The sequence below is a fragment of the Coregonus clupeaformis genome, chromosome 16, assembly GCF_020615455.1.
Source record: "Coregonus clupeaformis isolate EN_2021a chromosome 16, ASM2061545v1, whole genome shotgun sequence".
Taxonomy (NCBI): Eukaryota; Metazoa; Chordata; class Actinopteri; order Salmoniformes; family Salmonidae; genus Coregonus; species Coregonus clupeaformis.
The window spans coordinates 39,976,473-40,089,066 of record NC_059207.1 but is presented as its reverse complement, the minus strand read 5'-3'; the positions used below and the strand labels follow the sequence as shown (position 1 = coordinate 40,089,066).

The window sequence follows — 112,594 nt, the reverse complement described above, 5'->3', positions numbered from 1 at the left end:
AGGCGGTAGGCAGGGTACTCACGCATCACCCCAGGTAACGAACACCCAAATATGTTCAGAGCCCTTTGCGGCGCACAGTACTTTATCTAGCTCCTTTCCCGATCACTTGGTAGGTTCCCAGTATAAGGCGCTAGTCGATTCAGGCACAGCTGGGAATTTAACCCATTTGCACACCGTCAAGGCATTTCATTTGTTCCCTAACCATTCCACTCCCCATCAGAGCACTTGATAGTCGACCATTAGGGTCCGGGTTGGTTAAGGAAGTTACTATAATAATAAATAATAATAATAATAATATGCCATTTAGCAGACGCTTTTATCCAAAGCGACTTACAGTCATGCGTGCATACATTTTTGTGTATGGGTGGTCCCGGGGATCGAACCCACTACCTTGGCGTTACAAGCGCCGTGCTCTACCAGTTGAGCTACAGAGGACCACAGACCACAGTTACGGTACCAGTCACCATGATTACGCAGGAGACGCATGTTGAGCAGATCACCTTTATGATTATTGAGTCTCCTGCTTACCCTGTAGTCTTGGGTATCCCGTGATTAGCCCTTCACAACCCCAAGTGTCCGGGTAGGTGCCTAGGTGTTGCCGTTGGTGCGACCACGGTGAAAAGTCCAGACAGTACCCCCACCGTGCGCATTCCCCCCGAATACCATGATCTGGCGCACGCGTTTTCCAAGACACAAGCGACTAAATTACCACCTCATCGGGAGGGGGATTGCGTGATAAACCTTCGGGTAGACGCTGTACATCCCAGGAGTCATGTGTATCCCCTGTCACAGGCTGAAACGGAGGCTATGGAAATATACGTCACCGAGTCCCTGCGCCAGGGGTATATACGTCCCTCCACTTCACCTGCCTCCTCGAGTTTATTCTTTGTGAAGAAGAAAGATGGCGGTTTACGCCCGTGCATTGATTATCGACCACTGAATAATGTGACGGTACGATTTAGTTATCCTCATTCATTCAGTGATTGAGTCAATGCATGGGGCCCGTTTTTTCACCAAATTAGACCTCAGGAGTGCCTACAACTTGGTGCGTATTCGGGAAGGGGATGAGTGGAAAACAGCATTCAGCACAACCTCGGGGCATTATGAATACCTGGTGATGCCCTACGGTTTGATGAATGCTCCATCCGTTTTCCAGTCCTTTGTGAACGAGGTGTTTCGGGACATGCTTGGTCGCGGTGTGTTGGTCTACAATGATGACATCCTGGTGTATTTCACTACGCGCGCCGAGCATGTGTCCCTGGTTTGCAAGGTACTGGTCCGACTGCTGGAAAATGATCTTTATGCCAACGCAGAGAAGTGAGTTTTTCCAGCAGTCAACCTCCTTCCTCGGATATCGCATTACCATCACAGGTGTGGAGATGGAGGGAGACCGCATTGCAGCCGTGCGTAATTGGCCAACTCCAACCACGGTAAAGGAGGTGCAGCGCTTCCTTGGCTTTGCCAACTATTATCAAAGGTTTATTTGGGGCTTTGGCAAGGTCGCAGCTCCCATTACCTCCTTGTTGAAGGGTGGGCCGACCCGGCTCCGCTGGTCTGCTGAGGCTGATTTGGCCTTCAGTAGATTGCGGGGTCTGTTCACCTCAGCCCCGGTACTGGCTCACCCTGATCCATCACTACCATTCGTAGTGGAGGTGGATGTGTCCAAGGTAGGGATAGGCGCTGTCTTATCCCAGCGCTCAGGCATGCCACCCAAGCTCCGCCCCTGTGCCTTCTTTTCTAAAGAAGCTCAGCTCGGCGGAGCAGAACTACGGCGTTGGTGATCGGGAGTTGCTGGCTGTTGTCCGAGCTTTGACGGTGTGGAGGCATTGGCTCGAAGGGGCGAAACACCCTTTCCTCGTCTGGACAGACCACCTTAACCTGGAGTACATTCAGGCAGCGAGGAGGCTGAATCCTCGCCAGGCCAGGTGGGCCCTCTTCTTCACCCGGTTTGATTTCACACTCTCATACATTCCAGGTACGAAGAACGTGAAGGCAGACGCACTGTCTCGGCTGTATGACACAGAAGAGAGGCCCAGAGATAACACCACCATACTCCCGGCCTCATGCATTGTGGCGCCGGTAGTATGGGCGATGGACGCAGATATAGTGCAGGCATTACGCACAGATCCATCTCCACTGCAGTGTCCAGCTGGGCTGCAGTACGTGCCTGTGCTTATCCGTGATCGTCTGATCTACTGGGCACACACGTCACCCTCCTCTGGTCATCCTGGTACGGTCGTACAATGTGCTGCCTGACCGAGAAGTACTGGTGGCCTACCTTGGCTAAGGATGTGAGGGTGTATGTGTCCTCCTGCTCAGTGTGCGCCCAGAGTAAGGCACCTAGGTATCTCCCAGCGGGTAAGCTACAACCTTTACCAGTTCCACAATGACCATGGTCTCACCTGAGTATTGATTTTCTCACTGATCTTCCCCCCTCCCAAGGTAACACCACTATCATGGTCGTTGTGGACCGCTTTTCAAAGTCCTGCCACGGCCCTACAAACTGCGGAGGCTCTGTTTACTCACGTCTTCTGGCACTACAGGGTACCAGAGGATATAGTCTCCGACCGAGAACCCAGTTCACGTCTAGAGTCTGGAAGGCGTTCATGGAACGTCTGGGGGGTCTCGGTCAGCCTGACCTCTGGTTTTCACCCCGAGAGCAATGGGCAGGTGGAAAGGGTGAATCAAGATGTGGGTAGGTTCCTGCGGACCTACTGTCGGGACCGGCCGGGGGAGTGGTCGGTGTTCCTGCCATGGGCAGAATATGCTCAGAACTCTCTCCGCCACTCCTCCACTAACCTAACACCCTTCCAATGTGTTTTGGGTTACCAACCGGTCCTGGCACCGTGGCACCAGAGCCAGACTGAGGCTCCCGCGGTGGATGACTGGTTTCGGCGTGCGGAGGAGACTTGGGACGCTGCCCACGTTCGCCTCCAGCGCGCTGTGTGTCGTCAGAAGGCCAACGCTGACCGCCACCGCAGGGAGGCCCCGGCATTCGTACCGGAGGTTCGGGTCTTGCTCTCGACCCGGAATCTGCCCCTCCACCTGCCCTGCCGGAAGCTGAGCCCGCGGTTTGTGGGGCCGTTTAAAGTCCTGAGGAGAATAAACGAGGTGACATACAGGTTGTTACTCCCCCCTGATTACCGTATTAACCCCTGGTTTCATGTGTCTCTCCTCAGGCCGGTGGTAGCTGGTCCGCTCCAGGAGTCTGAGGTACGGGAGGTTCCTCCACCTCCTCTGGACATTGAGGGGGCCCCGGCGTACTCGGTCCGTTCCATCCTGGAATCGAGGCGTCGGATGGGGGGCCTTCAGTATCTAGTGAAGTGGGAGGGGTACGGTCCGGAGGAACGGTGCTGGGTCCCAAGGCGGGACATCCTCGATCCCTCCCTGTTGAGCGATTTCCACCGTCGCCATCTGACTCGCCCTGCTCCGCGTCCTCCTGGCCGTTCCCGAGGCCGGGGTCAACGCACTGCTGGAGCCTCGCGACAAGCCTATGTACAATACAGTAATGTACATTTACATTAAGTGGTTTGTAAGGATGGTAAAATAATACTGCACAAAAAGTGGTTGTTTTCCATGTTATTTGATCAAGAAAAATATATTTTGTGTCTTTTCCTATAACTTTGCACCTTTTGGTGTAAATGTTTGAGGACACGGTTTTGTTCTTTCTGGATTCCATTAGAATGACAATAGCAGAGAAAAGGACAGGGCAACAGCTCTTACACTTCCAACTTTTGAATCCTGCAAGATTCTGTTCGTAATTATACAACTACCTTTTTTGCCAAAGTGGAGATGCCGAATTTTTTTTTTGCTCATGCTACAGACATCTATATCGGTCCGCTAATACTAGTAAAGGCCCAGTGCACTACTTCTGTGAAGATTTTTATTTATTATGATTTTTCAGGGTGGTGCTGCAGCACCCTCAGCACCCCTACTTCTGGCTGCTATGGTTTTGTACACCAGCTTCAAACAGCTGAAAATACAATATTTTTGGTTATGGAAAATATATTTCACAGTGGTTTAGCTAGTATAATGATTCTAATCACTAAACTGAAATTAGGCGAACTATTAGAATTTTAGCAACCAGGAAATTGTGGAGCGATTTCTGCATAGTGCATCTTTAATTGGTTAGAGAGAGCAGAGAGGTCTTTGGCCACATTCGGGTGGGTCAAACAAAAACACCCTAATGATTGGTTGACAAATAGTGCCTCCCACAATGCAGGTGATGGCTGCTTTTGACTTGCAATAACTTTGATCACATGATTTTTGTCAAGTTCATGCAGTCCACATGTCGGACAATTTTAATCCCCGTGTTTTTATCCCGTGTAGCTCAGTTGGTAGAGCATAGCAGCGCCAGGGTTGTGTGTTCGATTCCCACTGGGGACCAGTACGAAAAAGTATTAAAATGTATGCACTCACTACTGTAAGTCGATCTGGATAAGAGAGTCTGCTAAATGACTAAAATGTAAAATGTAATGCAACACACTTTGAAAGGTGGTCTTGACAGGCGGCAGGTAGCTTAGTGGTTAAGAGCGTTGTGCCAGTAACCGAAAGGTCGCTGGTTCTAATCCCTGAGCCGACTAGGTGAAAAATCTGTCGATGTGCCCTTGAGCAAGGCACTTAACCCTAATTGCTCCTGTAAGTCGCTCTGGATAAGAGCGTCTGCTAAATGACCTAAAAATAAAATAAATAATAAATAAGAGTAATCCGCTTTAACCTGAAGTCTCTGAATCCATGTTGGTGGTTTTTTGTTTTCATTTTGAAAGTAAAAATTAGAATTCTAGTAGCAGAAATGTTAATACTATTTAACAGTGGATTGTCTCCCCCTCATCAGGGACGGACTGACCATCTGGCATTTCGGGCCAATTTTTGGCCGAGTGGGCCCGTCATGCCAAATAGTGTCCCCCCCCCCCGCGTGCGTCACAATGGGATTCCATTTTTTGCCAATAGGCCTGTCATGCTAAATAGTGTCGTCCCCCCCCTGCGTCACAATGGGATTCGATGAGTTCTATTCTGACCGGCCTACGTAATGAACCAAAACGTCCATTGCTATGCTGGTTGCTTAGCTCTATTTTACGCAGGCAGTTCTAGTTTTATTTCACCTCATAAGCGCTCACTCATTCCGCGCAAAATTATTACCTCAGAATCTGTGTTTTTGAAGACTGACTACCTACTGCTTCAGAAGGCTAGAAAGAGAACACTCTTTCTTTATCATATATTTGTCTTTCACAAGAGGATGGTGGCACCTTAATTCGGGAGGACGGGCTCTTGGTAATGGCTGGAGCGGAATAGGTGGAATCGTATCAAATACATCAAACACATGGTTTCCACGTGTTTGATGCCATTCCATTTGCTCCGTTCCAGCCATTATTATGAGCCATCCTAATTTAAGCGGTTTTTAAATTAATGTTGCGATCTACTGTACTTACTGTATTTACCTCAGCCTGCTTAGTCAGCTAGCTAGCTAGCCAGACTGTTTTTTTTTTTTAGCTAATGTTAGCTAGCTAGCTAACTGTTATTGAAGCTTTCTGTTTCTATGTAACTTGCACTTCAATGGCATCACTCGAGGAGATTTTCTTTTATCTTTCTAACCTGGCGAAGAACCATGAAGGCACCACTGATCTCGACAAGAGGCACAACATTCGTAGAGGACAGAGAAATTCACAATTCAGGGTAACGTTAAGCAGTTAACTTCTGTTAGATAACTTGAAGTATTTAGCTATGTACAGTGTCTTGCGAAAGTATTCACCCCCCTGGGCATTTTTCCTATTTTGTTGCCTTACAACCTGGAATTAAAATGGATTTTTGGGGGGTTTGTATCATTTGATTTACACAACATGCCTACCACTTTGAAGATGCAAAATATTTTTTGTGTGTGAAACAAACAAGAAATAAAACAAAAAAATCAGAACTATTCACCCCCCCAAAGTCAATACTTTGTAGAGCCACCTTTTTCAGCAATTACAGCTGCAAGTCTCTTGGGGTATGTCTCTATAAGCTTGGCACATCTAGCCACTGGGATTTTTACCCATTCTTCAAGGCAAAACTGCTCCAGCTCCTTCAAGTTGGATGGGTTCCACTAGTGTACAGCAATCTTTAAGTCATACCACAGATTCTCAATTGGATTGAGGTCTGGGCTTTGACTAGGCCATTCTAATAGATTTAAATGTTTACCCTTAAACCACTCGAGTGTTGCTTTAGCAGTATGCTTAGGGTCATTGTCAATCAATCAATCAATCAATTTTATTTTATATAGCCCTTCTTACATCAGCTAATATCTCGAAGTGCTGTACAGAAACCCAGCCTAAAACCCCAAACAGCTAGTAATGCAGGTGTAGAAGCACGGTGGCTAGGAAAAACTCCCTAGAAAGGCGAAAACCTAGGAAGAAACCTAGAGAGGAACCAGGCTATGAGGGGTGGCCAGTCCTCTTCTGGCTGTGCCGGGTGAAGATTATAACAGAACCATGCCAAGATGTTCAAAAATGTTCATAAGTGACAAGCATGGTCAAATAATAATCAGGATAAATCTCAGTTGGCTTTTCATAGCCGATCATTAAGAGTTGAAAACAGCAGGTCTGGGACAGGTAGGGGTTCCATAACCGCAGGCAGAACAGTTGAAACTGGAATAGCAGCAAGGCCAGGCGGACTGGGGACAGCAAGGAGTCACCACGGCCGGTAGTCCCGACGTATGGTCCTAGGGCTCAGGTCTCTCAGTTGGCTTTTCATAGCCGATCATTAAGAGTTGAAAACAGCAGGTCTGGGACAGGTAGGGGTTTCGTAACCGCAGGCAGAACAGTTGAAACTGGAATAGCAGCAAGGCCAGGCGGACTGGGGACAGCAAGGTGTCATCATGCCCGGTAGTCCTGACGTATGGTCCTAGGGCTCAGGTTCTCAGAGAGAAAGAGAGAACGAGAGAATTAGAGAGAGCATACTTAAATTCACACAGGACACTGGATAAGACAGGAGAAGTACTCCAGGTATAACCAACTAACCCCAGCCCCCCGACACATAAACTACTGCAGCATAAATCCTGCTGGAAAGTGAACCTCCGTCCCAGTCTCAAATCTCTGGAAGAATGAAACATGTTTCCCTCAAGAATTTCCCTGTATTTAGCGCCATCCATCATTCCTTCTATTCTGACTAGTTTCCCAGTCCCTGCCGATGAAAAACATGGTGGATGGTGCTTTTGTTGCCCACTCTTCCGTAAAGCCCAGCTCTGTGGAGTGTACGGCTTAAAGTGGTCCTATAGACAGATACTCCAATCTCCGCTGTGGAGCTTTGTAGCTCCTTCAGGGTTATCTTTGGTCTCTTTGTTGCCTCTGATTAATGCCCTACTTGCCTGGTCCGTGAGTTTTGGTGGGCGGCCCTCTCTTGGCAGGTTTGTTGTGGTGCCATATTCTTTCCATTTTTTAATAATGAATTTAATGGTGCTCCGTGGGATGTTCACAGTTTCAGATATTTTTTTATAACCCAACCCTGATCTGTACTTCTCCACAACTTTGTCCCTGACCTGTTTGGAGAGCTCCTTGGTCTTCATGGTGCCGCTTGCTTGGTGGTGCCGCTTGCTTGGTGGTGCCCCTTGCTTAATGGTGTTGCAGACTCTGGGGCCTTTCAGAACAGGTGTATATATACTGAGATCATGTGACAGATCATGTGACACTTAGATTGCACACAGGTGGACTTTATTTAACTAATTATGTGACTTCTGAAGGTAATTGGTTGCACCAGATCTTATTTAGGGGCTTAATAGCAAAGGGGGTGAATACATATGCACGCACCACTTTTCCATTATTAATTTTTTAGAAATCTTTGAAACAAGTTATTTTTTTCATTTCACTTCACCAATTTGGACTATTTTGTGTATGTCTGTTGAGACTTCTAGCTCACTCAGGAAAAAAAAAATATATATATATAAATAGATAAAAGAGAAGCAAATGGGTCTGATGTGTTCAATTAAATGGGGAACGAGTGATTTCTTTAAGTTTCTTAGATGCTCAGATATGTTACGTTATGTGCGCATGCGCAGCTTCACTAGAGACTTAAATTATGGTAGCTGGTAATCATTTCACCGCAGACAATCATCAGGAGCACACAGCCCGTTGGTATGTAACTGCGAACTACTCACAGTCTAGCATTAATGTTTAAGTCACTTATATGTTTGAGCACTGAACGTTTACCTGACTGTGTCGGTGTTAGTTGGCCGAGAGTAACTTGTAGCTCGCTGGGTGCGGTAGCTCAGCGACCCAGATGCTGTATAGCATTAGGCTATCATTATCAGCCATTGGCGTTGTGCTGATTGTTCGGAGCACTCTGCTGGTTTCTGATGGCGGTGGTTTGGTTCGGTGATCCATGGTGGAGTGCCGCGTTATGTTGCGTTTGTGCGTGTGTAAATCCTTTGGACGAGGCATGTGGTGGCATGGGTTCTATGTCCTGTGACAGCGTCCATAGCAACCAGTGACGGCAGAGTCACTGTGCGCATGCTCCTCTGGCGCTAGGCATTCTGGGTGATGCAGTCAATGTTTTAAGCCAGATTTGCCACATTTTTGATGGTGTTGCAGGCTTATTTGATTTACATTATTATTATATTATTTGAATAATATATTTGAATAATATATTGTCATTATTTGTTTGTATTTCAGGTTTATGACATTTACATTTTAGTCATTTAGCAGATGCTCTTATCCAGAGCGACTTACAGGAGCAATTAGGGTTAAGTGCCTTGCTCAAGGGCACATCGACAGATTTTTCACCTAGTCGGCTCGGGGATTAGAACCAGTGACCTTTCGGGTACTGGCACAACACTCTTAACCACTAAGATTATTATATATTATATATATTATTATATTATATAAGCTACCTGCCGCCCCAAATGACCGCACCTGTGGTTATTTGATTTTAAAATAAAATTAAGGACAAAACGAGTCATGACATTGTGTGCTTCCTGGTGAGCCTTTTCGGAGGGCTAAATAACGAAAAATCCGAACAATGTCCATGACATGAAATCCAAATGAAAATCAATTTAAATTACAGGTTGTAATGCAACAACATAGGAAAAACGCCAAGGGGGATGAATACTTTTGCAAGGCACTGTACAACCATTTTTCAACAACCATTTTCCATCTAGCTAGTTGGTCATCTACATGTTGCTAGCTATACATGTAGTTACACAGTATGTCTGTCATATTGAGGTATCTAGCTATAAGTTAACCCTGATCAATCAAATGGATAGGTGTAAGCAATTATGGTAATTCCAACTGCCCTTAACTAGGTATCATCGATATACACAGACAGAGCGAGAGGGGGAAGAGAGGATGAAAGTGAGAGAGAGAGATGGGAAGTGAGTGGAAGACAGAGAGAGATGGAGAGAGAGAAAGAGAGAGAGAAAGACAGCAGTGCAAATTTACTTAGATTTGAGTATTTCAACAACTATTCTCTTTCAACTTGTTAGGCAATCACATGTACCTACGGGGGAAGGATGGCCAGCCACACAGGAGGGTGATTTTCACTAAGGAGAAGGAGGCCATGCTGACCGAAATGCATGCTAGCCATTTCGGAGTGAAGCGCATGATTGCCAAAATCAACCTACGCTTCTTCTGCCGTGGGATTGTCAATGATATGGACAGCTGGGCAAGTGAAAAAAACTTTTATTTATCAATCACATTCTATTATATCTGAAATGATTATGATTTCAATGAATGTCACATCAGAGCACACAATGTTTCAATTAGTCACTTTGTGCTTAAAGGTCAGTAACTGTCTAGCCTGTCAGAAGTTTGAGAGGGTGAAGACTGGTGCCGGAGTTGAAGCCCATGAAAGTTGTTTCCCCATGGCACATGATCGATAAGTGTCACAATTCAAATGTTGCCCTGATAAGTTGTTTTGTAATGGTTGCTTTATTTGACCACAGCAGAGTTCAATATTATAGAATCTGGCTGTGTGTGTCAGTATTCTTACAAATATGAAAATCTGCATACCGTATGACACAGATACAGGTAAGAATAAAGTAATCTTCTCTCTAACACTTTAAATGTTAGGGGTGGACCTCATCTGACCCTTCACGAAATACATGAATGGCAAGAGCTGGTGTCTGACGGCAACCGATCACTTTACCAAGTGGGTGGAGGCAATACCCATTAAGGTCAGTAAAGGAAGAGAACGTGCTTAACTCTAAATTCCCTTCTCGAGGCCACCTCCAAGGTGATGATGGACATCTTCAACACCCACGGTTCTCCTGAGGTCATCTTGAGTGATCGAGGTCGTGAACTCTGGAACAAGGTATGGATGTTATAGGTTATATTCTGTCACCAATGGTTTGTTGTAGCTTTTTTTTTTACAATTCGTTTTTGTTTTTCCATGGTACATAATCAGACATATTTCAATATCTTACATTGTCAATAGATATCCCTTTCTTACCCCCTCTTCCAGGTTTGGATGAACAGACCAACCAGAACCACAAGACCGCCATGGGAAAGTCCCTTGACGGGTAACCGGAACGGTGGGAGTACAACCTGAAGGTCATTCTCTTTGCACACAACAGCTTCCAGTTCTCCACCGAGTACTCGCCCTATCGCCTGCTGTACGGACGGGAGCTGCAGCTGTTGACTGAGGTAAACGATGCAATTGTATATACAATTATTGCATATACTGTAGTCTTAAAAATGTGTGATAGACTTAGTGTTGTTGTTTGTCTATTGCTATGTTTGTATAATGTACTTTCAGATCACTGAAATTGTCGAATCAGATCAAAATGCCTTTGAGGACCACCTTCAGGCACGGGCTGAGAAGGATGTGGAGGTTTTTTATCAGGTAAAAATGATTGTCCACTGTTAATTAATTTTTCTGGCCTTCCAAGAGATACGTAAGAAATGTATTTGTAATAATATGAAACATGGCCTCCCGAGTGGCGCAGCAGTCTAAGGCACTTGCAGTGCTAGAGGCGTTACTACAGACCCGGGTTCAATCCCGGGCTGTCCCACATGGCCGGAAGTCCCATAGGATGGCGCACAATTGGCCCAGCGTTGTCCGTGTTAGGGGAGGTTTTGGCCGGTGGGGCTTTACTTGACTCATCGTGCTCTAGTGACTCCTTGTGGCAGGCCGGGTGCCTGCAGGCTGACCCCGGTCGCCAGTTGAACTGTGTTTCCGCCGACACGTTGCTGCGGCTGGCTTCCGGGTTAAGGAGCGCGGTTAGGCGGGTCATATTTTCGGAGGACATATGACTCCACCTTCGCCTCTCCTGAGCCCGTTGGGGAGTTGTAGCGATGAGACAAGATCAAAAAAGGGTGTAAAATACAAAAACATTAAATAATAATATGAAACATAATTGCATTTATTTCTGTTATCAATCAGGTGAGACTGAACATCGACAAGGTGCAGGAGAAACAGAAGGAGAGCTACTGAAGGAGAATACAAAAGGGTTAGGGGCTTCGACATCCGGGCAAATTACTTGGTTTGGAAGAAGGGCGAAAGGAAGGCGAGACCTGGAAAACTTCGCTGCTCTTTCACTCCTAGCTGGGGTCACCATCCATTAAGGTAAATATAGAAATCTCAGATAATAACTATTTGCATTTGCACACAAAATAACCTGAACACTGAAATTTGTATCTTTGTATTCCTAGGGTTACATCGGTGGAAGCCAACAATCTTCTCCAGTTGGACGGTCGACCACTGAAAGCCCCGACTCCCTACACATTCGTGAAACCCATGAGACAAAGTACAGTGAGGGGGAAAAAGTATTTGATCCCATGCTGATTTTGTACGTTTGCCCACTGACAAAGAAATGATCAGTCTATAATTTTAATGGTAGGTTTATTTGAATAGTGAGAGACAGAATAACAACAAAAAAATCCAGAAAAACGCATGTAAAATTTTTTATAAATTGATTTGCATTTTAATGAGGGAAATAAGTATTTGACCCCCTCTCAATCAGAAAGATTTCTGGCTCCCAGGTGTCTTTTATACAGGTAACGAGCTGAGAATAGGAGCACACTCTTAAAGGGAGTGCTCCTAATCTCAGCTTGTTACCTGTATAAAAGACACCTGTCCACAGAAGCAATCAATCAGATTCCAAACTCTCCACCATGGCCAAGTCCAAAGAGCTCTCCAAGGATGTCAGGGACAAGATTGTAGACCTACACAAGGCTGGAATGGGCTACAAGACCATCGCCAAGCAGCTTGGTGAGAAGGTGACAACAGTTGGTGCGATTGTTCGCAAATGGAAGAAACACAAAATAACTGTCAATCTCCCTCGGCCTGGGGCTCCATGCAAGATCTCACCTCGTGGAGTTGCAATGATCGTGAGAACGGTGAGGAATTAGCCCAGAACTACACGGGAGGATCTTGTCAATGATTTCAAGGCAGCTGGGACCATAGTCACCAAGAAAACAATTGGTAACACACTACGCCGTGAAGGACTGAAATCCTGCAGCGCCCGCAAGGTCCCCCTGCTCAAGAAAGCACATATACAGGCCCATCTGAAGTTTGCCAATGAACATCTGAATGATTCAGAGGAGAACTGGGTGAAAGTGTTGTGGTCAGATGAGACCAAAATGTAGCTCTTTGGCATCAACTCAACTCGCCGTGTTTGGAGGAGGAGGAATGCTGCCTATGACCCCAAGAACACCATCCCCACCGTCAAACATGGAGGTGGAAACATTGTGCTTTGGGGGTGTTTTTCTGCTAAGGGGACAGGACAACTTCACCGCATCAAAGGGACGATGGACGGGGCCATGTACCGTCAAATCTTGGGTGAGAACCTCCTTCCCTCAGCCAGGGCATTGAAAATGGGTCGTGGATGGGTATTCCAGCATGACAATGACCCAAAACACACGGCCAAGGCAACAAAGGAGTGGCTCAAGAAGAAGCACATTAAGGTCCTGGAGTGGCCTAGCCAGTCTCCAGAACTTAATCCCATAGAAAATCTGTGGAGGGAGCTGAAGGTTCGAGTTGCCAAACGTCAGCCTCGAAACCTTAATGACTTGGAGAAGATCTGCAAAAAGGAGTGGGACAAAATCCCTCCTGAGATGTGTGCAATCCTGGTGGCCAACTACAAGAAACGTCTGACCTCTGTGATTGCCAACAAGGGTTTTGCCACCAAGTACTAAGTCATGTTTTGCAGAGGGGTCAAATACTTATTTCCCTCATTAAAATGCAAATCAATTTATAACTTTATGACATGTGTTTTTCTGGATTTTTTTGTTGTTATTCTGTCTCTCACTGTTCAAATAAACCTACCATTAAAATTATAGACTGATCGTTTCTTTGTCAGTGGGCAAACGTACAAAATCAGCAGGGGATCAAATACTGTTTTCCCTCACTGCATGTTAAGCTTTGGTAGACATTTGAGAAAGCAAGTTTCAAGTTTTTAATGTCACATGCACAAGTACAGTGAAATGCCTTCCTTGCAAACTCAAAACCCAACAATGCAATAATCAATAACAATGTATTACTAGAAAAAAGCACACGAGAAATAAGAAATACACAATTAAGTAAGTAAGCATACTATACTGTATACAATAAATATTTAAAAAGTCAGTTCCAATACCGTATTTACATGTGCAGGGATACTGGAGTGATGGAGGTAGATATTTATAGGGGTAAGGTGACTAGGCAACAGGATATAAGATAAACAGAGTGGCAGCACCTTGCATGTGTGCGGGTGTGTAGAGTCAGTATAAATGTATGTGCATAATATGTGCGAGTGAGTGTTTGTGTGTGTTGGAGTGACAGTGTATGTGAGTGTGTAAGGCCCTGAGTGTGCATAGATACAGTGCAAATACTGAAATAAAAGGTAAATTAAGATACAAGGTCAACTCGGTCGGTGTAGCTATTTTGTTAGCTATTTATCAGTCGTATTGCTTGGGGATAGAAGCTGTTCAAGAGCCTGTTGGTGTCAGACTTGATGCACTGGTACCTCTTGCCGTGCGGCAGCAGACAGAATAGTCTATGGCTTGGGTGGTTGAGGTCTTTGACGATTTCCTGGGCCTGCTTTTCACATCGCCTGATATAGAGGTCCTGGATGGCAGGGAGCTTGGCGCCAGTGATGTACTGGGCTGTCCTCACAACACTCTGTAGCTCCATGCGATCAAGGGCGTTGCTGTTGCCATACCAAGCAGTGATGCAGCCAGTCAATATGCTCTCAATGGTACAGCTATATAAACTTTTCAGGATTTGAGGGTAGTTATGCTGAGTTTATAAAAAATTTACCTCTTCAATTTACCTCTCCAAATGACTTTAGGACCATTGACTGTCCGAGCCACCCAGGAGGTACCTTGGAAAACTATTCATCCCCCTTGGCATTTTTCCTATTTTGTTGCATTACAACCTGTAATTTAAATGGATTTTTATTTGGATTTCATGTAATGGACATACACAAAATAGTCCAAATTGGTGAAGTGAAATGAAAAAAATTAATTGTTTCAAAACATTCTATAAAATAAATAACGGAAAAGTGGTGTGTGCATATGTATTCACCCCCTTTGCTATGACGCCCCTAAATAAGATCTGGTGCAACCAATTACCTTCAGAAGTCACACAATTGGTTAAATAAAGTCCACCTGTGTGCAATCTAAGTGTCACATGATCTGTCACATGATCTCAGTATGTACAGTGGGGAGAACAAGTATTTGATACACTGCCGATTTTGCAGGGTTTCCTACTTACAAAGCATGTAGAGGTCTGTAATTTTTATCATAGGTACACTTCAACTGTGAGAGACAGAATCTAAAACAAAAATCCAGAAAATCACATTGTATGATTTTTAAGTAATTAATTTGCATTTTATTGCATGACATAAGTATTTGATACATCAGAAAAGCAGAACTTAATATTTGGTACAGAAACCTTTGTTTGCAATTACAAAATAATACCGATGATAATAATACCAATTATAATTATCCGTCTAGTAATGGGGGAGTCAAGGGGGAAAAAATGGGCCTTGTAGGGGTCTCAAGGAGTTGGTGTGTTTGAAATGCCAGGGCTGATTTCTGGTCCCAGTCCGCCCCTGCCCCTCATTGTGGTCCTCCTCCAATGCTTTGAGTAAAACAGTCACAGTAAATGGTTGGCTTAGAAGATACTTTATTATTTTGCTTTCAAAAAATGATATACAAAATAGCAGAAGTAACATTGTGTATTAATTACAAACATAACAAAAATAACAAAACTATTTATGTACATTTCATTTGTCCAATATTTTATTTGCTTTGTTTTAATTCGCTCCAAACTGAGGCGCATTCACAATCCAAGAGCTGCATTGAAGCACCAGGCGCTATTCTGTCATGAGCCCAGTATCAGAACTACCTGTAGTGTCTTGGGATTTACAGTGGCTTCCCTCAGATGAGATTCACTGCAAGTTGCAACAGAATCAGTTTAGGGTTAGGGTCACTTATCCTTCTCTTCCCCACTCTCTTCTTCATAGTCATCATCGGTATCTTTCTTCAGGGTGCAGCTCAGTACTGCCTTGCGGATCTCGGATCGCTCTGCTGCACGTGGAAAGACAGAAACAAACAACCACAGTACAATTTGTTCAATTCTCAGTTCAATGGTTTGGCACTTGCATACAAATTATAGCTTCTCTAACCTGGTTGTAGCCTATTCAAAAATGAATAGATTACTAGGTCGGCATATTGCCTGCAATGAGAAAACTAGGCATGGGTAAGAGGAACTATGATGTACAAAAATTAAGCAGACCATTGGATACCTTCACCCTGACATAGGGGGAGCATCCAATGGATCTGCTGAGTATTGTATCGAACCAGAAACTTCTGACATGTCCGGATCGTTCCTGCATAAAATAATAACAAGTAGACATTGTACTTGCAGATAGTTGTGCTCAGGACCACTGATTTGTTTTTGTGATGTTGATGACAGAACTAGAGCTGGGATATAAATGCATGCCACTTGTGTCCATGTGTCGCTTTTACATCCCAGATATCAGTTACAAATTGTTCATGCAATGGGAAGTTGGTCTGTCTTACCTCCCACATGCAAACAGTTCAGAAAACATGGCACTCTTTCCCCTCGATTCTCTAGACTGGTGATGAAGGGCAAAGCAGACCAGATGAGTCTGTAGTGGCTTTTCCAACAGCACAGGAACACAATTCCAGTGTGGGCATTCAGATATTTCACTGAAAAATATGTTTCTAAATTACTTTTATGAATATAATTATACTCAGCCTTTCTTTTTTTTCCCCTCCATAGGGTCATCTGGGGTGCAGCGCCCACCCTGGATGGAGAGCAATTTGGGGTTAATTGGCTTGTTCAAGGGCACAGCGGCTGTAGTTCGTACCCGAAATCAGCAGCCCCCAAGGCGCAAATTCAATTACCGCAATATCACATATCTAATAATGTTAGGCTATAACGTTAATCTCTGACAATCTGAAATGCGATCGTAAACCTAACTAGTTCTACAAATCTAGCATAGTGGGCTACAAGCCCTTTTCAAGTGTATGCTATTGCGTCATGGACGTTGTTACTCAAGTGATCAATCACATTGTCTAACACAATCTGGACTAATTCCCTTCATAAATACCTGAGAATCCAAGGCTGGACAGTGCAGCGCCATAGTCACCGTGCGCTCGAGACACTGCTGTTTTGGCTGCAGGGTAGATGGCTCCGTCATCTACCAGTGACAGATTACTTCGATCTGATACGCAAACTTCACACAGCAAATATCTGTGATGAAAGAAGTGTGATCAGTAGGCGACAGACGGGAGAACTTCAGACTTGTACATATTATCAAGACGTAAATACGAGATATTTTACCTCAATTTCATTCGCACCATCTCGCTCAACACATGTCCATGAAACTGTAATTATTATTTCGTGTTGTGTAATTCAACGAATGGCAACTCGCAGGTGGTGGGGTTTAAGATTAATTGACATCATGATAAACCAATCGCGATCGTTTAACAAAATAATTGTACTGCGCATATGCACGCTGTGAGGCGCTCGAGTCCAGACAACCTTTTGCTTGGCTTCTCCCAAGAGAATAAATTACTACTGTAATACTATTTACGTTTTTGACTCGATATACAATGTTTTTCCTATTGACTGAAATGTAGTTTAAATTGACAAGTGTTTTTTTATTTTATTTTCCCTCATAAACATTTTTTAGCCAGACCATCGACAATAAAGTGTCAGCAACTCAGCATAGATGTACAGTACTTGCTAGCTGTTGGTTTCTGATGATAGTGGTCCAGGTGTTGGTTTCTGATGATAGTGGTCCAGGTGTTGGTTTTTCTGCACCACGTTTTTCACACCAACTGTCAAAACTTGTAAACACCTAGCAAGAGAAGATCATTATTTTGATCTGGTAGAGTCGGCTGAGAGAGGAAAACCCCACCTGTTGCTTGAAAACTGCAGAGTAAAAGAGGGAAAACAACAAGAGAAACACAGATACATAAGAAACAAGATAAAGCGAAGGTGGTCACATTGTAAAGGAATTTACTCCTTTATGAACCACTTTTGGTTAATGCAACCAAAAAAAGACACACCGGACACATTGCCCATAGTTTCACAAATTTAATAAATTGAGTTTCAACAAAGGAAAACCAAAAACAATTGTCCAATAAACATATGTGATTATATACACTATTTACATCTTTACAAATTGATATCTTTCTTTCAAAACACAACACTGATAAGTTAATATATTCAAGCATTTGCTGAAGTGCACAGAACCCCATACACGTTGGGGTATTATGTATATCAAAAATGGTTTTATTTTGCATCACAACATTAAAGATAATGTTTTATTTTTTTTTGCAAAGGGTTATTGCAAAAGTTATGTAGTGAAGACATCACATCCACTGCCTTCACATATCAATAATAAAAGTTGACATGTTGCCCTTCGAGAGATAAACGCAGCTTCATAGACTTGAGGACATTAGAGACAACATGGAGATGGGGTTATGGAGAAACTCAAGGTAAAATGTGAGTGTCTACTATCCTGGTTTGTGTCATCTTTATCTGTACGAGAGAGCAATGAATGGAGCGTGTAATTGGTGGACTCCATTGTGCTCACAAGACACCTCCACTCCCCCCCTGTCACAATTCAGGGCCAAGCCCAGCTCCATAGCGGTCAGCAGGGGGCCCACCCCCTCCCCCAACAGATCAGCATTGGTGTCCTGCAGAGACCATGGAGCTCCTGGCCTTTCTCGTGGACCCCTGCTTGAAAGCTCCCCCACTTTCCGCATGTCAACCAGACTTGGCTCCCCTCTGGCATCACCAGCTGCCTCCTGAAGACCTTGGAATAGGAACAGCAGATCCACTCGAAGCTCCAGGATGTTCTCATTTGACCCAAAACTGTATCTGTGGAATAAAAAGGTTAAGACAGGACCCACAGTACTTTATCCTAATAATTACAACTTTCAGTTTCCATTGACATGGAATACAGTTATATAAAAAGTTGAGGTATGACAGCTAAGTGAGTGTGCCATCACGTCAACCAGGACTCTTACCGTGTGGGAAGCTTGCGTTTTGCCATGTATGGAAGAACAGGCTCAATGTTCAGGTGTTGAGGATTCAATACATATAGATGAATCTCAGCTCTCATGACTGTCACTGACAGAACATCCTGACTGAGAAGGAACTCCAAGTCTGTATCTAGGGTGGGAAAAGATCAACAAAATAATGTAAGGCCTAAATGAACGCACCACCACTCAGAATGTGACAGTGTCCCCGTTCCTTAGTAGAATAATTTATTCATTTATATTTTCTATAAAACCCAAGCCTAAAAGGCACTTTTAAAATGGACATTCTCTATAGTAGGTCTAGGTCTACATACTAATTTAGTCCAAGTGTAGGCTTAATAAATGGCTAAGAATCTACTTCAAATGACTGGATTTAGATTCTTACCTCCACTGATACGACCCTGAATCCCTTTGACGCCTCTGCAATGGAAACCTAACTGACAGCAATGATAGACCCGTCTGACAAAACGGAATAGTGGTTGCTCAGGAAAGACTGTGCGCCGTAAACCTCCTTGGGGCATTGAACCCACCCGGAGACGATGAAGCTGTGCTAATTCCATCGGGTACGCGTTGGTTTCCATCCAAGGCGCTGACAACAATGCGCAATGTTGCCGCTGCGTCTCCTCGTTCTCCCGTCGCCATCGTCTCAAGATATCTGTGGGTGAAGTATTGGGTCCATCCTGAAAAGCGGATGACTTTGACAGTAACTCCTGCACGGCGCGACACTGTACTCCAGTTAAATTAGTAGTCACAGATAAGAAAATAATGGCAATCCAAGAGCATGTGGTAGAAGCCATGGTGGTGGGTCCGTAGTTGGAGAGCTCCACTAGTTGTACCAGCTCCGTCCAGTGGTGCGGTGTATCTGAAAAGGACCGCTTATCTGCGTAGTTTAAAGGGTATGCCCCCACTGACAATGGGGCATTCTGCCACTTAGAATTTTAATTCTGTTTCTCCACCCCCCTGTTTTGTTCGTGCCCCTAACTACCCATTTGCACCCCACTGGCCCATAAAATGCGTTTGCATAATAAGGCACCCCGAAAACACCGACTCCAGTCATTCAAATTCAGCTACCCCGTATCTAATGACCCTAATTACACTATATTTGGACCATCAAGAATGGTCTCATTTGCTAGTCTCGAAAACCCAACCATAGGCAACTGAGTGATTGTGGACTAGGCTTGGGTTTTCGAGACTACTCATTTCCAGGACAAGAGGCACAGAAACCGAGATTACTTTCTATCTGGATAGATTTACGCACGTAGAGTCCAGTTATCTTAAATTTCATGAAAACGTACATTTAGGCATTGTTCGTCCCCTTCACCCAAAGCAATATAATTACCATGATAACAATTGGGGTCAGTGTTCGTACTTTAGTGTTTGTAAAGTGCTGCGGGCGCCCTTTCTATGTTTAGCTTGAGCTGAATGCCTGCTGCTACAGTACTATCGATATGGCACTAGGGACCACGGTGGCCCCTGTAGTTTAAGAGTACAATGTGCAGCTCATTTAGGCAAGACAAGATCCATACATCGTTAATTTAGAGTGGATATATTGTAAATAATCATATTTGAATAACTGCATTTGAAATAGTTTGCTTGGAAGGAAAAGTGCTTGCCATATGACCAAGACATGTATTGAAAGGGATTTTTTCATTTCATTTTTTTTAAGTATCAGCCATTCATTATTTTTTCTTGTTACAAACAGCAGTCAATCTTTGTAAGCAAAGCATTCATGTGCCCTATTAATCAAAGAGTATGAGATTTAGTGTATTCAATGGCATTTGGCTTGATTTCAGAGGTGGTCAAAATCAACTCTACAATGAAAACCCAAGAGTACACTCTCAGGACAGAATATTACGCTAAAGAACACTAAAATAATTACATGGTATCTATAATTATATACAATACGTTTTTCCTACATACAGTATGTCATTGGGTACAACATAATATATATTTTTAAAAATACATTGTGGGTGGTGATGAATGATTCAGTGGTGGCTGATTTTCTTTATCCAAATGAAAAGGATTACAGTGATTAGGAAACCCAGCAGCCATGATGTCTTCATGATGTTTGTACATTGAGAATTGTTACGCAACATCTGTATAAGCTCATATTTACATTTTAGTCATTTAGCAGACGCTCTTATCCAGATCGACTTACAGTTAGTGAGTGCATAAATTTTTCATATTTTATGTGATGTGTTGGTTTGGAATTTCATTATATATTGTGCAAAATGTATTTGCAGTGTTGACAGAGATCATGGTCCTCTGCATATTAATACAACACAGTGTAGGACTTGACCACAGTTCTTGTAAATAGTTTAAGTTCCTATAATTCTTTACACAGTGTGTTTATCTTAGAAAAATGTTCAGTGTAAGTTCTTGTTTGAAATTCATTTAGAGAGAACCATATTCAGAGAAGTGACTGAGTAGACAGTGGTTCTGGTGGAACTCTCCTTGCCACGATCAGTCAGAGCAGGTTAACCCTGTGTTTCTGTAACCTGTGTCGGGCCTTGCTAGGCAGAGAGAAAGCACTGTCCTGGTGGTTGGGGATGCCAGAGTTTCTCACCGCTCCGCCTTGCTGCAGGAAGTACGTCTCCTGGGCCACACTGCGGGTCCCGTACACAGCTGCACCCGCACTCCTGTATTATAAACATAAGACACATTACAACTCAACACAAACACTCAGGGATTTATCTTAAGATAATACAAACTGCATAATGATGGCCTGTTCCCCTTCCCCCATCATCTGACTTGAGGAGGAGTCATGCATGTTGAGAGAGCCCCCTGCCAGTCATACTGACCTGACAATAGCCTCCTGCAGAGCTTCAGTGTGAGAGAAATGCGAGTGGAGCAGCGATGTGGCTCTCACAAAAGAACGGTCCTGGGCTCCCCCTGGCCTGCCAGACAGGTTGCCTGCAGGGACACACAGCATAGGCACTCATTACAAATACCACACAAACATGGATGACCATGAAAGTAAAAGACAGAGGTGGTATATACACTATACAGCGTCCTACTAACTCATATCACAACTAAGTACTACAAAATGCCCCAAGATTCCCCAATCAGCTAACACACATTTCCACAAAGCACCACAGTCCCACAAAATGTCCCAAAACATCCCAATCAGCTACTGCAAAGCACTGAGCTTACTACTCACTCCAGCAGTAAGGTCAACACTGGGAAACAGAGAGACAGGGAAACATGCATATCAAAAACAATAGACAAATAGAGAGAGGAAAAAGGTAAAAGTCAGATAGGACAGCTGGAGAAAAAAAAAACAGGACTATGGAATGGAGTGGTTTGATAAAATTTCAGAGAGCTTTGAGAATATTAGTGCCTCACTTGTGAGTGTGTTCTGTATACAGTCAAAGTGTGCAAAAGTGTAGTGTCCCTGAGGGCCAGAGGCCCCCGGAGCAGTGGTCCTCAGATGTGCCTCCAGTCCATTCAGAGATGCCAGGCTTCTGAGATACTGGGGATAAACCACAGGTTGATAGCTGATTAAATGGTTTGACAAAATATCAAACTGCTGTAATAACATGTAGGGCAATAGTGGAGATATTCAATTTCATTTTCTAACAGTTGAACACAGGTGGTTGTCTAGAAGGGGAAAACTCTTGTGAAACACTCATACATGAACAAACATTCATATCCCTCCCATATTCCCCAACAGTTCCTCACCACTTCCTCTGTGGCTGTAGTGTCGCTGTGGAATTGTGGCTCCACCAGTAGGGCCAGTACCAGCTCTCTCACCCTGTGCTGGTACAGTGCCATGGGGAGCAGGGGGGCATCTGTAGAGTTCTCACAGGGCGAGGTGGGGGGCAAGCCACCAGTGTCAGCCTGCTGGACTTTACTCCCCTGTCGTGCCTTCTCCCTAAACACCTTATCTACCACATTCCCCATCCTCTGACTGCCAGGCGCTCGGGACTCCTGACCGCTGAACCTGTGGGCTGCAGCCTTCTCTCCACCCAGTGCAATACTACCTCCATTCTGTCCATTGACGTGACGTGTGTCGTTGTTTTGCATTGACTTGCCTCCTCCTGCAAGACCTGACTCATTGCTCCCACCCTTTATGTTGTTAATACTGGGGTCGTACGAACCTCCTGTGACACCCTCTTCCACCTCATGGGACAGCTTTCCATTGGACAAGGTATGATGAGAGGTCTCTGGAGCGATCTTGATAGGTGAGGGGCTGAGAGGGCCAGGAGTGTGAAATGAAGGACTTGGGCTAAATAGCAACTCATCAGATATGGATGACTGGGGAGTGGCGGGATAGTGGAGGGATAGTGGAGGGTAGTGGGTGGGGTCAGGGTCAGGCGGATTAGTTGTCGGTGTGTCAGATAGGGTTCTTGACAGGAGGCGGGACTTCCTGGGCCGCTTTACCTCCTTTGGAGTATATTGGGTAGAATGGGATCTGTAGGACAGAGAGTCTCAACAATTTACCCTCACATTAGGGTTGCAACCATTCCAAACTTGTCTAACCCTAACTTTCACTTGACTTTGACCTTACTGTAGCAGGATGGAACGTATTATACCTTACTCTAGTAAGAGTGTTTACCAGAAAAGGGTCACACTTTATTTGGATAGTCCGGATTTTCCATCTGTAGATGCTCTACAGATGGTCATACTATCAACAAACTATCTGTTGACAAACAACTGCTTGGTAAGGTTACGGTTAGGTTTAGAATAAGGGTTAGGGTTAAGTGGTCCTCTGTAGCTCAGCTGGTAGAGCACGGCGCTTGTAACGCCAAGGTAGTGGGTTCGATCCCCGGGACCACCCATACACAAAAAAATGTATGCACGCATGACTGTAAGTCGCTTTGGATAAAAGCGTCTGCTAAATGGCATATTATTATTATTATTATTTAGGGTTAGAGCTAAGGTTAGTAGATAGATAGTTGAAATGTTACTGATAGTCTATAGAGCATCTACAGATGGACTATCCAAATAAAGTGTTACCAAGGAAAGTATTTCTAAAGTGGAGGATGGAGGTGGGTTTCTTCCTGAGGGGGGTGAAGTACCTGGATGCTCTGTCCACAGGAGAGGAGCGCAGATACTGTACTTCAGTGGTGGTCAGGAACACAGTGGTGGTCACTGCGCTAAATAGAGGAGTGCTACCAGAAGAGCTGGAGGAACTCAGTCCATTGGGTCTCTGGTCCTAGAGCAAAGTATAAGCAAAAATGTATGGCAAGGCCTGTTACTTAACAAACTGCTGACTTTGTAAAACAATCTAAAGCATAGCTTTTGTATTAAGATATTGATGCATAATACAACAACCCAACTTAGAAGGAACCTCAACAAATTAAGATGTAAGATGATCACAAGATGATTTGTAAAATCTGAAAGGAGAGAAGCACCTAAATTATCAGCCATTGTTATCTGGTTGTACCTGGTTGAATGTTTCAGTTTCATGAACCATGACTTTCACTGTGAGATCAGGGGGCATCTGTGTGCTGACAACCCTGCGGAGCAAAGACACGTTTTTTGAGACAAGTATATACAGTTAGTGTCTGATTCTAATCTGTGGTTAACTATTCCAGTCCTTTGGTACTGCAAAGGTCAGACAGCTTACCTCCCACGATAGAGTATACCACCAGCTAACACTAGAGGGCAGCGCTGACAGGCCTGCAGAATGAGGGCAGCCTTGAGTAGAAGAAGTGGGTCAATCTGAGAATCAAAATGAAGCACATGAAACAAGGAAATAATTGCCAGGCTAGGCCAGAAGTAAATAAACGTAAAAGATCAATGAAATAAATCAGATACATGGTAATTGTGGGCCTTTAATAAAATAAGCAACCGTATGATACTATCTGAGGTAGTAAACCTTATCGATATATCAACAGACTTCTTATTACTTACATGTGTAGAGTCAATGGTGCTCACGCAACTGAAGATGTGATGGAGTTCAGTGGAGCCTCCTTGTAAGTGGTAGAGGTACTGTGCCCATCGAACTGCTAAATCTTGCTGACTGTAGATCTAAATGCAAGGCAAATCAGAGGGAGACATATTTAGCGTTAGGAAAAAATTATTCCTTGTTTAACACACATCTATGTGAAATTAGGACATGATATGGATATGACAGACTGCTGCACACAGCTAAGATAAGTGTTAGAGATGACAGTACCTGGTAACTCTGGCGAATAGGGCCGTTATAAAAACTAAAGTGATTTATCAGCTGATCCAGGAAGTCACTGATACTGATGTCTGGTATTTCCACTGAACAGCTTAAGGCCTGAGAGAGAGCAACATGGAGAGTAATTATGACATATACATGGGGGATGGAGAGACAAAAACATCACTAAACAAGCCTGTAGCATTTTAACTGGTTTAGGGAATGAGCATTCTCATTACAATGGTCTATACATCCGAGATATGGGTGAATGTATCAATAAGACCATTGCACTTTATCTGTAACAGTTTCCTCAAACATTTGTAGATATCTTATGGACTGTCATATGTGATAGAGAACTTATAAATAGCACTATGATGTGATGTGCTTCCTGGCTATGGTGCAAGTAACCACGGGTGGAAATGTCTGGGAACGAGAATATGGTGTAACTCACCCACAAAAAGTTGTCTTTCATGCGGATGGCGAACTTGCTCCGCTGCAGCCTGAGCAGACGTACAGGGGAGGAGGAGAGCTCAGAGACACAGCGGCTCACGCCTGCCAGCTGTCCACACAACAGCTCCTGCTTATCCAGAGGTGTCTGGGAGAAATAAAAGGCACAGAACCATCCTTCACTCTGCTCATCCAATTGGTATGGGATCATCAACAAAAACAACAGGGATCATTCCTGATACACAGTTAGTATCAATAATCTCGCCTAGGGAACACATCTCTGATGTCCCTACCTCTTCAGGATAGAAGTAGCAGATTCCAGCTCTTGTAGGGTCACCCTCACCCTTTACCTTTGACCCATCATACAGGAAGAAGTTAATGCATCTGCAAATCACCAAGAAATCTGAGTGTAAAATTACATAACACAATAACCATACTAATAATAGAAAACAAAGTAGGGACTATAGAATGGCAGACTAAGGATCGTAGCCTAATTCAATGCAGGTGAAGAACAATAGAACCTCCGATCAGGTGACAGTCCCACCGTCTTGAGTCAGGCACAGTGATCTCAGCCATAGCTGTCAGTGGGTTGTACTCTCTCGAAGGCTGTCCTCCACATTCGTCCCTCTCCCTACCCATCCATACCTTAATGAGGACAGTGATGAATAAAACGAGTGTTCATTCGAACTTGAGAAAGTTATATCCTAGGTAAAATGCATAAATAGGCATACTGTTTATCATGTTGATATGCCATGCATTCACTATTGAACCAACTGTTGCCGGCAATTAGCGACTGCTTGATTTAAAAAACGTAAAACCACACATTGAACAGAATAGCTCAAAAGTATTTCTACTAGCAGGGCTAGAAGCGTAATTTCACAAAGCACAAACTGCAATGTCAAGCAGCTACCAGCTGGCTGACGTTTAGCTTACCCAACAATCTGGTTCTAAATTAAGTTCACGCACTCTTCCTCCCGTTTTTCAAGGTTATACATTTAAAGTCGACATCTCAGCAGAACAATACTTTCAAATTCAATACATTTCCTTTGCAAAACTTGACTGTTTCAGACAATTTTACAACTGAATTGAAAACAGATTAACTACTCACTGGTCGTCACTAGTTACCACAGCCAGTCATAATTATGACTAAACCCCGCCTATTTCTACAATTTCTTAATCTAATTTAAAACCTAACCTTAACCACACTGCTAACATTATGCCTAACCTTAAGACTAATGCAAATTTGTTTTCATTAAACAATTCATCATAATTTTTTACAATACACGACTTTGTGGCTGTGGTAACTAGTGACAACCCTACTCGTTTGCTAGAGTAATGCAAGTCACAAGAAGTTAGTCATGTGAAAGTACGGGATTGTAATAGGGTCAAACAGTGCGTCATTCTGAAACACGAAGTTCTAAACTCCTTTCGTTACTCTAAAACACATTTGGAAAAACGGACATTAGAAACCATCTGATATATTGTGTCAATTTGAGAGTTAAAAATAACACCACAATGTATTTCGGTAATAATTATTTATTTTAGTTAAGTTTACGCAGACATCGTGTTAAATGGTCCAGAAAAATGTAACTAACATTTTGGGTCCCTTGTGACAGATGCACAGAGGTAAACATAATATAATAGAGAAGAGTAAACTGTTTGGGGAGTGTGGTCCAGTAACAGAGTAATGAATTGAGGGAAGAGACTGGTCCCAGTGTGTGAGGTGGTCTGAGGGAGAGATCACTCTTCGCGTCCCTCATAGCCATCAGGGAGGGCATTCACTTCAGGGTTGTGGAACAGGCTCTTGTTGCCATCCCCCCAAGGGAAACGCTGGTGAGAGAAGAATCAAGTTAACATAATGGCAAACTAAATTAACAGGGGGCACATTAAACTGTCTAACTACTCTAGGCAAAATTAGACAATCCCAAAAAGTATAATCAAATAAATGTTTTGAAACAATAACTGTATTTAGTATCTAGGATACTTAAATAAAAAATTTAAAAAATCAGACCTTGCTGCGAATGCGAAGATGGCTGTAAGGGACAAACTCTGGCTCCACATGGTGTGCAGCATGGTGCTGCATCTTCAGGTACATGTTCAACATGCACACTGCAACTCCCGGAAGGGCAACCACAAAGGAGAGGATCTTCCATGTTCTAGCTGGAGAAGAAACAAAGAAAACCAAAAAATACATTGTTGTTTGATGAGTAACAATGGCTTTATTTACACTTAAGCCAGTTATAGTTAATACATTTGACCTTTATTTTCTGTTTGGACACATTGTGATGTGAGACATGTTGAAAACTAACATAGCTACTTTGATGTCACTGGAATGCTAAATCCGTAACTTTCCTTTGAATGTGTGCACAAGTGTACAAACCATTGAAATCCCAAGTATCTCAATCTCTGCACTTGTCAATGTCAAAGGCAACCACCAAAGTGCAACAGGTGCAGGTCATGTACTGTTGAGTTGCCATTTCCAAAGAGCCTCCTCTGACTTTGTTCATGTCTGATGTTAATAACTTGGCTAATCCAATCATGTATTTTTACAAATATAAACCATGATCACTGCGTGAGGCATTTGAAGTTTTGTGCCTGCTGAAGTACAGTTTACCGAGGTTCAGTATTGAGTATTTAACCACATTTGAACTACTGCACACAGGGTAGGTAACCCTGGTCCTGGAGTGCCAGATTTAACATTTTGCTGACCTGGGAGACCAGATGTGTAGAATTGAGCAAATTACTGTTGGTAAATAAGTTATTGGTTGAATAAGGTGTCATGCTAGGTTGACAAAGCCCTGCAGCACTCCAGGAACAAGGTTTCCTACCCCTGAACTAGGCCTAAATTGTGGTTGAAATTAGTGTACTCTCCTTTAATTCACTAAGGCTATATTAGCTTGCTAACTGACACCATGACATTGACACTGTTAATCACAATTGTGAAACTGATTTTAATAAATTGGTTTCTTCATTGCCTGCACATACTGAGTTAACGTTAGCTAGCTAAATCTGAGATGGGCCATTCAAACACACCAAATAACCTAGATAGATGTTTGGTAGGTTTGAAAACTGCATACACTATAACTAGCTCTTCTAGATAACTAACTGGTTAGTTACGATAGTCAACTTTTTTATTTAACCTTTATTTCAACAGGGAGTCATGTTGAGACCAAGGACAAGGTCTCTTCTGCAAATGAGCCCTAGCTAGCTAACTAGTCTAACATTGTGTTAATCCAGCCATCTGGCTAATATAGGATGGGGATTTAGCAATTGCCAACGATTCCTGTGTGTGTAGCTAGGTATGTGGTTGATTCCCAAATTCCTCTAACCTAGCTAGTTAGCTAACGTTATCGAAAACAGGAACTGTTATGCTGCCTCGCGCTAACTAGCTACGCGTTAGCTAGCAAGGTCACTAAACTACCACGTCCTCCAATAATATGTGTATGGTCTTATCATTAGTAAATCGTGTCGTTTGAGCAATGCTTGTGTGGCATTACCTGTTTGCTCTCCATGACCATGGGCCGCTGTGGCAGAGAGTTGACGACTCTGGATCAATGAGGACCGCAGGAGCGCTTGAGAAATTCTTCCGACCGCCGCCATTGTCACTGTCTTTCTGACCCGATCAGCAGATGAACGGAAGTGATGTAGGGGAAACGTGCTCTGCTTAAATCAACCACCATGCCACTTAGAGCTGAAGTCTGGAAAAAAAGAGGTCAAGCTGTTTTAAAGTAACTGTCCAGTGTTTCCAGATTTCTATTAAATATTATCTATAATTAAATACAATATTAGTGAAATACTTTTCTTTCCAAAAAATGGCAATAAAGTATGTTAAAAAGCACCTTTTTTGTGTTGGAATGGTTTGGGCGTACCCCAACAACAGAATGGTGTGGGCTTATACCAGTCATTAAAAATATGAATGCAAGTAGACCGCTGATTGGCCAGCTCATCCTCCTCATGAGGATGACATCATCAACAGTAACCATTTTTTAAACGTTCTGTTTGAGATACAAGTTTGAGGTGGGGTTTCTGAAGTATTTTCTTCCCCCTCCAATTTATGCTTTGGCCACAAATAGGAGTATAGCACAGGAGGTTGGTGGCAACTTAATTGGGGAGGACGGGCTCGTGGTAATGGCTGGAGCGGAATACGTGGAATGGTATCAAATATATCAAACACATGGTTTCCATGTGTTTGATGCTATTCCATTCGCTCTGTTCCGGCCATTATTATGAGCCGTCCTCCGCTCAGCAGCCTCCACTGGAGTATAGGATAAGTCAACAACATTATTTGGGTATGAGTTAACAGAATATTAACTTTTAAAAGTGAGATTTTCACTGGACAGTTACTTTAACTATACTTTTTGACAGTAGCCTACTAGCTGTAGCCCTATGCAGACTATGTGAGAAAATGACCCTAACCAACATTGTACCAGATTCTACAGTTTTGCATCTACAGTAAACTAAATCACCAAATACAGACCCAACTGTATGAACCGTATGGCAAATTCTACTCTGTCTGAATGAGTTCATAATAATCTTGACTTCTGATATAGCCTAGGCCTAGGCTATCAAATATTCTATATTGTTCTTTATATTAAGCTTGGATTGGCTGCTTCTCAGAATTCTTTGTTCAATATATGTAACAAACTCAGTGGGAGGACTAGACACAAACACAACTTTGAACCTTTGGTCAGAGACCAGAAGAAGACTGGACAGACTGATAGATCAGCTGAGAGGTGTTCACATTTCCATGAACATAACAGGAGGGAGGTAAGGGATATGTGCAGAGTGGGTGTCCGAGTTCCAAGATTTTGTTAGGTTTGTGTTTGGTAGTAGGCAGCCTAATCATTCTCACCATCATCAGATTCGCCTAAACATTTATGATATGTATGTAGCCTACAACATTTAGAACCTGGACTTTCATATCTAAACTTAATCACATAATTAAATACATTATTCTCTACTTTCCTCCAGTCTGTGTGTTGAGATTTAGATACACAATCATCATAGTGTCTGTATTTCATGAGATTGTGAGATGCATGTTTGCATAGAGACTATTGATTGAGAGGTTAATATTCAACTATTTAATCTATGACCTTAAAACACAAGAGCTCCTATCATCTAACTGTCTTTTAATTTGCTTTACTGTCCTGGCACAAATAAAATCACTACTACAGCACAGGTTCATTTGGATCATTTGAACTTGACATGCATTATGGATTACCAGCTATTATATCTCTAAATTGCAAATGTCTGGACGGGATGAGTGACATGTTTCATTTTGAGTCAGGGCATATTGCTGACAAAAGCATTACATACCTCAGTTCATTTTCAATGTGGAAATCTCTCCTCCAGAAATGGATTCCATTCAGTATGATCAATTTGGTAAGTCTGACATTGAGAGTAACCACAGTCGGAGGAAAATAATTCCACAAAGAGGTAAATTAATCTACAATAGGTTATCCATGGGACCAACACAGATTCAATATCTGTTTTGTGCCCTCATATTCCATATCATTTTCTCCATGTATATTATTTCAGGTATGCAGGGCAGGGTGGTTTAACTCCTGTATGGTGTCTTGGTGCTTCTCCTGTTGATACTACTGCTGATAACTGGACTTAAATGTAAGGCTTGCTTAATTATACTGATCATTTATCATTCAAGGGGGGGCAAGACAAATAAAATGGTATTGTTAAGCTCTCTATTTTATTTCCACCAATTGATAATTTAATATATATTTTTTTTAATCAACCCTGTCTCCATTTTCCTAAGTCTCTCTGTTAAACCAGGCGATAGTTGATGTCCATCTTTACCTTGAGTCCCTGAACAAGACTGTGATGAGTGCTTGTGCCACATCTTCCTCTTCCAGTTCAGGTACAGTGATGTTTAAAGGCTTTTATTACTAAAGGACTAATAAACCTCTGACTCTTGTTGAAGGATTATATATTTTATTAGACATATACACTCCCCTCTGTATTTATTTGGACAGTGAAGCTTTTAAATAAACCAAAAAATTGCCTCTATACTCCAGCATTTTGGATTTGAGATCAAATGTTTCATTTGTCCCCTTATACTGTATCTGAGGGTATTTTCATACATATTTGTTTCACCATTTAGAAATAAAAGCACTTTATGTATCTAGTCCCCCCATTTGAAGAATTCATAAGTATTTGGACAAATTCACTTCTAGTGTATTAAAGTAGTCAAAAGTTTAGTATTTGGTCCCATATTCCTGGCACGCTTGTGACTACAAACTTGTTGGATGCATTTGCAGTTTGTTTTGGTTGTGTTTCTGTTTAGGATTATGTTTTGCCCAATAAGAACTGAATGGCGAATAATGTATTGTGTCATTTTGGAGTCACTTTTATTATAAATAAGAATACAATATGTTTTGGAACACTTCTTTATTAATGTGGATGCTACCATGATTATGCATAATCATGAATGAATCGTGAATAATGATGTGTAAGAAAGTTACAGAGGCACAAAGATCATGCCTCCCCATAAATGTTAACCTTCCCTGTTATTGTAATGATAAGAGGTTAGCATGTCTACGGGGTATAATATTTGTGCGCCTGTAACTTTCTCACTCATCATTATTCACAATTCATTCAGGACAATCCTTAATCATGGTAGCATCCACATTAATGTAGAAGTGTTTAGAAACATATTCTATTCTTATTTACAATAAAAGTGACTCCAAAATGACAAAATACATTATTCACCATTCATCTTTAGTGAGCACAAAATAATCTGAAACACAACCAAAACAAACAGCAAATGGATTCAACAAGTTTGTAGAGTCACAAGCTTGATGTAATCATTGCGTGCTAGGAATATGGGACCAAATACTAAACGTTTGACTACTTTAATACACATATAAGTGAATTTGTTCCAATACTTTTGGTCCCCTAAAATCGGGGGACTATGTACAAAAAGTGCTGTAAATACCCTAAAATTACACAGTCTGCACTTTCAGACCATATCATTTCAAATCCAAAGTGCTGGAGTACAGAGCCAAAACAACAAAAAATGTGTCACTGTCCCAATACTTTTGGAGCTTACTGTATGTGCTATTCCATAGGGAGTGTCAGAACAATCACTACCATATGGAAGGGCATTATGATCACTTGTGGGAAAACAAAATGACATTTCAGAACTCCATTAGGCAGATCAAAGATTGCCCTATTGTTTCAGAAATAACCTGTTTCTATGTGTACATGGGGAATGTGTGTACTAAGCAAACATATGGAATTGTTTTAAAATGGTGATACCATGGATCATTTAGCTATAGAATTTTGAATTTTAGGACCCCTGTAGGTATAATATGTTTTGCTGTTGTTAATTATTTGATAAAATATTGAATTTGGCCTTTACTACTACAGCCCATAGAAACGCATTGAATAATCCATTCATAAATGGCAAAACAGACAGGCAAAAAATAAATCATAAGGAAGTGTCTGTCCTATATCTAGGAGATATAAGAAAGCTCAGGAAACATTTTTGTTTTTTGGACACATATTTAACCCCTTTCTGGCACAAAACTACCTACATACTTCCATTTCATTTTAAACCGGTACCAGGTTACCTTCAGATGAGTCCTGTGACACTTGTAGAGCAAAACAAGTCCCGTAGAGAAAAAATGGAGAACACCATCGTGTTCGTGAGTCTCCCCTTTCCACAGTGGGGTCATATTAGTTTGTAGCCCAAAACGGTTCTGACGCTACAGACAGAAGTTGGCACATCGGCGGTACCGACTTCAGACGAGTCGCTTAGGTCACTCGTTTTGCCCATTCTAACGTTCAATGGAACAGTAACTGAATGCCTCAATGCCTGTCTGCCTGCTTTATATAGCAAGCCACAGCCTCGTGACTCACTGTCTGTAGGAGCGAACCGTGAACGTGAACGTGAATAAACTGACCACTGAGTGTATATATAATTAGATAACATTGTAGAAGCATTATTCACTCTCCTCCTCCTGTCCCTTTCAGACCCAGCTACTATCAACCATGTCTATTATTATGAATTTCAAATTCCAGTGAGAGGTAAGTGACTTATTGGTAGATAAAGACCATCCCTATCCATTGTGCAAAACATTGTGTCCTCCTCAGGAACTTGTAGTGAAGACTGGTGGTCGTTCCAGGATAGCTGCTGCCTGGCATTAAAAAAAGGAAGCTCAGCTGGAACAGCTCAGAGGAAAAATGTATCAAGCTGGGAGCACAGCTGCTTGTTCTTAACAGTGAGGATGAGCTGGTAAGGCCAAGGAGGTGATGCAGTATTGGTCTCACATCAAGGGCTGTGGGCTATGTTAAATGTGCTCTATTTGTGCTGTTTAGGACTACATCTACCAAGTGATTGATGCAGGAGAGAGCTACTGGATTGGGCTTGTGGAGAGAACACAAGAGGGCCACTGGACCTGAGTGGCTTGAACTGACTACAAATCAACTCCAAAGTAAGGGAATACTGGGATGATGAGAATAGGGCAGAGGAGGCTGATGGGAAGTGCTATAGGAGAACAGGCTCAGTGTAATGACTGGAATGGAATCAATGGAATGGTACCAAACACAACTTAGACCCATGGGGCGGCGCACAATTGGCCCAGCGTCGTCCAGGGTAGGGGAGGGAATGGCTGGCAGGGAGGTAGCTCAGTTAGTAGAGCATGGCGTTTGCAATGCCAGGTTTGTGGGTTCGATTCCCATGGGGGGCCAGTATGAAAAAAATAAAATAATGTATGTACTCACTAACTGTAAGTCGCTCTGGATAAGAGCGTCTGCTAAATGACGTAAATGTAAATGTAAACTTGTTTGACTCCATTCCATTGATTCCATTCCAGCCATTACAAAGAGCCCATCCTCCTATAGCTTCTCCCACCAACCTCCTCTGGAGTAGGGATATAGTGTATTACATCCTAAAAACACAGTCATCAGACATTATAATAGGGAATATCCTTCCCTCTAATGTCTTTGCTCAGCTTCTGGGATAAAGGGCACCCAGACGACTGGGACGTTTGTGTGAATGGAGAGGACTGTGGACAGCTTCATAAAGGTCCACCCAGACGACGCAAGCTTTGGAATGATGCAGACTGCAACCTAACGTTCACTTACATCTGTGAGGCAAAGGGGAAATGAGAAACAGTAGACCCATGTTTGCCATTGACACATGAGCTGTAAACTATGCCAGTGCTGCCTCACTGATATAACATGACATTAGGATACAGGAGAAAGGATGGATTTCTTGCAGTGACTGTATACAACAATCACAAATTATGGTATTGAGCATAAGAAGCACACAGTGCATAACATTAGATTATTCATAGAATAATGTTTAATTAAAGCTTGGTATGTCAGAATTTAATAGCTTCCTTGGAGGTCTTTTCATCAGATATTTTTCCAGTTCAGCATCAACTCTATCTGTGGGTGTCTATGAATAGCAATAACCAACACAGAGGCACATATAGGATCATAACAGCTGGGATTGATTTCAAGAGAAGTTGGGCCACTGCAGGTTATGTCCTGGTTTCCAGTGCATTTCCATACTAGCAGTGCTCACTGGGAAGGTGCTCATGCTCTGGGTTGTACCCCGCCTTGTCAAAGCACATGGCTGCCTTTCTGTCACACTCGCAGATAAACATCTCACATGGATTGTTGTTTTCTGTATGACAGAGAGACAGAAGAAAAAGTAAGGAGGCAGGAGGGGAGGAAGAGGGAAAATTGAGAAAGAGAAGGATGGGTAATGGTAAATGGTTTTCAAGGGGGAAGGGAAATAGAACATCTCAAATTCAAAAGATGCAGAGGACTCGAACATCCTAAAGAGGGTACTGTTGCAGAATAAAAGTTATATTTTGACGAAGGGACTGTTTTTTAATCTTATAGTTATGCTGAACACACTCACCTTTGCAGGTGACAGTCTTAGAGGCTCTGTCACACTGGTAGCTGTATATTTCCGTGTAAGGGTTGTCAAAGATGGCCCAGCAATCCTCGTGCTGCATGGCATCAGAGTAGCACTGGTCATGAACCTGACAGCATCTGGAACACACAGAGGGCATCTGTTTCAATACAAGTATAATGACTGACTTCCTGTTAAAATGAATGTATATAGCCCCCCTCCCCCCCACACTGTATAACTCCCACCGTCCACCTACACAGTGTACACATCAACCTCCAGGTTCAAATTCATCCTCATCTTCTCAGATTCTTGCCGTGTTCATTACCCCTGACCCCGTCTTCCCCTACATGACTGCGTACCTGTCCAGATCATCCACAGGTGTGCCTGAGCCGCCCTTCCCACAGTAGCAGCCGTAGTCAGCGTAGTCCAGCACAGGCCAGCTGTCAGGGTTGACACAGACGATCATCCCTCTGAACTGCCAGAGTGCCCAGGGAGTGGGTTCATGCACCGCCAGCACTGAAACACACGAGAGGCCACGTCTCAGACAGACAGAGCACATTCAAATATCTACACCGGACATTACCATTTTTATATCAGAAATAAATAAAAACTTAAATGAATCACTGAAATGGAACCATATAGCATCATGGTTGAACTGGGCAACGTCACATTCTAGACAACTGACTGGTTTGCCCTTATGGCATAATGTAAATGTATTTTGCATAACCAGCTGTGAGTCAAATATTTTGCAGTGCACATTGACTTGACTGAAGGAATATTTTCAGAAAAGAAAGCTATGACAGGATGACTGGACACTGTCATTACACTGTACACTGCTCTGTTACTAAAAAGTATAGTCAGCATCAAAGCTCTGTTTCAACATACAGTGTAATTAATAATACTTACAGACTGGCAGACAGAAGGCTAACAGCAGCAGAGTGTGAGAAGACCTCATTTTGGTGATGAAGAGTATCACTGATCTGGAACGCAACTGATTTATATAGATTCATGGCCTTGAGGGGCAGGCTTTGGATGATTAGATAGGGCGAGATACACTGTGCACAGTAGACTGCACACTTATAGATCTGTGTATAGTGATAAAGGTGCATTGAATCACATTTCAATAACGGTTACATGTTAAAAAAATTATTATTATTATTTAACCAGGTTAATCTCACTGATTAAAAATCTATTTTTCAAGAGCGACAGGATAATATGAAGAGAGACAGGAGACTCATTAAGTCATTGTACAAGGCTTGACTGCAGTTGTGGAATCGAAATGTGTGGGAATTTAAGCAAGTGTTTTGTCATTTACACAGCTGTCCGCTGGAATGTACTTTGGAAAGACATTATGGGAAAGGCTAAATTTACCTTTCATGGTATTAGCAATTGATATGATATAGAGGACAATGCTGGTATTTTAACCCTAACAATGACTGCTTTAAGAAAGCAATATAACATAAGAGGAAAAATGACAAATCTGTCTAATTTGATTGGATATACCATAGGGAATTAAAATATTTATTTAATCCAGCCATAAAACATCCACCAGCCAATATTTCAGTTAGGATTTTACTTACTTAAACTCTGCTTTATAGACCCGAGGCTGGTATTACTCAGCAGCCCCCAACAGCATAACATATCCTCTGTCATTTTAGTGTCATGTAGAAATCACATTCAACCTGTGTTTTCAATTATGTGTCATATCTCATATGTTTCTGTTTTGAATTTGTATCAGTGAAAGCAGTAGCAATCCTGGGTAAACCAGTTTAGCACCTGAGGAAAGTATTTGAGCCAAGATATCGTTCAGATTCCTGGCTGTATGACAACTCCTCCCAATTTACCTCTCATTTTATCAATTGTTCTCTTTAGCCTCCCTTCATCTTATTTAAGAGGAGGTAACGTTGGTGTATCCCCTCAATGTTTCTTCTGTCATGCATCCCAAAGCATTCCTGTTGCTGCTGACTGGTAAGCCTGTCACATTTTAATATTGATTCGAAACTTGTTGTCCCCTTTTTCACTTGCCTAAGAATATACATACAGTCTGAGATGATTTCCGATAGAACAATATTAATGTGTGCCCTCTGTAACTATGTTATTTGGAACCTCAATGTCAGGAATATGTGCAATAGTGTGACTGATGGCTTCACCTCCCTCCTCTGCCAGCATACGCAGCCCATGGTTCACTGCAGCCCCAGGCTCTGTGGCAATTTGGCAGAATGATCACGTGCACCCAGCCTGATGTCAACCCATTAATGTACAATAACTATGGCTGTTGGTGTGGCTTGGGGGGGACTGGGACTCCCAGGGATGACACTGATAGGTAACTGAATTTCATTCAACTTGTGTTGGACATTACATTTACATTTTAGTCATTTAGCAGACGCTCTTATCCAGAGCGACTTTACAGTTAGTGAGTGCATACATTTTCATACTGGCCCCCCGTGGGAAATGAACCCGCAACCCTGGCGTTGCAAGCGCCATGCTCTACCAACTGAGCTACAGGGGACATCATGACCAGGTTTTTGTGTGCATCTCAGAAAACTCATTACTTTCTTCTCTTCACTCTCAGGTGTTGTGAGGTCCACGACCTCTGCTATCAAGCGAGCAGGCATCTTCCAGAGTGCCGTCCCGTCATTGACGTCCCTTACATCAAGGTGTACATATTCTCTTGCACAAATGGGGAGGTCTCCTGTTCAGGTAACAACTGAACTGTAGAAACAAAATAATTTGCGGACATACATTTGCAATAAACTATACAATCTTCCCAAGCTCTATGATATTGTCAGATGCAATGATGTTTTGAAGTAAGGTGAGGTTTCAGCTTTGTCTGATTATAACTGCTCCTAATGTTTATCATGAGCCTAAACCTGTGTCCTCACGCCTCAGCTTCCAACGATGTGTGCCAGGCCTCAGTGTGCGAGTGTGACCGAGTCGCCGCCAACTGCTTCGCCCAGTCCACCTACAACCCTGAGAACAAGAACCTGGACCCCAAAACCCACTGTGTCACCTGAGCCAAGACAAATCCTCTGGAAGCAACACAAACATCTGAAACTACAGAGCTATTCACAACTGTAGATTCACAGAATGTTTGTGAATCCTGTTTCATGGATGTGTGTCATGTTTGCTGGAATGGAATTTATTGTGCCAACAAAATTGTTGACCTGATTAAATGTTTGAATGGCATTCTTTTGAGTATGTGTTTGTTAGTTCTGCATTTGTATTTAACGCATATAATTCTGTGTAAGTAGTAACTGGAGAAAGTATTCACACCCCTTTACTTTTTCCAAATTGTGTTACGTTACAGCCTTGTTCCAAAATGGAATATAATAGGTAATAATGACAAAGCGAAAACAGGTTTTTAATTTACACTAAATAAAAACACAGAAATACCTTATTTACATAAGTATTCAGACGCTTTGCTATGAGACGCGAAATTGAGCTCAGGTGCATCCTGTTTCCATTGATCATCCGTGAGATGTTTCTACAACTTGGAGTCCACCTGTGGTAAATTATATTATTTGGACATGATTTGGAAAGGCACACACCTGTCTATATAAAATCCCACATTTGACTGTGCATGTCAGAGCAAAAACCAAGCCATGAGGTCGAAGGAATTGTCCGTAGAGCTACAAGACAGCATTGTGTCGAGGCACAGATCTGGGGAAGGGTACCCAAAAATGTCTCCAGCATTGAAGGTTCCCAAGAACACAGTGGCTTCCATCATTCTTAAATGAAGAAGTTTGGAACCACCAGGACTCTTTCTAGAGCTGGCCACCCGGCCAAACTGAGCAATCGGGGGAGAAAGGCCTTGGTCAGTGAGGTGACCAAGAACCCAATGGTCACTCTGACAGAGCTCCAGAGTTCCTCTGTGGAGATGGGAGAACCTTCCAGAAGGACAACCATCTCTGCAGCACTCCACCAATCAGGCCTTTATGGTAGAGTGGCCCGACGGAAGCCACTCCTCAGTAAAAGGCCCGCTTGGAGTTTGCCAAAAGGCACCTAAAGGACTCTCAGACCATGAGAAACAAGATTTTCTAGTCTGATGAAACCAAGATTGAACTCTTTGGCCTGAATGCCAAGCGTCACGACTGGAGGAAACCTGGCACCATCCCTACGGTGAAGCATGGTGGTGGCAGCATCATGCTGTGGGGATGTTTTTTAGTGGCAGGGACTGAGACTAGTCAGGATTGAGGGAAAGATGAATGGAGCAAAGTACAGAGACATCCTTGATGAAAACCTGCTCTAGAGCGCTCAGGACCTCAGACTGGGGCGAAGGTTCACCTTCCAACAAGACAACGACCCTAAGCACACAGCCAAGACAACGCAGGAGTGGCTTCTGACAAGTCTCTGATTGTGGCCCAGCCCGAACCCATACTTGAACCCGATCGAACATCTCTGGAGAGACCTGAAAATAGCTGTGCAGCGACGCTCCCCATTCATCCTGACAGAGCTTGAGAGGATCTGCGGAGAAGAATGGGAGAAACTCCCCAAATACAGGTGTGCCAAGCTTGTAGCGTCATACCCAAGAAGACTCGAGGCTGTAATTGCTGCCAAAGGTGCTTCAACAAAGTACTGAGTAAAGGGTCTGAATACTTATGTAAATGTGATAATTTTTTGTGTGTGCAAAAATTTCTAAAAACCTGTTTTTGCATTGTTATTTTGGGGTATTCTGTGTAGATTGATGGGGAAAACTATTTAATCAATTTTACAATAACGCTGTAACATAACAACATGTGGAAAAAGTCAAGGGGTCTGAATACTTCCCGACTGCACTGTAATATAGTTATTGGGGAGTGTATGAGTGGAAGTGAGATCAAAAGGTATTAGATCAAGAATCAATATGCAAAAGCAGTCTAACAAGGTCATTTCTGGACTGATTCCAATAACTTTTTGTCCACACCGGTTTGTGTATTTATATGGCTAGCTTCCACTTTTTTGTGTAGTTTTGTAGCAGCTGGTTTTGTCTCACGATTACACAATGATACTTTTCCATTAACTAGCATGAAAAGTGTCTGTTTGGCAAATTCAGGTATTTTTCCATGAGCTAAAATGAAGATATCTGAAGGGAAAATTTTAGCTCTGTGTCAACTAATAAAGCTCAAGTGGTCATTATATTTACAATTAACCTGAGATATCAGAGAGAAGTTTAATCATCGATATAAAAACACAGAATTATACAATAATATAATTGAAAACGTTTCTAGGCAGGAAGCACATGGATGGCATGATTATATCGGCTTGTACAGAAGTGTGGTCACATACTTCTTTTTGTAGCGGTGGGTTGCGCTAAGAACCATCACCCCATCCTGAAAGAAAATAAAATAGACATGGATCAGGCATGGATGTCTTGAGACGCAGAGTTGAGGTCTATTTAACACTGGATTTGAATTGCTCTATCCGTGTCAAATTCAACTGACAACAGGGAATGTAACTGACCCCATGTCTGCTGAGGTGGCTGGTCTAGTGAGGAAACATCTGAGTTGAGAGAAGCAATGATTTACCTTGATGGAGAGGGCATAGAGGTGGTTGAGCATCACATGGTTGGGCTCTGGAAGAAGGGCTGGGTCACACTGTTCAGGATATAGAAAACAAACAATTAGCACTAAGAAATTGACACCAATCAGAGAAAATAAAAACATATTTCCACCATCATGACTCCCAATGAAGATGTTCTCCAGCCTCTGAACCATCACTCACAGACACGCCAGTGTCCTTATTGAGCAGGACTTGCAGCAGGTGTGGTGGCAGGATGGGGGGGTTCTTGAGCTTGTCGCCCGTCTTGGTTATGTATGGGTCCTGCTGGTAGGGTCCCGGAGGGGAACTCGAGAGGTCTGAAATCACAGAGACACACAATGATTCAATGTGCAGTAAACCACCAGGTGAAATTAGGTACCTTCATTCATACAGTGCCTTCGGAAAGTATTCAGATCCCTTGACTTTATCCACATTTTGCTACGTTACAGCCTTATTCTAAAATGGATTACATTTTTTAAAAATCCTCAGCAATCTACACACAATACCCCATAATGACAAAGCGAAAACAAATTTATACAAAACAATTAAATAAACATATTTACATAAGTATTCAGACCCTTTGCTATGAGACTCGAAATTGAGCTTGGGTGCATCCTGTTTCCATTGACCATCCTTGAGATGTTTCTACAACTTGATTGGAGTCCACCTGTGGTAAATTCAATTGATTGGACATGATTTGGAAAAGCACACACCTGTCTATATAAGGTCCCACAGTTGAGAGTGCATGTCAGAGCAAAACCAAGCCATGAGGTCGAAAGAATTGTCCGTAGAGCGCCGAGACAGGATTGTGTCGAGGCTCAGATCTGGGGAAGGGTACCAAAAAATGTCTGAGGCATTGAAGTTCCCCAAGAACACAGTGGCCTCCATCATTCTTAAATAGAAGAAGTTTGGAACCACCAAGACTCTTCCTAGAGCTGGCCGCCCAGCCAAACTGAGCAATCGGGGGAGAAGGGCCTTGGTCAGGGAGGTGACCAAGAACACAATGGTCACTCTGACAGAGCTTTAGAGAGTTCCTCTGTGAAGATGGGAGAACCTTCTCTGCAGCACTCCACCAATCAGGCCTTTATGGTAGAGTGGCCAGACAGAAGCCACTCCTCTGTAAAAGGCACACGACAGCCTGCTTGGAGTTTGCCAAAAGGCACCTAAAGACTCTCAGACCATGAGAAACAAGATTCTCTGGTCTGATGAAACCAAGACTCAACTCTTTGGCCTGAATGCCAAGTGTCACGTCTGGAGGAAACCTGGCACCGTCCATACGGTGAAGCATGGTGGTGGCAGCATCATGCTGTGGGGATGTTTTTCAGCTGCAGGGACTGGGAGACTAGTCAGGATCGAGGCAAAGATTAACGGAGCAAAGTACAGAGAGATTCTTGATGAAAACCTGCTCCAGAGCGCTCAGGACCTCAGACTTGGGCGAACGTTCACCTTCCAACAGGACAACAACCCTAAGCACACAGCCAAGACAATGCAGGAGTGGCTTCGGGACAAGTCGCTAAATGTCCTTGAGTGGCCCAGCCAAAGCCCGGACTTGGACCCGATTGAACATCTCTGGAGACCTGAAAATGTGCAGCAACGCTCCCCATCCAACGTGACAGAGCTTGAGAGGATCTGTAGAGAAATGGGAGAAACTCCTCAAATAAAGGTGTGCCAAACTTGTAGCGTCATACCCAAGAAGACTCAAGGCTGTAATTGCTGCCAAAGGTGCTTCAACAAAGTACTGAGTAAAGGGTCTGAATACTTATGTAATTGTGATATTTCCGGGGGGGGGGTTTCTTCATACATTTGCACAAATTTCTAAAAACCTGTTTTTTGCTTTGTCATTGTGTGTAGATTGATGATAAAAAAAATAAAAAATATTTTAGAATAAGGCTGTAACCTAACAAAATGTGGAAAAAGTCAATGGGTCTGAATACTTCCGAAGGCAGTGTATATCATCAGAAGTGAAACTGCATTCATCACTAAATGGAGTTATTGGTAAAACACATGAATTATGATGGTAATCAAGCATCAGTACCTGACATGTCTGCACATTCCTGAGAATCAATCATGAGGGCATCAAACACCTCAAAGTCAGTCCTCTTCACCTGGATGACATTATTGACAGTGCCAGTTTTGGTCGTCAACACAGCCTGTGACGGATGAAATACAGTTGAAAGACTGAACACAGAGGGAATGGTATTATATCATTCAGACAGAGAGAGGGTTTGTACTCACCCCTGTCGGGTCGAGGGTCCACTGTCCATCTACACAGAACTTATACTGGTGCTCTCCCTCAGGCAAGTCCACAACCGCCGCAAAGTTGTTCTGGCTGGGTCATCAAAATAACACAATACAATCAATATTGAGCAGGAAACATCATTCAAATGTAAATCAGTATCAACTATTCACGTTTTGCCAAATTAAAGTGCTCTGTTCGGGTTTTCCCAAAACTGCTCACCTTTTGTTGAGGGGAATCTTGGTGGCCCAGTTGTTGAATGATCCAGACACAAAGACCTCTTTGCCAGCGCCTGTCCAACGGAACACAGTGGGCTTGGCCTGACTGGGACATTTACTGTCACTCTCAAGGTCCCGCTGCCAGGCTAGAAACTCCTGGATCTCCTGAGGAGCCTGGCACAATTGGACTCACATTAACACCATCACAAAAAGTTAGGTATAGCCTACCCTACAGCAACTTTAATATAAATCTGAATTAATTAACCCCTTTAGACTTCACTATCTATATGCTTTCTGTACCTTTTTATCCTCTCGGGTGTTAAAAAGGTCAGCATCATCTGTGCTGTCCATGAGGATCTTGGGCTGTGCGCCATCCTTGGCACCTTGTCCATCATCACGCTGATAGGGCCTCTCACCCTGACCAGCACTGGCCCGCTCACCACTGCTGCTGTTGTTGCCCATACTGACTCAGCAACAACCACTGCACTGACCATCATCAACACACAAGTATGAAAAAATTAACAGCAATAATTACATTTACATTTTAGTCATTTAGCAGACGCTCTTATCCAGAGCGACTTACAGTTAGTGAATACATATTTTTATTTTATTTTTTTATACTGGCCCCCCGTGGGAATCGAACCCACAACCCTGGCATTGCAAACGCCATGCTCTATCAACTGAGCTACATCCCTGCCAGCCATTCCCTCCCCTACCCTGGACGACGCTGGGCCAATTGTGCGCTGCCCATGAGTCTCCTGGTCGCGGCGGCTGCGACAGAGCCTGGATTCGAACCAGGATCTCTAGTGGCACAGTTAGCACTGCGATGCAGTGCCTTAGACCACTTAGACCACTGCGCCACTCAGGAGTATATTACCCACCCGCTCTGTTATATACAAGTAACATTGACATAATGTAATATATCTTATAATATCATCTGACATGTATATGACAGAAAATATTTTCAGAAACAGGTCTGGTTGAACATTTAGTCATTCTGAGCATTTCCTTCTTGATCCGGGTCGGACAGCATTCCTGTGTATATTAAGACACATGCACGGAGCCGGCGTGAGATATGGCTCGGAATGAGAAATGGGTTGTACCTCAATCCAGGAATGAGAAATGGGTTGTACTAAGAATTGCTAACAATCAAGAGGACAAAAACGGCAGTTTACTTCAAAACTAGCAGTCGTTCAATCTGCTCCGTGTAACAGTTGGGATAATGGAACAATTCGGAGTACAGCGTATTTCTCATCCCTGATTGAGGTAGGGGCCTTTGTTTTCCGAGCCATATCTCGCAAAGGCTCCACGGGTGTCTTAATATACACAGGGATGCTGTCTGACCGCAGTGCAGCTGTAAATAAGCAGCATCGGATCTGCTGGCTAATCCTCCACCAAAGCCTATTGTAGTTGATTAAGAAGTGGCCAAGACCAAAATGTAATCATTTGATAAAAGATCCCAGTCTCCTGACATGACCAAGACCCCTCCCCCAACACAAACTTGCTCGCAAAAACACAAACACCGGCAGACACACACTGACATTAGGTTTGCGTTTCCGTGCACAAACAAAAACCATATAGCATACTATATATATATACCATCTACGGCAAAAACTGCCTCGTTACTCAAACTTAAAAACACATCACTTCCGGAAGATCCATGCCAAAATAACATTGAAGTAGCCCTAATTGTTTTCACTTTTCTTACCGTCGTATAATTTCTGGAAATTCTAATACTGGGAATCTACGCTATTGTGTTTCCTATCGCCATTTCCCCCTGAATGGGTAAATTGTAACCTAACCCAAAACAGCCAGTATGGCTACACGAGCACACACCTCTTCCTGTTTTCTCGCATTCGAAGTCACGCCTGTCTCGGAATGATTTTTCAGACCATTGAGTAAGTTTCCATTTCAAAAACTAGTGTAACCTTTTCTAGGTCACAACAGACAACAATAGTCTGATTTAACAAACAAAATGTGAAGCTGGAGCAAATTTCAGCATTGGCCATGATGGATTCCTAGTTTAGAAAAAGGAAAGGTTCTGTGCCCGGTTTCCCAAAAGCATTTTATGCCTAATTGTGAATTTAGCCTTAACGTGGCAATCAGGAGTTTAAACAACAACACGTTAAGCCCCGCTCCTGTTTAGGTAAAAAGCTAAGGGATGGGGCTGGAGAAATGTAACAACTCTCAAATTCATAGACAGAGCTATGGATGCAAGGACTGACCATCCATGATATCAAAATTATAGTTTTAACCATGTTTTGAGGCTATATAGTGTTTGTTTACATTTACTTTGTTTACAGATATTGGATTAAAACAAGTTTATATTTTGGGTTCTGATGTGGTATGACAGTTAAACAACGCTCATGAGTTATTTATAAGTTATATTCTTCAATAATCAATGGGTAGGATACATATAATTAATTTATCATTAAGTCCAAAAATTGATGTAGCAAATGTTATGTAGGTTCCTGAACATACTTTGAGATACGTTTGCTCCGGTCGGTGGGTGTGTCGGGGTGTGGCTTGTAGCAATGAGTGACGTATTTAAAGGCAGCTGTGCATTTTGAGCCCACAACCAAACCCCTCCCCGTTTTTCAACTAGTTGTTCAGTACAGCACCGTTTCCGTTCATTTGAACGTTCTATTATGTTTGTATGTATTGAACGCAGCCCAGGGATGGGCAACAAGATTCAGCCTTGGGCCGATTTTTGTTGGAGCAAATGGTTGGAAAATAATTATAATAATTTGTACACTGCAAATTAAACTTATTTTTTTAAATTTTACCTTTATTTAACTAGGCAAGTCAGTTAAGAACACATTCTTAATTACAATGACGGCCTACACCGGCCAAACCCGGACGACGCTGGGCCAATTGTGCACCGCCCTATGGGACTCCCAATCACGGCCGGTTGTGATATAGCCTGGAATCGAACCAGGGAGTCTGTAGTGACGCCTCAAGCACTGAGATGCAGTGCCTTAGACCACTGCGCCACTCGACAACTAAACCAAAAAATAGATTGTATTTGAAAATAACAATAATTTCATACCTGGATTACATTGAGACATGATCACGTTCTCTTTTTTTATTTGTGTGAACACTTGGGAACAGATTTCCATTTTTATTTTTTTATTTTTTGCTGAATTCCTGGTGATTCTAGTAAATTAATGTTTAACCAAAAACAAAAATCTCCCCCACAAATTATTATTATTATTTGTTTTAATAAAAACTTTGGGGGCCCAAAAAAATTACTCGGCGGACAGATTTGGCCTGCGGGCCTCTTGTTGCCGACCCCTGCCATATAGCCTAGCCAGCCATACTGAATAGATCACATTTGACTCTTATTTTAACATTGAGTCAAGTTTTTGATAGCCTAAAATAAATAAATAAATATGGAAATGCTGTGCAAGTGGGGTTTACACTGATAAAACATTCTTGGCACTTATCAATCAAGTTTTAGAAGACTAATATCATGTGTCTGTCTCATGGAGATAGTTGGACGACGCAACATTGTATCTGTCCCATTATGGCGTCTCAGAGCATGGCCAGCACCGTTGAGGCCATCTTCATTTTGAAGTAGTACATTTTCTGCTTCTACGACTTCTATGAGTTCGTAAACAAACTGAAAGGGTGCATACTGGAGTGTGTTGTTTGAACAGGTATAAAGCCAAGGTTGGCGACTTACTGCCAACTGCAGTTATGAAATGTTTGCTTACAAGTATAATTAATTGGCTTATCCCTTCTGATGACCTGGATGGAATTTTGTGATCCTTCCTTAACCCATAGGAAGTCCCACCCAGCTGACTACTTCAAAATGGTGAAAGTCATCAATGGGGCTGCCCATGCTAAAACTGACTTTTGAGTCCTCTGTAGTCTGTCTACACATATGACTCCTGATGAAGATAACCTACGGTATCGCTGCTCAACCATTGCAGGTTGACTTATTCCTCTGATGCTTTCACACGGCTAACCAATTTCACAGTCTCACAACTGGGCCACGTGTACCCACTTAGATAAACACAGACTGGGGTGTGAAAAGCAGTCTTAGCAGGTGCTGCAGCTAAAGGTTTGTATCTGTATTTGTATTTTTTTAAACTTTACTTTAACAAGGGAGCACTGCACACAATCATACAAATGAACAAAATTGACAATTTACAGTTTTGACCCTCAGAGATAGGAAAACACAAGTGTTTTATAAAAAAAAGTTATTGGTTTGTGCATGGATTCAGTTTGTTGTGCACTGCTCAATGTTGAATCCTTAAATTCTTGTCTGAAATTAAATAAAAGTTTAATGATCATCATTCTCATCTTCACCATCGTCAACATTGTAATCATCACCACCATCGTATCATCCAAATAATCACTAAGTGATGTTGGGTTGTTGAAGGCATCTTTAAGGTACCAGCTGAGTGCCAGGCCTCTATTTATAGCCTTTAATGATGATATGATTACATATCAGAATACAGGATACTCCAGACTCTGCAGATTGCAAAGGGTGTGAAGGATACATGGGAATGTGGGACATGAGGCATGAGGGTGGAGTAAGGAAGGCAGTCAGCCAAACAAACATTTCACCCATCAGTGCCCTCAACCTTTGAAAAAAATCACTGTTGGCTTGCAGAGGCCCTCATGGTGTATGAATAAGTGCATATACTGTATGCTTGTGTATGTGTGTGTGTGCGTCTGTCTGTGAGAGATAGAGAGAGAGAGAGAGAGAGAGAGAGAGGTCAAGCAGGTAGAATGTCAAAATCAAAAGATAACTTTAAAATTGCACAACATTTATTGGAATACAACACACATATACAGTATGTTCTATACCACAAGTAGCTGAACATCCGTTTCAGTTCCATATTAAAAGTAAGAAAATATGAATATATAATAAATTTTACATTCATTTTTATAATTTTTCCATCAGGTGATAAAATAAAAGACAGAGCAGCTGTAAGACAACATCACCAAGCTATGATACGGGAGAACACCACAGGGTATGGCATGTACACTACCGTTCAGAAGTTTGGGGTCACTTAGAAATTTCCTTGTTTTCGAAAGAAAAGCAATTTTTTTGTCCATTAAAATAACATCAAATTGATCAGAAATACAGTGTAGACATTGTTAATGTTGTAAATGGCTATTGTAGCTGGAAACGGCTGATTTTTAATAGAATATCTACATAGGCGCACAGAGGCCCATTATCAGCAACCATCAGTCCAGTGTTCCAATGGCACGTTGGGTTTGCTAATCCAAGTTTATAATTTTAAAAGGCTAATTGATCATTAGAAAACCATTTTGCAATTATATTAGCACAACTGAAAACTGTTGTGCTGATTAAAGAAGAAATAAAACTGGCCTTCTTGAGAGTTTTGACCCCCACTCCCTTTAAGAGTGACACCTGGGAGCCAGAAATCTTTGTGATTGAAAGGGGGTCAAATACTTATTTCCCTCATTAAAATGCAAATCAATTTATGACATTTTTGACATGCGTTTTTCTGGATTTTTTTGTTGTTATTCTGTCTCTCACTGCTCAAATAAACCTACCATTAAAATTATAGACTGATCATTTCTTCGTCAGTGGGCAAACGTACAAAATCAGAAGGGGATCAAATACTTTTTTACCTCACTGTATTTTAATGGACAAAAAAACTGCTTTTCTTTCGAAAACAAGGACATTTCTAAGTGACCCCAAACTTTTGAACAGTAGTGTATGTATTGAACCCTATTTGTATTCAAATTTCATTAGGTTTATGCAAGCTCTCAGTGCATCAACAACTATTTGTCCTTTAAACAACCCTATATACAGTACCAGTCAAAAGTTTGGACACACCTACTCATTCAAGGGTTTTTCTTTATTTTTTCTATTTTCTACATTGTAGAATAATAGTGAAGACATCAAAACTATGAAATAACACATATGGAATAATGTAGTAACCAAAAAAGTGTTGAACAAATCTAAATATATTAGAGATTTTAGATTCTTCAAATAGCCACCCTTTGCCTTGATGACAGCTTTGCACACTCTTGGCATTCTCTCAACCAGCTTCATGAGGTAGTCACCTGGAATGCATTTCAATTAACAGGTGTGCCTTCTTAAAAGTCAATTTGTAGAATTTATTTCCTTCTTAATGCGTTTGAGCCAATCAGTTGTGTTGTGACAAGGTAGGGGGGGCATACAGAAGATAGCCCTATTTGGTAAAATACCAAGTCCATATTATGGCAAGAACAGCTCAAATAAGCAAAGAGAAACGTCGGTCCATCATTACTTTAAGACATGAAGGTCAGTCAATCCGGAAAATTTCAAGAACTTTGAAAGTTTCTTCAAGTGCAGTCGCAAAAACCATCAAGCGCTATGATGAAACTGGCTCTCATGAGGACCGCCACAGGAATGGAAGAGTTACCTCTGCTGCAGAGGGTAAATTCATTAGAGTTACCAGCCTCAGAAATTGCAGCCCAAATAAATGCTTCACAGAGTTCAAGTCACAGACACATCTCAACATCAACTGTTCAGACGGGACTGTGTGAATCAAGCCTTCATGGTCGAATTGCTGCAAAGAAACCACTACTAAAGGACACCAATAAGAAGAAGAGACCTGCTTGGGCCAAGAAACACGAGCAATGGACATTAGACCGGTGGAAATTTGTCCTTTGGTCTGGAGTCCAAAATGGAGATTTTTGGTTCCAACCGCTGTGTCTTTGTGAGACGCGGTGTGGGTGAACGGATGATCTCTGCATGTGTAGTTTCCACCGTAAAGCATGGAGGAGGAGGTGTTATGGTGCTTTGCTGGTGACACTGTCTGTGATTTATTTAGAATTCAAGGCACACTTAACCAGCATGACTACCACATCATTCTGCAGCAATACGCCATCCCATCTGGTTTGGGCTTAGTGGGACTATCATTTGTTTTTTAACAGGACATTGACCCAGGCGGTGTAAGGGCTATTTTACCAAGAAGGAGAGTGATGGAGTGCTGCATCAGATGACCTGGCCTCCACAATCCCCCGACCTCAACCCAATTGAGATGGTTTGGGATGAGTCGGACGGCAGAGTGAAGGAAAAGCAGCCAACAAGTGCTCAGCATATGTGTGAACTCCTTCAAGACTGTTGGTAAAGCATTCCAGGTGAAGCTGGTTGAGAGAATGCCAAGAGTGTGCAAAGCTGTCATCAAGGCAAAGGGTGGCTATTTGAAGAATCTCAAATATAAAATATATTTTGATTTGTTTAACACTTTTTTGGTTACTACATGATTCCATGTGTGTTATTTCATAGTTCTGATGTCTTCGCTATTATTCTACAATGTAGGAAATAGTAAAAATAAAGAAAAACCCTTGAATGAGTAGGTGTGTCCAAACTTTTGACTGGTAGTGTAGATTATACTATATCTAGATCTATACAATGCAAAACATACACACATAGAAAAGAATGACAGGAATTATGCACCTTTAACCATCTAAGCACAAATCATTTGCCTATGCTCTTTAGGCTAGTGTACAATACTTTTGTGTTTTTGTATGTATTAACAATAAGCATTCATCAAAATTGTATAAAGTGTTACTGTACAATACTGACAATATAACGTTTTTAAGTTTTAGGTCAGAAAACAATCTGTGGGCTGGTTTCATAGACTGCATGTTCCATCAGGTGCGGCCAACAGCATACTGTACATTACAATAAGACCGCTGAATGTTCGTTTCTGTTTTCACTACAATGTAAACTGATGTGAAGGTTGTGATCAGAGTAATACAGACAAGACATGACACTGGATTCAAAGGTTGAAGCCCAATCAGCAGATGATGCTCTGAAGAATGTCTGGTCTGATCATGAATGTGCCCAGAGTGGATCCTTCCCCACTGAAGGAGATGATCACTCCTGTTGAATGTTGCCATCTTTCATCCTCCAGCATTCATACAGCATGCTATGGAATTGAATAGAGATAGAATAGTACAAAATAGTTCATTTTTAAGCTCTCCCTATAATTCTAAATTAAGCAAGAAAAACATTATTATGAGTATGGAATCAGGTACACTGATGGTTGTGATCGTACCGTGGTAAAGTGCACTATGGATAAGATCAGGATGATCATGAGGCCAATGATCATGGAGGCTATCGCCATGTGAAGGGCTTTCCTACCGAGCCTCTCGGAACCCTCATAGTCCTCCTCATCATAACTGTTCTGAGACTTCAGAAGACAGGAGAGGGAGAAACAGAGAGAGAGGGAGGGAGGACAAGAACAATGGGTGAGAGGAGAGTACAGTTGAGGGAGAGCAACAGAAAATATCCCTTTTAAACAATTAGAACCATTCATCAATAAATGGTGTACACGTTTTCTATAATTATTAATCAAATAACCATTACTGTAACAGTGTACACTATTAGTGGACACTGGGGAGTAACAGGTAGGTTTCATCCCAGCCAATAAACCATCTAATATTTAGCCAGTGAGTCAGAGGGAAACACACCAGTTAAAGAGATCATAATACTATGAATGGAGGGAAGGGGGATGCTATATCATTGGTGAGTCAGATGAAAGAGCTGGACTGGACCTGTAAACTCAAAATCATTTTTATGGGAAACCCTTACGGCACTGAACAGTTCACTTCTGGGCACTCAGTTGAAGAGAAAATGCTCTTGCTGAACCTCTGTTTCTCACACCGTCCCTGCCTTGGGTGGCATCTTAAATTCATGTTTATATTAAGGTTTGTCAGAGTGCTGTGGATTACTCAGTGTCATGCGCTCCTCATCTTGTTTCTCACAGCCACAAAGCTGCGACAGCTGCCATTGGCACACATTAGGTTTAATGGATCCTTAAGAGTCTAATTAATTAACATAATAAAAAATCCCCATCAAAATCTGTCTGTTTAAGCTAGAGATATCTGTTTTTTTGTATGGGCTGCGTCTCAATCCACCACATCTGCCTGTTTGCCTTCCTCATCTGCTGTGGAAAGTGAGAGAGCTACAACATTGTTTGTCAGACCAGGGGCCTCATTTATAACCGTTGCGTACATTTTATACTAGATATCTGCGTGCACCATTTCTGAAAAGACTGCCCATGCACAAAAATATTGAGATTAATAAACTTGCCGCACACCATACATAGCCGACGCATTTTTCCATTATCAATCAGACCTGTCGTAAAACTGTGCGCGTGTGAACGAGCATTATAACTCTGCCTGAAAACGCCCATCATTCACCTTTTATGATGACAATAATGTCCTTATTTGCTGTATACTTTGGAAGTATTGAAATTAGGCCAAGACAGTATCTAAAGGAAATAGCAATGGCAAACTTTATCAAATGTTTGTGGAGAATGTTTTCTTTTGCAGTGATATTTGGAGTGTAGTCTATCTGACCATTTCTGAAAGACAAAAACAATTGCAAATTGTTGTAGACCTGTAAACAGATAGTTTGATTTCAATAACGTTTCCCATTTACTTTTTCCCATTTACTTATTCCCATTTACTTTTTCCCGAACCTAAATATGCTGCACTGCCCGTGAATTCTGAAACATTGTCTATACTGAAAAAAATGAAAACTACAGTATTTACATTTTAGTCATTTAGCAGACGCTCTTATCCAGAGCGACCTACAGTTAGTGAGTGCATACATTTTTTCTTCTTCATACTGGCCCCCCGTGGGAATCGAACCCACAACCCTGGCGTTGCAAACGCCATGCTCTACCAACTGAGCTACACGGGACTACCTTTGACCTAAAGCTATGGGCCTGGCACTGTGTCTAATCTAGTTCTCATGGTTCCTATACAATCAATTTCTGTGCAGTCGAGCAGACAATAAAGTTTGAATTCACACTGCCAGTCTCTGGGTCACCACCTCTCTACATCAGTCTGCCAGTCTCTGGGTCACCACCTCTCTACATCAGTCTGCCAGTCTCTGGGTCACCACCTCTCTACATCAGTCTGCCAGTCTCTGGGTCACCACCTCTCTACATCAGTCTGCCAGTCTCTGGGTCACCACCTCTCTACATCAGTCTGCCAGTCTCTGGGTCACCACCTCTCTACATCAGTCTGCCAGTCTCTGGGTCACCACCTCTCTACATCAGTCTGCCAGTCTTTGGGTCACCACCTCTCTACATCAGTCTGCCAGTCTCTGGGTCACCACCTCTCTACATCAGCCTGCCAGTCTCTGGGTCACCACCTCTCTAAATCAGTCTGCCAGTCTCTGGGTCACCACCTCTCTACATCAGTCTGCCAGTCTCTGGGTCAACACCTCTCTACATCAGTCTGCCAGTCTCTGGGTCAACACCTCTCTACATCAGTCTGTCAGTGTCTGGGTCACCACCTCTCTACATCAGTCTGCCAGTCTCTGGGTCACCACCTCTCTACATCAGTCTGCCAGTCTCTGGGTCACCACCTCTCTACATCAGCCTGTCAGTCTCTGGGTCACCACCTCTCTACATCAGTCTGTTAGTCTCTGGGTCACCACCTCTCTACATCAGTCTGTCAGTCTCTGGGTCACCACCTCAGTAGGCCTACTTACAGTGGTAGCCTACACATTTCAATACAAAACATCAATTGTCCATCAACTGTCTGTTCACCTGTTAAATTCTACTGTATGCATAGAAAAATTATAGGCTAATGGCCCATCTAATACCTGTAGGCCCAATTAAATGAGAGTTTAATGGCAATTTGTTGTATGGCTAGTTTGGGAATAGGAACTCACGTCCAGAAAGGTGAGGAATTTATTTTGCAATGGTTATGATATACTGTATGTATTATGCATTATATTCATAAATGAAATATTGTCTACTCCAGAAATTTGACATTACAGTATTCAGACATAGCCTAAAAACGTCAATGGAAAAGGTGAACCATCTGTTCTACCGTTAAACTGCGCTTCAGTTCGGATCACATAGAGCAAAATACTTGAAATAGCTTATCTACACTGAACAAAAATATAAATGCAACATGTAAAGTGTTAGTCCCATGTCTCAAGAGCTGAAATAAAAGATCCCAGAAATGTTATATATGCACAAAAAGCTTATTTCTCTCAAATGTTGTGCACAAATTTGTTTACATCCTTGTTAGTGAGCATTTCTCTGTTGCCAAGATAATCCATCCACCTGACAGTTGTGGCATATCAATAAGCTGATTAAACAGCATGATCATTATACAGATGCACCTTGTGATGGGGACAATAAAAGGCCACTCTAAAATGTGCAGTTTTGTCACACAACACAATGCCACAGATGTCTCAAGTTTTGAGGGAGCGTGCAATTGGCATGCTGATTGCAGGAATGTCCACCAGAGCTGTTGCCAGAGAATTTGGCAGTACGTCCAACCGGCCTCACAACCGCAGACCACGTGTAACAACGCCAGCCCAGGACCTCCACATCCGTCTTCTTCACCTGCAGGATCGTCTGAGACCAGCCACCCGGACAGCTGATGAAACTGTGGGTTTGCACAACAGAAGACTTTCTGCACAAACTGTCAGAAACCGTCTCAGGGAAGCTTATCTGCATGCTCGTCATCCTCACCAGGGTCTAGACCTGACTGCAGTTCAGCGTCGTAACCAACTTCAGTGAGCAAATGCTCACCTTCGATTGCCACTGGCACGCTGGAGATGTGTGCTCTTCACGGATGAATCCCGGTTTCAACTGTACCGAGCAGATGGCAGACAACGTGTATGGCGCCCAGTTTGCTGATGTCAACATTGTGAACAGAGTGCCCCATGGTGGCAGTGAGGTTATGGTATGGGCAGGCATAAGCTACGGACAAAGAACACAAGGATCTGTACACAATTCCTGGAAGCTGAAGCTGAAAATGTCCCAGTTCTTCCATGGCCTGCATACTCACCAGACATGTCACACATTGAGCATGTTTGGGATGCTCTGGATTTGTTACACCCCTGAAAAAGGGGAGAAATAATCACGAACGTGACGCAGTTATGTTTCCTCACTGACAAATTTAGTGTAATGAGAAAAAGACCGCGATTCCCCCAGGAAGTTGGGTGGAGACCAGAGCAATCGATCTCAGGCTCATAGATTAAGAGCATTTAGTAGATCACAGATGAACACTTTTACCCTTAAATTAGGCACCACAAAATAAAGTAGTCAATATAACATTTACACATTCCTCTTACAATATTAACCCTTTGACTCTTGACGGATTTTAAACACATTTATGCATTTTATCAATCTCTATGAACTAGTACTGGATGCATTATCTTTTTAACCTTAGATATTTTAAGATCCTTACATACCATGAACTTACTAATACTTTTTAGTGTATAACAGGCTATGAATATGTCCTTTAACCTGTCACACTCTCCCCGACAAAATAAATGTTGTCCCAACATTACCAACATTATCTTCTTAAACAGTCTATAAGCACTGGACGTAGAAAATCCTCTTCTGTAAGCTAGTCCTTGAGCAGAGGTCAAAGTTCACAGTTCAAATAGAACCAAGAAGTTATATTCACAGTCCATATCTGTTGACCAGCTGTATAAACAGTCCATAAGCAGTCTTTTCTCATACTATTGTCAACAGTCCATCAGTTTTAATGATCTATATGCATAGTCTGCTAATTGTCTTGTGAAAGTCTGTGAAATCAGTCAGTAGTCCATGGTCAAACATGTCAACTCTGTCTGTGGCCTCAAGTTTGCTGAAGTCCATACATGTAGGGTGGCTGAAGGTAATATCGCTGTAGTGATGGCAGCCATGGAACCAGTCCTGGTGCAGGGTAGACAGGGAACAACTGTGGCTGTGGCTGTATACTGTAGCAGGAAGGGATACCAAGCTGATCATAGGTGATACGTCTTGGAGGGTGTCTCTCTCTTTGTGGCAGCTGGTAAGCTGGTTCCTCAGGTTCAGCAGCAGCAGTTAATGAAGGAAAGGCACTTAGTGGACGATCATCAGGCACATTTTCAGCAGGCAAGTTCATCTCCTCAGCAGGCAGTTCTTTAACTGTTGTTTTCTCCTCCAGCTGATTTTCAACAAGCGGCTGTGCTGGTAGCATATCAGGAACTGGCACCGCAACTGTTTGTTTCACTGGTGGGGGCCTGTTTTCCGACTCTCTCGCTGGTTCAGCATACCTCTCAGGTACTGTAGGAAATGTGGGGACCTGTAGCGGCTCATGATGAAGGTCATATTCATCCCCGCTGTCTTCATCAGAATCTAGAGGCTGTGATCCAGGCTGATGTCTCTTTTTCTTACTTTTGTCATCTTTAGTCATTTCTGGTTGTCTCTCAAAAGGTAAGTGGTCACAGGACATGAGCAGGTTTCTGTGCAGGACCCGGGAGCGTCCCCTACCCTTTTCTGGTCTCAACTCATAAATCGGCAGGTCTGAACCCATTTGTCTCACTACTGTGTGAATTTGATCTTCCCAATAGTTACGGAGTTTGCCTGGTCCTCCTCTTGGTGTCAGGTTTTTAATCAGAACTCGCTCGCCAGGCTGTAGCACTGAACTCCTAACTTTAGTGTCATAGTACTTTTTACTTCTTTCAGCAGCTTTCTGAGCATTTTCATTTGCAATGGCGTATGCTTCTTCCATTCCTCGTTTCCAGTTCTCCACGTAGTCTCGCTGGTTACTGGAACCTGCCTCTGTGCACAATCCAAAGAACATATCAACTGGAAGCCTGGGTGATCTCCCAAACAGAAGATAAAATGGTGAATAGCCAGTCACTTCGCAACGGGTGCAGTTATAGGCATAAACCAGTTTGTTTAGAGACTCCTTCCAGTTTGACTTTTGTGTCTCAGTTAGTGTCTTTAGCATTTGCAACAATGTTCTGTTCATTCGTTCCACTTGACCGTTCCCCATCGGGTGGTAGGGTGTTGTTCTGGACCCCGCCATGCCACTGAGTTTCTTTAACTGATGGAACAACTGATTTTCGAATTCTCCCCCTTGGTCATGGTGGATGCGGGAGGGGAACCCAAACTTCAGGGCAAAGTCATTGAAGATGAGATTTGCAGCAGTTTTTCCTGACTTTGATGTGGTGGCGTAGGCTTGAGTGTAACGTGTAAAATGATCAACAATCACGAGGATGTACTCATATCCCCCTTTGCATCTGTCGAGATGGAGGAAATCTATACATACCAGTTCAAATGGCTGTGTTGTCACAATGTTTGTCAGAGGAGCTCTTGTTTCATGGCCTGGCTTTTTCTGCTTGACACAGCTACAAGTTTTAGTCACATAGTGCTCAATGTCAGATTGCATATAAGGCCAGAAGAAGCGGTCACGTACTAGTGATACAGTGCGGTCAGTACCTTGGTGTCCCATGTTATTGTGCAACTCTTCCATCACTTTACCTTTGTACTGCTCTGGTAGAACTAACTGCTTGCGGGCTGTAGTGATTCTGTACAGAATACCATCACTGTCGATTGTCAATTTGTCCCATTCTCTGAATAGGCATTTTGTCTTTGGACTGAATTCCTTTTGCTCTTTAACTGGCGGTTTGGAACCAGACAGCTTGAAATCGAGCACAGGACGGATGACCGGATCAGACTCTTGTGCCTCTCTTATCCCCTCTTTTGGGATCGAGCTGATTGTTGCTGTAGTTGTCTCACCTTCAGCTGATACTGACATAGATGCAGCTGAAATTGACCAAGGCACAAAAGGCTCTTTCTGTACCTCTACTGCTTGTATAGTGGCGGCAATGGTGTCTGGTGGAAGCTCCTCAGAACATTCTCTCATCAGTGACTCTACATCCAGTGGCATCCTCGACAAAGCATCTGCATCACCGTTCTCTCTGCCTGGCCTGTACTTTATTGTAAAGTGGAAATCAGCCAATTCTGCAACCCACCTGGAAGTGGTTGCGTTCAGTTTTGCAGTAGACAGAATGTAGCTGAGCGGGTTGTTATCACTGTATACAGTGAAGGTCGGAGCATAGTACAAATAATCATGGAACTTATCAGTGATTGCCCATTTTAGAGCTAGAAATTCTAGCTTGCCAGAGTGGTAGTGATAGTTCTTCTCAGCTGCTGTTAAGGTTCGAGAGCCATAAGCAATGACCCTAAGCTTCCCATCTTGCTCTTGATAAAGAACTGCTCCCAAGCCTTGGTGTGACGCATCAGTGTGTACAACAAATGGCTGAGTGAAGTCAGGGAAACCTAAGACTGGTGGGTGAAGCAGACACTCAATCAGCTGTTCAAGTGCCTGTTGATGCTGGTCAGTCCACAGGATTGGCTTGTTTGAGGGCACCACATGACTTACTTTCTTTGTTTTTGCTTTCCGTGGGTGGTCAGGTAATTTCTCTGAATCTGCTTTCAGGAGGTCATACAGACAGCTGGCCCTCCTAGAAAAGTCTTTGATGTACTGTCTGTAGTAAGTGAGTAAACCAAGCATTTTTCTGAGCTGGCCCACAGTCTGTGGTCTGATCTCTTTCAATGCTCTTACTGCTTCAAAATCGGCTGGGTCAACTTTGCTGCCGTCTGCAGACACTATTCTGCCCAAATAACGGACCTGGGGTTTAAAGAGATCACACTTACTTGGCTTGAGTTTGATGCCATACTCTCTGAGACGCTGCAAAACCTTTTGCACATCATTCACATGGCTGTCGAAAGTTTTACTGAAAACTAGCGTGTCGTCCAGATAAGGAATGCAGATGTTGTCCCGGAGCCCTTCCAAACATTCCTCCATACAACGCTGAAAAGCTGCAGGAGCGTTCATGAGGCCGAATGGCATACGTATCCACTCATAGAGTCCCCATGGGGTCACAAATGCTGTCAGTGATCTGCTTTCTTCAGAGATGAACCCTTGGTGATATGCTTTTCCCTGATCTAAAAGGGAGAACCAGGAATTACCACCTAAACTGTCCATGATGTCCTGGACCCGAGGGATGGGCTGGCGGTCGGGATGTGTCTTTCTGTTCAGGTCTCTGTAATCTATACACAACCGGAGGGTCCCGTCCTTCTTCCTAACGCACACGACAGGTGAAGAATATGAAGAGTTTGACTTCCTAACCCAACCCTGGGCTATGAGGTCATGAAGGTAACCCTTCATCTCCTGATACAGTGGCCTGGGCACTGACATGTATGTGCGCTTGACTGGTTCAGAGTCCTTTAGAGAAATAGTCATTTTCAATCGTTCAATGCAGCCAATGTCATTGTCTGATCTGGAGAAGGAGTGACACTCTTCTCTAAGCATTTTCCTAACAACCTCTCTCTGTTCTTCGGTTAGGTGACTTAAACCTACTGGTGGATCCCACTGTTCAGTAGCAGTACATGGAGTTTGAACACTAGTGTGATTCACTGTGGCTGGGGTGACAGCTTTTTCAAAGACTTGGGCAGGTAACACAGTCATAATGGTTTGTACTGTACCGATTATGGTGCGTCCTAGCAGGGCAATGTCGTGGTCAGTGGGGTTAGAGACATCAAGCATGACAACTGGAAAAACACCTTTCTTAACTCTGACTAGTGTGTCAAAGAACTCAAGTTCATCTGGCCACTGCGGGTTCAGGTCTGGCTGGAAAAGCATTGTCATGTCATCTTTGAAAGGCTGGGAAGCTACCCGGCACTCAATCTGAATGCTACTGTGTTTTGGTACAGCAACCTTCTCTTTCTTGGTCTTCACTGCGTATTCATCTGTCTGTTCTGCGCTAACAGCCTGTATAAAAGCCCTCACCTTATTTCTTTTGAGGCTTGGGAAAGCTTTTTTCACTGTACTGTACCGTTTAGTCTTTTCGGTCATTGTCAGGATGTGCTCAATAACATTGAAACCTATGATGGGATGAGATAGGTGACAGCCTTTCATTACCAGCACTGGGATGATCAGTTCCTTCGTTTGGTCAGTTTCAGAGGCTAGCCGAAAAGTTGTTTCAATCCATCCCAGGTACGGCATTTCAGTCCCATTTGCTGCCGTCAATCTTAGATCATCAGGTGAGTCCAGAATTTCTGAAACATCCCTCAGCCTTGCGTTTGGGAGAGATTCCGCTTTCCATCGTTCATCAATGACCGATACCTGAGAGCCTGTGTCCCATAGAGCTTGGAGGTGGTGGCGATTCAGGTGACACTCAACAAGGCACTGTCTACCGACTAGCGAGGTGACCTTATGGGGGTGGCAACCTTGAGCTAGGGATGGTAAAGAGTGGGCATTTTCTTCTGTACAGGAAAGCTTTTCACAGGTAGAGTCCATTTTCAGGTGAGTGCATTTTTCCTTATGTTTAGTCCAATGTTGGTTTTGACATCCTTTGGAACAGTACAGTGTCTCTTTACATGATGAACATTGTTTCAGGTTCTCAAATGAATCTTCTCTGGCACAATTTGCACATTTCTGGGACTTTTTGGTAGCTACGGTTAACACTTGTCCCTCAGCGGTAACCCTTCCCCGTTTAAAGGGGCCTCTTTGGATGGTCTGACTCCCCGGATTTTACATCCAGCTTGAAAATGTTCCCCACTCCCACATCGGAAGCAGTGTGTGCAGCGTGCATCTGTTCTGGCCTGCTGGCAGACAAAACACCTCCTTGGAGCTTGAGCAGAGCGGTTGGTATACAGGTTAGGTGCATATTGATACTGCGCAGGGTCAGGTGCTTGGGGCTGACTGTAGTTGCTGTAATACTGCTGCTGGGAAACAGGTGGCTGGGGGTCCCTATCTGGCCTCCTAACTGGAAGTGGGGCATGGGCATAAGGCGATGACTGAAACATAGGCTGCTGTAATGTCTCCTTAATCTGAGCAATCTCTGCACTGAGACCTTTTAGGAAGCTACACCTGTCTTAAGTTCAGCTAACTCTGTTAACAGTTCTGCGGGTATCTTAGCTTTGGCTTCCTTCACAGGACACTTTGCAGATGGCGTATCTTCTAACTGAACTACACTTACAGTTGTAGCAGGCTGTGGGGCATTAAAACGCTTTTTGTTTCGTCTTTCTATCTCATTAGCACAAGCAATGTTAAGCTTCTCTAGCAAAACCTCATCTGATGTTTCGCTATCAAGCAGGAGAGGCTGCATGTCTATCCTGATACTGTCACTCTGGAGACCTGTAAGGACTGTGTGTAAACACATGCGCTGGACTAGAGCAGGGTCATACTTAAGCCCTGATTCTGACTCCTGGGACGCAAATAGTACTTTCTGCCTCAAATCTAAGACGCGCATCAGGAAGCTTTGAGGGGTCTCCTTGCTATGCTGTGCTTCTGAAGCTAGCTGTTTGTAAAGCTCTGTTGCACTCTTCTCTTGGAAGTGGGAACGCAGGATGCATCTAAGTGTGGGAAGAGTTAGCTGGGGTTTACCTTCCAAGTAGCTGCGTAGCTGTGAGCCTGGAGAAATAGCCCTGATTACTGCGTCTACTATTTCTACCTCAGGATAGCCTCTGTTAAGTCCATTCTCAATCTGATGGGCAAGGCTGGAAAAAGTCAGTTTATCTTTCTGGCCCGGTTCACCTATCTGACCAGAAATTTTTTAACTCTTTGCGCCAGTATGAGCCGGGCTGTGCACTGGGTGAGAGCTGCATGCTCCTCTGAAGATGGGCAGGGGGTTGGGGCTGGCGCAGAGAATCACTGGCTTGGTCTGCAGTACTCTGCTCAGTTCCCACCCCTTGTTGTGGGGTTACAGTTCTCAGTCCCTCTATTCTGTGATGTGTTCTGGCTGTTTCAATATCATGGTCAGTTTGCCCTGTCTTGCTATCTATGCCACTGATCATCTCTGTCATTTTGTCTTTAAGTAACAATAATTCCGACATGCCGCCATCTTCTAACTCTGCAACTTCCTCTCTTTCAAGGAACATCATAATGTGAGTCATCAGTGATATGCGGGATTTGTCTTGAACATCTCTTCTCTGTTCGCCTGATATGTCAAGGAAATCACATACGTCTAGTAACTTGTCTTTAGTCAGGGTGTGCAATTCTCCTACTACCTCTTCCTGTAGTTCTTCCAAGGCGGTTGTCATGTTGACAGGACAGGAGGAACCTTTACTGTGCAGGAGTTGACTCTGAATTAGGTGGTCCTTACTGTCTCTGATGGTCTCTCAACGGCCTCAGTTGACACGTACTTAACCCCCAACTTCCAGCTCCCCTCGAACAGCAACACTTTCCTCACTGCAGCCTGCCTGGGTTGTTATGTAGGGATTTAGCTGGCTCGGAATTCAGCGACCAGGATGTGGAAGCCGGACATCTGAGCAGCAATCTCAGCGGAGCCTCCAAAATGTTACACCCCTGAAAAAGGGGAGAAATAATCACGAACGTGACGCAGTTATGTTTCCTCACTGACAAATTTAGTGTAATGAGAAAAAGACCGCGATTCCCCCAGGAAGTTGGGTGGAGACCAGAGCAATCGATCTCAGGCTCATAGATTAAGAGCATTTAGTAGATCACAGATGAACACTTTTACCCTTAAATTAGGCACCACAAAATAAAGTAGTCAATATAACATTTACACATTCCTCTTACAATATTAACCCTTTGACTCTTGACGGATTTTAAACACATTTATGCATTTTATCAATCTCTATGAACTAGTACTGGATGCATTATCTTTTTAACCTTAGATATTTTAAGATCCTTACATACCATGAACTTACTAATACTTTTTAGTGTATAACAGGCTATGAATATGTCCTTTAACCTGTCACAGATTCACATGTACGACAGCGTGTTCCAGTTCCCGCCAATATCCAGCAACTTCGTACAGCCATTGAAGAGGAGTGGGACAACATTCCACAGGCCACAATCAATTGCTTGATCAATTCTATGCGAAGGAGATGTATACGTTCGATAAATCCAACATATGCACCACACAGAACGCACACCCAACTGCCTCTGCAATGCAATGCTGCAAGGCAAACGCAGCTTTCCATTGGAAATTAATGTACTTCTGGTGTACCAAAATGTAAATCGCTGTCGGTGTGGGTGTGATTGAGGCGTTACGCCTCGATCACACCGACAGCATCATTGCATTTTCGTACACCAGTGGAACGCTGCGTTCGCCTTAGAGCATTGCGTTGCAGAGGCAGTTGCAGAGGCAGTGCGTTCTGTGTGATGCATACGTTGGATTTATCGAACGTGTGCGTCAAACTGTACGCGTAGACGGCTTGACAGAAATGGTAGCAGAAGGTGAATGTTGAACTTTTGTTGCACACATATCCAGATGACGCTGCGTACTATTTTGATCAAGACGTTACAGAGTAGGCTATGTGTGCTTCAATTAGCTCGCTTGGTGCAGCAGGAAGAACATTGTTGTGTGTGAAAAAATATTAATGTCTAGTTTTGTCACGACTTCGGCCGAGGCTGCCTCCCCTCCTTGTTCGGGCAGGCTTCGGCGTTCGTCGTCACCGGAGTACTAACCACTGCCGCCCCAATCATCATCACAATTGTCTTGTCTTGTCAATCACACACACCTGGTTCTAATCCCCTAATTAGTCTGTGTGTTCCCTCTGCCCCCCTTGTCCTTGTGGGTGATTGTTTATTGTGGAGGTTAGTGAAGCTCGGTGGAGCTTGTGTATTTTGTATCGACGGGAGTATTTTCCAGTGTGCCTTGTATTTTCCAGTGCACCTGTTTTGTGCCCTGGAGTGTGTTTGACGCATTTCTGCGTAAACCTGTATTTTGCGGATTAAAGCCTGTTATTCTGTGATTACCCTCCTGCGCCTGACTCCTTCAACACCACCTCATCACAAGTTTACACTATCCCTTGAATCTCCCGCAAAATCATCCTGTTGTCCCTCATTTGGGTATTTCTAAATTTCTAAAACACTAGTCTGAAGGTAACCCGGTACCAGTTTAAACAATTAATGGAAGTATGAAAGTAGTTTTGTGCCAACAAAAAAAAGGGGTTAAATGTGTCCAAATATATATATATATTTCCTGAGCTTTCTTATATCTCCTAGATATAGGATAGACACTTCCTTATGATCATTTTTTGACTGTCTGTTTTGCCATATATGAATGTGTTATTCAATGCGTTTCTATGGGCTGTAGTAGTAATGGCCAAATTCAATATTTTATAAAAAAAATGCATATATACACTACATGGCCAAAAGTAGGTGGACACGCCTTCAAATAAGTGGATTTGGCTATTTCAGCCACACCCGTTGCTGACAGGTGTATAAAATCAAGCACACAGCCATGCAATCTCCATAGACAAACATTGGCAGTAGAATGGGCCGTACTGAAGAGCTCAGTGACTTTCAACATGGCACTGTCATAGGATGCCACCTTTCCAACAAGTCAGTTCGTCAAATTTCTGCCTTGCTAGAGCTGCCCGGTCAACTGTAAGTCCTGTTATTGTGAAGTGGAAATGTCTAGGAGCACCAATGGCTTAGCCATTAAGTAGTAGGCCTCACAAGCTCACAGAACGGGACCACCGAGTGCTGCAGCACGTAGTGCGTAAAAACCGTCTGTCCTCGATTGCGGTTGCAACACTCACTACCGAGTTCCAAACTGCCTCTGGAAGCAACATCAGCACAAGAACTGTTCATCGGGAGCTTCATGAAATGGGTTTCGATGGCCAGGCAGCCGCACACAGGCCTAAGATCACCATGCGCAATGCCAAGTGTCGACTGGAGTGGTGTAAAGCCTGCCGCCAGTGGACTCTGGAGCAATGGAAACGCGCTCTCTGGAGTGATGAATCACGTTTCACCATCTGGCAGTCCACAGACAAATCTGGGTTTGGCGGATGCCAGGAGAACGCTACCTGCCCGAATGCATAGTGCCAACTGTAAAGTTTGCTGGAGGAGGAATAATGGTCTGGGGCTGTTTTTCATGGTTCAGGCTAGGCCCCTTAGTTCCAGTGAAGGGAAATCTTAACGCTACAGCATACAATGACATTCTAGGCGAATCTGTGCTTCCAACTTTGTGGCAACAGTTTGGAGAAGGCCCTTTCCTGTTTCAGCATGACAGTGCCCCCGTGCACAAAGCGAGGTCCATACAGAAATGGTTTGTCAAGATCGATGTGGGAGAACATGACTGGCCTGCACAGAGCCCTGACCTCAACCCCATCGAACACCTTTGGGATGAATTGGAACACCGACTGTGAGCCAGGCCTAATCGCCCAACATCAGTACCTCACTAATGCTCTTGTGGCTGAATGGAAGCAAGACCCCGCAGCATATTGTTTAGATATTGAGGACTATATTGTTTAGATATTGTGGACCCCCCCCCGAAGTCAATACTTTGTAGAGCAACCTTTTGCAGCAATTACAGCTGCAAGTCTCTTAGGGTATGTCTCTATAAGCTTGGCACATCTAGCCACTGGGATTTTTGCCCATTCTTCAAGGCAAAACTGTTCCAGCTCCTTCAAGTTGGATGGGTTCCGCTGGTGTACAGCAATCTTTAAGTCATACCACAGATTCTCAATTGGATTGACCAGGCCATTCCAAGACATTTAAATGTTTCCCCTTAAACCACTCGAGTGTTGCTTTAGCAGAATGCTTAGGGTCATTGTCCTGCTGGAAGGTGAACCTCCGTCCCAGTCTCAAATCTCTGGAAGACTGAAACAAGTTTCCCTCAAGAATTTCCCTGTATTCAGGGCCATCGATCATTCCTTCAATTCTGACCAGTTTCCCAGTCCTTGCCGATGAAAAACATCCCCACAGCATGATTCTGCCACCACCATGCTTCACTGTGGGGACGGTGTTCTCGAGGTGATGAGAGGTGTTGGGTTTGCGCCAGACATAGTGTTTTCCTTGATGGCCAAAAAGCTCAATTTTAGTCTCATCTGACCAGAGTCCCTTCTTCCATATGTTTTGGGAGTCTTCCACATGCCTTTTGGTGAACACCAAACGGGGGGGGTGGACACTACACTCACAATACAGTCATTATATTGTGCAAAACTGTGTCCATTTCATTTGGTTGTCTACACTCTTCCTGAATGTTAACCCTCCAACACATCTGTGATCTGTGATTTGACACAGTCGTGGACATATATCCAATTCTGTAGTTGAACTTGACCTCAGCTCCAGTCATGACCGAGCACACATCATCAGCATTATGTGTACGTGTGTGTGATGCAGACGGGGGTTCAAAGAGGTGGACAGGCTATTTTTGTAACTCATGAGACTGAAGTTCACAGGCACACTGACTCATTAGCCATTCAGTGATCATACACCACTGACACACTTTCACTGAGACAGGTGCATCACACAGAACAGCATATATAATTTCAATTCAACTGTTGTACCACAAAACGACCATGAAGAGATGTCATGGCTGAGATTTCATTCATGATATTATACTGCTAATAAAATTATCAATGTTTTTCAATAAACATTTTTAAACACAGTCAAAATAACCAGTCCTCAATATCTAAACAATATCCAGAAATAAAAGAGGTCACATATCATTGATCAGGCTCACCAGTACAGAGAAGACCAGAGCCACGATGTTGACAGGCCAGGCTGGGCAGAAGCAGGTGAGGATGGTAAGGTAGACGTAGTTCTTCAGAGGGGGGATCTCCTGGGCCTCCCTGTCCCCCAAGTGGTCAACACTCACATCCAGCGGCTGCTTAGTCTTCACCTCCGTAGGCTGGAGCGTCCCTGGAGACATCGGACCAGCTAAACAGGTCACACTGGTCACACTGGTCAGTCAGAGATGGACAGAAAGGAGGTAGAGGAGCCAGGTAAAAAAGTAAGCCAACGTCTGGGAGGAAAAACCCGACCTGGGGAAGAGTGTCTTAAGACTGTCTTAGGCGTGAGAAGACTGAAGCATACTGGGGGCTCCAGCCAGAGATGAGAGATTACCTAATTACTTTCAGGGGTGAATACTATCCTTCTTCTGAAAAAGAAGGAGGGGCACTAGAGGACGGAGAGAGGGAGGGACAGGGAAGAAAGAGAGATGAACGGGGTTCAAGAGAGAAAAAGTGAAGAGAAAGTAGATTAAGGCATGCACATAGGGCCCTATTCCGATTTAGGAAATTACGCCTTTCTTACCATGCCTTTCCTACACACTTAGTAGTTGGTATTCAGACTTACCTTGTGCAGGTGCTTAGTGGGCTTTGCAGGCGTGGTTCTCTTGCGCACGCTGAATTAATGTAATTCAACTGCTGAAAACCCTCCCACTTGCTGGCCAACAGAGTTTTCATTCAATAGGGTTTTCAGTAAATATATCTGAAGCCATCCCTTTAAATACGGTGTACCTTTTAGTTGGAATTTTGTCCACAGACTCACTAGAATATATGGAGAGAACGGGTTCAGAATATTAGGGATCATGTAAGAAAGCCATCAAAATACACTGCTCAAAAAAATAAAGGGAACACTTAAACAACACAATGTAACTCCAAGTCAATCACACTTCTGTGAAATCAAACTGTCCACTTAGGAAGCAACACTGATTGACAATACATTTCACATGCTGTTGTGCAAATGGAATAGACAACAGGTGGAAATTATAGGCAATTAGCAAGACACCCCCAATAAAGAAGTGGTTCTGCAGGTGGTGACCACAGACCACATCTCAGTTCCTATGCTTCCTGGCTGATGTTTTGGTCACTTTTGAATGCTGGCGGTGCTTTCACTCTAGTGGTAGCATGAGACGGAGTCTACAACCCACACAAGTGGCTCAGGTAGTGCAGCTCATCCAGGATGGCACATCAATGCGAGCTGTGGCAAGAAGGTTTGCTGTGTCTGTCAGCGTAGTGTCCAGAGCATGGAGGCGCTACCAGGAGACAGGCCAGTACATCAGGAGACGTGGAGGAGGCCGTAGGAGGGCAACAACCCAGCAGCAGGACCGCTACCTCCGCCTTTGTGCAAGGAGGAGCAGGAGGAGCACTGCCAGAGCCCTGCAAAATGACCTCCAGCAGGCCACAAATGTGCATGTGTCTGCTCAAACGGTCAGAAACAGACTCCATGAGGGTGGTATGAGGGCCCGATGTCCACAGGTGGGGGTTGTGCTTACAGCCCAACACTGTGCAGGACGTTTGGCATTTGCCAGAGAACACCAAGATTGGCAAATTCGCCACTGGCGCCGTGGAGAACGTTCTGCTGCCTGCAACATCCTCCAGCATGACCGGTTTGGCGGTGGGTCAGTCATGGTGTGGGGTGGCATTTCTTTGGGGGGCCGCACAGCCCTCCATGTGCTTGCCAGAGGTAGCCTGACTGCCATTAGGTACCGAGATGAGATCCTCAGACCCCTTGTGAGACCATATGCTGGTGCGGTTGGCCCTGGGTTCCTCCTAATGCAAGACAATGCTAGACCTCATGTGGCTGGAGTGTGTCAGCAGTTCCTGCAAGAGGAAGGCATTGATGCTATGGACTGGCCCGCCCGTTCCCCAGACCTGAATCCAATTGAGCACATCTGGGACATCATGTCTCGCTCCATCCACCAACGCCACGTTGCACCACAGACTGTCTAGGAGTTGGCGGATGCTTTAGTCCAGGTATCGTATCTGAAGATTATGCCTTTGTTAAATGTTTTTCATGACGAAATGGAATGTTGGTTATGTTAGTATCAAAAGGCAATATTTAGTATAAGGTAACATATAATAGACAGGAAGTGTATTGTAAACTGGCCAGCAGAGGGAGCCCATCTTGTTGCATTGGTTATAAATAGGGGTACACGAAGAAGATAGGACAGAGCAGACATTAGAATTGAACGACACTGCTCTCCGGACCACGCGTGTCTGTAAACTCATGCTGAAGCTTGTGGTCTGAATAAACCTTATGATCAATGTTCAGTATGAGCCGACTCCTTTTGTTGACAGCAATAATTGCCACCATTCATCATATACGACAGAATGGCGAGCTTGCCAGGAGGGATGATGCAATCCTTCTTTGCTGCATTTGGAGTCATCAAGCTAACTCAAGCTGACTTTGGTCTGGAGTCATGACCCGACTAGACACAGCTAAGTTGTTGGTTTTGTTACTGCTTATGTACACTGGAGGAGTGTACCCTTACGACCATGTTTCGGGTGGCGTTATGGCTGTTAACTGGGAGTCTGAACGAAAATATTTTAAATTTGGTTGATGGGTAACGGGGAATAATAGCATGTTTAGGACAATGGATTGGTAGAGAATAAAGGTTGGAAGATATCTGCATAGTTAGGGCACCGTGAATACGGAAAAGACCTCGAAACGGGGCGACTCGTAATAATTCTTATTATTATTATTGAGTGGGCTACAAATCCTGGACTTAGTTAGGGTGGGTCAGGTTGATTCCTTAAGCGGGAATTATGAAGTGAATGGTTGTATTTATGTTATACTCCTACTCTGGCCGACGGGAAATTGGTTGGGGATAACCGCTTGATATGAGATTCATCTTTCAAGGCAACAAAAAGTTAGACGGGGAGATAATTGTGATGATGATGATTTGGCCACGGTGCGGGGTGTTCATTTGTATAGCTAGTAGGCTGCAGTTAGCTGGAGGTTGGTGTTAATGCTGGATTGTTTCAGTCACGTGGTGCCTCGTGGTTAAATGCTTGATTGTATGGTTCGGGTCACGTGGTACCTCGTGGCTAAATGCTAATGCTAATGCTTAAGGCTAATTTTTGTAAGGCTAAAGTGTGAATCATGCTACATCATGGTGGCTGAGGTGGATGCTAGTGCTAATTGTGTTTAGTGTCACGGTGTACCTTAGGCTAAGCTAAATGCTAAGGTTGAATGCTAATTGTGTTGCATGCTACATGCTAACGGATATCCTTAGAGATTCCATTGCGATGGATTAAAGTCTCTTAAACTTGTCACTGTCTGTAAGTCAGGTTGTATGTTTTGTGAGCGCTGTTAAATGTTGTTTGACTAGGAGGGGAGCGAAAGGTACAGCTGGACTGGTATCCGTTTCGTGGAGGTGAAAATGTGGTTTTGATTGGATGTGCGCAGGCGTGTGATTTTACAGGGCGAGAGTTACGACATGCGGTCGTGCTGAGTCGACGGAACAAAATGGTGGCGTAAGGTCATATGATTGTTTGGGGTTTCTTTGCAGGGGTTTAATAGCTACTGAGAAGGAAAGGTGGACACCATCTTTTAAAATCGTTAGTGACTTTTATTTGAACGGGAAACTATTTGGCGAGATGTAGTACATTTATAGATCAAATATATGTTGACGGAGTATAATTAATTAAAATAAGACGATTAAAATTAAATGAAATGGTTTGGAGCGATCTATGTAGTAAATGTATGGGGATGCGTTTAATTTTAAAATGATATTTGCGCATGCGTGGAATTCTGTAAAACAACACATTGGTTAAACTGCAGGGGGAGACAGAGGAACACAGACGACGGAACAAATACGCATAAAGAGATTTTAACACGATGATTCTAGTTTAAACTGCGATTGGTTAAAGATGAAACTTGTTTTGTAGCCTATTGAATTTATAAATTAAATATAGGATAATGGATTATAATAGATTGAATTAAATAATTAAATGACGGATTAAAAGCAAAATGTTTTTGGGCGATCTATAATTAGTCCTGAGTTTAGTCTTAGAGTGAATAATGTAGAACGAATGAATTTTGAATGGTTGGAAATACTCAGTGATGGCATGAACTACTAAAAGCTGTTCTTGTGTCTTTGTCCCTTGTCATGAGAGACAGGAGAGAGGGGGAGCGAGGAGATACAGGAAGTGATCACGTCACGTGGCAGAGGATCAAGTCAAAAAGGTTTTGGTACTGATTATGGTTACAAAATCTTTCCCCTAACAGGATATGTGATGTTATGACGATTTTACATAGACTTGGCAAATACTATTTCATTAAAAATTGCATTTTGGAGGCTATGTGCATCACTGGGGTTTAATTACAGATGTGTTGGGAATCCAGGATGGATTGAGGAGTCTTCTGTAAATTTATGATAATTAGAGCTAATAGAGCAAGGGGTTATGGGAATTGGAGTATTGAAGGGTTGTAAGGTTAGAAGGCTTTGTTTATGGGTATTTTAGTCTGAAGATGACTAACTTGCATTTACTTGCATTTGATGGGTTGTGGTAATATACTCAACACTAATGGATAAATTGGTGACATAGGAATAAAATTGGGTTTAATTATTCAGGATGGTTAATGGATTTGTTTAGGTTATATTAAGAATTACAGGGGGGAAGCCTATATAACTTATATAGTCTAAAATAGGATAGTTCACAATAAAGGAATTTAAAAGGGCTTGATATAGGGGAAAATTGATTAAAATAGTCATTTTTTAATCAAAGTAATCAAAGTAGGGTTAGAGTAGTGTTAGGAGAGACTAATGGCAGAAGTTAGTACACCTTTCTCACATACGGATTCAGCAGAAAGACATCATCCAGCAGGGTGATTATGGCATCAGAGATGAAGACGAATACGAGCAGAAACAACGATGAAGATGAATTCAGAAGACGGAAGGAAAACCGGGATGTCTGGGAACTTAAGGAGATGAGGAGGATGAAGAGGAGAGTGATTGATGAGAGGCCATGGGTGGAGGTGACTCTGTGATCAGAAGGAAGTGGCAAGAGAGGAAAGAAGGATACTGGAGACTTGATCTCTGATGAAAGTTGAACGAAGAAGGAGACAAGAGATTCGAGTTCTGATGAAGAAAGTGATGAAGATTTGGAGATGAAAGGTGTTGTATGTTCAAGAGGATTTTATCCTACAATGACTGGCAGAGAAGAAATAGGAGATATAGACCGAGGCGTATCAGGCCTGGAGGAAGAGACGACTTTGGGAGAGGTAAGGGAGCTAGAGGAACAGCTCGAGACGCTGAAGATACAGAAGAGACAAGGAGAAAACCTGCGGAGAACATTTTTAATCCCAAGAATTGGAGGAGAAGAAGAATACATTGAGGCAAAGATGCTGAAGAAAAGTAAGAAGATGATGGAAGACGATATTTCGAGGACAGAACTTGAAATATAAGCTTTTGAAGAATCCTGATATGTCAACAACAAAGAACAGGACGAAGAAACTCTGAGAAGTCAATCATACAACTGGTGGAGAAGAGAAGCTTGTGTGATGAAGAATCAGGGTGAACCAAATCAACAATCACTGTTACAGCTTCAACGGAACAATATCAAAGGCAATTGTACCAGCCAAGGGGGACCAGATGTTCCATATCGACCGCCAGTTTCTGGACAGACACAGAATTGGAGAGGGAGAAGAACAAAGAAGAAGGAGGAATATTTCAGCTACACTTTCAGCAACTTTCAGAAGACTGGTATAATTATGGACAGATTGGGTACTTTACCTGTTCATGCAACAAGTTAGGAGGAAGAACAGAGAACCTTTTTTAAGGAAGATACAGGGGCAATTCAAGATCACCTGTTAGTGTCTAGAATATCCGGAAGGGGGTATCAGCTGATAGCATCGATTAGAGAAGAAGAGAAAATAGCCAACAATTGAAGTAAAAACAACCGACCATTAGAAGTGATAGTGAATAGGGGAAAAACTTATCTGGGTTCAGCCTAAAGAGGTTAAACATATCACTCTGTAAAATAAACTAATTAGGTTAGGATAGGGATTTGAAGTAGTAAAACAGTTTACTCTTCGGGAATCAATTGAGCTCTGTTATAGAAGTCAAATAGGAATTACAATAGACATACTAATATTAGGACAATATATCAAGGATATTGTGGGAAGAGATGCATGGTGTAACGATCCCGGCTGTCTGAGTCGGGTCCTGTCTGGTGACTAGTTTTTCCTGTCGTAATCTCCAGTTTCCCGAGGGTTCGGGAACGCTCCGGGGAGCGCTCTGGTTTTCCGCACCTGCATCCCATCAGCAATCTGCACACCTGGTCCTGATCATCACCCTTCTTAGGCTCTGGCCGAACATCCAGTTCCTGCCGGATCGTTAGCTATGAACAGTATGTTTGTCAGCGTGTCAGCCTCTGAGCCCTTAGTTAGTTTTGTTGTTTTGCACCTGGTTACTTGCTGTGTACTGACCTCCGTTTTTGTTCTGTCTGCAGTCTCTCACCCGGAACCTTCACCCAACCTCTGCCTGATGGTCGGCGGCTGCCGAGCCAGTACCGGACCAACCACTGCACCCTCAACAACCCATCCACGCCACCCGCTCTGTTCCCTGGATTATTCAGCCTCACTCGGAATCTACTAAATAAACACTCACCTTTCCCTCAACGTACCTTGTCCTTGTCTGCTTCTGGGTTCTGGCATAGTAAACCGTGACAGAACGATCCGGCCAGTAATGAACCCAGCGGACCTGGACTCCGTTCGCCATGCTATTACCCAGCAGGAGAAGATGTTGGGCCATCATAGCACGGTACTACAGGAGATCGCGTTGTCAGTTCGGAACCTTTCTACCGGTCTGGCGGAGGTCCAGAACCAACGTAAGTGTCCGGTGGAGGATCCACTACCGGTTTCACCCATCTCGCCTGCCGCTTCTGAAGCTGTGTCCATCCGTGAGCCCAAGGTTCCGACGCCGGATAAATATGAGGGGGAGCTGGGAAGATGCCGTTCCTTCCTTATGCAGTGTGGATTAGTGTTCGATCTACAGCCCTACTCTTATGCCACAGACAAGGCTAGGATAGCCTTTGTGATTGAGTTGCTGCGTGGTCGAGCGCTGGAGTGGGCTTCAGCCGTTTGGGAACGACAGGATCCCTGCATGGCTTCATACCAGGGGTTCACGGCCGAGATGAGGAAGCTCTTCGACCATTCCGTCCGAGGGAGGGACGCAGCTAGGCGCCTGTTTTCGCTTCGCCAAGGAACTCGCAGCGTGGCCGACTTCGTGATCGAGTTCAAGACGTTGGCTGTGGAGAGTGGGTGGAACAGGAGTCGCTGCAAGCGGCCTTTTACCAGGGTCTGTCGGAGCAGCTCAAGGATGAGTTGATCTCCTATCCGGAGCCTAGTGACCTGGACAGCTTGGTAGCCTTGTCTATTCGGGTGGATAATCGAGTCCGAGAGCGAAGGAGGGAGAAGCAATGGGGTCCGTCCAATCGATCAGCTTCTCAGTTCCCAGTCGGGTCGGGTGGTGGACCAGAACACGTCGATCATTCTCCACCACAATGGATTAGTGGAGAGGTCCTCTCTCCCGATTCTGAACCCATGCAAGTGGGGCGGCACGGGTTAACCAAGGAGGAGCGTCAACATAGACGTAAGACCAACTGCTGCCTCTACTGTGGTAGCTCGGGACATTACATCTCCACTTGTTCCCGGCGGTCGTCAAACTGCCCGGCTCGCTAAAGTTGGGAGGACTTTTAGCGAGCCAGTTTCAACCTCTCAGTACCTCTGTCAGACCCCGTTTCCCGGCTACCCTTGTGAACAGGAATCAGAGCTTAGCGCTTAACGCTTTTATCGATTCAGGTGCCGATGGAAGCTTTCTTGATGCCGAGTTGGTGGAACAGCTGGGGCTTTCCAAGGAGCAATTGCCGGAAGCCATTGAAGCGACCACTCTGAACGGCAGTAGTCTGGCACGTATCACGATGAGGACTGAACCGGTTAAGATGCGGTTGTCGGGAATCATTCTGAGATGATTTCATTCTTCATTCTGCCGTCTTCCCATGTTCCTCTGGTCCTTGGATACCCCTGGCTGAAGGAACACAATCCCACGTTCGATTGGGTGACGGGCAAGGTAACGAGTTGGAGCCTTGATTGTCATGCTAACTGTCTCAAGACTGCCTGCCCCCATTCGGTTCCCAGTCAGGTGATTGAGGCTAAACCCCCAGATTTGTCCCTGGTTCCCGAGACATATCACGATTTGGGGGAAGTTTTCAGTAAGCAGAAGGCTCTGTCACTCCCTCCCCACCGACCATATGATTGTGCCATCAACCTGGTCCCTGGAGCTGTCTACCCCAAGGGAAGGTTATACAGTATTTCCCGACCTGAACGTGAGGCGTTGGAGACCTACATCAAGGAGTCCCTAGCTGCTGGTCTCGTTCGTCCCTCGTCATCACCCCTGGGGGCAGGATTCTTCTTTGTGGGTAAGAAGGATGGCTCTCTTCGACCGTGTATTGATTATCGGGGGTTGAATGACATCACGATCAAGAACAAGTATCCCCTGCCCTTGATGAGTTCTGCCTTCGACTCCTTACAGGGTGCTACGGTGTTCACCAAGCTAGACCTACGCAATGCGTATCACCTGGTCCGGATCAGAGAGGGGGACGAGTGGTTGACGGGTTTCAATACACCGATGGGTCACTTCGAGTATCAGGTGATGCCGTTTGGACTGACCAATGCTCCAGCGGTATTCCAGAGTATGGTGAACGACGTCCTGAGAGATATGATCGGTCTCTTTGTGTTTGTTTACCTGGATGACATTCTGATCTTCTCGAAGGAACCTTCCGACCACGTCCAGCATGTCCGGCAGGTCCTGCAGCGATTGTTGGAGAATCGCCTGTTCGTGAAGGCCGAGAAGTGCGAGTTTCACGCCCACACGACATCCTTTCTCGGGTACATCATCTCCAGGGGAGAGATTAGGATGGACCAGGAGAAGGTTAGAGCGGTTCTGGAATGGGCCCAGCCCGGTACGAGATTGCAGCTCCAGAGATTTTTGGGGTTTGCGAATTTCTACCGCAGATTCATCCGGGATTACAGCCGTGTGGCCGCTCCGTTAACTGCCTTGACTTCCAGTATCAGGACCTTCAAGTGGAATCCGGAGGCGGATCGAGCGTTTCTGGATTTGAAGAGGCGATTCACCAACGCACCGATTCTCTCTCAACCGGACACGGCCCGTCAGTTCGTCGTTGAAGTGGGCCGCGTCTGATGTGGGAGTTGGCGCCATCCTGTCGCAGCGATGCTCCACGGACAGTAAACTCCATCCCTGCGCCTACTACTCTCGTCGCCTTTCGCCTGCGGAGAGGAATTACGATGTGGGTAACCGGGAGCTTCTCGCGGTGAAACTTGCCTTGGAGGAGTGGCGCCACTGGTTGGAGGGGGGCGGAGCAACCGTTTATTGTCTGGACTGACCACAAGAATCTTGCTTACGTGCAATCGGCTAAACGTCTCAACTCCCGTCAGGCCAGGTGGGCGTTGTTTTTCGGACGATTCAAGTTTGCCCTGACGTTCCGACCTGGATCTAAGAACGGCAAGGCGGACGCCTTGTCCCGGATGTTCTCCAAGACGGAGGAGAGTGGGTCCAAGACCGAGACAATTCTCCCCCGGAACTGCGTCGTGGGAGCAGTTATGTGGAGGATTGAGGAGGAGGTGCTGGCGGCCCTTCGGACTCAGCCCGGTCCCGGTAACGGTCCACCCGGTCGGTTGTTTGTGCCTGAGTCGGTTCGTCCGGCTGTCCTCAAGTGGTCCCACGCCAGCAAGATGGCTTGTCACCCTGGCGTGGCTCGGACAATGGCGTTTCTTCGCAGACGTTTTTGGTGGCCTGCCATGGCCGAGGATACTCGGGGGTTTGTTGCTGCCTGTCCAGTGTGTGCGCAGAATAAGAGTACCAATCGGCCCAGCTCTGGACTACTTCACCCCCTTCCTATTCCCCGGCGACCATGGTCGCATCTGGCCCTGGACTTCGTCACTGGGTTGCCCGCTTCTGAGGGGAACACGGTCGTTCTGACTATCGTGGACAGATTCAGCAAGTTCGCCCACTTTGTGCCAATTGCCAAGCTTCCCTCTGCCTCGAAGACGTCCAAGATCCTGGTTAGGGAGGTTTTCAGGGTCCACGGTTTGCCCAGTGATATCGTTTCCGACCGTGGCCCTCAGTTTACCTCTGCTGTCTGGAAGTCCTTCTGTTTGGCCATTGGAGCTACAGTCAGTCTCACATCTGGTTTTCACCCCCAATCCAATGGTCAGGCGGAGAGAGCCAACCAGAAGATGGAATCCACGCTACGCTGTCTGGTCTCTTCCAACCCCACCTCCTGGGTCTCTCAGTTGCCTTGGGTTGAGTATGCCCACAATACTCTTCCTACATCTGCCACTGGGATGTCTCCCTTCCAGTGCCTGTATGGCTACCAACCTCCCCTGTTTCCTTCTCAGGAGAAGGAGCTCTCAGTGCCTTCTGTTCAGGCCCATATTCGTCGTTGCCACCGGACCTGGCATCGGGCCAGAAAGGCACTCCTTAGAGTTTCGGACCGGTATCAGCTCCAGGCGAATCGTCGCCGGATCCCCGCTCCCACCTATACCATCGGAGATAGGGTTTGGTTGGCCACACGGGATCTTCCGTTACGGACTGAGTCTAGGAAGTTGTTACCGAAGTTCATTGGTCCGTTTGTGGTGGAGAAGGTGATCAATCCAGTGGCAGTTCGACTCAAACTACCGAGGACGCTCAGAGTCCATCCCACCTTTCATGTCTCCTGCCTCAAGCCTGTCTTCCTCAGTCCTCTGTTGCCTCCTCCGCCTCCTCCTCCTCCTCCTCGGATGATCGGAGGTGGTCCTGCCTACACGGTGCGTCGCATCATGGATTCCAGACGGCGGGGCCGGGGTTTCCAGTATCTCGTGGACTGGGAGGGGTATGGTCCTGAGGAGAGGAGTTGGATTCCGCGGCGACAGGTCCTTGATGCGGACCTCATCAGTGACTTCTACCGCCTCCATCCTGGCGCTCCGGGGAGTCCGCCCGGTGGCGTTCGGTCGGAGGGGGGTACTGTAACGATCCCGGCTGTCTGAGTCGGGTCCTGTCTGGTGACTAGTTTTTCCTGTCGTAATCTCCAGTTTCCCGAGGGTTCGGGAACGCTCCGGGGAGCGCTCTGGTTTTCCGCACCTGCATCCCATCAGCAATCTGCACACCTGGTCCTGATCATCACCCTTCTTAGGCTCTGGCCGAACATCCAGTTCCTGCCGGATCGTTAGCTATGAACAGTATGTTTGTCAGCGTGTCAGCCTCTGAGCCCTTAGTTAGTTTTGTTGTTTTGCACCTGGTTACTTGCTGTGTACTGACCTCCGTTTTTGTTCTGTCTGCAGTCTCTCACCCGGAACCTTCACCCAACCTCTGCCTGATGGTCGGCGGCTGCCGAGCCAGTACCGGACCAACCACTGCACCCTCAACAACCCATCCACGCCACCCGCTCTGTTCCCTGGATTATTCAGCCTCACTCGGAATCTACTAAATAAACACTCACCTTTCCCTCAACGTACCTTGTCCTTGTCTGCTTCTGGGTTCTGGCATAGTAAACCGTGACACATGGTTTAAATTGAAGGGTTCAATCAGAGGCACACTAAATGACTGACTGTCTGGTAGAATATTTTAAGAAGTAGGGTTTTTGGGAATTATTTGCTTAAAAGATAATATCATAGGAAGGATGATAATGTATTAGATTGCCTGTTAGACAATCTGTCTGGGAAAAAAAACTTAATAGGGGTGACTGTTATTTTGGGTTATATTCTTACACTAAGAGATTTGAGGTTAGGCTAAAAGGTGTTTAGTCGGTTTTGCCAAGTCTGTGTAAAGGAGTCAGGAGCAGGTGGGGAATTCCCAATCACGTATTCTAAAAATTGGTGGGGAAGGAATTTTGTCAATAAATCAGTGGGAAAAGGTTTTAAATGTTATGAGAGAAAAGATTAGATTAAAATAAGTTAGGAGAACTAGGGGTGAAGGAACTCTGAGACAGTGAGCTAAGTTTCAAAGTTAGTAGTAAGACAGAGAGAGAACAGTGAGGAAGGACATTTTAAAGTTTAGTGGGAAGATATGGTAGGAGTTTAAATCGATTAGGAGCAGATGCATTGAGAAAGTATGTGTTGCTGAATGATTTGAGGGTGATTGAGTATCTATATTTACAGTTTCCAGCAGGGAGATCAAGGTCATTATAGGTGTACTTTGTGTAATCAAAAGTTTGAAAGTCAGGGATTTAGAGATAGGACTGAAAAAAAAAAAAAAAGTGACACTAGTGGTGATGGATGGAAGTACAAGGAAAGAGTTCAAAGTTTTAGGGGGAAAACTGGGGGAAACTAGGAGTAAATAAGGACATTAACACTTCAGTCTATTAGAACAACAGAGAGAAGCAATTTAACTCTTTCAACATTGATAGGTATTAAAGTCATAAATATATCGCATTTGATTATAAGGGAACCAATACAGCACCAATTTTAGGGGGAAAAACACTTATTAGGGTTTAGGATGGGGACGTTTCTCTCATATGGAGAGATAATTATGGAGAATAAGTGTTGTTATCAGGACCAGGAGTAAAAGGAGGTATAGTTTAGAAGAGGGTTAGGAGTGACTGTTCCCTTATTTTGCGTAAGGTTACAGATAAAGATCAGGGAGAATATGTGTACTTATCTAGTGAAAGCATAGAAATTTGTTCCGGTTAAGAATTATTGGTTAAAGGGCTATGTAATTTGTAAGGTGATGCTTATAATGGAAGATTTGAAGTCTGTAAAACTTTCCACAGTCACAGAGGGAGTTAAGGATAAGTTTATTACAGTAGTCACTCCAATAGGGAATAATCGAATAGGATGTTGGTAGTTTCCCACTAGAGGGAATTAAGGGTTTTAATTCATCAACTAAATCAACAACGTTAATGGTAACTTTGGGAAGGGATTAATGATACGATGGTAATAGCAAATGTAGGAAGGATGACAACAACTTTTCTGAAATTAAAGGAGGCAGCAAGAGAGACTCAGGGGTTTAGGTTACTACGAATAGGGTTAAAAAGTAGAGCAGATAGTAGTAGAGAGCAATATAGGTTAATCTGAAATGGAGAAGAGAGATTCATCATGGAAGCTGCAGGATGGGGTCTTTTGATTTTGATGACAGAGGGGGGGGGCATCTGATCAGTGCTGCTCGTTCCTCTGTTGTGAAAATTAGAGATAGATTAACTCATTCGGTAAGAATCAGTGAGGAATCTTGAGGGTTGATGTCTGTTGGGGATGCCAGCCCAAGACGTGTTGGACGGTCGCGCGGCCTCTAGCGGGTCTGGGTCAGGGTTATGCTTTGTCATGACTGTGGTATCGGCAACAGTCATTGACAGATAAAATAATGTAGTTGTCAGAACAGTAGGGTTTAAGTGTTCTTGGGTAAATGAATTATCCTATGGGAATTGTTAGATGGAAAGTAAGGTCAGGTAACAATGGAAACCTGAAGTATTCAGGTGAAACATTGAGGGCTAAAAGTTATTGTTGTTATAATAAAACATATGAGGTAAGGGGTATGTTTATGGGAATATTATATTGGGATGTTATATGATAACTTTGGATAAGCATTAACATAAGGTTAGAGATGACAAATATAATGTAATTTTTTATATATCAGGTAGTAAGAAAAGCAGGACTTTGATGGTTAAATGATTAGCTTTTGACTGACAATGTGACTATGGGAATTTTAGAGATATTTGGTGGGTTTGTGATGATAGAGTATATTCTTACCCTATGGGGGATAGGATGTTGTTACAGGTCAACGTTGAAGCTTCCATATGAGGTTTTACCATTATAAGAGGGATAGCATTGGACACAGCTAAATCTAGGGTGAAAAGAGACATGGCTACATGTCATAGTCTTCAAGCCTATCATTGAAGGGTAAGTCTAAGAGAGAAGGGGGACTTCATTCATGGTATGGTGTAACATTTGGGAAGATAATATTGATAAATATTAGTTATACTTTGAGTCCAGATAGTTCAGATAATATCACTGGGGTTATAGATGCATTATAAGGGATGCATTTGAAAGGATTTGGTTGCAAGATCAATTAGGCCCAGTAGGGGCAGTGATGGGTCAGATTCTAGTTTAAGCTTTGATAACACTGTGTGATGTTTGTACTGACTTTTGAGAAAGTTATGAGATTGAGATAGGTTGGAGAAGTGGTGCCTGGAGACAACACTCCGATGCCGGTGTTGACTGTTCCTGATCTGGATAAAGATGGACAAGTGGAACTGATGGATAAATATCATTTTGGATTATTGGATGATTTTTCAAATTGTTTTTTCAATATTAGTATGATTTTTAGTATGATTTATGAATCAAAGGGGGGAATGGATAATGTGATTCATGCATCATTTATGTATCATTTTTTAAATTCTTAGGTGAAATTGAGGTTTAATTTGAAAATGTGGTTTTGCAAAAGATACTGTTTGGTCGTTTATTTTCTTGTCATTCCAGAAGCATTTGGGAGAACATGTGGAGATTGGAATACTCAAACAAAGACAATATGAAGGGACAATATGACTGGAGGAGATGAAACAAGGAGGGTGTGGCTGATTCCATCATCAACAAGTCCATTGGAAGAGGACACTACAGGGAGATGAAGTGTAGTGGACTACATTCCAGTGTCTGCAATGAAATATAGACATATTTGATGTGTAATACATAATTGTGTCATATTCTTAGGTATTGATTTTAGTAGAATGATGTTTGATGTTATTGAATGCAGATGAGGATCTTAGATGCTTTTGTTTATTTCGGTGAATGTTTAGGGACAGAGAAGGTCTAGGAAGGGAGAGATTCATTGTACGATTCGATGGGTTGACCAGCCGTACAATGGATATTTATGGATAGGATTTTGTTTACATGTGTATTTAATTACATCATAGTTTCAAATGCATTTACATGGTTAATGAGGTTATCTGGAGTACCGACGGTGGTTGCCTGGGGCAGAGGGACCGTGAGAGAATTTTACTGTCTTGATTGATATGGATGGATGGCTGCTGGACAGTTTTTCGCTCTTACACTCCATAGAGATTTCTTCATATGTCATAGTAATGTATTCACACTTCATAAACAGGTATTTCATAGGAAGGTATTTACACTCTAGAGGAGAATGTGTTTGGTTTAATGTTAAAGATACTCAAGGAGATAAATGGTTAATAGTCATAATCTTATTCTGTTTGTTTTCGAGACGTTTATTTCGTCTCGAAAGGGGGGAATATCGTATCTGAAGATTATGCCTTTGTTAAATGTTTTTCATGACGAAATGGAATGTTGGTTATGTTAGTATCAAAAGGCAATATTTAGTATAAGGTAACATATAATAGACAGGAAGTGTATTGTAAACTGGCCAGCAGAGGGAGCCCATCTTGTTGCATTGGTTATAAATAGGGGTACACGAAGAAGATAGGACAGAGCAGACATTAGAATTGAACGACACTGCTCTCCGGACCACGCGTGTCTGTAAACTCATGCTGAAGCTTGTGGTCTGAATAAACCTTATGATCAATGTTCAGTATGAGCCGACTCCTTTTGTTGACAGCAATAATTGCCACCATTCATCATATACGACACAGGTCTGGGAGGAGATCCCTCAGGAGACCATCCGCCACCTCATCAGGAGCATGCCCAGGCATTGTAGGGAGGTCATACAGGCACGTGGAGGCCACACACACTACTGAGCCTCATTTTGACTTGTTTTAAGGACATTACATCAAAGTTGGATCAGCCTGTAGTGTGGTTTTCCACTTTAATTTTGAGGGTGACTCCATATCCAGACCTCCATGGGTTGATACATTTGATTTCCATTGATAATTTTTGTGTGATTTTGTTGTCAGCACATTCAACTATGTAAAGAAAAAAGTATTTAATAAGATTATTTCATTCATTCAGATCTAGGATGTGTTGTTTAAGTGTTCCCTTTATTTTTTTGATTAGTGTATGTGGCTATTCGTCTCCGTTTCTGCAGCAATTGGTAGATAGAAATGTATTTAGGGTTAGGAAAGTATTTATGAATCATAAAAAAACAGTTTAGGATAGCCTTTACGCATGAAAGAAAGCAAACAGTGGTTTGATTCATTCTGAAAAGTGACACATTCAGTTCTTCAACCCATGGTAATGTTGGAAGATTAGTGTACATAGAATTATATTTGGGAGAATGGTGTACAATAGTAGGCTATAGCGTCGTCTATTGCCTGCACTATCCGTGGAACTGTGTCATGACACAGCCAAGTATTGCGTCATGCATCGGGTTCAAACTGTTACGGCTTGGTCTGTGCTCCACTCCATAACAATTTAATGTATCAACTGCTACTAATGATCCTCAGCAACAACCACATGGCCATGACGGCGTTTACAGAGGAAGCAAATTAAGGTAAATGAAACAATGTAATTAAATGGAATGATAATGTAGGCTATACCAACTGAAGGGAATTAACAGTAAATTGTTAGTTTAATATGTGTGTCACGCCCTGACATAGAGATCTCTAGTTGGTTTGGTCAGGGTGTGAATATCTATGTGAATATCTATGTTGACATTCTATGTTATCTATTTCTATGTTGGTCGGGTGTGGTTCCCAATCAGAGGCAGCTGTCGATCGTTGTCTCTGATTGGGGATCATACTTAGGCAGCCATTTTGCCTACCTATGTTGTGGGATCTTGTTTCTGGTTTGGCTTGTTTATGTGTAGCCCATTAGAACCTCAGGTTACGTTGCGTTTGTTGTTTTGTCGTGTGTTTACTTCTTAATTAAACATGTACGCATACCACACTGCACCTTGGTCCAATCCTTTACTCAACGAACGTGTCAGAAGATCCCACCACCAACGGACCAAGCAGCGTGAACAGGAAGAGCAGACAACATGGACATGGGAGGATATTTTGGACGGTAAGGGATCCTGGACTTGGGAAGAGATCCAGGCAGGTATGGATCGCCTTCCTTGGGAGCAGACGGAGACACAGAGGGAGAATCAACGGCGACGCCAAAGGTGCCGACGACGAATGAGGCCCGAGAGGCAACCCCAAGAAAATGTTTGGGGGGCACACGGGGTGGTCGACGAGGCAGCAGGAGGCAGTGAAAAGGCTGACTGTGGAGGAGGAGGAGGCCGCTATAGTAGAGGCCCTCCAAGACCTGCAGCTCAGCAGTCTGAGAGAGGAGACCACCACATTGCGGGGGCTGTTAGCTCAGAGGGAGCAGGAGTTCTCCCTTCAGAGGGAGGCGCTACAGGAGGCTCACAGGGAGAAGGAGTCAGTGGATGCACTGAGAGAGGAGTTGGCCAGGCAACAGGAGGAGCTGAGAGAGGAGTTAACCCTTCAGCAGCAGAGAGCTCAGTACTTAGAGCAGAGGCTGGCGAAGCCTTGTTGCAGCCGACTCCCTGCTCTCGCTTTGAGGAGCGTATGACCGTGCAGGCACCAGGCTATGCACCGGCGTTGCGCACTGTGCCGCCAGGGCGCCTTCACAGACCCGTGGTGCGTGTCCCCAGTGTGGTAAGGCCCGTTCCTGCTCCTCGCACCAAACCAGTGGTGCGTGTATCCAGCCCGGTACGCCCCGTACCTGCTCCCCACACCAAACCAGTGGTGCGTGGCGCCAGCCCGGTGCGCCCCGTACCTGCTCCTCGCACCAGACTAGTGGTGCGTGTCCCCAGCCCGGTACGGCCCGTGCCTGCTCCTCGCACTAGACTAGTGGTGCGTGTCCCCAGCCCGGTACGGTCCAGTCCAGGGTCAGAGCAGTCCGCTCCACCGGTGCCTAATCCAGCTCCGGTCAGCTGCTCCACTCCAGTGCCAGAGCAGTCCGCTCCACCGGTGCCCAGTCCAGCTCCGGTTAGCTGCTACAGTCCAATGCCAGAGCAGTCCGCTCCACCGGTGCCTAGTCCAGCCCCGGTCAGCTGCTCCAGTCCAGAGCCAGAGCAGTCCGCTCCACCGGGGTCCATTTCAGCTCCGGTCAGCTGCTCCACTCCAGTGCCAGAGCAGTCCGCTCCACCGGTGCCCAGTCCAGCTCCGGTTAGCTGCTACAGTCCAATGCCAGAGCAGTCTGCTCCACCGGTGCCTAGTCCTTCCCCGGTCAGCTGCTCCAGTCCAGAGCCAGAGCAGTCCGCTCCACCGGGGTCCATTTCAGCTCCGGTCAGCGGCTCCACTCCAGTGCCAGAGCAGTCTGCTCCACCGGTGCCTAGTCCGGGTCCGGTCATCTACTCTCCCACACCAGGGTCCAGACAGGACTTGGTGCATCGTGGGAGGACGGCAGAGCCAGAACCAGACGTTAACCCCTCTCCAGGGTCGGGGTCTCCCACACCAGGGTCCAGACAGGGCTTGGTGCATCACGGGAGGCTTGCCGGTCCAGGCCCAGATGTCAGCCCCTCTACAGGGTCGGGGCCTACCACACCAGGGTCCATACAGGGCTTGGTGCATTGTGGGAGGACTGAGAGGGGAAGCATCGCGCCGGGGTCCAGACCGGACCAGGTGTGCAACGGGGAGCCAGAAAAGGAGAGGACAGTAGGGTTGACGTCGCGCCCGGTGCTGCCACCGAGGCTAAATGCCCACCCGGACCCTCCCCTAATGAGTCAGGTTGGTGCGCACCTTTGGGTGGGTACTGTCACGCCCTGACATAGAGATCTCTAGTTGGTTTGGTCAGGGTGTGAATATCTATGTTGACATTCTATGTTATCTATTTCTATGTTGGCCGGGTGTGGTTCCCAATCAGAGGCAGCTGTCGATCGTTGTCTCTGATTGGGGATCATACTTAGGCAGCCATTTTGCCTACCTATGTTGTGGTATCTTGTTTCTGGTTTGGCTTGTTTATGTGTAGCCCATTAGAACGTCACGTTACTTTTGTTGTTTTGTCGTGTGTTTACTTCTTAATTAAACATGTACGTATACCACACTGCACCTTGGTCCAATCCTTTACTCAATGGACGTGACAGTGTGGTTGTTAGGCCTACTGACGGTCAATACTGATAGTGGCTAATATTTAACATGATAGAAATAGGAAACTGAGAAAGTCAGGGACATTTGAGAGTGCCCATCCCTGCAAGTTAAAGCTACAATATGTAACTTTTTGGGCGACCCTACCAAATTCACATAGAAATGTGAGTTATAGATCTGTCACTCACATTGAAATCAACTCTAAGAAGCGGTATATCTGTTCTATGTGCGCTATTTCTATGCGTCCCGTTCTTAAGTTTCGTTTTTGCATCTTTTACTTTAGGTTTTGTACAGTATTTTTTGTTAGTGAAAATATATTTCACAGTGGTTTAGACGGTACTCTACACTATACTTGGCTTGTTTTGTCACATAAACTGAAATTAGGCGAACTATTAGAAATTTAGCAAGCAGGAAATGGTAGAGCAATTTAAATTCTGCATAATGGCACAACATTTCATAAACTTTACTGTGGGAAAGTTGATATGCTTCAGTTTGCTGCCATATGACTGGTTTCACATTTGTCTCCAGTGAGTATAAGGTAAAATGTATCGAAAACAAGTGTTGTTTATATTTAAAATTCCCTTATCCAAATGGATTACTAATTTACCTACCTCTTATCAGTAGCTCTTATGAAGTAAATTACAGTGCATAACGAATGGTGTTATTTCTATTAGAAAAACATTTAAAAAATGCTTTTCCCACTTGGAACCAGTATGTTCGCTAGACATTCATGGTTTCCTAATGTGTAAAGGTGGTGGAATTATTTGGGAATTAAGTCAAGGTCAGAATACACAGTATCTGTAGACACACCTGCACCTGCACCTCCGCCACACGTTCATTTATTCGACCTTCACCCCAAAAGAATAGCGGGTGAATAGCATACTATTCTCATTCTTAAATTCAAGGTCAGAATATGCATAGAGAGAAAAGCGCATAAAAAGGGAATTACATTCCATTTACGCATGCTTAACTCAGCTCAGAATCGGCCCCATTGAGAGAAGAGAGAAAGAGAGCAGGAAAATATTTTGACACAGGGATAGGAGCAATGATTTATATATACACTAGATTACCAATTGGTGTCGCTGTGTTGAAGGCACCGTGAGCCTCCATCTTGGCACTCCCCCCACGTTCTAAAAAATATTTAGGAAACTATAGAAATGTATTTATTAATGTCTATATTCGTTTTTGCCACATGTATAATATTGCAGACACCTTAATGCATACTTTTAAATTATATTATGTGAGCTAAACATAAAAAAAAAATATATATCAATATATTAAAACATTTTCCTTAAAATATATATTTTTTAGATGACTAATGTTACTGTCCCGTCTACAACAAAAAATGACTAAATTACATGTCATTTTGTCCTTGAAACATTTAATTGATATACTGTAGAATTCTATTAAGTCCTATTGAGGACTACTCCGACTGGGGAGGTCCAATATGACCGACTGGTGGGTTTATATACAACATTGGATAGGAGTGAGACATGGGGTGCGTTCTAGCGGATTACTTTTGTTAAATCGGTGACCAACTTTAAGTGTGTTGTATTGTGGGGATAAAAATGGTCCGATTTGTGCCTACATGTCGACTGCATGAACTTTATAACAACCATGTGATAAACATACATTTTCTTCAGTTGCTCCCCACTAGCTGCAACTTGCAGCCATCGCCTGCATTGTGGGAGGCATTATTTGTCAACCAATCGTTAGTGTTTTTGTTTGACCCACGCGAACGGGACCAAAGACATGACTGAAACAGCAAGCAACTTTGCTGCAATTCATATGTATACAGTGGATATGTACAAATTAAATTGATATTTGAGGCTCTCTCGCCCCAATTGATAGTATAATGTAGGCTACGCACATATTTAGTGTGTGATATGGGGGTTGGAGACATGTTTAGAAATGGCGACACTGCCATGTTGCACTGAGCTTTGCTGTTGGAGAACTACATCAGTTTCTGACTTTCGGCTGTATACAGATGCACCTCCTCGACTTTAGACTGCAGTCGCGTGCTTCAGCCTTACTACTCAAACAAGCCCCATGGTGATGGAGGTTGGGAGATTATGGACAAATCATGGACCATGACGTTTGTGGGCCTCTGCCCATTGTAAATGGCTCAGAAGAGTAACGTAATGGCAATTCACCTAAGAATCACTACTTTGATTACTTTAAATGTACTTTTCCATTATGCTTACATTTCCAATATGGATGCATACCACATTGGGGCTAGTTAACCTAAATGATTAAATTGCTTGAGTGTTTCCAAACCTTGAAAGTAGTCTATGGAGAGACTGCAATCCCTTTATATCTGACATACAGTATACTAGTCATGTTATGTCACTGTTTTTACTTTTTATGTAGCTACACCTTTTGGAGCTTGAAAATCAAAAAAAATCCTCCTCTCATATGGTTTCTAAACCTTTTCATGAAAACAATGTTTGGAAAGACAGTTACAACTCAAAGCATAAATGGAATGTTTTAAAATAATTTATTAGGAATTTTAAAAAGTATTTTTCCAAAGAAAAAAAGAGAACAGGAAGAAAAAAAACTGAAAGAGGGTTACAGTGTTGACAAGAACATTACCTTTCAGAGTAAACACAGAATCCAAAGGCTGCAACACCGTGGCAATCAGCAGGCTTAGAAAAATATCAAAATCTACAACTTGGTGATAGAAATTGACAGCGCCTCTTTTTCTTAAACTAACCATAACATTAAAACACTTTATTTTGACCTCCCAGTGCAACAACGTAACATTTCTGAACAAAATGATTGCGTTCTCTTAAAAAAGTATATTGCTTCTTATGAGTTTCATGGCTACAGTCTGAATCACCCAGTAGATATGTAGTGTCTCTGTCAGTGTGGAGGGGTTGAGAAATACAAACAATCTCATCATGGAAGAGCCTCAGGACCACCTCTGAGATAATGTTAATTTAGCAATGAACGGAATGAACAAATCCCTTCCACACACCGACAGAGACAAGGAAGTTCAGTAACAAACAAAAATAGCAGTAATAAATTCACATTTACCACCAATGTATCCATTCCCTGACAATATGTTTCACACCTGATGCCAATAAGTGTGACCACATATAGCCATACAATGCACACACACACACAAACGCGCACTCACTCGCATCAACACAATCTGCAGAAGAATTTAGTCGTGAAATCTTACCATTGTGAAACTGTTTTACGACTTTCTGCATACTTGTCCTTCATTTTCCTTTACAACCATTACATATTAAAAATGATAATTCTAAAACAACAATAAAATAACACAGTACCAAGTAATGAGGAAAGAAACAGCTAGTTTTTCTCATATTAAAGTAGTATCCCAACACTCGCGTCCCCCACGTTAATGTAACATCTCAAGCTTTCTCTCTCCCAGTGCTGATAAAAGGGATTCCTGGGTGAATTCACAGTATAGGAGAAAACCCTTTCACTCTGACAGACCTGGGCCAGTCTCACAACTCAGACAACTAAATATTATGAATCAAACAAATACATCAGTAATAAACCAGCACATAAACCCTCCCATAAAACTATATCATAACTTAATGTTAGTGTCATGAATGTTGTCCAGTGGAAAGGGAATTATAAAACTGACTGACAGAAACACTGTGATAATGACTGGCCCCCCGTTTCTATGATACTATGATATGGAACAGTCTGGGTTTCCAACACTGAACAGGATAAATGAAACTACAAAACCATCTGCTGAAAACAAATACCATCTCACCATTTCCCCCTGCCCTCCCAACACCGTTCATTTTTTGCAGAATCCAAAAGACAGTTATATTTACAATATTTTACAAAAACAGACATCGCACGGTTCAATCTAACTGGAAATAGACTCATGATTATCAATTTTGTTACTTTGATCATTATTAGTATAACAAATGTTTGCTAAAAACCTACCAAGACATGCATTTGTCAACATTGTAATACATTTTAAAAATTTGATTTATTAATCAGAAATGTTCTGTTAAAATTCAGTATGAACTAAAAGACAAATATACACTTATTCAGTAGAAATTATTGCTCCAGTCCTTCACATATTTCGTACCTGGAGATCACTCTTTCTCCCTCTCCGCCTCTCAATAAAACACCTTCTGAACAAAAATGTACCAAAAATCAAAACAAAGAATCAAGACATATGAGATTACATTACAATTTTCACTAAACTTTTAAGTGAAATAAAACAAAAGAAAAAAGTAGCTAGAATTATCTGCATGTCTTTCTAATACAAGCAGAAACGTTTTAAAGGTTGTTGTTCCTTTCTGCTAAATACAGTAACATGTTAGACAGTAGGTGATGTTAAGACAGAACACAGGAAGAAGAGAGATACTCAGTGGGAGGAGGGGCAGGGACATCAGGGGTCAAGGGTCAGGGTTCAAACTGCATGGTCACACAGCCAGAGAGGAGTAACCATAGAGAGACATGTCAGATCAGCTCAAAGCAGCTTCAACTCCTTCCATCTCTCAGGTCACAGACCTGCAGAGAAATAGAGACCATGTTTATTCTATTTCCATGTTTCTATTAGACAACATATCTATACATTCCTTACAATAAATGTACAGTCAATTAGAGTGATTATTTGAATGGAACATGACTCTTCTGAGTATGTGATCCTGTTGGTGGTGTAGCAGCAGACTCACTCTCTCAGTGGTAGCCGTTAGTGAAAGCCGTAGCAATCAGAGGGCCCTGTAGAGAGCAGTCAGACACACAGGAGAGATTAGAGGGAGCGCCCAGTCATCACAACACAACGACCAACACCCTCAACATCACCAATATCACACTCAACAATACAATAACACAACCCTCACCAAATGTGCCAGCAAAGTCTGTCAAAATAGACAGTATAGATAGACTCTCATTTAAAAGTCACACAATGACAGACAGAATCTTATGCTCATACAGTCATAACAAAGGAATGGACACTGAGACACTGTCACTAGCCGGCTACCACCCGGTACTCTACCCTGCACCTTAGAGACCGCTACCCTATGTACATAGAACACTGGACACTTAAATAATGTTTACATACTGTTTTACGCACTTTATATGTGTATCATGTATTCTTGTCAAGGCTCATTCTATATGCTATACACACCTTTTCTATTCACATACTGACCATACTGTCTATACACACCATTCTCATATATATTCTTTATATTCCGAACTCTGGTCCGGAAGCTAATTTCATGCAATTCTATCCATTTTGCTATGGGGTTTTGTACTGTGTATTTATACACTGTATTCTTGACATAGCTCATTCTAATATTTCTACTACTGTACATTGCATTTTAGTTCACTGTTTATACAGACCGCATATTTATTTATATTCTGGATTCTTGACATAGTTCACTCTAACATATCTACTGCTGTACATATCATTCCTAGTATATCTTGTATAAATCCTGTGTACATATGCATAGATTGCATTTGGATTGTTAATTGGATTGGTTTCAACATTTCATCATTTCTTTCTTTTAACTTTTTGGATTATATGTGTATTGCTAGGTATTACTGCACTCTTGGAGCTAGAAACACAATCATTTCGCTGCACCTGCGATAACATCTGCAAATCTGTGTATGCGACCAATAAACTTTGATTTGATATTACACTCGATCTTTAAACACGTGCCAAGATCAACATCTTACAAGCACTGCTATGTAACATAGATATTCTTCCTATGACAAACTGAACTGATAGTTTGCATTACCAAAAATTAATAGGGTCTAAAATACCTACGTGATAAGGGCTGTGTCTTACCCCCAGACTATGGCCGAACCCAGTGCTTGGGGAGGGGCTTGCAGCGCTGAGGTAGCTGCTGACAGCAGACTCCTGACTAGCTGCTGCATATAAGTCTGCCATTGGCCCAGGGCTGCTGGTGCCCAGGAACCCCCCCGAACGAGAGGGGGTAGAGCCTAAAATACCAAATACAGATGCAAATAAGTGGACAGTCACACAATTAAGTACACAGAAGAAATACTGTACAACAAACGGACAATTTCTCCATTCAGTCATACCCTGACAGAGATAAAGATGAAAGAGGTTTCAAGTCATACCAGTGGAGGCTCCTCAGAGGAGGAAGGGGAGGACCATCCTCCTCAGTGAATTTCAGAAAAATAGTGAAACATTAAAAAAGTTATCCTTTTTAGATAAAACTATACTAAATATATTCACGTTACCAAATGATTAATTAAAACACACTGTTTTACAATGAAGTTCTACAGTAGCCTCAACATCACACTCTGGGGTAGCACCATGGTGTAGCCGGAGGACAGCTAGTTTCCATCCTCCTCTGGGTACATTGACTTCAATACAAAATTTAGGAGGCTCATGGTTCTCACCCCCTTCCTTAGACTTACACAGTAATAGTGGCAACTTCCGGAGGACGTCCTCCAACCTATTAGAGCTCTTGCAGCATGAACTGACATGTTGTCCACCCAATCAAAGGATCAGAGAATGAATCTAGTACATTTTAGCGGCCCCCCTCGTGACAGCGAAGAGAAATAAAAAAAATAGTTTAAAAGTTAATTTCCTGCAATTCTGCACATTTTGCCATGGGGCGGAGAGAAGATTTAGCAATTTTATAACTAATTTCATGCAATTCTACTCATTTTGCCATGGGGTGGAGAGAAAAATGTGCAGTTTTACAGCTACTTTCCTGCAATTCTATACATTTTGCCATAGGGTGGAGGCAAATGTTTGCAGTTATAATATGATAACTGATGATCAATGCCGGTCGGTAATTCGACCATGCTTACTACAAGTTAAGATAGCTGGCCGCTAGACTAACTTACCAATCAAAAACATTTTAGCTGGGCTAATTGAGTGACTGCTGATGCACAACCACATTTCTAAATTGCACCTTGTGCATCCTATTATTCTAACTCTCAACAGTATGTTGAGACCCCGACTAAGCTATATACAGTGGGGAGAACAAGTATTTGATACACTGCCGATTTTGCAGGTTTTCCTACTTACAAAGCATGTAGAGGTCTGTCATTTTTATCATAGGTACACTTCAACTGTGAGAGACGGAATCTAAAACAAAAATCCAGAAAATCACATTGTATGATTTTTAAGTAATTAATTAGCATTTTATTGCATGACATAAGTATTTGATCACCTACCAACCAGTAAGAATTCCGGCTCTCACAGACCTGTTAGTTTTTCTTTAAGAAGCCCTCCTGTTCTCCACTCATTACCTGTATTAACTGCACATGTTTGAACGTGTTACCTGTATAAAAGACACCTGTCCACACACTCAATCAAACAGACTCCAACCTCTCCACAATGGCCAAGACCAGAGAGCTGTGTAAGGACATCAGGGATAAAATTGTAGACCTGCACAAGGCTGGGATGGGCTACAGGACAATAGGCAAGCAGCTTGGTGAGAAGGCAACAACTGTTGGCGCAATTATTAGAAAATGGAAGAAGTTCAAGATGACGGTCAATCACCCTCGGTCTGGGGCTCTATGCAAGATCTCACCTCGTGGGGCATCAATGATCATGAGGAAGGTGAGGGATCAGCCCAGAACTTCACGGCAGGACCTGGTCAATGACCTGAAGAGAGCTGGGACCACAGTCTCAAAGAAAACCATTAGTAACACACTACGCCGTCATGGATTAAAATCCTGCAGCGCACGCAAGGTCCCCCTGCTCAAGCCAGCGCATGTCCAGGCCCGTCTGAAGTTTGCCAATGACCATCTGGATGATCCAGAGGAGGAATGGGAGAAGGTAATGTGGTCTGATGAGACAAAAATACAGCTTTTTGGTCTAAACTCCACTCGCCGTGTTTGGAGGAAGAAGAAGGATGAGTACAACCCCAATAACGCCATCCCAACCGTGAAGCATGGAGGTAGAAAGATCATTCTTTGGGGATGCTTTTCTGCAAAGGGGACAGGACGACTGCACCGTATTGATGGGAGGATGGATGGGGCCATGTATCGCGAGATCTTGGCCAACAACCTCCTTCCCTCAGTAAGAGCATTGAAGATGGGTCGTGGCTGGGTCTTCCAGCATGACAACGACCCGAAACACACAGCCAGGGCAACTAAGGAGTGGCTCCGTAAGAAGCATCTCAAGGTCCTGGAGTGGCCTAGCCAGTCTCCAGACCTGAACCCAATAGAAAATCTTTGGAGGGAGCTGAAAGTCCGTATTGCCCAGCGACAGCCCCGAAACCTGAAGGATCTGGAGAAGGTCTGTATGGAGGAGTGGGCCAAAATCCCTGCTGCAGTGTGTGCAAACCTGGTCAAGATCTACAGGAAACGTATGATCTCTGTAATTGCAAACAAAGGTTTCTGTACCAAATATTAAGTTCTGCTTTTCTGATGTATCAAATACTTATGTCATGCAATAAAATGCAAATTAATTACTTAAAAATCATACAATGTGATTTTCTGGATTTTTGTTTTAGATTCCGTCTCTCACAGTTGAAGTGTACCTATGCTAAAAATTACAGACCTCTACATGCTTTGTAAGTAGGAAAACCTGCAAAATCGGCAGTGTATCAAATACTTGTTCTCCCCACTGTACATTGTAAACTTTAATTTGATGGCTAGGTTGTAGCAATCTGAGTATCATGTAGTAGCCTTAACCTATTGATGTTACATTGAGCTGGGTGAATGGAATATGAATGACAGTCATTCAATATGCTGTAAGAGAAATAAGGTCATGCTCATGAAAAAAATCGTCCTCCCTCATCTTAAAAGGCCCGACCACCACTGCCTCATACCTCTAGCTACTGCTGCTGCCGCTGCTGCCATTGGTCCGTATGCCGACAGAGGAATGGCTGAGGATGACAGGGAGGAGGAGGTACAACAGGTTACAAATCCAGCTCAGGCTAGAAAAACAGACATGACCTCTCTAGACAAGTCAGTCAGAAAATTATTTTTATCATTGACATCATGTCAAACTCTAACATATGGAGCTACATAGTGATGCAAGGTACATTAACGAAAACACTGATGAGTGCAAACCCACGACTCTGTAGTGTGTAATTACTGCATAATAACTGGTGTCACTGTGTAATAACTGGTTTGTAACACAGTAAAGGGGTGTGTAGCAGACTGACAGCATGCTGCTTGTAAAGGCCAGAGGAGGGACTGACCTGTGAGCTCAGGGGGGTGGGATGATGTCAGAAGGGGGGTCCTCTCTAAATGGAATTCTAGAACAAAAACATCAGAGTGCTGTTGAAACACACCACCAGCGAGGCAAGGGACACACTCATCCATACACACACATACACACACACCTGCAGAGAACACACAACTAGGGTGACAACAGGGGAACACAACACTGAGCTGGAGAGATGGAGTAAGAGGAAGGAATGAAAGAAGAGAGGGAATGGGAAGTGGCAGATTGACTTAGCAGAAGAATTCATTCGCTTAACTGGTTGTACAAGCCTAATACGTTAGGATGGATTAAGAATATACTGCCCCTCACAAACACACCCACTCTCTCTCTTTCACTTACAATCACACAAAAAGCATGCAAAGCATATGTAATTCCACTCCCTGATATTTACAAGCAGCCAATGACACACACAGAGTGCTTTATGAGTTTGTGTATTGGTAAAATAGTTTGTCTGTGTTTTGTGGGAGCTATTTACAGTATGACGAGTCTAAACACACACCAAGTGAAAATGAATAAACCCTACGAATTACACAACCATCATCAAATGATTGGACTCCTCTACTACTCAGTGACGGTCCAGGGAACGCCATGATTAACTCAAGGCAGTATGAATGGGTGGAGTAGGTTCTTACCAGGGAATTGATAGGTATATCCAGGGGTGATACCAGTGTAACTTCGACTAGCATACGTAGCTGCCTGGAACCCTGGGTAACCTATGGTGAAAGGACAGTCATGGGTCTGTGTTTGAGTGAAACAGTGCTGCCCCCTGCCTGTGAAAGAGGATACTGTCAATGTAACAACAGGTTCATAGAAACAATACAGTCAATTACATTCTCTAGATCAGCCAATAGGATATTTTGTGTATGTATGCTCGGCCCACAGTTGAACTAACTTAACAACTGTACCCTTGACTATAATTACCCTTGTCCTGCCAATGTCATTGTGAATATTGCAGTTCTCAGACTGAACAGTAGATGTCATATAACCCCAAATGACAAAATGACATGTTGGTTTCCTTACCCTGTAAGCAGTCTTTGGATAAGGTATGACAGCAATCCATGTATTGGTGAAAAATGCTAATATCGGTACCATAACCTCAATGGGATTTGTGCCACAAATGCTAAAACGTTAGCATTTGGAAACAGTGCCAGGGAAACTAAGCCAAAGCATGGATTTCTGTCATACCTTGTCCATAGACTGCTTACATGGTAAGGAAACAATGTGTCATTTGGTGAACTATCCCTTTAACCACTAAATCCTATTATAGGTCTCATAAATATCAATATTACACACATACAAGCACTACTTTACCCTAAGACCATAGATTGCATAAATTCCAGGGTACCGCTTAAACTAATTTGGTACTACATGTTTTAATAGACTTTTCAGTTGGCAGGCTCAAGCATGGAATTATCTTATTAAAGGGAGATGATGTTATAAAGAGTATGACATCTGTCCCCTGGCGGTTGTACTTTCTGTGGTAAATGATCTCCACCTGATGTAAAATATGATATTACGAGAAGATTCTTTACAGTGTTCCACAGTCATTTGACGATATGGGGTAACGAGATATAAGGGGCCACATCATCATCGTTGACATTACTATGAGCTTACCCAGCATGCCGATGCCCAGCATGAAAGCGTCCATGCCATAGGGCATCACCCGAGAGCGCCCCCTGGCCGAGCCCATGGGTGACATCACTTCCTTGGGTTGAGCCTTCTTACACTCCACCTGTCAGAAACACACGAGGGGGACAAACAGTCAACAACTACACCTCTCACAATAACATTGTGTATAAATTACCAAGGATTGATTTACGGCCTTCTTAGCTCACCATTTTGTTGTTTATCTCATGGAAGTGGATCTCACACACTTTGTCCACCACGTCCTCATTCTCAAACGTGACAAAGCCAAATCCTGGAGTAGACAAAATACAAATAATGTATGTGAGGAAGGTCAACTCATGAAGTATTGTGCACGACACAATGGATTAAAGCCCTTGTTCCCATTATTGAACATCTCAGACCCAAGTTTGGGTAAATCCCTTCTACTGTCTCCAGGGGGTTAGAGTGTGGGGCTAATGCACTACTGCTAACCACCTCCTGTATTAGGTCCTGTAATAACTGCTTAGAATGTTGGCACCCTCCCCCCTCTGGGGCGCTGTTCCTGGCTCATCCCCTCCTCCCTCCCATCCCTCCTGGCTAGGCCAACGAACCTCCCCTCCTCCCTCAGCCCAGTAAAGCTGGTGGGCTGTCATAATCGATCAGTCCCAGGGTGGGGAGGAGGAGCTTAAGGAGGCTTTATCCTGATCCCGATTAACGGACTAATTAGCCTAGCCTCGTTCCTCTCCTCCTGCTCAGTTCTTCCTGCTCAGCCTACGGGGGTGGGGGGGGGGTATCCTACTAGCACTGACTTTGCTGATAGTTGCTTTCTTGAGAAAAGTTTTACTTACTCCGATTGTGATATGTGGTTGTCTTACCTAGCTACCTTATGGTGAATGCAGTAACTATAAAAGCGTCTGCTAAATGACTAAAATGTAAATGTATTTTTTGTTGAGGATACAGAGATGGAGTTTCACCTCTGTGTCTGTTGGTGGTCTTGTCAAACATGAGCATGGCATCATCAACCTAGAGGAGACAAACACAGAGTTGTATACATATCACCTCAAGAAACGCATGCTCGCACCATATTGTCTGACCTCATCCCTTCTCAAGTTCTGCAGGGAGGCTCAGCAACAGATGGACAGAAGCGGCAGAATGGGGGGGTTACAAAGGAGGAGAGGGAAGGAGGGAGGGGAGCACAGAAGAGGATAAGAAGAAAAAAACTGAAAAAACCTTAAGAGGGGACATTTGTAATGAATGGACACAAGATGATCGCTAGAAAAGGTTTGATTCACGACAAAATCAGAAACCCTTCACTGTTTCTCTTTGTTAGATTTCCTGCCTCTGAACTGCATTGTCGCAGTCTCTCCGAAAAATCCACCCTCGTTCCCCCTACTTTCGAAAGTTTGCCCTTCCCATGGCAATTGTGCAAGAAGTTCTCTTAAAGAGCTTTATCGGGCAACAAGCACTATTTGTGAAGAGAGAGAGAGAATGTGTGAAAGTGTGTGAGAGAGAGACAGAGTGAGAGAGATAGAGAAACAGAGAGAGTGGTAGGGGGTACAATAAGGTAAAAATGTGGGCAAGTATAGTGTTTGATGACAGGAAGAGGAACTGGGGCGAGAATACGGGTACAGACCATGGTGAGGTAGAGATGAGTGTGTGTGTGAGAGCGAGAGAGAGAGAGAGAGAGAGAGAGAGAGAGAGAGAGAGAGAGAGAGAGAGAGAGAGAGAGAGAGAGAGAGAGAGAGAGAGAGAGAGAGAGAGAGAGAGAGAGAGAGAGAGAGAGAGAGAGAGAGAGAGAGAGAGAGAGAGAGAGAGAGGATACAGTATTGTGAGATAGAGGTGGAGACAGAAAGTATGGGACAAAATGGGGAGGGAGGAGAACAGAGAGAGACAAAGAATGGGAGCAAGAGAACAAAGAGGTGTGGAGGCTTTGTCTGTTGGCACAGCCAGCCATAATTCCTCATCTCCTTGTGCCCTTTCTCTCTCCCTCTCTGTCCCCCTTCACAGTGCAAAGACCCAGGTATCTCCTTCAACTGAACACGGACCAATACAAAATCTAATAAAAAAGCATGAAATATCACACACCTATTATAATTCAAATAAACTCCTATATTCAAATAAACTCCAAAATGAATCTGTGTTTTCCATTTCTGATGAGTTTGAGTTTGTAATAAAGCCATTGACAGGTGCACATGGTTCCACCTAACTTTTTGTCACAACCATTCACACGCCTATATGGTTCCACCCAGAACTGGTACATTGTGTTAGTGTCAGTGAGTGTGTGTGTGTCAGAGTGTGTGTGTGTGTTCGTGCTTGGGGACATCATTGGGCAGCTTGCACGCAGAAAGGTCAAGGGTGAGGGAGGAGCGCCTCCAGCCAGTGTGAAATAAGACCTGTTGGTCTTAGCCCTCTCAAATCACTGACTCCTTCCACTCTGACATTTCCCTATCACCCGTCCTGTCTCCCTAACCAGGACTGCCTCTTTCTAGGCCAAGCCCCATGACACAGCAATGGAACACCACAGACAACGTCACTCCAGGGTTTACACCACTAAACTGTACTGAAATAGAAGCTGAATTATATGCTGAAATCTACAACTTGCAAGAAGGCAGAACTGACACTTAAGATATGTTATTCACATGTGCCATAGAATAATCAACAGAGATTCACCACAAGCACCCAGTGCAATTAAAAGTTAAAACGTCAATAATGTCCTCATTTAACTAAATGTTTCTAAGTCAATAACTGTCCTTTAAAGCTAGATATTTCAAATACGGGACATTTTAATGGCGCACTGGACAACATTTCCCTCTTCCACCGCTCATCCTCCCTGTCATTCTCTACCCATCTCTTTCTCCACCCCCTTGTCCAGAGCAGGACAGAATACAAAAGGTCCAGTGAGGCAGTCTAATCCGGAACTTCCATGGATGGCTGGAGCCTACATTTCTCAATCCATCCATCTCTCTATCTCTCTCATTCCATTCATGCTGTTTTATGATTGGGAGTGAAGCACTTCATGTGTCACATATAGTATAGTATGTGATAGATACAGGAAGTACCATTTCAACTATCAAGACTTTGAATGTAATATTATATAATCAAACTCTGCCCTGACTGACTAGACTAGACTGACTAATGGCTGACTAAACTACATAAATGAGCTTTGCCTCAGCCTATTACTGGTGTTGAAAGCTAATCTAGTTAGCATCCAGGCTCATTGGTTTATCTGATTTCCTATTGAATTGCACCTTACCTACGTCCGTAGGTTACCTGCGGCCACTATTTCAAGTTTTGCCTGTTTAAAATAGGTACAGTGTCAACAAAAAGTAAGAACATTTTGAAGATTCAACAGAGGAGTAAAAGTGCACCACAGCGCACCTCCTTGTAAATACTGAACTCCTGTACAAACTAACAACATATTTGCCTAGCTTTGTTCAAATACATAATAGTCCCACTAAATCCCTGCATCCCATCTCTCTGGCCTAGTTCCCCCCCTCTCTTTTTCTCACTCACCCTTCATTTATTCTCTCCAGTCTGCACTTCAAAGCCCTTGGAATCTATGGTGGGAAGAGTAAAAACTGAGTACACTATGGATATTAAAATAAATATCTATGTACTGAAGACAGACTGGAAGTGAAAAGTATGTTGGTTTGGGTCTGTTTTGACCATTGGTCGATGAGTGTTATTGTTACACAACTCCTGGGTTGACACACCCCCCACCCTCAACACAACACCCCTTGCCCGCTGAATTACTTGGGGACAATGGGCAAGCCGGGTCACCACGGTAACGGGCCAGGAGGGGGTTGGGGTAGAAGCAGCTGTTACATCAGATTAATTCAGATTCTGATAATCCCTCCCCACCATTGCAATACTCACTCCCTCTCCAAAACTTTTTTCTCCCTATTTTCCCTAACTTAGCCTAGTGCTCCATACCTCCCTAAGCCTCTCCACTCTGGTTCTACTCTCTCTATCACTCTTCTCCTCCACCCCTCCCACAAGTAACTCTCCTTCCTTCCAAAGCAACTCTTCTATTCCACTTAATTTTTACCTTTACCTCAGCAATCAGTTTTATCTAAACAACAAAGATGTGTTGAGGAAAACACTGCCATGGAGGAGGATGCAACATCACACTCATCTCATATCCACTCACTCCTCCCCTCAACAACAAAGTCTGAGAAACAGATCCACCAGGTTCAGTGTCCAGTCTGGAGCTCTGCTGGTCGGCTACTGCGTAGAAACTAGCGGTGCCAAAAGCCTTGGTCTGCCCTAGAAAGCATATGTAAATTACGATCGGCAGAACGGGCAAAATGTAGACGACCGTTTTGTTCGATCCCCAAGGTGAATTATTTTAAAGTTCGCTACAAATCGAGATATTTAATTAAATAGTGATCTATTCTGAGTACTACATTTGATGAAAATTACTACATCGACCATGATCCTTTGCTAGTTACGGCCACTTTCACCATGATATTTAGCGATTTTTTGGTGCCTTTCAGCAATATGGCACCCTTCAAATTCAAATACTTCTGGCTTCATGCGCCATCGGGAGTTTCCCATAGGAATACGTGGATGACGTCAGCGCTATTACTATCTACTGGTTTTAATGGCTATGAGATCCACACACGTTTACTAGGGCAGGGGCTCCCAAACTTTTGAGGAACATCCCGCACCCGCCCCCCTGCGCACCCGCCACGTCTATTTCTATGGGCACTGTTCATAACACAAACTGTTCACACCCCTCTTGTTGGCAGAGAGGACATTTTGCAGGTTTAAAGCTTATATCCTGCAATTCTACACATTTTGTGATGGGGTGCAGAGAAAATTGTGCAGTTTTAAAGCAAATTTTCTTGCAATTCTATACATTTTGCAATGTCTAATGTGGATTCATGTGACATTTGAGTGACTCAAACATTACAACAAAATCTTAGAGAGCTATTTATAACTTGTCAGAAATGTCCAGATCAACTAGCCCATGTCAGCTAAAGTTTTTTAGCTACGTTTTTTAGCCCAAAGATTTTGTTGTAATGTTTGAGTCACTCAAATATCAAAGGTATGCAATGACTGACATGAAAAGAGGAAAACTGATGATGTAATACCCAATTTCGAAATTGCACCTTGTGCATTCTACTATTACAACTTTCAAAAGTACGTTGAAAGCTGGACCCCCGCACCCCGCCCTGCCGACTCTAGGGCGGCATGCCCCACAGTTTGGGAACCACTGTACTAGGGCTGGGAATTGCCAGGGACATCAAGCTACAAAATTATCACAATACTTAGGTGCAGATACAACATGTTTTGCGATTCTACAGTGCATTCAGAAAGTATTCAGAACCCTTCACTTTTTCCACATTTTGTTACGTTACAGCCTTATTCTAAAATCAATTAAATTATTTTTTCCCCTCATCAATTTAAACACAATACCCCATAATGACAAAAAGGAAAAAAACAGGTTCTGAATTTTTTGGCAAATGTATTAAAAATAAAAAACATAAATACCTTATTTACATAAGTATTCAGACCCTTTGCTAAGAGACTCGAAATTGAGCTCAGGTGCATCCTGTTTCCATTGATCATCCTTGAGATGTTTCTACAACTTCATTGGAGTCCACCTGTGGTAAATTCAATTGATTGGACATGATTTGGAAAGGCACACACCTGTCTATATAAGGTCCCACAGTTGACAGTGCAAGTCAGAGCAAAAACCAAGCCATGATGTTGAAGGAATTGTCCGTAGAGCTCCGAGACAGGATTGTGTCGAGGCACAGATCTGGGGAAGGGTACCCCAAAATGTCTGCAGCATTGAAGGTCGCCAAGAACACAGTGGCCTCCATCATTCTTAAATGGAAGAAGTTTGGAACCACCAGGACTCTTCCTAGAGCTGTCCGGCCAAACTGAGCAATCAGGGGAGAAGGGCCTTGGTCAGGAAAGTGACCAAGAACCCGATGGTCACTCTAACAGAGCTCCAGAGTTCCTCTGTGGCGATGGGAGAACCTTCCAGAAGGACAACCATTTCTGCAGCACTCCACCAATCAGGCCTTTACGGTAGAGTGGTCAGACGGAAGCCACTCCTCAGTAAAAGGCACATGAAAGCCCGCTTGGAGTTTGCCAAAAGGCACCTAAAGGACTCTCAGACCATGAGAAACAAGATTCTCTGGTCTGATGAAACCAAGATTGAACTCTTTGGCCTGAATACCAAGTGTCTCGTCTGGAGGAAACCAGGCACTGCTCATCACGTGGCCAATACCATACCTATGGTGAAGCATGGTGGTGGCAGCATCATGTTGTGGGGATGTTTTTCAGTGGCAGGGACTGGAAGACTAGTCAGGAACGAGATAAAGATGAACGGAGCAAAGTACAGAGAGATCCTTGATGAAAACCTGCTCCAGAGCGCTCAGGACCTCAGACTGGGGCGAAGGTTCCCCTTCCAACAGGACAACTATCCTAAGCACACAGCCAAGACAATGCAGGAGTGGCTTCGGGACAAGTCTCTGAATGTCCTTGAGTGGCCCAGCCAGAGCCCAGACTTGAACCTGATCGAACATCTCTGGAGAGACCTGAAAATAGCTGTGCTGTGACGCTCCCCATCCAACCTGACAGAGCTTGAGAGGATCAGCAGAGACTAATGGGAGAAACTCCCCAAATACAGGTGTGCCAAGCTTGTAGCGTCATACCCAAGAAGACTATGAGGCTGTAATCGCTGTAAATGTGCTTCAACAAAGTACTGAGTAAAGGGTCTAAATACTTATGTAAATGTGATATTTCATTTGTATTTATTTTTTATTCAGAAATGTCTAAAAACCTGTTTTTGCTTTGTCATTATGGGGTATTGTGTGTAGATTGATGAGGGGGAAAAAACAATGTAATCCATTTTAGAATAAGGCTGTAACATAACAAAATGTGGAAAAAGTCAAGGGTTCTGAATACTTTCCAAATGCACTGTATATGTATCACGACTTATAACGATAAAAAAATAAATGTTGGCACACCATTTAAAAAAAAGATTGTGGCCGGTACAACCGACTAGCGCTAGCTAACGTTAACTACCTAGCTAGCAAAATAAACAAATAAAGATCTTCACATTTCAATATCAACACTAGCCCACATGCTGCTTACCTTTCCGAACTGGTCGAAATATGCCTTGACATCCTCGATGGTCGTGTTCACGGACAGACCTCCAACAAAGATCTTCTTGGTCCGAGTCACTAGCTGCAAGGGGAAATGGGTCAGTTTATTAATGGATGGAGAATGAATTAATGAATGAGTAACTGTGATAACACCATGGATTAAGATGAACCATTAACGGTGACTGTAGTTGGGTAGCCTGGTATTGTCCATCATATGCTTGTGTTATCATCTCTCATGTGTTTCGTCTAAATTATAAATTAATTCAGGTGCCAATGGAAAAACCACCAGCAGGCATGTTTCCAATTTCCCCTAAAGCTCCTAAAAGACCACTTTGCATGACAAATAAAGGAGTCAGATGAAATAGCTCTGCCCATGTATAACCACAAAATGGTCAGACTTTATGTTGATCTTTATGCCATCACGACCAACAGTACAGTACATTATTAACATACTATTGCACTGCTTATGTAGAAAACTGCTTCTGCTACCACAATCAGCATTAATGCAGGTGAACTTTACGTATACACTTTAGGCTCTTGAGAATATACAATGTACATTATTGTGCTGTATAAGGTGTTAACAAAAGCCACTTGATCACATAAGAGTGTATGGAGCACAGTGATGTCACAGCAGCAGTCATGTTCATCTCATTACAAGGCATTAGCCCAGATAGAATGTGAAAAGCTAAACACAGCAAGCACAGGCTAACCTGCTCCCTCCTAGCAATGTCATTCACACTGGACTCACAGGACTAAGCCCTGACAAATAATGACTAGACTGGCTCACTCACCTTGGGCTGGGCTCTACGAGGGAACGCAACTTTCGGATCAATCTAGAGGAGGGAGTTAAGAGGAGAAAGGCCTGTTTATACACACAGCTCAATACAGATAAACTAGCCCAAGCAATCAGGTAAATCTGTGTGAACCAAGTCCATGGTTATCGTCTCTTTGGTGCTGCTCCTTGCCTCATCCTGTAAGGGTTCCTTAGCATGGTTGTTTGGGTTATAATGCTGCACCAGTACATAGGTCATTATGAGAGCTAGAGCAATAAGCCAAGTAGAGGATAGATAGAGGGATAATTGTTTCCACAAGGTGGGGCATAGAAGGTGAAAAAAATGTTGAGTATAAAATGTGGTTTCTCTTTGAAGAAATTTTCTCTTTTCTGCATTGTTGGAAAAGGACCTGTAAGTAACCATTTCAACGTTAGTCTACTCCTGTTGTTTACGAAGCATGTGACAAATAAATGTTTCGATTTGAAAGAATCTGCTGGTAGATTTGGAACTAAGTAACTCCCATTTTAACTTCATTCTAACAATAACCCCATTGGCCTACACTGTGCACTAGCCAGAGTTGGTATCAGATGTAATGAATACTGCTCCAACCTCAGAAGTGCTGGTTTATTGGTGTGCTTGTGCAGGTGGAATGTGTGGGAATGTTGGAGTGACAGAGGCACAGAGGTGCCTCTCCTCTCCGGCCTGTCTGCCTTCCACAGCCCTCTCCTCCTCTCATCACCAACATGTGACATGTGATCTCCTGGAATCTTACACAGGCACTACAATCACAAACACATCTCACCTCCGCAAAAAAGGACAGAGAAAGAGACATAGTGAGCTTAAGAAAGGGAGCGACAGCACAGAACAAGAGGAAGACGAGGAGGGAGAATGGATGGACGCAGACAGAGGAGAGAGCCATCAACCACACACACTGACAGCACATCAGACTCATTTTGTTTGTTTGTGTTTGTTTGTTTTTGCCTCCCTCTCCCGCTAAGACTTTATGATGATCTCGTGCGCTATTTAAAAACCAACATTTCATAGTGTTTTCATCACACAGTTCTTCCACTGTGTTGACCTCTGCTCTAAAAGCATCCGTAAACGTGAGAGCTAAGCTATCACTTACAGTGCAGAGGCTGAAATATTGGACATTTTATGATGATAATAATACTAAATGAATATAATAACAATGCAACTACATAAACTGTCAGGTCAATTGTAGATTCACCATGAAATGTATCACACAAAAGCCAAACCCATTGAATTCATACATTTACAATATAGTCATTTGCTCAGATTGAATAAAGAATAACTACACCATGACAAAAATATGCAACTATAGAGACTATAGTACAGCAATTGGAGACCTCTAGCTATAGTATTAGTCTATACTGATCTAACAGAACTAAAGAACGACTAAACTACTCCACGCTGTACTGTTGTTATGCTACGAGACAGTAAGACAGTACAGTGCTAAGAGCACTATATTAGTCCGTAACCATGACGGGGTAGAGCAGAACTACAGTAGAAAGCTAGAGCCTCTATAGTAAACCACATGCGTTTACCAGAGTAAAGTACAGTGTTTAGTCTACATGTATAGTGTCGACATCACGGCAGGTTCTATAGAGCAGAGTGAGAAGGCTAGGCTAGACTGGACGGAGTATCGGATGCAGAGTCTACTGTTTAGTTCTATGGTCTCTAGACTGGATGGTGTATCGGATGCAGAGTCTACTGTTTAGTTCTATGGTCTCTAGACTACTCTGATAGTCACCTCCGGTCACCAACCCTCCTGATGTCCAACACTCCTGTGCACATTCAAAAACAAACAAACAGACACACACAAACAGACAAAATCAACATAGAGCAACCAGCACACATCCATGGGGGGAAATACGGACATTAGACAGGTGAGGTAACTTTTTAATAAAAGGATTTTAGAAAACAATATGAATGACCCGAATAGAGAATTGATATGAAAAAAAGTTAAATGCCCCCCTTTTCTATATTTATGACAAAGTAACAGACATAATCATGTAAATTGAACAACACCCTGCTTTAAAAAATCTAATGATGACATATTTATTAGATGGTAACAGTTCCAGTATGAGAGGACCATGCTAAACGTGCCAGAGGTGTTGGTGTTGGAGAGACAGGCCAGGCCGTAACCCAGGCTCACCCCCACTGTCCACAGAGCTAAGCCTAACAACAAGGCAAGGGGGTTTATCAAATCAGAACAATCCCATTGATCAATTACTGTCCAACCATAGGCAACAGTTAGTGAGGTGCACGACCCGGTCTTAGTTAGCAACACACACCAACTCAGGGGTCAAACACACTGTCAAGTAAAATATCTGTGACTCAGAAGAACAACCCAAGCTTTTTTCCTTCAATCCTATTAGCTGCTTTGTAGATCCATACTAATCACAGATGGGGTGATCCCTCCCTTCCTCCTCCTCCTCTTCCTCCTGGGTCAGCATGTTAGTCTCTTCACGTTAAGGTGAACTGAAACATCGTATTCTATAATCAATAGAATTATTGATTTTAGGATGTCTCAAACTGTTTTGATTTGACCTGGACGATTTTTAGGACAGGTTAATATTTTCATTTTCTTAGGACTGAGCACTTGCCTTGTGGGTGCATAGCAGGTGTGGGACTGCACCAATGACATCCATATTCAGTACTGAGTCCGACTGACACAGTTCTCCATGTTTAGACAGAATATGTTCTACAAGCTACAGGGGTCTTTAACACTCTGTAACTTGAGATTGAACTACTGTTGTTATCATCAATATACTGTATATTTGCCTATTGGAGTATCCTTGTGCTAAAGCTATGCTGGAGAAATGTAGGATGACATAATATCTTATAAAACTCATTTTCCCTCAAACACTATTCTAAACCTTTAAGGCAGAGTGCAACGTCACTCAGATTGGGCCCTCTCTATCAAAACCCCATAGCAGCCAACCAGCCCATCCCCCTCCGTCAACTTGTGTCAACTAGGACCCAATAACATTTTGTTGTAGACACCATGGGGAGCTACTATAATCTTACAACAACTTAATACAATAATTCTGCATAGATGGGTAGATAGGCTACTCAAGTCACTAGCAGACAGTGTGCTAGCAGCTACAAATAAAAGTCCATTAATTCCTCTCCAACTCTGAGAATAGTTGCCCTCTACTCTCCCGTAAACCTCTCTCCATTCTTGTCCTGGAGCAGTTCAGTTTGTCAGAGCATGGCACATTCTTTCTGTTGCCACTGGAGAACTCTCTAACAGGATAACCTGCCTGTGGCTGTGAGAGAGGAGAGGAGAGGGGGCAGGGTATTCTCTCTAAACTAAAGCCTACTCTACTCACCATCCCACCCCTGCCGCTGGTCACTGAGCCTTCTCCTTGCCAGACACACACACTCTAAAGATGCCACAGAGCACCATCCATGCTGAGCACAGTCCCACCCTGTTACCAACCACACTCAGCCATGCTCCCTCCAGCTGACATCACATTTATCTAACCTATTACTGCGCTAGGGTTGTGCTATGAGCTTAAACTGTTGGCTAGTTTGGTATCGCAGGAATGATCATTTTCAAATATGTTGATTTTGTGTCCATTTTCTTTCAGGGAGGTGTCATGGAGACAAAAAAGCCATGGCGACAAACCATTAAAGCCCCCATTCTAAGTGAACTATCATCACGCCAAATCAGACAGCTGCAGTAACTTTTGATTTGGTCTGACTTTTTTTAATCTATTGTTTATCTACAAACCACTTTCCATACTTCTGTACAGAATGCTTGTGCAACACTACTGTACCACTTTGAAACTGTACCGTTCCCATCCCATAAAGCGCTCCACCCTAACTATGACCCCTTTTATTCCTTCCTTCCCTGAGTGGTGTCCTCTTAAGTGTCTACAAATCTTCCTTGTGTGTATCTGTAGATATATTGAGATGGTGTCCCGCTCCAAACACAAATTGGAAGAAAGAGCCTCAACACATTTCAATACCCTGATCTACCCCTAGCCATCACTGATCTACCCCCAACCATCACTGATCTACTCACAGCCGTCACCACTCCCACCCAGTAAGGGGGAACTCAGCCGTCCCTATGGCGACCAACGGGCAGCATTGTTCCCAGACCAACCCACATTCATTACTGACAAAGACACACACACACAACAGAGTTTTACAAACACAAGTTACACGCATTCCCTCACGCACATGTACACATAGAAACAGGTTATGTCTGAAACATAATGCCCTTCCATATGGTAGTGGTTATTCTGACACTCCCTATGGAATAGCACCTATATGACAATGTTGGGAATATCACTATCTTGCCCCAACTACATCACATCTGTAGATTACTGGTTTCAGGGTGCAGAGGCACAAGTTCATTCATAGATTTGTTCACATAAGACAGTTATTGAGGTAATTTTCACAGTAGGGACAAATTACTTGCGAACTGAAACACAAAACAGCATGCAGAAAGTTTGATGATGAGTTTGCTATGAAGCAAAGTGTGCTATTGAGCACAACCCTGTCTGGGACCCCCAGTTACCATGGAAATTGACACTGAGTAACACTTTCTTGACCATTTCACTGTGGGAGGGTGAGGGAAAGAGACAGCACATTCTGTAGCCCAGTCTATTCCTGAGCTTTCCTCCATGGTTCAACATGTAGATTTTAGATCCCATTACACTTCATGTGTGAAGAACACTTGGGAATAGCATTCAAAAGTAGTTTACTAGTAGCCTAGTTTATTAGTCTTGTTTAAATTAAAGTGAGTTATGGCAACTTCTTTAATAATGCCATGTAAAGGCAATAATGTAGGCCTAGCTATATTTACTTCATTTTTTATTTCTATTCGACTTATTTCCCAGAGATAATGTAAGAACTTGAAAAAAGTAGAAACAAGTAGTGTATGTCTAAAATACTATTCAAATGGGTAAAACTGCTACAGCCATATGCAATAATGTTTTAGTTAGTTCTTGAGAGTGGAAACATGTATTGTAGTATTGGGTAAAATGGAACGGATAAGACTAGAAGAGTATGCTAGTCTACATTAATACTTTTCGTGATTTAATAACTCACTGTTTTTGAATCCAACTCATGCCTGGTTACTGCTGAAACTGAATCCACACCGGCCTGGTCAACAAAAGTGACAAATCCAAAACCCCTTCAAAAAAATATCAAAATATACAATCATCAAACACAAATTATCGACACACATAATAATCTGAATATGAATGAACTAGGCCTATGTCATGACTAGCAGTTGAACTGTTGTGTTGTGACCAAGCGGGCTTTTCTGAAAGGGCGCTGCACCGCGGACGCCTCCCTCACCTCGAGCGCTTGGTAACTGGATCCCGCATCACCATGCACTCTTTCACCTCGCCATACTTGCAAAAGTACTCTTTCAATCCCTCTGAAATAATAATAGAAAACAAATTGTGAGATAAAAAAAATGGTTGTATGTCTGTAGCATAAGCCTACAGCAGGTGGCGTGTGACATATAGCCTACTATGGCAAAATTGTAGCCACCATTGTTAAACTTTCTGATGGTCGCAGTCTGTGATTGTGTTCAGACATCAACAATGCTACTGTCCAGTGTCCAGAAATTAGAACATAAAATAAGGGATGTTTAAAGTTGACAATGACAGCCTATTCAGAACAGACTCCCTTAAAGTTACATCAACCAACATAGTGCATAAAGAGAGTCAATTATGATCCAATGACAGAACACTCATCCCTCAAGAGGTGCTAGAAAATCTATCTTTCTATGTTATAAGTGCGCAATTATTGTCTTGAACAATAATAGCCTGTTGCCAAGGTTTATTGATCAGAACTGTGTAAACTCCTTTTCCAAAATGCCACACATTTTTCACGGATTTATAGCCTAAGGCCAGTTGTAGTTGTTTCGAATGACTTTAGGATTGGTTTATTTTCAACTTGGCATTCTTTATTATATCCCCGTGTAGGCTACTGATCTGTGTTGAATGAGGCTTTGATTTCAGCATTAGACAACAGATTTAATTTATATAGACGGCAATCGAGAGTAGTAGCCTACAAGTAGCACAACTCATTCATCACTTTCAGAAATCTTGAATCAAAACAATGACTTTTACAGATTCTTATTTCCAACTCTCACTTTGTCTTTAAAGCAGCTTCATAACTGAGAATTATATAAGAGAATAAACGGCTTAAAGTTCGATCAAGTTTTGAGGCGAGAATAAGCTTACCTTGTGTCGTCTGCCAGCTGAGACCGCCTATGAACATTTTGCTAAAAAAAGAAAGAAAAGAAAACATGAAAGTGTAACTGTAACATGTAAGCTTTGATGTTAGGTAATGATGACAGTTAAATTATTTAGAAATGTCGACCCGTTATATAAGTTATTATAAGTTATAACACCGTTATTAAAACCAAAATATAAATTTTCTGTCCACAAAAATGAGCGGTCTCGCTTTGAAGATGAGCAGTGCCACCAACAACACAAAAAGTGCGAGCATGCTCTCCTTCATCTCAATACTCCAATATGCAGTTTCTTTCAACTCCTGGGTTTGTCTTGAAGGTGTATCCGATCTCAGGACTAGGTAGAGCCGACGGGGGAAGGTAAGTTTACCAGGGATCGTGAGGGGAGTCCGTGGAGGACAGGCTGCTCTGGCTTCTTTCCATCTCCATTCCTTGCCCGTGTGTTCAGACTGTACCGTATGGAAAAACAGGCAGAATGGAGTGATGGGGCGGGGGTTTGGCCAAGGGTTTTAAGGGGGGAACGGGCTGTTGCAGAGAGAAGGGAGGAGTATATCGGGCTCAAGGAGAGCTGGTAGACTCCTCCTCTCCCTGTGCTGCTGGTTCCCCTCATCCGTCTTAGCAGTGCACCACTCTATCCCATAAATTATTTCGAAATTACGCACATTTTACGCACGCTTATAAATACAACAACTTCTTACAATTTGTAAAATATACAAATAGAGATATCAATAAATGTATTATATTTTGGATAAATGATAATACTGTATGAAATAATTGGAATTATCATTTTTGTTGTGATGTGGGCTCCAAATATCATACCTGTTTAAGGTGATAAGCTTGGCCATATTAATATATCAAAATAGAAATAGACGTGTAAGGTGTGCTACTATGGCTTCTGCCAAGAGGTTTGGGCCTTTATGCCACAGGAGGGATGGAGCTTGCCCAGTTACTGCATGACCACTGGACTATGATGGCTGTTTCCCCTCAATCTCTACAATGGTGGCAGTGATGGGATATTTCAAGAGTTTCTTATGCCTTTTTGTAAGTTGGCTTCGATCTGTAAGCATTGGGTTTATTAAACTTGTGTGCCCACTCCTTGATAGATTAAAATGTACTGGCCTCTTCCAAGATAATTGTCTCTAGGGCACAGGAGATAGTGCACTCTCCCTATAACCTCAGGGTTGCTGGTTCAAACCCCACTGTGGGTGCTCCCCCTCCATAGGTTTAACGGAGATTCTATATCAACAGGTGTTTTGAAAAGAGAGCCCTTTTTTTATTAGTTTGACAAATGGTTTGCAATGAAACAATCCTAAATTGAACGTGCCAGCATCTCTACATTCAGTTGGATAACAGGATTGAATGAACTACAGGCATAGGCCCACAGGCCTAATACATGTGCTTGAGTTCACCCAACTCATTCAGGTGACATAAGCTGCTGCAAAACTTTACAAGACATAGTAGACAAAACGAATTACTAGGTTTGGTGAACATTAACACCAAATGACGCTCACACTAATCCATATTTATTCCAACCCTGTACAGCCTACAAGCTTACAATTCTATTTTGTTTCACAGTAGGTCATGTATAGTAGTTGTTTGTTACCTTTCTGACCACTGCATTACTAAATATAGAAAAATGCCTTTATAAATCTGCTCTCCACTTTTAATCAATCTCACAAAACATACCACTGTACAACTACAGTATAGCCTATCATGAAAATGGGCCCTTTTTGTCAAAATAAATTAATAATGGATTGAGAAAATGAAACTTTTGGGCCTAGTTGATGTTCTTTGTTCTTAGAAAGACAGACCATCATATCAGTGTCCACATCATCTTAAACTCTGTGTCAGTGTCTCCAGGCCTTGGTTCACCTACTCCCAACACTAGCATCAGTAAGACAGTCCCTCACTCTGGCACGATCCACCCACCACCCACCACCCCCCCCCCCCCCCCATAACCCCCTGACGAGGGTTGTGTTTTGTATAGGAAGTGGTTTTGGGCAGTGTGCTTGCTCATTCACTGCTGGGTTTTAAGTATTTAATTAGTGCCAAAGCCAGCTCCACCTAATCTCCTCTCCAACACCGACTCAACATGTGACTCGTTAACCGTTTGGAGGCCGATCACAATGTCGCTTCTCAGAACAGCCATTCTAATAATTCAAGCAATGGCAATACATTATCACCAATGCCTAGGGTGATAAAGGTAAACAATGTTGTTGATTCACATGCCTCTGAAAGACTGTTGAGGGAACTCTAGGAAGTCTAATCTGCATTAAAACTTCAAATGGACTAACCATAACTACTGTATTATCATACAAGCTTCTGGTTCTTCAACTCCCCTTTACACACGCAGCTTGTTCCATTAGGGGGTTCACTCATGACAAGCTGTTAAACTAATTCCAGATGACAATAAGAACAAGAATATTGCTCAATATGTGAAACGCCAAACTTGCTTACATTCCTATTGCCATGACTATTGACTGGTTCGGAAACTGTTTATTTGTTTGTGCTCTGGATGATAAACTCTGTTTGTGTGTGAAGTGTCCATGAGGTTTATACTGGGTGAGTTGTTGGACGTTGTTGGAGACACCCAGCGTAGGCTACACAGCCTCTG

The 112,594-nt window shown here is 43.3% G+C and overlaps 8 protein-coding genes and 1 long non-coding RNA gene across 21 annotated transcripts; 2 read left to right on the top strand and 7 right to left on the bottom strand.

The window, feature by feature from the left end:
* Nucleotides 1-7,968: 7,968 nt before the first annotated feature.
* LOC121584139 lies at nucleotides 7,969-11,758 on the top strand. Its single transcript, XR_006003660.2, has 6 exons — nucleotides 7,969-8,102; nucleotides 9,449-10,275; nucleotides 10,426-10,607; nucleotides 10,720-10,806; nucleotides 11,347-11,529; nucleotides 11,616-11,758. It is a non-coding gene; the product is annotated as an uncharacterized LOC121584139 (long non-coding RNA).
* Nucleotides 11,759-14,870: 3,112 nt separating this feature from the next.
* Nucleotides 14,871-17,347, bottom strand: LOC121584141 (ribonuclease P/MRP protein subunit POP5). 4 transcript variants are annotated; one of them, XM_041899977.1, is made up of 5 exons: nucleotides 16,759-16,808; nucleotides 16,526-16,668; nucleotides 15,972-16,121; nucleotides 15,695-15,778; nucleotides 14,871-15,476 (listed from the first exon to the last, which is right to left on the bottom strand). In XM_041899977.1, exons 1-5 carry the CDS (start codon nucleotides 16,776-16,778, stop codon nucleotides 15,376-15,378), a joined length of 498 nt encoding a protein of 165 aa, XP_041755911.1. In that variant the 5' UTR covers nucleotides 16,779-16,808; the 3' UTR covers nucleotides 14,871-15,375. The 4 variants fall into 4 exon arrangements, 2 of the variants coding, with proteins under 2 accessions (XP_041755911.1, XP_041755912.1); XM_041899978.1 differs by lacking the exon at nucleotides 15,695-15,778; XR_006003663.1 differs by lacking the exons at nucleotides 15,695-15,778; nucleotides 16,759-16,808 and adding an exon at nucleotides 17,161-17,347 and having other exon boundaries at nucleotides 15,390-15,476; nucleotides 15,972-16,219.
* Nucleotides 17,348-17,504: 157 nt separating this feature from the next.
* LOC121584749 (Hermansky-Pudlak syndrome 4 protein homolog) lies at nucleotides 17,505-26,369 on the bottom strand. Of its 2 annotated transcripts, XM_041900834.2 has the most exons (15): nucleotides 25,960-26,369; nucleotides 25,571-25,671; nucleotides 25,320-25,410; nucleotides 25,031-25,174; nucleotides 24,592-24,699; nucleotides 24,327-24,443; nucleotides 24,040-24,134; nucleotides 23,857-23,929; nucleotides 23,489-23,625; nucleotides 22,149-22,881; nucleotides 21,813-21,939; nucleotides 21,269-21,380; nucleotides 18,853-21,106; nucleotides 18,456-18,600; nucleotides 17,505-18,306 (listed from the first exon to the last, which is right to left on the bottom strand). In XM_041900834.2, exons 2-13 carry the CDS (start codon nucleotides 25,663-25,665, stop codon nucleotides 20,935-20,937), a joined length of 2,004 nt encoding a protein of 667 aa, XP_041756768.1. In that variant the 5' UTR covers nucleotides 25,666-25,671; nucleotides 25,960-26,369; the 3' UTR covers nucleotides 17,505-18,306; nucleotides 18,456-18,600; nucleotides 18,853-20,934. The 2 variants fall into 2 exon arrangements, with proteins under 2 accessions (XP_041756768.1, XP_041756769.1); XM_041900835.2 differs by lacking the exons at nucleotides 17,505-18,306; nucleotides 18,456-18,600; nucleotides 21,813-21,939 and having other exon boundaries at nucleotides 21,017-21,106.
* A 177-nt stretch (nucleotides 26,370-26,546) lies between these two features.
* Nucleotides 26,547-28,661, bottom strand: LOC121584751 (cytochrome c oxidase subunit 6A, mitochondrial). Its single transcript, XM_041900836.2, has 3 exons — nucleotides 28,524-28,661; nucleotides 27,038-27,186; nucleotides 26,547-26,856 (listed from the first exon to the last, which is right to left on the bottom strand). Exons 1-3 carry the CDS (start codon nucleotides 28,624-28,626, stop codon nucleotides 26,767-26,769), a joined length of 342 nt encoding a protein of 113 aa, XP_041756770.1. The 5' UTR covers nucleotides 28,627-28,661; the 3' UTR covers nucleotides 26,547-26,766.
* Nucleotides 28,662-30,129: 1,468 nt separating this feature from the next.
* LOC121584753 (phospholipase A2, minor isoenzyme) lies at nucleotides 30,130-38,095 on the top strand. Its single transcript, XM_041900839.2, has 9 exons — nucleotides 30,130-30,408; nucleotides 30,565-30,648; nucleotides 30,797-30,898; nucleotides 33,016-33,277; nucleotides 33,361-33,476; nucleotides 36,782-36,877; nucleotides 37,076-37,232; nucleotides 37,482-37,609; nucleotides 37,799-38,095. Exons 6-9 carry the CDS (start codon nucleotides 36,844-36,846, stop codon nucleotides 37,921-37,923), a joined length of 444 nt encoding a protein of 147 aa, XP_041756773.1. The 5' UTR covers nucleotides 30,130-30,408; nucleotides 30,565-30,648; nucleotides 30,797-30,898; nucleotides 33,016-33,277; nucleotides 33,361-33,476; nucleotides 36,782-36,843; the 3' UTR covers nucleotides 37,924-38,095.
* LOC121584752 (phospholipase A2) lies at nucleotides 33,996-36,788 on the bottom strand. Its single transcript, XM_041900837.1, has 4 exons — nucleotides 35,816-36,788; nucleotides 35,269-35,425; nucleotides 34,916-35,049; nucleotides 33,996-34,675 (listed from the first exon to the last, which is right to left on the bottom strand). Exons 1-4 carry the CDS (start codon nucleotides 35,862-35,864, stop codon nucleotides 34,560-34,562), a joined length of 456 nt encoding a protein of 151 aa, XP_041756771.1. The 5' UTR covers nucleotides 35,865-36,788; the 3' UTR covers nucleotides 33,996-34,559.
* Nucleotides 38,096-40,039: 1,944 nt separating the features above from the next.
* Nucleotides 40,040-44,709, bottom strand: LOC121584142 (5'-AMP-activated protein kinase subunit beta-1). 2 transcript variants are annotated; one of them, XM_041899980.2, is made up of 8 exons: nucleotides 44,589-44,709; nucleotides 43,181-43,366; nucleotides 42,885-43,054; nucleotides 42,662-42,755; nucleotides 42,462-42,576; nucleotides 40,610-40,743; nucleotides 40,414-40,482; nucleotides 40,040-40,218 (listed from the first exon to the last, which is right to left on the bottom strand). In XM_041899980.2, exons 2-8 carry the CDS (start codon nucleotides 43,340-43,342, stop codon nucleotides 40,141-40,143), a joined length of 822 nt encoding a protein of 273 aa, XP_041755914.1. In that variant the 5' UTR covers nucleotides 43,343-43,366; nucleotides 44,589-44,709; the 3' UTR covers nucleotides 40,040-40,140. The 2 variants fall into 2 exon arrangements, with proteins under 2 accessions (XP_041755914.1, XP_041755913.1); XM_041899979.2 differs by having other exon boundaries at nucleotides 43,181-43,361.
* A 5,556-nt stretch (nucleotides 44,710-50,265) lies between these two features.
* On the bottom strand, nucleotides 50,266-66,290 carry LOC121583954 (transmembrane protein 233). Its single transcript, XM_041899811.2, has 3 exons — nucleotides 66,102-66,290; nucleotides 50,917-51,051; nucleotides 50,266-50,787 (listed from the first exon to the last, which is right to left on the bottom strand). Exons 1-3 carry the CDS (start codon nucleotides 66,288-66,290, stop codon nucleotides 50,776-50,778), a joined length of 336 nt encoding a protein of 111 aa, XP_041755745.1. The 3' UTR covers nucleotides 50,266-50,775.
* A 21,270-nt stretch (nucleotides 66,291-87,560) lies between these two features.
* Nucleotides 87,561-110,473, bottom strand: LOC121584754 (RNA-binding protein Musashi homolog 1). Of its 8 annotated transcripts, none has more exons than XM_041900842.2 (15): nucleotides 110,351-110,473; nucleotides 109,970-110,010; nucleotides 109,074-109,155; nucleotides 108,822-108,906; nucleotides 103,755-103,796; nucleotides 102,953-103,045; nucleotides 96,814-96,862; nucleotides 96,070-96,152; nucleotides 95,849-95,966; nucleotides 94,867-95,004; nucleotides 94,209-94,265; nucleotides 93,834-93,890; nucleotides 90,838-91,017; nucleotides 89,745-89,790; nucleotides 87,561-89,580 (listed from the first exon to the last, which is right to left on the bottom strand). In XM_041900842.2, the coding sequence occupies exons 1-14, from the start codon at nucleotides 110,407-110,409 to the stop codon at nucleotides 89,762-89,764; spliced, it is 1,113 nt and encodes a 370-aa protein (XP_041756776.1). In that variant the 5' UTR covers nucleotides 110,410-110,473; the 3' UTR covers nucleotides 87,561-89,580; nucleotides 89,745-89,761. The 8 variants fall into 8 exon arrangements, with proteins under 8 accessions (XP_041756776.1, XP_041756775.1, XP_041756777.1 ...); XM_041900841.2 differs by having other exon boundaries at nucleotides 90,842-91,017; XM_041900843.2 differs by having other exon boundaries at nucleotides 90,863-91,017.
* Between the last annotated feature and the right edge of the window lie 2,121 nt (nucleotides 110,474-112,594).

Bases quoted from the DNA above. Each gene is read 5' to 3' on its own strand.
- LOC121584141 (XM_041899977.1), bottom strand. From the start codon at position 16,778: ATGGTGCGAATGAAATTGAG. The intron at 16,122-16,525 runs GTATTTATGAAG...CATATTTTTCAG, and splicing joins GTCCAGCCTTGGATTCTCAG to TGAAATATCTGAATGCCCAC. The intron at 15,779-15,971 runs GTAAGACAGACC...TATTTTATGCAG, and splicing joins GAACTGTTTGCATGTGGGAG to GAACGATCCGGACATGTCAG.
- LOC121584749 (XM_041900834.2), bottom strand. From the start codon at position 25,665: ATGGGTAGGGAGAGGGACGAATGTGGAGGACAGCCTTCGAGAGAGTAC. The intron at 25,411-25,570 runs GTGGGACTGTCA...GGTGATTTGCAG, and splicing joins ACTGTGCCTGACTCAAGACG to ATGCATTAACTTCTTCCTGT. The intron at 24,444-24,591 runs GTACTGTCATCT...CCTTGCATTTAG, and splicing joins CTATTCGCCAGAGTTACCAG to ATCTACAGTCAGCAAGATTT.
- LOC121584751 (XM_041900836.2), bottom strand. From the start codon at position 28,626: ATGGCGGCGGTCGGAAGAATTTCTCAAGCGCTCCTGCGGTCCTCATTG. The intron at 27,187-28,523 runs GTAATGCCACAC...TTTCTTCTCCAG, and splicing joins TGGTCATGGAGAGCAAACAG to CTAGAACATGGAAGATCCTC. The intron at 26,857-27,037 runs GTCTGATTTTTT...TTCTCTCACCAG, and splicing joins ATCTTCGCATTCGCAGCAAG to CGTTTCCCTTGGGGGGATGG.
- LOC121584752 (XM_041900837.1), bottom strand. From the start codon at position 35,864: ATGAGGTCTTCTCACACTCTGCTGCTGTTAGCCTTCTGTCTGCCAGTC. The intron at 35,426-35,815 runs GTAAGTATTATT...CGTGTGTTTCAG, and splicing joins AGCCTTCTGTCTGCCAGTCT to TGCTGGCGGTGCATGAACCC. The intron at 35,050-35,268 runs GTACGCAGTCAT...TGTGTGTTCCAG, and splicing joins CCTGTGGATGATCTGGACAG to ATGCTGTCAGGTTCATGACC.
- LOC121584753 (XM_041900839.2), top strand. From the start codon at position 36,844: ATGCATCCCAAAGCATTCCTGTTGCTGCTGACTG. The intron at 37,233-37,481 runs GTAACTGAATTT...CTTCACTCTCAG, and splicing joins CCCAGGGATGACACTGATAG to GTGTTGTGAGGTCCACGACC. The intron at 37,610-37,798 runs GTAACAACTGAA...CTCACGCCTCAG, and splicing joins TGGGGAGGTCTCCTGTTCAG to CTTCCAACGATGTGTGCCAG.
- LOC121584142 (XM_041899980.2), bottom strand. From the start codon at position 43,342: ATGGGCAACAACAGCAGCAGTGGTGAGCGGGCCAGTGCTGGTCAGGGT. The intron at 43,055-43,180 runs GTACAGAAAGCA...CAATTGTGCCAG, and splicing joins ACACCCGAGAGGATAAAAAG to GCTCCTCAGGAGATCCAGGA. The intron at 40,483-40,609 runs GTGAGTGATGGT...TATCCTGAACAG, and splicing joins ATAAGGACACTGGCGTGTCT to TGTGACCCAGCCCTTCTTCC.
- LOC121583954 (XM_041899811.2), bottom strand. From the start codon at position 66,290: ATGTCTCCAGGGACGCTCCAGCCTACGGAGGTGAAGACTAAGCAGCCG. The intron at 51,052-66,101 runs GTGAGCCTGATC...TGTCTTCTGAAG, and splicing joins CTCTGGTCTTCTCTGTACTG to TCTCAGAACAGTTATGATGA.
- LOC121584754 (XM_041900841.2), bottom strand. From the start codon at position 110,409: ATGGAGATGGAAAGAAGCCAGAGCAGCCTGTCCTCCACGGACTCCCCT. The intron at 103,797-108,821 runs GTGAGTTATTAA...TCCCTCCTCTAG, and splicing joins ATGAGTTGGATTCAAAAACA to ATTGATCCGAAAGTTGCGTT. The intron at 93,891-94,208 runs GTCAGTCCCTCC...TGTCATCCTCAG, and splicing joins CCACCCCCCTGAGCTCACAG to CCATTCCTCTGTCGGCATAC.